Source organism: Anolis sagrei, chromosome 3 (genome assembly GCF_037176765.1).
Source record: "Anolis sagrei isolate rAnoSag1 chromosome 3, rAnoSag1.mat, whole genome shotgun sequence".
NCBI lineage: Eukaryota > Metazoa > Chordata > Lepidosauria > Squamata > Dactyloidae > Anolis > Anolis sagrei.
In genome coordinates this window covers 252,059,605-252,203,783 of record NC_090023.1, presented here as the reverse complement: position 1 = coordinate 252,203,783, position 144,179 = coordinate 252,059,605, and the positions used below count along the sequence as shown (strand labels likewise).

The 144,179-nt window shown below is 41.1% G+C and overlaps 1 protein-coding gene across 1 annotated transcript; it reads left to right on the top strand.

The window, feature by feature from the left end:
• Positions 1-60,931: 60,931 nt before the first annotated feature.
• On the top strand, positions 60,932-135,970 carry SLC7A14 (solute carrier family 7 member 14). Its single transcript, XM_060767532.2, has 9 exons — positions 60,932-61,294; positions 89,465-89,957; positions 112,271-112,507; positions 114,161-114,378; positions 122,775-122,921; positions 125,392-125,600; positions 126,110-126,987; positions 128,186-133,722; positions 134,023-135,970. The coding sequence occupies exons 2-8, from the start codon at positions 89,654-89,656 to the stop codon at positions 128,503-128,505; spliced, it is 2,313 nt and encodes a 770-aa protein (XP_060623515.2). The 5' UTR covers positions 60,932-61,294; positions 89,465-89,653; the 3' UTR covers positions 128,506-133,722; positions 134,023-135,970.
• Positions 135,971-144,179: the final 8,209 nt, after the last annotated feature.

The window sequence follows — 144,179 nt, the reverse complement described above, 5'->3', positions numbered from 1 at the left end:
AGTTTGAATCTATCATTAAAACAAACAGTGCACTGAGTGTTGATCTAACCTAGTTAATACAATAAGAACATTTGATAGGAATGTGTTTATTTATAGGGATATTTCGTTCCTGGGTTGCTGGAATTCATTGTTGGCCAGTTAGAGAGATCATAAACTTTGTAGAAAGGGAAATGCATGTTTGTGTATGTAAGAAGAAATAAGTTTTGTGTTGTGCTGAGAAGTATTAAAATCTTGGTGCCACTTTGTGGCTTATTAGTAAAATAAATACTTTCAGTGAGACCAACCAAAATGTTCTAGATCTGTGCATTCCGCAGGCTTTTCCCTTCTGAGATCAGCACAGCTGGCTGGAATATGTGCTAATGATCAATCAAGGCTAAATCTTTGCCACCTTTTGTGATTTCCTCATATTCTGCTCCTGTCACATCTGTTGCTGGGAAGGTGCCAGTGGCGGTGATTTAAAGACTGTGGTCAAAAAGCCACCATCTGTGTGAGTTTCAGTCTATTAAATGCTTTTGGAAAGTTCACTTGGTGATTACTTCAGAATCACCGGGGAGCTCTCTGGAATGTTCCTGGGGCTCTCTGGCAGCTTTCAATAAATCTCAGACAGGCTCAGCTATTTCCTCTGGGTTTGTTATATGAATGTTTGGCATTTTAAAAAGCTAAAAGCCTACATCACATTTCTGTAGTGGAAAATCTCCACTCCCATAGATACATTGTGGTTGCACTACACAATCCCCTTTGCTGAATACTGCCACTGTGTATCTATTCATTGTGTGTCTGCTATTGTGTCTACTTGGGTAATGAAGAATGCAGAGTGGCTGCTTCTGCAATCCCAGTGACTAAACTATACACCGAAGGCACAGACAAATAGTTACACTCCTTTAAGAATTGTAACTGTGTGGCTAGAAGAGAGGTGCAGTGTGATGTAGAATCATAGGATCATATAGTTGGAAGAGACCACAAAGATCATCCAGTCCAACCCCCTGCCATGCATCAAGGCCCTCGCTGCAGATGGCCACCCAGCCTCTGTTTGAAAACCTCCAGAGAAGGAGACTCCACCAGGCTCTGAGACAGCATATTCCACTACCAAACAGCTCTTACCACCAGGAAGTTCTTCCTAATATTTTGGTGGAATCTCTTTTCCTGCAATTAGAATCAGTGGTTTGAATATTCAACTGAGATTTCATGAGAACAGGGTTCAAAACCTGCCTGAGCCAAGAAATCTGCTGGGTGAACATGGATAAGTCACACTCTCCTAGCTGTGAATATTGCTGCTAAAATTTTGAAACCTAGGCCAGATCCATCATCATCATCATCATCATCATCATCATCATCACTTTATTTCTTAATTAGTCGCTCTCCACCAAGGTGCTCCGAGCGACTTACAATTTAAAACAGTTTATACACAATATAAAACATTCAATATAAAAACATTCAACATAAAAACATTCAACATAAAAACATTCAGCAGTGACTATGGCAAAATTTGATCCGGTTACTTAAATGCACAACCAAACAGCCAAGTCTTGAGCGCCTTTGCAAAAGGTTGCAACTCCGACATTGCTCTAATATATGGAGGCAATGAGTTCCACAGAACTGGAGCATAGATCGAAAAAGCTCTACGCCTTGTAGCTTCCAAATGTCCCAGACAGACCTTTATCCACGTTTAAAAAACACAGATTTTCCTGGGAGCTGTCCATACCCACACCCTTTCCAGAAAGCACACGCTTTCGGACTAGCCCGAGAGAATGTCTAGAGGCCCTACTCCCCTCCTCCCCCAAGCCCCCAGACCCCTTAGGAAAGTAATAAAAACTTACATGACCTCCATTACAAGCCTCAGCCAGCTCTCCTGGCACATAGAAATGATTTTCCTCCCTCCTACCCCCGCTCTCCTGGCATATCATTTCTACACGCTGGGAGAGCCAGCCGAGGCTTGTAATGGAGACCCCGTAAGTTTCTATTACTTTTCTAAGTGGTCTGGGGGCTTGGAGGGAGGGGTGGGTATTCCCACACTTTTCCGTGCTAAATAAGCTCGGTAAACTGTGGGAATACTATTTGGACTGCAGTATTCTGAAGTCCAGAACCAGAAATAGTGGGTTTTGCCTGCGCCTTCCAAGAAGGTGTGGAATAAATCCACCATCTAATTAATTCACTACAAAACAGGGTTTTCCTGGTTTGTAGCTAATTAATTTGGGGTTGTTGTTTGGATAGTCCCTCCTTTATTGCAGTAGATACTGCAATAAAGGTCCTGTCTAGACAGGCCCTTCAAGTTATAGTTCTGTAACTGCTCTGTATTCAGTGTTGTTGTTTTGTACCTTCAAGTCAATTTCATTTATGGTGACTCTAAAGTTCTTGTGGAGTTTTCATTGCAACATTTTTTTTCAGAAGGGCTGAATGGTATGACTTGCCCAAGGTGGGCTTCCATAGTTTGGTGGTGATTTGAACCCCAGTCTCCCAGTGTCTTAGTCAAATACTCAAACCATTTCACCATGCTGGCATAATCTGCAATATATTATTCCCTTTCTTGGGTGGAACACATTGGAAATCACCATAATCACTTAACTTGCCAGATGAATTGTACTGTCAGTGAGATCCCCTTGTGCTTGTAACCGAGTCACGCAAGTTCCGAGCTTCTATTTCATCTTAAATCACCGAGATGTTTGAGTGACACCCAGCTATGGAGCCTCTGGGTGGAATTGCCAGAATAACTCAGTAGCTCCTTACAGTGACTGGCCTATGGAGCAACCTCCTATCACTCAGCAAATGACCTGGAGGAAAATATGATGTCTAAGCAGAGATGACAGCTGGGTTAAAGGCAAGGTGTTAAAAAGCCCTTGCATCTAAATACAGGGTGCTGTCAAAAATTCCTGCCCAAGGGCTCTTATGTCTTACTACTGGCCATTTCCCTCATATGGGTCACTGCTTTCTTCTGGTTCATCAACTTCCTTCTGCATAGCATCTAACAGAAACGTAACATAACATTTTGCTTGAGTTTTCCAAAGGAAACCAAAGTTTACACACCCAACAGAATAATATAGGGTTTTTTTCTTTGTTTATAACGCAGCTACAAACTGTACTTTCCTGTCCAGGCAGAGATACTTAAAAGCGGCTAAGAAGAGCCTTAAAAACAAAATATAATCAAGTGTACAATTAAAAGGTTCCTAGTGCTGCAAAATAACAACTTACCAGAGCTATAAACAGAATTAAAAACCACAAGAGAGTAAGAGTTATAGGCCGAGTTTCTCTTATCTGGAAGGCTTGGAACCAGAAGGATTTCTGAATTTTTCAGATTTTGGAATATTTGCAGTGATATGAGATATTTTGGAGATGAAACTCAAGTCCAAACACAACATTTACAATATGTTTCAATAATAAAACACAATATGTTTTAATAATTTGGTGCATCGAACAAAATTTGTGTACATTTAATCTTTATTCTGGTTTGTTTTTTAATGTAGTAGTCTAACATAATTTTAGAAACCAATTTGCACTCACTATTTCATTACACTCGAGAATAAATCCACTTAAAATCTGATTTCTGCCTCCTGCAGAGTTCTGGGGTTTGTAGTTTAGTGAGGCTGTTAAAGGCTCCTCCATGAACTACAAAACACAGAATTCTGCAGGAGGCAGAAACCCTATTTGAAGTGGATTCATTCTCTAGTGTGATGAGGCTCTTAGTCAAAGTCAAATGAAGATCCTCCTTTCAGGAAAACTGTAAAGGACATATGAGTCTAAATCAGTGGTTCCCAACCTGTGGTATGTGGACCACCAGTGGTCTGCAATAACTAAAATATGGTCTGTTGCCTCACCATTACTACACCATTGCAACGAGAGCAACTGGTTTCGGAAAACCCTCTTATAGTGCAAAGGCTTATTAAATATGGTTTTCTTTGGGCAAGCAGATGGTGACTACTCCACGGCATATGTTCTGTATTAGAAACTAGAGCTGATGTGGTTTATCCAATGCAATTTTCTGAATCAGCACCCCAAATAGCCAAAATGAATCTAAAGTTGACCAAGAACTGATTTGTAACCCTTTTGGAGGGTGGTCTCTGGTCAAAGTGGTCACTGGTCAAGTGGTCCCTGGTCAAGGTGGTCCCTGGTCAAAGGAAGGTTTGGAACCACTAGTCTAAATACTAGCATTTCTACCAACAAGAGGAGAACAATTAAAGCAAATAGATTTAACACTGAATTGTTGTTTGAATGGTTCTTGTTTTGTCGCTGCTGGGCCTGTATTTAGTTGGCTTTAAAATAGGATGTGTAACCTTTGCCCAGTGGGAAGCCAGGGGCCTAAGGAAAAGTTCTCAGAGGTTTCCTCTACAAAGAATCTTCAGATGGCTTAAGAAGTACAACAAAATCCTTTATTAATGAAATTAAACAGTAACTGCACGGCTTTCTTGATAAAGTATTAGTTCTCTCTGTCTTGTCCACAGGGGACAGGCACTATCTTCAATAACTTTTCTTTAAAGGAAATTTCCCCTTTTTAAACTTCTCCCAAGGCTGACTAAAATCCAACCCTCACTGGTGTGGGTTCTGCTACCAGGCCGAACTGCTTCTCGAGTGCTGAGTGGACCTACCAGCAAGACAATGGATGTTCTCCAGCTGGAGTTCTTTAAACTTTAAGGCTGTATTCCTGGAAACTCCCAAAGCTGTAGGAAGGCTTCCCTGGAGTTCTTAGGAGACTCTTAAAGCTGTTCTCCCCTGGAAATTCTTTCCCTGGAGGTTCTGTTAGAATTTCTGTGACCCTGGAATTCTTAAAGGTTGAAGCCTTTGTACAGGGGAAGTAAACACATCCTATACATTGGTTAACCTGGCTAAGACTAACTAACAAAATGGCTCACTTTCCTTCCAAAGCCCAAAAAGGGGGCGGGACTAGGGAACCTAATGATAATTGACAGGTGGCTTGCCCTATGATTGCAGCCAAAAGAAGCCACCTATCTGCAGAGTCCCTGACACTTAGGACTACAACAAACATTCAATGAAAAGCAAACAAAATTGGAGCTCCTGGTACAGCTGTACCTGCACAGTTCTACTCTATTTAAGTAGATCCAATATGGTTGATGGTGTTGTGGTTTGAGTAGCTTGACTCTGGGAAACCAGGATTTGGATCCCATTCAATCATAGAAATCCACTGCCATTAGGCAAGTCACATTCCTTGACACCCCAAAAGAAAGCCAATGGCAAACATCCTCTGAATAGATCTTGTCAAGAAAACCCAGTGATACCATCACCATAAGTCAAAGCTGACTTAAAAACACACAACAAATTCCTTTTGAGACTAACCAACAAGATTCCAGTCTGCTTTCTCAAAGGCTTTTTACTGTAAAAGTGACTTAGTTACATAACAAATGCAAAATTTCCCAATAACTTTCTTATCTTGTGGAAATTGGGTACAAAACAGAAATGGCAAGCTTTCATCATCCATTTTCTTTCAATTGTGTTGTGAGTAAATGAACTTATTTAGCTATTACAAGAGTCTGGAAATATGACTGCAGTCTCCATTTATTCTATCATTTAAAGGCAAAGCTTTCAACAATAACAAGAAACTCAAAAGGATTGTGTAGCGGGGGAAAATCAGGCTGGAAAGACATCATTAAACTTGTCCTCCATACATTTTGTTTTCTTTCATTCTTTTTCCATTGTCTCAGATGTTAGGGACAAGAGGAATTTTGCCACAGGTAAAGCTATTGAAGGCCTAGGATAGTTTGAACAAAGCAATTGAAATTGTTTACATTTTCTTTGTTTACATTTTTGAGAAAGAAGATATTAGCAAAGCAGTCTGGGCTTTTATTGCCGTTGTTTTTAAATATACCACAGAGAACAAATAATACTGAATATTTTTGCACTCCTAAGCTGGAATCATGGTTGTGAAAGCTGGACAGTGAACAAAACTGATAGGAAGAAAATAAATTCATTTGAAATGTGGTGCTGGAGAAGAATGCTACCAACACCGTGGCCTGTTAAAAAACAAAAACAAATGGGTCCCAGGGAAAATCAACTGAGACGGTTGTACTTTGGCCACATTATGAGAAGGCATGACTCACGGGGAAATATTGTAAAGTCTTGGGAAAAAGAGGTGGATAGACTCAACAGCTCAGAGTATGCAAGACCTGAACAGGACTGTTGAAGATAGGATGACTTGGCGGTCTCTCATTTACAGCATCACCATAAACTAACAACACAACAACATGTCCCCTTATGCATGATGTTGTACTTTAACGGTCATTACTTAAGTTCTTTTTTCAGTACACAATTGCATAAATTAAGTTCCAAGAGTGTAACCAATGCAGATGCAGTTACAAATTTGTGGTTGGTACATAACTATTTGTCTGTGCCTTCCATGTATCCTGTGAGTCACTGAGAGTGAAAAAAGAGCCACTGTGCACAATGGGACAATTAAGTGGTCATAGAGGCATGTGCTTGCATAATCCTGATATTCAGCAGATGCAGGGTAAAATACAGCTATCACTTAAGTACATAATGGTAGATTATGTAAATATAGAAGGCCATTATGTAAATATAGAAGACTATTCTGTAAATATGAAAAGTCTAGAAGAGCACAACAAAAGCCAATTTTATTTTATTTTATTTGTAAATAACAAATTTTCTTTTGTTTGCTAGAGGTAAGTCTGGGAGACAACTATCTCATCATTAATAATCTTAATTGAAATACAGCGTGAGGCAAGTACCTCATGCAGTGGATGATGGGAGTCAAGAAGGAGAGAGATTATTTCAGTTCTAGCTGTCCTCTCGAAGTTTCCTGCCCAGATATTTCTAATCTTTCCAGTGGTGGCAATGCTTGCTTGAAGCCTGGGCTTGCATGCCATTTTCCATGTAATTACTATCTCCAAAACATTGGTTTTGCTGTGGATGTTGTGTGTTTTCACATAATTTCCAATTTATGGCAACCCTAAGGTGAAATTATGGGACTGGCTCAGAGGGGTTTTGACTTTGCCTTCCACTAAGGATGAGAGAGACTGACCTGTCCAAGTCACCCAGTAGGCTTCCATGGCTGAGTGGGGACCCAAACATCTCATGGTTAGCTAATGTTAGGCTCTGGACTTCTTTGTCTTATTGGATCTCACACTTTAAATGCAAAACAGATTTCGTATTGAGGGCCTATCTACAACTGGCCAGAAACCACAAATCAGGCCAGAGGTTGTTCCTGGATGTAATGCAGGGTAAAACATTACATTATTCCAGTTTATCAAGTAAACAGAATTTAGGGAATGTACAAGAGTTTACCTTAAACTTCAAATCAGCTCAACATTATAGAATAGGAGTGTGCAGTTGGACTGGATCTAATTTGAACCAATCCAGCTGTCCACATGAGCCAGTGCAACCACATCCAGCTATTCACATGAGCCAGTTTTCACCTGTAGTCCTCTTTTCCCCAGATCATGCGGATGCATTTGCTGATGTCATCAAAGGTACTGCAGCTTCATGACTGGCTGCTGCAGTGAAAAAAGACAGACCAGGTAAGAGTGACTGTCCAATAGGGCTGAACCACTTCCATCACTGCTATTATTTGGAATGGAGTATGTAAACAACTCCGCTGAATCCGAGACTGTTCTGAAGCAACAATTCACTAGACCAAACTCAGACTTCGGTGACTATTTAGATGAGCTGTGACTTCTAAATTTCCTAATCCAACCCTGCTATATTTGTGATCTCTCCTGTTTATTCAACTGAGTAGAACCCTCTACCTTTGCCTCAAAGTCTTGTCCAGATAGCATCAATGTTCCTAAAGTAGTACTGGCAATGCCACTGAAAAAGACCCCCAAATGATTAAGCAGGCAAAGTACATTCATTGATTTACTCATTTGACACACACACACTGAAAATGCTGTTGCTTCTATTGCTTTGCAGCATTTGTCAAACCAGAACTAAGCAGATGCTAAGGAGATAATGTTAAATCAATGCCAACAAAGAGGACAGAATGGCTGCGATGCCTATCTTGTTTTCCCCAAACTACATTACAATTAGAGTTCTAGTGCCCCAACATTGTATTTACTTAGTCAATTTTGAAACAGTATGTTTTTGCTTTTGTGTTTTACAAAGATAACTACAATTTTACTTAAACAATATTTTAGTTACATGAGTGCTGCAAATGATTGGCATCTGCTACAAAAACACACTTGCTTCCCATCGACTATATCATTGTCTCAACACCCACAACAGCACATGAGGTAGCGACATGAGCCAACCATGTGATGTTCCTCCTACACCTTTTAGTGAGGCCGCATACTTTTAACTATGAAAATAACTAAATATTAAATAATACAAGCTCAGTAAGATCCCCGCATCTGTGGGGGATGAGTGCCTGGCCAGATGATGGTTACATAAAACTGTGGGTACAACAGAATACGATTAAGTTACCTGATTTCAAGTTCTAACATACCATACAGTTGTGCTGGAGGACATAGAGAGATAAATGCTCTAAAATTTGCTAGGTGCTCCAGCATGTATGTATGGTAGCATCCAGGGGAAGCATGCCCTAGAATCATGCTGCAAATTTCTGGAGAGGTAACCTAATGCCAAAATTACAATTGTATTAAAAATTTAAATTAAACATTGCTGAATCACTGTTGAGGCCTGTGAAACCTCTGAAGATGAGGGTTGGTGTTTCTGTGGGAGAAAGCAAAAGTGTTTTTTGAGACAATGGGAATGTTTTGGGTAGCTATGTTGTCGGGGAAGCAGGCAATGATTCTCATGAGAATCAGCCAGAGATTGACTCTGAAAGGAATGTGGAGGAGACAGGAGGGTTACAGATAACCCAGTATTTACAGATCAGGTGGGATAGTACAAAACGGAGACAAATCCAGTGTTCCCAGAGACTGAAAAATAAAAAAGGGAACCCAGGTGTGAGAAAGAATGATATTATAGACAAGAGGGAGTATTCTTAAGGAATTGGAGTCAATATTTGGTGGGGAGATCAATGTTGGATTTTCATTTGTCATATTGCCTGTCTTGAGAGCTCTGAGTTAGGAGTTCTGTTCTTGGATATGTATCTTGTTTTCCCTTTTTAAATTACATGCCTCCTCTTTGGATTACAAATCTTGTCTCAAATTTCAAGCCTTTGGGATTATACTCACATTCAAGTATTAAGACTTTGGATTATGGTCATGTTCATACTTTCAAGCTTTGGAATAATACTAGTTTAAGTGCAACAACCCTTGGATTACAGTTTCTTGCTTTTGTCTTAAGTGATTTTTGGAATTCCCATTCAGAGTTGGTCATTGCTTTTTGTTAAACTTATGGGAACCTAGCTCCTGGATGTATTTTGAAACTGTTTTTATATTATATACACTTTTCTTAATAAACTTACTATTCTTGTTCATCTGTGTAGTGTTTTGGGTGAAAAGGTGATCAAGTAGGCAGCTGGGCTACAACAACTGCAGTAGTGCAGGAACGTTGGGTTATGAGAGTTTTCAGCAATATGACTATGGAACTACTGAGTGACAAATTTGCACAATCGCATAATTGAACAGAGATGTGATATCAAATCTGTTCAATGTCTGCATTATTTATTTTAACTTAACTGCAGTACAAAAGTGGGTTGGTGTGATGAAGTCCTTAGAAACAGACTGGAGTAACAGGTATGCATGCTAATTCCTCCCCCAGCTGTTGGCACATGTGAACTCCATATTCTCTAGAGCACTGTCATCAGTGAATGAAAAACACCATTTTAACATTTGAGCTGAAGAACAGCTCAGCTGTAGAGCAGAATGTGAGTGGCAGGTCTGACATCATCTCAGGTATTAAAAACGTATCTACTGAACCTTTCATTCTCACTGCTCCCTGCTCCTGAATACACAGTCGCCCACCGCCATTTCAGTAAACTTAAGCACAGCTTCAACCACAAGCAGCTAATTGGATCGAAAGAGCCTTCCCTGGAAATGCACACTGGTGGAGCTGAAATGAAGCCACACTGGGGGACACTTTTAATTAAGCCACATCAATAGAATGTTCCCTTTGATGAAATGCCAGGGGTCAGAATGGCACAGGGGGAAGCGAGAACTTTTAAGGTGAAAATTACACAGTGTACTCGGTGGAAAATTATTTGATGAAATAAGCAGCTCAAGGATGTTGGTTTCTGCTTCTCAAAAAGGAAGAGTAGACCTTCCCCAAGAGTGACATATATACACATTCATAGCACAATGGCTGCAATTTTGCACAGAATTACATGCTTTAAAATATAATGGGAATTTATTGAGGTGTCATATATGCAAACCATTCAGGACTACTTTTTTTGATGTTACAGCTTTTATTCGTCTTTTGAACTTGGAAAACACAGGACTACAAAACATGCTAAATATTCAAGGAGAGAGGGCAAAAAGAAAGATGGAATTGACAAAGAAAAACACACATACACAATTATAACTAACCTAAGGTAAAACTATGGCTACTATACCATGATGAAACACTAAAGAGTAAACACTGAATACTAAATTCTACTAACTAATCAACACATGATGGGGTTCTGACCACTTCAATCTAAATTGTATGAAACTATTAAGAGATCACAACAAAAGAAAAATGTAATTCTACCATTATGTTGTTGTTCATTCGTTCAGTCATTACCAACTCTTCGTGACCTCATGGACCGGAGCGCCCTGTCAGCTGTCACCACTCTCAGCAACTTCAAGGTCAATCCAATCACATCAAGGATCCCATCCATCCATCTTGCCCTTGGTCGGCCCCTCTTCCTTTTTCCTTCCATTTCCCCCAGCATCATTGTCTTTTCTAAGCTTTCCTGTCTTCTCATTATGTGGCCAAAGTACTTCATCTTTGCCTCTACTATCTTTCCCTCCAATGAGCAGTCGAGCTTTATTTCCTGAAGTATGGACTGCTTGGATCTTCTCGTGGTTCAAGGCACTCTCAGCACTTTCCTCCAACACCACAGTTCAAAAGCATCTATCTTCCTTCACTCAGCCTTCCCTATGGTCCAGCTCTCACATCCGTAGGTGACTATGGGGAATACCATTGCTTTGACTATGCGGATCTTTGTTGCCAGTGTGATGTCTCTACTCTTCACTATTTTATCGAGATTGTACATTGCTTCCTTCCAAGAAGTAAGCATCTCCTGATTTCCTGGCTGCAGTCTACGTCTGCAATAACCTTTGCACCTAGAAATGCAAAGTCTGTCACTGCCTCCATGTTTTCTCCCTCTATTTCCCAGTTGTCAATCATTCTTGTTGCCATAATCTTGGTTTTTTATGTTTAGCTGCAACCCAACTTTTGCACTTTTTTCTTTCACCTTGATTAGAAGACTCCTCAGCTCCTCCTCACTTTTGGCCATCAAAGTGGTGTCATCTGCATATCTAAGGTTGTTAATGTTTCTTCCAGCAATTTTCACTCCAGCTTTGCATTTGTCAAGCCCTGCACATCGCATGATGTGTTCTGCATACAAGTTGAATATGCCGTATGCCTTTCCCAATCTTGAACCAGTTCCATGGCCAGTTCTTACTGTTGCTACTTGGTCCTTATACAGATTCCTCAGAAAAGAGACAAGGTGAACTGGTATCCCCATACCACCAAGAACTTGCCACAATTTATTATGATCCACACAGTCAAAGGCTTTAGAATAGTCAATAAAACAGAAATAGATGTTTTTCTGAAACTCCCTGCCTTTCTCCATTATATCTTCCATTATAGATATAAATAAATAATCCAAATTGTTGCTTTGTTACAAGTTGTCTTCCTCAAAAGGTCCTCAGGCAGGTTCCAATCTTTGAAAAAATCCTGTTCTATTTTATCCTTTAACATTCATATTACCATGACAATTTAGACTAACTCAGCAACTTTAACAACCTAATCTTCTATGGTCAGAATTTCAGTTTGTTTTCAAGTCTAAACAAAAAATATAATTGCTGTCATATCAGATAAATATTCCACATGTATTATTTGATTCTTTATATGTAATGTCCAACAATAATATATCTGGTAACTGTATAATTCACCCTTATCTACACTGCCACTGATAAGAATATAATTGCACCAAATCATACGATCATAGTATCTCCAGGTTTCAGTCACTTCTCATTTACAGGGTGTTTTGTTAAAACAACACTAATAACAATTCTCCTAACAAATCTATTGCTGTTTGTTTTTAAAGTCATTTTTATTCTGCCAAAATATTGTTTTGGGCAAAAATCTCCCATGTTGTTTTGGTTGGATTCGTCTGGTGTAGGAATGAGACTGAAGATGTATTCAGGTTCTGATAATTCAAGTATCATGCTGTTAGCGTGTCTGTAATTGTAAATCTCAATATCCTAGAATTCCTATGGGATCAGTAAATACCACAGAACTAACCTGAATAAGATATTTTAGCCACCTGGATGAGAATTTAACAAGTTGTAACCTAGGAATCAATGGGAATGGATAATTTCAGAAAGCAACATCTCTAGATATTCTAGTTTTGATCAACAAAGAGGTTGCTTGCATTGAGTCAAAGCCAATTTGGGGTGAACACCTCATGCAACAGGTCCTGAAATTATTCTTGAACCTACCTTTCTTTATTAAAAGCACTGGTGGCTCATTGCTTCCATGTTAGTGGGGCAGTGAATTGCTACTGGCTAGAATTAGAACTTTAATGGAGCTATCCGAGGTCCTGAATCCTATCAACAAAATAGGTTCAGTATTTGGATAGTTTCTTCTGGTCTCATCAGTGGAAGTTACCACGAGATTAAGAGCTTTTTAAAGAGAAAAATATCCTGAATATAGAACATTGACATGATAAAGTCTTCTTCTTTTGGGCTGCCTCTGGGATTGTGACATTTAAATTGGCCCTTTTCCTGCTAATTCATTGTTGACAGTAATGGTGCAATTGAAGGTATTTGCATGTTTACATTATTCAGTGCCATTTCCACAAACCAAATTATCTGAACTACTGGACCAAATTTGCATGTTAATCCATCAAAGTGATGATACCAGACAAATCTTTGCTGTCTATCCCACACACCTACATTTTTTTTAATGGTCAAAAAAATGATACTTAGAGTATCTCATTTTTGTTCTCGAATCCCTGTCAGAAGTAGGGCAAAATGTTGACATGCTGCTGAGGTAAACAGCCGTAGCTAGCAGGGTGCTGTGATTTGAGCTTCAGTGACAGACATGAATTTTTAGCTATTTTCCCAGTCAAATTTTGTTCCTACAGAACAGAAGTGGGCAACTGTTGAAGGTTAGGAGGTACATTAGCCCCACAGGAAGGCATCACCTCCTGCAACTATTCTTTTTAAAAATGACCCTAAATGCTTCCAAACACCCTCGGGAGTAAATGGAAGTAAGCAGCCCTCACTTGCTGTTCATTTCCTGTTCAAAAAAGTCTCTCCAAGGAAAGGGCCAAAACATGACAGAAATGCTTCTCTAGAGGAAATTTTGGGATAATATGGGGCATCTTTGAAAATACATTTTAAAAAAACCATTTTAACCTGTGGAAGAGATACAAGATTTTGATACATGGTGGAACTGATCTCTATCCTCCATAGAGGATACCTTGGAACTTATTTGACCTGAGGTATCCAAAGGAGGGTAACTAATAGGATCAAGGGTCTGAAGAACAAGCCCTATGAGGAGTGGTTTAAAGAATTGAGCATGTTTAGCCTGCAGAAGAGAAGGCTGAGAGGAGCATGATAGTCATGTATAAATATTTGAGGGGAAGTCATAGGGAGGAGGGAACAAGCTAGCTTTCTGCTGATCTGGAGACTAGGACTTGGAACAATGGCTTCAAATTACAGGAAAGGAGATTCCACCTGAACATTAGGAGGGACTTCCTAACTTTGAGAGCTGTTTACCAATGGAACTCTCTATCCTGGATTGTGGTGGAGGCTTCTTCTTTGGAGGCTTTTAAACAGCGGTTGGATGACCATCTCTCGGGAGTGCTTTGAATGCCGTTTTCCTGCTTCTTGGCAAGGGGTTGGACTGGATGGTCCACGAGGTCTCCCCCAACTCTATGATTCTATGAGGTGGTCTGAAAGCCTGGCAAATAATACCAAAGACAGACCCATTTGTTTATTGTTCTATCTGAAAACATTCAAACACACAAATTTAAATAAGGTGTTCAGTCAAACCTCTCCACTTCAGTTCCAGAAACAGTGCAAGCAAATTAGGAGGGGCTTTACATATCTCAACCATCTGAAGGAGGTGAAGGATAAAGGGGAAAATGCCACCCATGCTTTTATGTTCCCTAAATGTGGAAATTACTTTTGAAGCCTACAACTCCCAGAACCCCCAACCAGCATGGGAATGTTTGACTGGCAGTTCTGGGAGTTAGAGACCTCAAAAGTAACTTGTATAAACTCCAAATCATCATTCCTTCAACAGGCGTGTTTCAAATATTAGCTAACAAATTTAGGGGATACTGATAAGCCAGGGAATTTTTAATTACTGAATTAAGTGCTATTCTAGCCTTACTTCCAGTATGCAAATTTCCTACATCATGTACCAGAATAGCCTAGCTGGCTTTGTGTACTGTGACTTCATTTTGAAGAGCTGGAGGCATCTTTACTATAATTTCTTCAGCTTGTTATGCTCTCTAAAATTTGTTTTTCTATGTGAATAGGCCAGACATATCATGAATGGCAACCGTATTACATCTACTTCGCTCATCTGTTTACCCAGAATGATGGATCAGTGTCTTGGGGTGAACTAAGCATGTAAACACTCAATGATAACAATCCTCACTAAGAAGTCATCTGGACAGGGTGCTTGGGATTTCCTTAATTGACAAAGCGATGAAAAACAAGGTCTTTTGAAGGCAGCAAGAACAAAATCCCTTGGATCTAATTCCAGAAAAAACAGAGCAGCTATTTCCAACATTGGCTGTTGTGAGAGTATATTGCGCCATACAAATATGGCTGACCCATGCAGGTCTCCCCGCAAAGCTGCCAAAAAAGCCATCTAGTTTTATTTTCTCTTAATTAAATGAGCCTGTACTGACTCAGCAGAAAGCAATCTGCTTGATGAACCATTCATCAGCCAGCTCAGCAGGTCCTTTCTGTGGAAATCAAGAGTGGCATGTCATTTAGGATGGAGACTTTTCCCGATTCAGCAAAAATGTTGTACCCTACTCCAGAAATGGGGCGAGGGGAGCGTAAACAGAAATATATCCCTCTTGAGATTGGCCTTCCTGCATTGTAACTTTATAGACTACTTCTGAAGGTAGATATATGAAATATCAACACATTCTGTTTTAATGAATTCCATTAGTGGAAGTTTAGATTGCTGGTTGAAAAGAATAGAAGTTCTTGGATTACAACTCTTTGAAATCTTGGATTACAATTCCCTGGCCCATTTCCTCCATTTATCATAACCACTGTTCATGCTAACTAGGTGATTGTGAAAATTGCCATCCAAACAATAATGGCCAGAACTCATCTCAGGAGACAGACATGCATCACAAAGTTATATCTCCATAGCTACCTGTTGCACTCCAGGCCTGGAAACACCTATGAACACCGTACCACACAAGAGTCCAGGAATATCAGCAAACAGTTTAGTGTAAAAACATATAAAAAGCATATAAAAACACCTATGAACACAGTACCACACAAGAGTCCAGGAATATCAGCAAACAGTTTAGTGTAAAAACATATAAAAAGCATATAATTCAAAGTGCTGGCGTTGGCCTTTAAAGCCCTAAACGGTTCTGGCCCAACTTATCTATCCGAACGTATCTCAGCCTATCAGCCCACCAGGACCCTAAGATCTTCTGGGGAGTCCCTGCTCTCTATCCCGCCGACTTCACAAGAACGAGAGACAGGGCCTTTTCTGTGGTGGCCCCTCGGCTTTGGAACACCCTCCCCTTAGAGGTACGATCAGCTTCTTCGCTGATGATGTTTCGGAAGAGACTGAAGACATGGATGTTTAAACAAGCATTCGGTTAATTCCGTTGCAACGAATTTTGATGACTAAGGATTGGTAATCATGGACGACGAATCTTGGATTGCGATTTCAGTTACGAGATGCATAGGATTTTTATTGGTGGCCCAATAATTTGTACTGTATGTGTGTTTTATGCTTTTAAATTGAATACTGTTTTTAAATGTTGTAAACCGCAATGAGTCGCCGACTTAGGCTGAGATATTAGCGGTATACAAGCGAATAAATAAATAAATAAATATAAAAATCAGGAATAAGAAAGGAAGATATATAATCCAAAAAAGGTTTAGCAACAGGTGATAACCACATAATAATCCAAATGTCTCATAAAGTTCCAGAGGTGACAAAGTCCAGAAACAGCCAGAAATCACAGCTACAGCATGAGTCCACATTCACAAAGATGTAACTAATAAAACTTGGACAGGAACACATGAACAGGAAATTAAATCCCAAATCAAAGCTTGACTTGAACCATGGACAAGAGAACTCAGACTTAGCTTCTGACTCTAATGCAGTGTTGCCTGAACTGACCTTAAGATAAACATCTTGTTGTTTAATAGACACTCATGAAATCATTCTGTTTCCCATGAATTTCCTTCACAACTTTCCCATGTAATCTTTCTGAATGATGCAATCTATTTTTGGCTCTAATTTGTAAATGAAGACTTTTATTGATCTCTGTAGATTTCCATGAGAAACTCAGGATAGTTTGATCAGTGCTTCAATACAAACCTGTGAATATGCATATAAAATCACAAGAAGTTGACCACGGAATTACACTTGGAGGACTTTGAGATTCCCAGAGAGGTAGTCAGTCAGGTTTAAAAAGTGGGTTATTTTTCACAGTTTTTCCATTTTTGCAGGAGTCCTATGGTCTTAATATTTGTGAAAAAGCAGGACTTATTATTTTAGTCTCACTGCAGATGCTGTGATAGGCAATGGCAGTGACTCCTGGGACATACAACTATAGGAAAATAGCTGGACAAAGTCCTGTCTGACAACATGGACATGGCTATGCACCAGGAAATATAGTGTAGATCAGGTAGAGGCTGGTGGTTTAACTGATGATTTAGAGAGGACTGTGAGCTTTCCAAAGTAATGGGTTCTCAAGTCTGGGAAATTCAAGACTGGGAAATGATGGTTCTCTCTTTGAGAAAACTGGCTCGGAAAGCGCAGGGCCTCAAGGGCATTCAGGGGAGTCAGAAGTAGCAATAGCAGATAAGGACTCAAGTGAATTGCTGAGTGATAAGGAAGGTTCTCTCATCCTTCTTTCCCTTCTTTCCAAAGTTCTAGTCAAAGTGCTGAAGTACTTCAGCTATATTACAATATGATCATTTGGTTTTGATGTAAACATTCATCTTTCCTTGATGTCTGGCAAATCTGTATCTTGGAAACAATATCTGTATTTTCTTTACTGACAACAAGCATCTTAGTTCTGGAGGAAAACAAATAGACACCAAATATAGGTACATTCAATGTATTGTAGAAGGCTTTTATGGCCGGAATCACTGGGTTGCTGTAGGTTTTTCAGGCTATATGGCCATGTTCTAGAAGCATTATCTCCTGATGTTTTGCCTGCATCTATGACAGGTGTAAAGATCCCTTACCTTACCAGCCTGGGTGGCAGGGCCTAGGAGAGGCAGGCTAGTTAGTTTCAGCCTTAGAAGGCCTGGCAGAGGGCAGCAGGAGCCATTTTAGTTTAGGGAAAGCTCCATTTCAGAGAGGGGGAGTGGCCTAGGCCTGAGCCAGCCTTAGAGCAGCCAGGATTGGTTTATTAAAGGGGGGCAGAGTTAGACTGTTTGGAGGGAAAGAAAGAAGCTTCTTTAGTGAGTCAGTCTGGTTGATGTTAGAGTTAGAGCAGGATTAGAGAAGCTTTTAGGAGTTCCTGTTAAGAATAGGCAGTTTGCCTGAAGTTTGCCAGCGAAGTAGGCTGTGGCAAACTGGTTACAGCTATTTAGGGAAGAAATAGCTAGGTTTTATATTTGTAACAAAGAAAGAACCATTCTCATGCAACCGTTACGCTTACAAGAACTAGAACATTTTATCTGTAACAGCCAAGCTTATTAGACAGCATTCACTTCATTCTGTATCTCTATCAATAAACTTTCCTTGTTATTTTTGAAACTTAAGCCTGAGTCAAGTGTACATTTGTGGATTTAGTCCCTTTTCCTTTTAAATCAACCTCACCTGTTTTCCTTCAAAGAAGCCCTTTTAAAAGACACAGTACTTGGTGGTCTAAAAAGCCTTTTAACAGTTTAACCAGCTAGAGGGTTCCTGTGCTTTACAGTTTATGGTGGCAGCGAAAGTTAATTAGTGAGACATCTCCTCAGATGTTATATAGGTGCCAGTGAATTCTTTATTAAAGGAGGGACAGTTGGTGGGATCTGTTTGCCCCCTGTCCAGTTATATTGTTTGACCACACGACGTGCCTTTATAATTTGGTGTCAGATGGTGGGATTGATCGTATTGCCATCTGCATGACTTTATAACAGGCATCCTCAGATATTGTGAGGTTCGAAAAACCTACAACAACCCATAGGTACATTCATTCTGGAAAATATTGTGTTAAGTTAAGCTGATGGGGTGTAGGGATGAGAAGTTTTTGTTAATGCCATAAATTCCCAAGAAATTGGTTGTTGTGAGTTTTTTGGGCTGTATGGCCATGTTCCAGAAGCATTCTCTCATGACGTTTCACCTGCATCTATGTCAGGCATCCTCAGAGATTGTGAGGTCTGTTGAAAACTAGGAAAATTGGGTTTATATGTCTGTGGAATGTCTTGTATGTTGGAGGTAGGTGTGAATGTTTCAATTGATCTCCTTGATTAGCATTCAGTGTCCTTGCAGTTTCAAGGTCTGGCTTCTTACTGCCTGGGGGAATCCTTTGTTGGGAGGTGATTAGCTTTTGTAAGCCACCCTGAGTCCCCCTTCGGGGGTTGAGAAGGGCGGGGTAGAAATACGCGAAATAAATAAATAAATAGCTGGCCCTGAATGTTGTTCTTTATTTACTGTTTTGATTTTAGCATTTTTAAATACTGGTAGCCAGATTTTGTTCATTTTCATGGTTTCCTCCTTTCTGTTGAAATTGTCCACCTACTTGTGGATTTCATTGGCTTCTTTGTTTAGTCTGACATGGTAGTTGTTAGAGTGATCCAGTATTTCTGTGTCCAGGTTGGTACATCAAGTGCTCTGCTATGGCTGACTTCTCCAGTTGAAGTAGTCTGTGGAGTCTTTCATGTTCCTTGATTCGTGTTTGTGAAATGCTGCGTTTAGTGGTCCTATGTAGGCTTGTCCACAGCTTCATGGTATACGGTAGACTCCTGCAGAGGTGAGAGGATGTAGTATTCTCAAGAAATGCTTTGGGAATGAGGAAAACATCACATGGATCCCCAAAATAATCCCAGTTTGTGAGGGAACTTTTTTTCTCACCTGGAAGGTTTCTGGTGAATTGCAATAAAGAAATCAAAAGTTTGCATAGTAATTTGTGAGTCAAGTTTGCCCAGTAAAGGCTGGTAAGGACTAATGTTTTGAAAGTTCCACTTTAGTTCCACTTTGAATTTCTATTTATTGGGGGATGTGACTAAATGGGATTGTGTGAACATAATGCTGCCACTCTCCATTGCCAGTTGTAACATTTGCGACTGTGTCTAAAGAGAACACAGTGTGCCCTCAGGGAAGACAAATAGTACTGGAACTTGTCCAAATTTGTTTTTTGGGTTTGTTTTTTTAAAATAAAGTCTCCCACTTCTATAAAATTGATAACATTACAAAAAATAATTGGGAAACTGCTTCTCATAGTCATGATTCATGGCTTAATGTGAGAGCAGATCTATACAGCACACATTTTAGTTGAATCTAATAATAGAACCTCTTGACATGCTGCGTTTTGCTGTTTCATACCCAGGACCAAATTAGATATGATGTTAAACAAGTTGTCAACCATCTGCCGGGAGATTCGTTAAATCACAATTTTGTACTACGACACCCTGCGACACCTTGGGAACCCTGGCCAATTGTTATCCTGATTGGGTAATTCTGGGAGCTCTATTTGACAAAGTAACTTTTGCCATTCTGGATACTACCACCATTGCAACAGGTGAGTTGTTGTAACTGTGCCATCTTGGGGAGATGGCACATTGGAAAAGGAAAACAGCAGCTAACAGAGACTGTACTGTCATGACTATGAAATGAAGAAATGACATTTTCTTTGCTTTTCTCTTAATTTAAGATCAAAATATGCTTCCTCAGAGGGGCAATGGATAGCTAGACAAGATGTCTTCCATGTGTTTTAATAGCTGGCAGTTACTAGCTGGAGTCCATGGTGGCGTAGTGGGTTAAACTGCTGAGCTGCTGAACTTGCTGACAGAAAGGCTGGCAGTTCAAATCCAAGGAGCAGAGTGAGCTCCTGCTGTTTGCCCTAGCTTCTGCCAACCTAGCAGTTCGAAAACATGCAAATGTGAGTAGATCAATAGGTGCCGCTCTGTTGGGAAGGTGACAGCGCTCCATGCAGTCATGCCAGCCACATGACCTTGGATGTGTCTACGGACAACACCGGCTCTTCAGCTTAGAATTGGAGATGAACACCACCCACCGGATATAGTCGGATATAGTGTCACAGGGAAAACTTTACCTTAGTTACTTGCTATGACTCATCCCATAGAGCTGGCACAAGGCATTCTGCTGCCTGAAGCAAAACAGAAAATTGTGCCCACCCAATGGAGTCAAGGTGCAAGGTGGAGTCCATCTACACTGCAGCATCAATGCAGTTTGACATCAATTTAACAGCCATGGCTTAATGCTATTGGACCATGGGAGCTGTCATTTTACAAGGTCTTTACCCTTTGCTGCCAAAGAGTGCTGATGCCTCACCAAACTACATCTCCTGTGATTCCATAATATTCAGCCAGAATACCCGAGTGACAACAGAGAATGAGAAAGAATTTGGAGCTAGAAAATCACAAGCAAAGGAGACAGAGGTCTGAGCTTTTGCAACTGGCTGTGAAATCCAGAGATATGTTTCCTGGGAAACAGATGCTATTTCAAAGACTTGTCTTATGTCTCAGGATGCTGGCCTGCTCCCTAGTCTTTAAATTTTATGTATCTTCTGTAGCAACTATAATTGCAATGTAACTGTAGTGATGAATACGCTATTACCTTTTGCCCGAAAAACCATGTGTGCCTTCAAAACATTTCTGACCTATGGCAACCTTAAGACAAGGCCCATTCTGGGGTTTTCCAGGGCTGTGGGACATCCAAGGTGGGTTTCCATGGTCAAGTGGAAAATTGGATCCTGCTGTCCAGAGTCCAACACTCAAGCAACTACATCACACCGGCTGTCTCATTTTATTGCTGGTAAATAATACCCAAAATAGACATAAATCCAGTCACATTATTTTTTTAGGACAGGAAGCAGATAATTCCAGATGAGCTGTTCCCCTCTTTGACTGAACAGACACAATAAGAATCAATTTTACAGGATATCTCCAGTCAAAAGACCCTTTGGAGTTTAGGAAAGACTGGGAACCCTTCAAAGGGTTTTTAAAAGGAAAGGCTATTTCAACAGGAGGGTTTCAAGTTTGATTATTATAAAATCTAAATTTTCATCACATTGTTTAACTTCCTTCTGAAGAAATACATAATGAAGATTCCTTTGTAGCTATTTGATGTGACTTTCTTTTCCATTGTATATGTATTATGCCAGAACTCTTGAGATGTGAACGTTATGTTTATGTTCAGAAAAGGGATTATATATGGAAAAGCAAGAAAAGAGGGAAGGGGGGGAAGAAGAGGGGAAGGGAAAAAATTTGAAAAAGAAATACGTTATGCTATATGGACAAGCTGGAATGTTACAAAATTAGAAATAAGTGATTCCTGAAAAGGTTAAATATGTTGGCATCATATTAATGAAACATTTGGTTATGATTTTAAACATCTTTCAATTTATTCAAATTGGGTTTTTATAGTTATCCATACCTGTGAATGTAAGTCAGAAATCTCAAGTCACAAGAAAATACATTATTGCCTGCTCCCATTCTTATGGGGTTATTTTTTTATTAATGTCATATCATGATGTGTTTACACATATTCTGAAATTCTCTTGATCATGAAGATATATTCCCTGCCTTGCAAGGAGTTTATTTTTTTTTAAATTACATTAGGACTTTTTGCATATAATATGGAGGGGACTGGGAGAAGGAACTGGTGGCACAATTGCTATTATCCAGATGGAAACAGTTTTTCCTAAAACATAGGAATAATTCTAGTTAGGAATAGTTTGTGTATATTTTGCTTTGAAAATGTCTTAAACTCAAGTGAATGGTAAACTATGTTATACTTATTTTGCACAATTTGCCATTTGAAAAAAAAGAATAAATTTTCTATAAATTTTCTGTCATTTGTAGACTCAGGTTGCCAACATCCTTCTGCTTACTGATGAGGCTGGCCTAGCACATGCACGCATGTGCACACATGCACGCACACGCACACACAGGAATATTCCACGCATATGTGGCCAATTGCGTAAGCTTTTCCAGACCCAAACAGCACTTTCCTTTCCCAGCAGATGGTTGCTTAGGTGAGAAAAACGGCTCTTTCACACATATCTGCATTCGTGCTTAAGGCAGTCTTGTGCATATCACCAGAACCAAGCAGATCCCAGGTGATTCAGCATTTGTTCAAAGGCAGACTTTGCTTTAATGGCCTCACAGAATTCAACAGGACTCCAGCTGGATCTGGAGACGAATCTAAGTGCTGGAGAGAGAAAAAAAATTCTGACATGCATCTCTTCCACATTAATGAAGCTCACAGCTCACATAAATATTTCATACCTCAGTCCATCACGTGGCACTGATGGATTCAGAGCTGGAAGGCTAAGGCATATTTAAATTTCGATAATCTACTTAATGCCACATGGAACACATTTGCAAAGAGGAATATTGCTAAATCTGTCACATATTTTCACAAGTAAGATTCTTGCTGCAGTTTCTCCATCTGTTCTCTCAGTTTTGAAATGTAAAATCACTGGCCAAGGTCCTATTTAACGCTGGAAGGTTACTCTAGAGCCCCGCAGGGTGAAGAACAGAGTGAATTAAAGAGGCCGTGAGTAATGAAGCTATGGAGCAATGAAGGGAGATAAATTAAGGGATTAAGTGGAAGATACAGAAGAGGGGAATGTAGGAGCTCTGGGAAGGAAGACCTATACAATATAGGTCTCTAGGTTTAACCCTCGTAAATCAGTAGCCATTGAGCTGGAGGGATGTAGCTGCTGATGGGGCCATTGAATACCATTGCACAGTCTGGGAGGAAGCCATTGTACAAGGAGATGCTGGAGATCCTAGATACCTCCCTCAGCCATTTTTACAAAATACCTTTCACTGGTATTACTGGGAACTAGACCTTCATGAGTCAATGAGATATAAACATAGGGTGCATCTACACTGTAGGAGTAATGCTGTTTGACACCATATTAACTGCCATAGCACAATGCTATGGAACCATTACTGTTGTAGTTTTGCCTTCTTCATCAAACTACAAATCCCATGATTTCATAGCATTGAACCATGGTAGTTAAAGTGGTGTCAAACTGCATTAATTAGATAGTGTTGAAAGAGACCACAACAGCCATCCAATCCAATCCCTTGCCATGCAGAAATCAAAGCTTGCCTGGCTTTGTTTTGTTCCATCTTTGCCTTTACTGCACGAACTCGATTTTTAGTAGCAATGCACCACTGTGAGCTATCTCTGTTATAGCACCAATTGTTTTGATATGGTTAGGTCTTGCATGAGCAATTAAGACTCATTAGCTATTCCTAAAGGAGATGAAAGCTCATATCACTGGTTCATTGGTACCAATTAAGACACATGGGTGCATTTTAAGACTCCTTGGGACATAGTTATAGGGACAGCCATGTTGAGCATCCAAACTTGGGAATGTATGTCTATATTCATTGTCTGTATTTCAAATGAAGACTGGGTTGTTGTAGATTTTTCGGGCTATATGGCCATGTTCTAGACGCTTTCTCTCCTGATGTTTCACCTGCATCTATGGCAAGCATCCTCAGCGATTGTGAGGTCTGTTGGAATTAGGAAAATTGGGTTTATATATTTGTGGAATATTCAGGGTGGGAGGAAGAACTCTTGTCTGTTGGAGCTAGGTGTGAATGTTTCAGTTGGCCACCTTGATTAGCATTTGATGGCCTAGCAGTTTTTTGGTGTGGCTTGTTAGTGCCTGGGGGAATCTTTTGTTAAGAGGTGATTAGCTATCACTGATTGTTTCCTCTCTAGTGTTTCCTAGTTCCAACAGACCTCACAACCTCTGAGGATGCTTGCCATAGTTTCAGGTGAAACATCAGGAGAGAATGCTTCTAGAACATGGCCATATAGCCCGAAAAACCTACAACAACCCAGTGATTCCAGCCATGAAAGCCTTCGACAATACATCAAATGAACACTATCAGTCAAAGCCTTCCATGCAACCCCCCCCCCCCCCCCCCCCGTAAACAGGGTTAATAAAATTGCTTTCTTAAGACTTCCATGCCTGTGTTATTCTTTTTTTAAAATGTCTGGAGCAACTTGAGAAACTGCAAGCCATTTCTGGTGTGAAAGAATTGGCCCTCTGCAAGGACGTTGCCCAGGGGATAACCAGATGTTTGATGGTTTACCATCCTTGTGGGAGGTGGCAGCTCCACATGGGGAGCTGAAGCTGACAGAGGAAACTCAACCTGCTCTCTAAAATTCAAACTGCTGACCTATCAGTCAGCCGTCCTCCGGCACAAGGGTTTAACCCATTGTGTCACTGGGCATTCCTATTATTGTAATTGTTATTAGCTGTCAATCCAACTGAGGCAACCCTATGAATGAGAGATCTTCATGAGTCCAAGTATTAGCAATCCTACTCAGGTCTTGCAAAGTTTGGGCCTTGGCTTCCTCTTCTGAGGTCTTCCTCTTGACCTACTATTTTCCACTTTAGCAAACTGTATTGTATTTTCCAATGAGTTGCGTTGTTTCCTGATATATCTAAAAACCCCACAATCTTGGTTTAGTAATCTTTGCTTCTAGTGAGATCTGGACCAAATTTGGCATGAATTTTCCATATGCCCAAATATGAACACTGGTGGAGTTTGGGGGAAACAGACCTTGACATTTGGGAGTTGTAGTTACTGAGATTTATAGTTCACGTAGGTGGTTCATGGTGGGAGTCAAAGATCATTCTGAATCCCACCAACAACAGAATTGGGGCAAACTTCCCACACAGAACCCCCATGACCAACAGAAAATACTTAAGGCCATCCAGTCCAACTCCTTTCCCCGGAGCAAGAAAACGTAATCAAAGCTCTCCTGACAAAAAGCCAACCAGCCAGAGATATAGACAGATAGATATGATTCCCACACAGACAGATATAGTATCATAGATTTGAAAGGGACCTATAAAGAAGGACAATAATATGTTGCATGTTCCAGAGTAGGCAAACCAGACAATCTCCACATCAATAGACAAAGAAGCAGCAAGAAATACTGTTTACCCACATGCATAAACAAATTACATACAGGGTTCGTCAAAATGCATAGGCCAATAAGCCATTCAATTGAATGGCTTATTGGCCTATGCATTTTGACGAACCCTGTATATTAATAACCACCACTTTCTCATTACTTTATTTTCCAGATCACCAAACTGGGCCACAGCAACACGTGGCAGGGGACAGCTAGTTTTAAATATGGACTTTGTTGTGGGGAAATCAAGTCAATGCCTGGGTGGAGATAGACCCAAGACCAGTTAATAAATCATTGCCATTTCATGAAAGCAATAACATGGACATTGATTCTATGGGGTTCCTTGCTCAAACAAGAAGGCAATACAGCATCCCCCAAGCTGACAGAAAGATAGGACACGTTAATGCTAAAGCGACATTTAAAGCAGCTTGGGTGTGACTGCACAACTATGGTCTGGATGAATTCAACTTTGATATTTCATGATGCATTACGACACTATGAAGCAACCAAAACATCATTTCAGTGAAACCAGAATATTAATAAAATACCCAAATGGGTGAAATTTTCATTGACAACTTATGCTCTGTATTTCAACAAGACTTGACTTTCCGGCAAAGATATTTTTTTCCTCCATGAACCATCTATTGATACCTTCTCTCTTGGATCTGGTTTCCATAGCAACATTTTCTTTTATCACCTAGTGGGATTCACCAGATTAAAATGGCAGCCTGGAGGCAATTAAAATATATGAAACTTCATCGTTATTTACACTTCTGTGAGTGAGGAAATATGGTACTTGAGTCCAGCCAGGAAACAGGGATCTTTGAAATAGAGCAAAGAGGAAATAAACGCCGTCGGCATTGGATTTGGACGTAATTAATAACTGTTTGTCCAGGCCATAAACACATTACAGATGAAAGATGGTTCACTATGGAGCCAGCAGCATAGAAAAAGAACCAACTGGAGAAATGGGATTTTCTGTATTTATGTTTATTAAAAAATGTTTTAAAATATTGATAAATAATGTGTACCACCCTTTTTGCAAATAACAGAAAAACAAAGAGTGCACAAAGATGGTATTCCCCGTAGTAACCTATGGATGTGAGAGGTGGACCATAAGGAAGGCTGAGCAAAGGAAGATAGATGCTTTTGAACTGTGGTGTTGGAGGAAAATTCTGAAAGTGCCTTGGACCGCGAGAAGATCCGACCAGTCTATACTTCAGGAAATAAAGCCCGGCTTCTCATTGGAGGGAAGGATATTAGAGGCAAAGACGAAGTACTTTGGCCACATCATGAGAAGACAGGAAAGCTTAAAGAAGACAATGATGTTGGGGAAAATGGAAGGTAAAGGGAAGAGAGGCTGAACAAGGGCAAGATGGATGGATGGTATCCTTGACTCTGAAGGAGCTAGGGGTGGTGACGGCTGACAGGGAGCTCTGGTGTGGGCTGGTCCATGAGGTCACGAAGAGTCGGAAGCAACTGAACAAATAAACAACAACCACAAAGACTGTAAGGAAAATCAAAAATTTGTATTTGGGCAAACCTTTTATTAGACCAAAAAAGAATTTGCACACTTCTGAGTTCCTTATAACACTTTATTAAGTGAGACTTAACACTTTATTAAGGATTTTTTTCTAAAAAGGAAAAGAAAATAGAAGCCTTGTAGACAAAGCATTTTGCTTATAAGTTGACAAATGGAAGCAAGGCCTTACCACTGCTTTTTGGGCTTTTTTGCCCTAAGATCCTTTCTTTTTTTAAAAAAAGAAGAAAGCAGAGACTTTGGTGGACCAAAATAATGTTTTCACTTAATTATCTTGGAAGGACAGCAGAGGTAGAGTTGGAGCCTTGCCCTTCCCTGTAGCTTCAAATTACTGCAGTCTGTCCTACCAAATGTGTTCTTCTTCATTAATAATGAAGACCTCCTAGGTCATGTGGTTGACATGACTGCATGTAGCACCTTATCTTCCCACCATAGTGGTACCTATTGATCCAATCACATTTGCGTGTTTTCAAACTGTTAGGTTGGCAGAAGCTGGGGCTAACAGTGGGAGCTCAACCTGCTCCTCAAATTCGAACTGGTGACCTTTCAGTCAGCAAGTTCAGCAGCCACTGGGGGCTGGAAGAAATTTATATCAACCTAGTAATTGGGGACTGGTATACCATTAAATTTAGGCTAAAGACTGTAAGAGAGATGCATCGTGTGCCAAAGAGAGCTGAAAGAAATTTGCATTTTATGTACATATAATGAAGCTTAATTTACAATGAAATGTACACGAGCACAAAGGACACTAGACAGATGTATAGTCACATCTGGCAGATACACAGAACATGTGCAATTCTGTTATTTGTTAAGCCACTGAAGCAGAATTAGAAGTGGCAGTTCCTACAACATCGAGCTAAAGGTCATTGATTAAATTGACATCTCAATCATATTTACCAATTAAAAGTGTTTACTCACAAAACACACATGGTTTGGGGGAGATGTTTCAGTGAGTCATGATGCCTGAACCATTTAGTTTTAATCAAGAAACAGCCAAATTCTGACAATTGCATCGCTTGTCTTTTCTTCTGGAAAAGAATTGAGCAAACTGTTTCCAAGAAACCATGCAGTGGGGAATCAACAAATCATCAGCTTACATAGTCAAGTCTTTCCATCAGTTGTCATGAAATGATGTCTTTCAAAATAAAATAAAAACAATGCAAGAGTCATACTAGTGCGTCAGTTGCGACAAATTGAGAACTACAAGCAATGAAGCATTTCAATCTAGACGTGGGCAAAGTGCAGCCTAATATCCCCATGGACCTTTTGCAATCTCCTCAATAGCCCTCGTGTTTACTTGTCAGGTCAGGACTGTCCCAGGCTCAGGGATTTCAGGGCCAAAAGCTGAGACCTAAGGAAGACCTCTTGTGATGTCAATGGAGATAGGCTTCTGCTATTAAACACAGTAAAATAAGCATCAACCATGGCAGCACAGACTGTACCACTCAGATAAAAAACATGAGGTCTTACAAATGTATTTATCATGTCAGAAACAAATTGAGAATAGAGTTATAGTGTACAAAAAAACTCACAAAGTTAAAAACTTGGCATTATACTAAATTTCCTTTGACCTGAACATGGCCACTTGGAGTGCCTCTGGTGCCACTGTGAAAAGGTACTTCGTTGTGCATGTGGCAGGGCTCAGTCAACACTGCAGTAGGTGGTCTTCTCCCCACTCACGTGTCGTCCAAAACTAACTTTCCAAAGCTCTGTATGCAATCAAATTAATCTTCATAGCTTTTAAATGAATCTTCATAGCTTTTAAATGAATCTTCATAGCTTTTAAACAGAGGCTGGATGGCCATCTGTCAGGGGTGATTTGAATGCAATATTCCTGCTTCTTGGCAGAATGGGGTTGGACTGGGTGGCCCATGAGGTCTCTTCCAACTCTTTGATTCTATGATTCTACAATTCTAGCTCAGAAGGGAACCTGCTGCTACAATCCTGTTCACTTACCCATTCACATTACATCCATATTGATTATAATCAGTAAAGCTCTTGCTCAAACCAAGTCGTTCTCATTGCCCACCCTAGAAGGCTGTGTAATATAATTGGAAAAGTCTGTGAAGTTTTCAGAAACCTTGAAAACAGACTATAAAATGTAAAGTACAAGCTCTCAAATAAAAGCTGCTGTTGACAATCCAGAATTGACTGTCTCTAATGCTAGCAAGATTTGAGAGCTTCGACGTCAGAGCAGAAATGTAAATTTTCACTGCAGAGTCTACAAGAGGCAGCAAAGAAGCATTAAGGGAAATTGAATACAAGGATTACTCATCTTTTACATAACAGCCATGATCACACAACAGAGCAGACAGCTGCTGCAAGAACTTGAGTACATCTTACACTTAGACCACAACAGGAATCCCTTTGCGAGAGGATGGTTAGACCTCGTGGTAGCAGCACTGCTTTTACAGAAGGGAGGGGGAAAGCCCCAAACTACTTGACAATTCTGTTCACATCATCAAAAGATTTTGAAAAAATGCATTTGCTTTTTCAATCTCGAAGTCGGTTTTATTTGAGCCACAACTGTAATGACATTTGTGTATTACATGCAGTATCTGTGGGAACAAAATGCATACTTGCAGTTATTTCCCATTTTTGGACAGTCTTCAATTATCCAAAGTACTTTTCTGAACAAGAGCTTTCCACTTCCCTAGTCTATGTACTGATTGTGAAACACAGATACACCACAACCTCAGTAGCATGTCTAGAAGGCGTCTTTACTATACACAAGAGACTGATGGCAAATTAGTTGGCCAATAGTTTTCTGGATTTTGGATTTTGTTTTATTTTGCTCTATAGCCAACACAGTTAGTCCTGAATATGTTTCCAGAATTTTTATCGGGTTGATTTCAGCACTGCACAATGACAAAACAATGCCTTGTTTGATGTTGTTAATGACCCCTCATTCAATGTCCAGTTATGGTGACTCTATGAACGAAAGATGTCCATAAGCTCCAGCCAGCAACAGACACGTTACTATCATGACAGAATGCTATGGAATCATGAGAACTGTAGTTTTCCAAGGTCTTTATCCTTTTTTTGTCAAAGAGGGCTGATCCCTCACCAAACTACAAATCCCAGTATTTCATAACATTAAGCCATGTCAGTTAAGGTGCAGGGGCAATGTCTCACTGGCACTCCTCCAGCTCTCTGCACATTGTCAGGAGTCCTCTGGGCTCAAGAAGGTGATGACACACCACAAGTTGAATTCCAAAAGTGGTGTCAAACTGCCTTCATTCTACAGTGTAGAGCCAGTCTATTTTTTCCTACCCATTTTTGTCTTTGCCATTTCAATAGCACCCAAATTGTAACATATTATGCGTTTTCTAAATAAAAACAAGTAATAGAAAACTGTGAACACTGTGATGAGGTCAGCTGATGAGTATGTGGTAGCAATTGGGAACAAAATGGGAGATAAAAATTAGGGGTAAAACACCAAAATAGTAATAAAAAACTTTAAAGGATGTCATGACTACCAAAAAAAACCCCCTATTTAGCATCATGAATGATTGATTATGCAGGAGTGGACAACTGCAGAGAGCAAACCAGTTTCTGGTTCCTGGTTTGGGATATTTTTTACTAGTTTCTGAAGCTTTGGAGAAAGATGGGAGGTTTGGGGGTTTTACTGCTCCAGAAGGTAGAAGTCCAACCTGTGGATTCAAATGATAACAAAGTGGGATTATAATTAAACATTAAGAATATTTGACAGTGGAGTAGTATCCCATGGAAGATGATGAGCTCTCATTTGTTGAAGGCTTTTAGAAACAGTTTGGCTGTCTGCTTTTCAGGGTTATTTTGAAGTGTATCCATTAGAAAGGGGTTAGACTAGATGGCCCTTTGAGTTCCTTCCAACTTTAAACTTTTATCTCTTCACCATTTATGGAGGCCTCCATCAATAGTGATGTATAGTGTTGATATTGGCCACAGGTTTTGAGGTTTGGTGGGGGGATTTTTTTGGGGGGGAGGGGACTATGAAAGTGGCATAACTTTGCTTATTTTCTATAAACATCTTTCTTGTTCCAAGGAGTATTTTGCCTTTCCTTTGAAGCAGATTGAAAGAGACTGTGTGCTCTTTTTGATTTGCCATTTTTGAAAGTTTTGAAAGATTATAACACAACATGTTTCTTGCTTCCACAACTGCATTTTGGTAGCTTTTTAATATATATATTGATCTGAAAGATGAAGAAAGATGAGATCATTCGGGCCAAACACCAACATCAACAACAACCAAACCACATGAAAAGCAAGGAGATGAAGACCATCTGCACTCTAAATAAATAAATAAAACATAATCTGAAGTCAAACCAAAACTGCAAAAATACCATCTGTGCAAACAGGCTGCAGTGTCACCGAGTACTATTTTACTGACACAACACGGAGAGGAGGAGAAGGCCAATGTTTTAGCTTCAGTTGAATGATGTTTAATTTGGAGCAAAACATGCCAAAGTCAGAAGCTGTTAAGGGTGAAATGCACCTTGCATCTGTCCCAATACAGCCAAAGAACCTTCGGCAGAGAAAATAGCAAAAACAAAATCTTTCTGACAGCTTTCTTCAAACTGTTCCTTTCCAGACAGTAGTCAATGACCAAGCAGGGTGGGGATTGTAGTTCAGCAACATCTAGACCAGGCATGGGCAAACTTTGGCCCTCCAGGTGTTTTGGACTTCAACTCCCTACCGGCTGTTAGGAATTGTGGAAGTTGAAGTCCAAAACACCTGGAGGACCAAAGTTTGCCCATGCCTGGTCTAGACTGTTGCTTGTTCCACATCTCTGCAGTACAGTGAACCAAGGTTTTACTGCTTTTTATTGCAAAGTATTGCCAGATTGTCATGGACTTTTGGTGTTAAATGTTGTTCAATAATGTTGTTCAAGGTAATTAGTTTAGACGTGTGCTGGGTATAAGGCAAGGAGCTGTTGGGAAGGATGAGAATGAATGGTTATTGTTGGAATTTCTGAGGGAATCTGAATGAGGTTGATGGATGATATAATCAAGATAGTTAGAGGGAAGAAAGGAGTCAGTGAAGCGAGGATTAGAGTTAAGAGTCCCATTCAGTCAATTTACGAAATTAATAATGTTTAACAACAACAACAACACTTTATAACACTTTATTTATATTCTTCCCTATCTCCCCAAGAGGTCTTGGGGTGGATCACAATACACATACATGACAAACATTCAATGCCATTTGGATAGACAATACAAAGACAAACAGAACGGAAAGGAGGTATGTTGTGTCAAAGTCCAGCTTTTTGGTGCCTTGAAAAGTTGTGCTTGAATCCAGCCACAGGGGGGTGCTGTCGCTCCATCCTCTACTATGAAGAGCCATCGGGACTTCCTTCTTCCTTTTGGTCACCAGGCATTTTCTGAATATTTTCTTTATTGTGTCGTAAAATACCTACCTTGCTTGTTTTAGCGGTACCTATTTTCTCTAATTACAGCTCAAACTGTTTTCAAACTGCTTAGGTCAACAGTAAACTGTGCTGACAGTCAGCAGCTCATGCTGACCCAGGGCTTCGAACTGGTTACCTTTCAGTTGGTAAAGCTTATCATTGCTGGTGATTTATCAGCTGTGCTAAAGCCCCGGCCAAAGTTTAAGAATCAGAAACAGCTAGGAATGGAGAGCGTGAACTGTGTTCTAAAAATCAGTGGTTCTCCATTTTTGATCATCCAGATCTTTTGGACATCATCTTCCAGATGCTCAGGAATTCTGGGAGTTGAAGTCCAAAACATCTGGTTGACCAAAGATTAAGAGCCATTGTTTTAAACATGTTATATGACACTATGTAACATAATTTTTGTTCCTGGGTTATAAATGTCATTTCCTAATTAGTTCTATCATAAAATCATGGGAAATGTTTCTTAAACTACAAAAATGTTGTTTTGAAAGGTTAAAAATAGCATATTTTCATTAAGGAAAATCACAAACTTTTGAAGGATAAAAAAACAAACAAAGTTTCTGGAGTATAACAACTACTTTCAAAGTAAGTACCGCCCAATTAAATAGGAAATAAGACTTTCAAACCAGCAAAAATTTCAAATTTAGTTACATAGTGTAATTAATTGATCTGTTTTGTTATGTTCAGGTTCTGCTAATAGTCCTGATTTTGTATTTTATCCCCTCATATCCAAAGGTATTTGACTGTGGCTACTGGAAACAGATATGACCGAATGTCATTAAATAACATTATTTCCATCTCTAGCATAGTATAGACTTGTGTTGGAGGATCTACAGATTCCCAGAGAGATAACCTCTAGGAATTTGCTAGGTCTTCCAAGGCATTTATGGTAAATTCCAGGGGAAGAATCACCTGAAAAATCTAGCAAATTCCTAAAAAGTTTTTCTCCCCTCTTCTGATGCAAGTAAGTGTAACTGTGGATATGGGTTCTGTGGTTACAGGAGTTGGCTTCTGAGAATACTGTGTGTATATTAGAAAGTGTCAAGCCCATATTTGGTACCGAACCAATTTAGATTTCAAAAAGTCTGAATGTTTGAGAAAGTGATTTTGGCAAAATGTTTCTACTACCCTACGCCTGCCTCTTGCAGTTAAAGACTGCTGCTAGAATTGTATATGACATACTGTAACTGAATGTCTAGCAACATAGAAGAGGCACTAAGGCTATGTCTGCATTGACTGCTTAAGCCGGCATCAGTCCAGAACACTAAGGTCCCTTAAATCAAAAATAGCTTTCTAAGATCTACAGAGGTACTTGCAGGAATGCCTCAGCAAGCGAGAGTCCAAAAATGGCAGGCTAAAACCCGGAACCTCAATCAGTGGCTGATACTGGATGAGAAACTCCCCCCCTGGGCACACAGAAGACTGGGCAACTTAGAAGGTGTTCAACAGACTGCACTCTGACATCACAAGATGCAGAGCCAATCTTAAGAAATGGGGCTACAAAGTGGAGTCCACAAAACGAAAGTGTGGAGAAGAGCAAACCACAGATGGCCTACTACAATGCAACCTGAGCCCTCCCACATACGCAATGGAGGACCTTCTCACAGCGATACCAGAGGCACTCTAAATGGCCAGGTTCTGGTCAAAGCATAATGCCAAGTTTTTTGTGGCTTTTTAATGCATTGTAACTGTATTCCCAATTTGCTTCTGACACGACAAATAAATACTAAGCTCCAATCTAACCCCGAATTATCATGATGACAGCCAGCTGTACCTTGCTCAACCCGCCGCAGCATTGTGTTGGCATCCTGAGAGTAAAGATAGGCTTTGCTGGGTCATCACCTTGTCATCCATGTCACCATTGCTGCTCCCCTTTGGCCACAGAGCCCTGTGTGAGCACCTGGCTGTCACTGAATTTGCTGATATCATAAAACGGTGCAATATGAAAGCAGGGGGTAGTAGAACAACCCTCTCCTTATTGCTGGATGCATGTCAGTGCTGAATTTGGGGATAAATGCCGTTTTCTTTGTCTGGGTAGATAATCCCCAAGAAGTGTTTTCAGTGGATGTGAAGATGCATAATATGGCACCAGCCAGCATTCCCAGTGCACACCAGGAGTAATGAAATGCACATCAGGATCTAAATGATCTGTATCAGTCCCATTGCACATCAGTCCCTTTTGCCAACTTGTGCTACACAGTAAGATAACAGCAGCCTTCTGCTGGACATGGTTGTTATGAACTGCCTCGTTCTAATTCCCAAAGACATAAATCCACTTACAAAGATGTAAGATCTCAACAGGTTTCAGGCCTGCAATAGTTCCCTGGCAGCTGATAAGCAGTTGCTGGTGCAAAAGAATTGATTTTGGAAGAAGCATGCTGCTCGGTGTCTCCAGCTGTGGGGTGGACCCCAGTGTCCTTTGATTCATTATTTCTGATTCACCAAACTGACTATGGCCTTCGATCTGTGTTTTCTTTGCCATGTATTCTGAGTCACTGTGCTGCTTTCTTCCTTGCTCTTATATTGCTGCACCTTTGAATGGAAACTTCAAGGGTTATGGCTGTCATTATAGAACTGTAGTTAACAAAGAAGTTAATAATAGAAGAAAAAATGTTTTTATGAGGGTGAAATATGGGGATCTTCCAGAGCTGTTTAGTTTTCCTATCTGGACACATAATAAAAGTGTTAACAGATTTCCACAGGAGTGTGTGAAAGGGAGGAACTGAAGAATTAGGGGAAGAAGGTACTTGTTACTCAATTTGCATAAATTGATTTGCTTCTGGAGAGAAAATTATTTTATTTTTAAGGAAAATGTCAGCCATATTTTGCAAGAGAAACAGAGAAATAGAGAAAGAGAGAATATGCATTTAATGACATGTGGTCTTTGAGAAATGTATAAAGCAGGTTTGAAATATAATAAATACAAAAGAGGTATATATTATCCAAAGTATGAGAAGCCAGCCAGAGCTATTTTTCTGTCAAAGGCTGGATCTACACTGTCGTATATCCTAGGATCTGATCCTAGGCCTCTTCCACACTGCCCTAAATCCCAGGATTTGATCTCAGATTATCTTCTTATCCCAGATTATCTGGCAATGTAGACTCATTTAATCCAGTTCAAAGCAGATAATCTGGGATCAGATCCTGGCATATAGGTAGTGTAGATCCAGCCTGAGATAAAGGAGAAGCTTCAACAGTGAGGTAGTGTGAATTTCCACCAGTGGAGTAATGTGGTGCTTCTGCTACAAAGATCTTATGTTGCTATGTAACTGATCCTGTATCTTAGAACCTTATTTCAAAAGGCAAATAAGATACAACTGCATTTGGGTAATAATGCTGTTGATGGCGGTTTAGCTCTCAATGCTGTCATTCTGCACTTGTCCCATGGGAGACAGCTTTAAAAGCAAACCTTTTTTTTCCTAGATGAAAACATTCATTAAAAACCTCCTTTCCCATTTATGTAACACAATGATTTCCTTTGGGAATGTTCAGTGGTGCTTTTACTGCAATTTTGGGTGATCAGGGGCAAGCTAGTAGGCATGCTTTGGGTGGGGGGCTATAATAACACAAATGACAGCAGTGGCTGTCATGGGGCAGTGCTCATCTCTGAAGGCTGGCCCTTTCCTCTAAGGCAGTGGTGCTCAACCTGTGGGTCCCCAGATGTTTTGGTCTTCAACTCCCAGAAATCCTAACAGTTGGTAAACTGGCTGAGATTTCTGGAAGTTGTAGGCCAAAACACCTGGGGACTCACTTGTGAGACACTGTAGTCTGTGTGTCTGAGGCAGTCTTCAGATTTGATTAAAGTTCGGGGAAAGGTGATCTTACAATGCTATAACTCTACAATGCTATCTTTCTTGGGGAGGGGTGTGTGTTAATGTGTGTGTGTGCATGTGTGAGTGTACAAGTGCACTTGCCAAACAATGGAAAGGGGTGGGATGATTTTGGGGAGGAGAGTAGGCAATCCAAAAGGCTGTGTGTGATTAGATTTTGCTATAATTGTGCATTGCAATCTCACAATGGAAAGAAAGAAATCCCAGTTGAAAAACATTTTACAGACAACATCTGTATAATGGGAGAGGAAGGCTTATGCGATAAAGCCCCAAAACTATGGTGGAACACTCTTCAGTAGAGATGTGCAAATCTCCCATTTATATTTAGGATGCAATATGCAGAATGGCTGGAATCCTGCTGGTGACATATGTGCGCATAACTTGCGATTACAGATGGCAGTGGGATTAGAACTCAGTTGATGAAGAAATGTCTAAGGCTGAGAGAAACACCTCCCACAAGACAATGAGCTTATTTTCCTTCCCTGTATAGCAGAGACAGGCAGCTTTGGGGATGTTTGAGTTGCCTCTTCCTCCCTCATCCCAGTGTATGAATGGCTGCAGAAGCATCTCTGCATTAGGGCTCAATTAAACAGAAGTGTAGATCTGCGTATGAGCTCCTTAACATGCAATGCAAGATCTCAGCCAATGGCTTTAAAAACACAATTGACTGCAATGCCAGCAAAACTCCACTTGTGCAACTCTGGATCTGCATATGCCCAGCACACTACAACCAAAAAAAAGTACAACCACTTAGTTTTTTGACTAAGCATATGTCATCAATAATGTTCTCATTGAGCACATGAACACACACACTTTTTACACATAAAACCAACCAGATCAATGCTTCTCAACCTTCCTAATGCTGTGACCCCGTAATACAGTTCACCTTGTTGTGGTGACCCCCAACCATAACATTATTTTCATTGCTGCTTCATAACTATAATTTTGCTACTGTTATGAATCATCATGTAAATATCTGATATGTAGGATGTGTTTTTATTCACTGGACCAAATTTGGCTCAAATATTCGATACACCCAAATTTCAGTACTGGTGGTGTTGGAGTGAATTGATTTTGTCATTTTGGATTTGCAGTTGCCGGGATTTATGGTTCACTTACAATCAAAGAGCATTCTGAACTCCATCAATGATGGAATTGAACCAGTCTTGGAACACAGAACTCCCATGACCAACAGAAAATACTGGAAAGGTTTGGTGGGCATTGACCTTGAGTTTTGAAGTTGTAGTTCCCCTAAATCCAGAGAGCTCTGTGGATTCAAACAATGATCGATCTGGACCAAACTTGGCACAAATACTCAATATGCCCAAATGTGAACACCAGTGGACATAGGGAAAATAGACCTTGACATTTGAAAGTTATAGTTGCTGGGATTTATCGTTCACTTACAATCAAAGAGCATTCTGTACTCAACAATGATAGAATTGGGCCAAACTTCCCACACAGAACCCCTATGACCAACAGAAAAGATTGTGTTTTCTGATAGTCTTTGGTGACCCCTCTGACACCCCCCTCATGACCCCCAGGGGTTCCGACCCCCAAGTTGACAAATGCTGAACTACACTGAGACTTGAAATTTGAGTTCAAAACTGACAAGATAGTGTCTTCCATTGTACCTGAAGACAACAGGTTAGTGTTGGGGTTGTACAAAAAGCTCTGCTCCAATATCGTACTATACTTCCACCAGCCTGAGGCAACTGTCCTCTCCACCCAACTTAATTGGGATCAGCCTTTTATTGCTTTTAGAAATAAGAATCAGGATAGAGAATAGGCTTAGAACTCACTAGAGAGCAGTAACCAGGCTCTCTGTACTTTCCTCCCAATCCCTTCTATCACCCTCAATCTAATATTAGTCCTGGCATGAACTAGTCTATGACTAATATCACCCCCAAGGCATTTTGAAATACTGAGCTGGATCAAGGAATGGATTTGTCACACAACTTACAGGAAGCAGATGGTACCAAATGTCTATTAGGGTGTCCCTATATTACCCAAAGTGGCTACAAATTGGTTGAACTGTCACACTTCCTCAAAAGTATAAAGCAGCAACCAAAGAGCACCAGCTGGCCCAATGACATCTGGTAAACATCTTTAATGATTGGGAGTTAAACTTAGTTATTCCCTAAGGATACTTAGGAGAATAAAATGGAGTAAGGGCACCAGAAAAAGCCATAAATTATTACTCTGAGTTCCTTTCCTGGAAAGGTAAAGTAAGTAAAATTTCTCAAAACTATACCAGAGAGAAGAAATGTCTATCCATGGGGAAAGAAGTGCTTGGCAAGAATCCTACGTGGACAGATCTTCTCAATCTATTTTTTTTAAAGGACAGTAATATATAAAAGATTGCTTTGCTATTTTAGCCGCCCAGAGGAGGGTGACTAAAATGATCAAGGGTCTGGAGAACAAGCCCTGTGAGGAGCGGCTTAAGGAGCTGGGCATGTTTAGCCTGAAGAAGAGAAGGCTGAGAGGAGATATGATAGCCATGTATAAATATGTGAGAGGAAGCCACAGGGAGGAGGGAGCAAGCTTGTTTTCTGCTTCCCTGGAGACTAGGACGCGGAACAATGGCTTCAAACTAAAAGAAAGGAGATTCCGTCTGAACATGAGGAAGAACTTCCTGACTGTGAGAGCCGTTCAGCAGTGGAACTCTCTGCCCCGGAGTGTGGTAGAGGCTCCTTCTTTGGAGGCTTTTAAACAGAGGCTAGATGGCCATCTGTCAGGGGTGATTTGAATGCAATATTCCTGCTTCTTGGCAGGGGGTTGGACTAGATGGCCCATAAGGTCTCTTCCAACTCTTTGATTCTATGATTCTATGAGGCAGTCAGTCTCTAAAGCACAATAGTGAGACCTTTCAGCCTTTGCTGTGGTGATGTTAATGATTTCATATGGGAATCTGCATCAATATCTGCATGATAAGACAACAATATTGCCAGCTTGGTATAGTGATGTTTTGGACTATAACTCTGAACACCAGGATTTAACCAACTCGGGCAAGTCACATATTCTCTCAGTTTCAGGAAAAAAAAAACCAGTCACATTTTTGAACAGATTCTTGTTTGAAAAACAAAATGGCCATGAACAATTTTTGTCAAGAAAATCTAATAAGTTTGCCTTACGGTTGCCATAGGTCAGAATTGACTTGAAGGCATGCAGCAGCAACAACAACGTCAATACTTACATACATCCTATTGATTCAACGGGTCTAATTTAGTTGGATTTAGCAATTGAGTTTAGACTAGAGATTTTCTCTACAGGGACAGATCAATGTTATTGGTACATAGATTCCTCCCGTTGTTTTGAAGGAATTTATCCAAATGTGCATTGTTTTAAATGTTTGTCCTTTTTTTAAAAAAAATGAAGCTTTTTAAAGGGAAAGAAAGTGCAACTGGCACATTTCTCCATCAACAGGTGATACGTCTATGGCAGGTATGGGCAAACCCAGGTCCAGGGGCCAGATGCAGCCCTTGGTTTCTTTTCTCAGTCCCTCCTCTCCCTCACCATAACATCCTTCCTCCCTTCTCTCTTTCCTTCCTCCTTCTTTCCTTCCCTTTTTTCTTTACCTCTCTCTTTCCCCTTCCTTCCTTCCTATGTGTTGTTTTGATAATTCTATGCTTATGTCTTGCTTATTTTGTATGTTTTTGTGGTTTGTTACATGGAAACCACCCTGAGTCCCCTGGGAGAGATAGAGCGGTATATAAATAAATTATTATTATTATTATTATTATTATTATTATTATTATTAGAAACACAACAAGATGAGTCCACAGTAGACACTCTGCTGGCTGTTGTATTGGATCACATGTCGGACACTTCCCAAGTGTTTAGGATTGTGTGATGTATCGGCGAATAATGCGTGCAGATCCCAGTAAGGTGGCCTTTTGCAGCTGGCAGATGGTAATCTTGTCAGTGCCGATTGTGTATAAGTGCAGGCCAAGGTCTTTAGGCACTGCACCCAGTGTGCCGATCACCACTGGGACCACCTTTACTGGCTTATGCCACAGTCTTTGCACTTCGAACTTTAAATCCTCATATCGTGTCATCTTTTCCAGTTGTTTTTCTTCAATCCTGCTGTCACCTGGGATTGCAACATCAACAATCCATACTATTATTATTATTATTATTATTATTATTATTATTTTCCTTCCCTTCCACCCTTTTCCTTCCCTTCCACCCATCTTTCCCTCTTTCCTCCCTCCCTCTCTTCCTCTCTCTCTCTCTCTCTCTCCTTCTCTCCTTCCCTTTGGCTTTCCTTCCCTCTTTTCTCCCTCCCTCCCTCCCTCTCTCTTTCTCCTTCCTTCCTTCCTTCCTTCCTTCCTTCCTTCCTTCCTTCCTTCCTTCCTTCCTTCCTTCCCTTTTGTCTTTCTTTCCTTCCCTCTTTCCCTCTCTCTCTTTCTCCATCCTTCATTCTGACCAAGGCCAACCCTTTTGGGATCCAAACGTTTTTCTATCCTTCCTTCACTTTCTGCTTCCAAAAGAGAAAGGGGAGGAAAGGGTAGGGATGGTACTTGGTTAGAACCCCCTCCCTCCTGGCCCACCCACCCCGCTCCGGACCACTATGCAGCCCCCAATTTAGAAAGTTTGTCCATGCCTGGTCTATGGTGTCCTTTTGCCTGTCTTCTCCTTCAACTAATAGTGTCACAAGTATATGTGATTGACAAGTATATATGAACAGGTGTATCATACTTGGCAGGCAACCCATGATTTATCAGTAGCTGAGGGACTGGCCTACCAACATTACTTTGAGGGGTTGGAAGTACATCTAGATTTATTTACCTGTATTCCTAAAATTGAAAAGACAAACATCTCAAGTAGTTGAAAAGACATGATTCATTCACATTAATTCCTCATTGCAAGTGGCAATGGACAACTTAGGAGTTAATGTAGATCTGACTGTGAGAGCCGTTCAGCAGTGGAACTCTCTGCCCCGGAGTGTGGTGGAGGCTCCTTCTTTGGAAGCTTTTAAACAGAGGCTGGATGGCCATCTGTCAGGGGTGATTTGAATGCAATATTCTTGCTTCTTGGCAGGGGGTTGGACTGGATGGCCCATGAGGTCTCTTCCAACTCTTGGTTCTATGATTCTATGATTCTATGATGCTTTCTAGCATGTGAAACATCTTTCAGTCATTTCCTCCTGATGTAATGGTCCAGCTGCCTGTAGCTTGCATCTCATTTTGATTTGGCCCATGGAGTATGTTGAAAGACATAAATGACCAGTTTTCAGTTTTATCCCACAAACACCAGCTTAACACATTTCATCACAGGCTTGGCTATCACTCACTGTCAGCATGCGAAGCCAATCATTGCTCCACATGCCTCCTCCGCCTTCAGAGACATCTGCGCCCATTTGAAATAGCACTCGAAAAGGCATTAATCCTTGGCAGCCCCTCTCAGGGACGAAAGTTCTTCTTTGGTTCTGATTAACAAGACCCTGCTCACCTGCTTGGCACCGCCTGTCCTCAAGAGTCATTAATGGATCGTTAGGGGAGATTGTGTCCCTTGGCATCAAGATCTGATTGTTACTATTCATCAGAAAGGTTCATTAATTTTGGACAAATGCACACATAGCAGTAAAGCTAAATATTAGACAGATGTGGAAGGTACTGAAGTAACTTAGAAATATAGTATGACCCTATTATCCACAGTTTTGATATCCACAATATCACTTATACACACTCCAAAATGTATTCCACCCCAGAAGTGTTTGCAAGCCTCCAGTATGGTTCTATGGTATGCTTCTGGCCCAAAATATAGTGTCGGGTGTGGGGTTAGAGGGATAAGAAATGTTAAGGTATAATAACTGTACAGCCAAGTTTAATTTTTCACATGTTTAATGAGTGCTAACTGTATAACATTTTGTAAACTCCCCCCCCCCCTTTTCTGTTTTGTTTTGAACTTACAACCTCTGAAGATGACTGCCATAGATGTGGGTGAAACATCAGGAGAGAATACTGGAACATGGTCATACAGCACAGAAAACTGGATAAGCCCCCGGTGGCACAGTGGGTTAAACCTCTGTGCCGGCAGGACTGAAGACCGACAGGTCACAGGTTTGAATCCGGGAAGAGGCGGATGAGCTCCTTCTAGCAGCTCCAGCTCCTCATGCGGGGACATGAGAGAAGCTTCCCACAAGGATGATAAAACATCAAATCATCTGGGCGTCTCCTTGGCAACGTCCTTGCAGACGGCCAATTCTCTCACACCACTAGCGACTTGCAGTTTCTCAGGTCTCTCCTGACACAACAACAACAAAAAAGCACAGAAAACTCACAGTAACCTGTTATTCTGGCCATGAAAGCCTCCGACAACACATTGAACATCTGTTTTAGTGTTTGTATATTTGAATATTCTAAATTGTATGCTAATGCTTTCATGTTAAGCCGCTTTGAGTCTCTTTTGGGAAAGATAAAGCGGAGTATAATAATAATAATAATAATTATTATTATTATTATTGTTATTATTATTTGATAGTACACAGCAAACAAGATCACTATGCTGGCTTTTGTATTTGATCACATGTCGGACACTTCCCAAGTGTCCGGGTCTGTGTAATGTATTGGCGAATAATGCATGCAGATCCCAGTAAGGGGGGGGGGGGCTTTTGCAGCTGGCAGATGGTAATTTTGTCAGTGCCTATTGTTTTTAAGTACAGGTCAAGGTCTTTAGTCACTGCACCCAGTGTGCCAGTCACCACTGGGACCACCTATACTGGCTTGTGCCAGAGTCTTTGCAGTTCCTCATATCATGTAAGCTTTTCCAGTTGCTTCTCATCAATCCGGCTGTCACCTGGGATTGCAACATTGATGATCCATACTTTTTTTCCCCACGACCGTGAGGTCAGGAGTACTCCAAAACTCTGTCAGTCTGAATTCAGAAGTCCCAGAATAGATTGAAGTTTTCATTTTCCTTAACTTTTTCAGGCTTGTGATCCCACTAGTTCTTTGTTGCAGGCAGATGGTATTTGTGGCACAAGTTCCAATGGATCATCTGAGCAACAGTGTTATGCCTCTGCTTGTAGTCTGTCTGTGCAATCTTCTTCCAGCAGCAGCAACAGCAGATGATGATGATGATGATGATGATGATGATGATGATGATCTGGATGACACATGACTAGAGATGCTATTATATGATTTTTCTGAACAAATATTTAATGTCATCGCCACCATGGCTCTCAGTAATACAGTCAAAAGTTAGAAGGACCTGTCTGAGTTTTCAGTGTTGGTTCTGAAACCTGAGGTCCTAGCACGATTCTCATTCTGCAATCCCAGTGTAGGATGGCAATAGAATTGTTTGAAATGCATAGATTTGTAGTATTGTCTGCAAAGAAACCTATCTGGATGCCACATGTGTGCCTCTGCTATGCATTACACACTGGCCTAATTCAATTGATCGATGTACCAAGAGTAATTTAGCCTAATTTGACATGCCGACTAATTAACTGCAGTCTGTTCTGAAACAACAAACTGTGACGCAAGCGCTGCTGCTGCTTTGCATCCGTCCAAATGCCACGTTCAGCACCTCATTTCCTGACTGCAAGTGGAACCCACGTCAGGATGAAGGTAGAAACTGAGATTAATCAGATGAAAAAGACTAAAGGGCATGGTGAGAGCTACTTTTCGCTTGGCTGTCAGTCACAGCTCTTCTGCAGGTCTCCATGAGCACATAATCATAGAGATGGAAGGGGCTTCAAGGGCTATCTAGTCCATCCTTGTGACATGAAGGAACACATAACCAACTTTTCAAGTTTGACAACCAAGTACAGGTAATACCTAAAAGAAAAATGCACAAGAAGCAATCAAAAGTACATTATAAGATAAAAGCAGGTTTTAAAAACCACATATCAAAATATCAAGAGACCAATATAGAAATACAAGACATACAAATATGTTTATTGTATCCACATTTCCTATGCAAAACAATGAATCCTCCACTGTGATCCTATAGCAGGCATTGGCAAACGTTGGCCCTCCGGGTATTTTGGACTTCAACTCCCATAATTCCTAATAGCCTATCGACTGTTAGAAATTGTGGGAGTTGAAATCCAAAACACCTAGAGGGCTGAAGTTTGCTCATGCCTGTCCTATAGTATGCTTCCGCTAAAAGTCATTCATTTTAATAGGGTTCGCTATTACCTGCCGTTTCACATATCCATGGTAAGTCCAGGACTATATGCCCTACAGATATGGGGGTTATACTATATTGACATATTTATCCATTCCTTGGGATCCCTGGTGGCATATCAGATCAAACCACTGAGAAACTGAACTTGCTGACCAAAAGGCTGGTGGTTTGAATCCAGGGAGCAGGGTGAGTTTCTGCTGTTAGCCCCAGCTTCTGCCAACCTATCAGTTCGAAAACATGCAAATGTGAGTAGATCAATAGGTACAACTTCTGCAGGAAGGTAACTATGCTCCATGCAGTCATGCCGGCCACATGACTTTGGAAGTGTCTACGGGCAATGCCGGCCCTTCAGCCTAGAAATGGAGATGAGCCCCACTCCCCAGAGTCGGACACATCTAGACTTAATGTCAGGACAAACCTTTACCTTTACTATCCATTCCTTTGTTGCTTTAGTAATTAAAAAGGGATAATACTGATACTTGAGTACTGCTAGAGGTTTTTTGGCAGTGCCACAAAAAAGACGGCCAGTCAGTACCAGCCACAGCCCAGACTGTCCTTCAAATGAGCAGATCATTTTCCCACCTTAGAGATGAGCATGCGTGTGCTGTACGTGGTGATGGTACGTTCAGAGCCTTCCTTGTTCCAAAAATATTTGGCTTTGTAAAGTCATAAGCCCATGCCAATCCTCCATAGAGGGTTAGGAACTGGTAGCTGTACCAGCTAAGATAAGGGTGATTGACTTTCACATTCTTGAGATGTAAAGGAACCCTTGAAGCCAAACAGACAAACAGAGTCATAACTGCCTGGGTTGTTTCCCCCCTCCATATGAAAGCAGGGCTGTGTGTGGTTTCCAAAGACAGCAACAATTCATTAAGGATTAATCTGGCTTGTCTAATTATGTTTTCATTTCTTATTTACAGGCTGAACTTATCAAGAAATTACTCACTCCTTGATTCTGAGAACACACAGAGCAAATCCTGTTCACTGCACATAAACAACGTTTCCCCCACTTAATGCTCATTTCTGGAAGGAGGCATTAGCTCCGGATGCTTGTTCATTGCTATCTTTGTTATGCTAGTAGCATCACCAGGTATTTTATTTTCAAAGGAAGGAGAAAAAACTGTCCCAGTCTCCTACTGGTATTATCTTTAGAGGCTCTGAAAGAACCTGGAAAGTTACATTTCAAAAGTAATGCAATAACAGCTTATAGAAAGAGCAAGAAGGATGCCTTACTCTGAAATGGTGATTGCCATGAGCTACCTCCTAACACTCAACTTCCACAGCCAGTGGTAGCTTATGGGTAGAGGATGCCATCTTACATTGAAAAATAAAGGGAGGTTCCACTCAGTCCATGTACCCACAGCAAAGAAAAAGACCCAGTACTTGAAACTTTTCCAACTCTTCCTACTGGTACTATACCATCATAATTAGAAAATAACTAGAAAGTTACACCACAAAGGATTGAGGATATCAAGTCATCCTAATTTCATCAAGTTATATTCATAAGATCATACCCTCCAACTATCTGAGTTAGGCAAGGATAGTCCCGTCGTATCCTTTATCATCTAACTTTTTCAACTGGTTTTCTGTCCAAATATTCTTCTCTACCAAACAGTAAAGTATCTGTGGTTTTATAAAGCCTGTATGCTGGGATAGGCAAACCCAGCAGGCTTTCTTCCCCAAGTCCTCTCCAGTGGAGTGCCAAAAATACACACACAAAAAGGGGGGGGGGATTGAGTCAGGAGCAACTTGAGAAACTGCAAGTTGCTTCTGGTGTGAGAGAACTGGCTGTCTGCAAGGACATTGTCCAGAGGACGCCTGGATTTTTGATGTTTTACCATCTTGTAGGAGGCTTCTCTCATGTCCCCAAAAAATACGAAACCAGATCAGTAGCCAAAAGTCCACTTAACACAGTTGTAGAAGTCTGATACCACTTTAAGCATAATGGTTTGAAGGGAATCCTCAAATTGTTTCAGCATTAGTGCTCTCTGGGAGAGAAATTCCTCACAAAACTATAAATTCCAGGATTTCTTTGGACTGAGCTTTGACAATTACAGTAGCACAGTACTTCCCACTCATTTTGGGGCCATGGAAAGGGGTTTGAAGGAGTCTTGAGAGCCACTAACTAGACTTGTGATCCACATGCAATCCCGGAGCCACTGTTTGCAACTAGTACTTCGGTTTTTTGTTTTGTTTTTTGGTCGTGTCAGGAGCGACTTAAGAAACTGCAAGTCGCTTCTGGTGTGAAAGAATTGGCCGTCTGCAAGGACATTGCCCAGGGGATGGCTGGATGATTTGATGTTTTTATCATACTTGTGGGAGGCTTCTCTCATGTCCCTGCATGAGGAGCTGGAGCTGATAGAGGGAGCTCATCCGCCTCTCCCCGGATTTGAACCTGCGACCTGTCTGTCTTCAGTCCTGCCAGCACAGGGGTTTAACCCACTGCACCACTGGGGGCTCCTAGTACTTCACTGAACACTAAGCTCAGTCAATAAGTGTTAGTTTAAAAAGATTAGTTAAAGCTCTACCACTGCCCATTCTAGTGCTCAATAAGACAGAGGGTTATCTTAAAGGAAGCTTCATCCCAGACATGTTTCTCACAGAGGTGTTTCCCATGGCAGGCAGGAAGTGAACATCAATCCCACCAGTGTCAAACCGTCCATTTCAGATTGTGAAACCAGCCCAGTTACATCCTAGTCTTTCCAATGAAGCAGACACAGAATCTGCTCTGCTGGAACCAACCAATAACTTCTGCTGATTAAAAAGTCTCCCTTTGAAAGATGCAATTTGTCAAGTTTCTGTGCTGCTCGCAAGACAAGTCATCCATTTCTACTAAAATGAGCTGCCAGAATATCACACATTGGACCAATAGATTAATATCTGTTCATAGAGCAGCAAAACATGAAATGTAAGCAATAGTTCTTTTTCATTTATCTGGGGGGAAGGATGCTGATTGCCCCTTTATATTTCAAACTGGACTTAGTCAGGGAAAGAGGTAGGACTCTGGATTTTGCTGCTGGGCTTACCCTGTAAAAAGCAGGCACTGGGGGAAGGAAATGTTCAAATGCATCTGCTTGTTGTAGCCTCAAGGAATTTTGAAAGCCCCAGCTGACTGTCAATCCATGTCATTCTTGCACCCCCATTTCCAGGTTGCCCTGCCCCATTATTGGTCAGGTGAAGGGAAAACTTGATATTGGCCGGGTATAAGGAAAACATGATGAAAATTGCCCAGGCAATTGGCTTTGCAACATTCCCATATTGCACCATCACTCTATTTTCTCCAGATTGAAAAGTATCTTGTATATTCCATCACATTAATGAAATCATCACTGTTGGTTAGGGTCAGATCTCAAATAGCATACCTCCTTGATACCTCTTTGACTTTCTAGTCAATTAAATCATTGAGCATTCCTCCATGGTCAGCGTTTAGATTAGTTGGCCCTTGTGACCCCTTACAGCTCTACGAGTCTATGATTCTAACTCTGTATTTGTGTTAGCTTTGTAGTTCCAGAGTGTGGCCTCACTAAATGGAGGAGGAGGAGGAAAATAACTAAGGTTCTGTACACATTGACCATTTAATGCAGTTTGAAGCTAGCCTTAAGCCACAGTGGCCAGACAACAAACTCTCACAAAAGCACACAAAAGAAAGCTCTTAATGGGCATCATTGCTCTGTGGTTTATGTACTCACCATCCAGACCTCAAACTGGTTCCAGAATTTCCTATGTAGTTATCTGCACAGCAAAACCACTTTCTTCAATATAGTTTTTGCTGTACTTTGCATTCTATTGTAGATATTGAAATGATTATAAGATGGTGAAGCCAAAATTCAGCTAACCACAAAGAAATGGTATGGATCTGTCTCCCAGCGTGCCTTGCTTTGATGGCCAGATGTGAATAAGCAGATTGGGTTTGAAAGCAACAAACAGGTTTATTAGCTTTCAGGCCTGAAAGCATGTCTGACATAGAGACTTTGCTAAAAAAAGAATCAGACATACCCTTGTAATGCAGCCATTCAAAATACCTGTACCCTCTCCTGGTTGGCTGAAAAGTGGTCAAGTTAGGATCCAGGCTTTTGTTAGCTGGGGACCCCAACTGATGTCAGAAATGGATGGACTTTCCTTTCTGGCTAGAAGAATTTGTCCATATGAAGCTGGAGCCATTCAGAGTGTCTGAGCTAATCAAATGGTTTAAGGCAATATGTAAATAGCCCATGATGAGATTATAGATGAGGTCTGATTTATGCAAAAGAACCAGACTCTCGGGACAACGAGGAGGCTACACAAGCATAAACAATTCAGTAGGAGACGTACAGATTAATATAGATATCACCAAGGTGCTGTTCGTGTCTGACATCTCCCACCACCTGGATACCCTCAGGAGATTGATCCTCTTTGTGTCCTTACATGAGATCTTTCCTGTGTGTTATGTCTACCTAGTTCCAGGGTGACTTCATCTCACAGCAGGACACTGGAAAAGTTTCACAAGCTCCACACAGAATATTATATTTTAAGGCTTTTCTAAGTGCACTGGACCATGTCTGCCCATACCCATTTCAGAGCATCCTAGTCCCTTTTAATATAAAGCATGCATGTAAGAATCCCTCCTTGTTCATAACAATCTGTATTATATAAACTATGAATAAAACCAAAAAGGGGGAACTCAGGTTGCGCAATTCTGAGGTTTAGGGAGATAGTCCTTTTGTGAGGGAATTTGGGATCAATTTATTGTTTAGGTACATTTTCCTCCACCTCCCTTAGGACTTTTGGGCTTGGCAGGTGATTGATTAATCCTCTTTGGAATGTCTGGGCTGCAAACGTCTGCGGGAAATGAATTCTTTCAAAGAACTGGAGCAATTCTTTTGCAACTGTGGGCCTTATATTAAATTAAGAAAAATATTTAAGAAGAACTATATGATTATTGATTAACTCTTTGAGGAGTGGGTTGATTTTTTTGACAACAGTAACACAATTTGTCAGCTGCTTTCCTTGCCAAAGTACTTAATTTAGTTACGGTACTTTGAGAAATGGCAGTGCACTAAGCTAGAGTAACTACTCTGTAACTGTATGGGCAACTAATTACATTTGATTCCTTTGGACTATCTTGATAACTAATTACTTTTATAAAATATTCTGACTTCAGAGCAGACTAAATTTCAATATTGGGATAAAGTGAGACACATTAGTTTTCAGCATCTCTTAATAAGTTAATATGGAATTTTAGCCAAACATTACATGACGCAGCAGCTTCTAAATTTTTAAAAACAGAATAAAATGAGCATGGCACCTGTGTTATTTGAGTACTTTTAAAAAATGTTTTATTAGCCTCTATAATGCCCACAGTTCCTGATTCAATATAACATGACCTTACTGGAAAATCTCTTCGAAATTACTGTTGCACAATACAAATATCTCTTCTCTTGAAGATACGGAATAGTATTCACCAAAGTCATCTTAGCTCAGTCTTATTATATTAGGCAAGTCAGGTTGACCTAAAGGAAAAAAGAAGCAGACTAGTGGGTGAAAATCTAGACCCTATCAATTTTCACAGAACTTGGATGCAGAGCAGAACTGCTTAGTGATTTATTGCTACTGTTGTGTGCCTTCACGTCATGTCCTGTTTATGGAGACCCTAAGATATCATGGGGGGCTCTTGCAAGCTTTGCTCGGGGCACTTTGGGCTTTGCCTTCCACTGAGACTGAGAAAGTGTGACTTACCTAAGGTTATGCAGTGGTTTCCATACTGTCATATAATCCAGTTTCTGAATCTAGATTATTTGCTTTGGACTGGATTATATGAGTCTATACTGTTATATCATCCAATTCAGAAACTGGATTCTGTGGTAGTGTAGATGGGGCCTCAGAATCTTTGAGTTTCTCAGATGAGAGAAATTGATGATGTCAAGAGCTTGCTTAAGGACATAGATATTCCTCACCATTTTAGGCCACATTATTTTCATAAATTATTATTATTATTATTTCATATCAAAAGCATTGCATAAATTAGTATTATACTTATAAAAATAGAAGGAGCACAAGCGGCTAAATATCTTTTGACCAAAAATGGGCAACAGTGACTTCATTGTCTGTAGCCTCAAACAATTCATCCTTTGTCCATGAGGCAGGACATTGCAGACAAGCATACAGGTGCGAAGTTGTCTGTTCTACTCCACAGTCACACAAGGTGGAGGATTCTTTTAGGCAGTGCCATTTTGCCAGGTTGTCTTTTGATCTGCCCACTCAACTGTTCAGGGACTTCCAAGTTACCCATTCTTTATTTGCTCCTGGAGGAAGACCCTCGTGGGGGGGCATCAAATTAGGATTCCTAGTTTAGCTGCCAAGAGGGATACACTTACTGTTGCTGGGGGAACGTTAAGAGAAGTGGTGGTTCTCATGAAGTTTTTCCTTGATTTTAGTCTACTGGGAGGAGGCTGATAGCCATTATTTCTCTCACCGTTAGCACCAACTCCAACTCCAAGGAACAGCCTGACTCATCAGGGAGGACAATGTCCACTAGCTTGTAGAGTTTATCAACAGGTGTAGATTTAAGACATCCTGTGATTATTCTACATGTTTCATTCAATGCTATGTTCACCTGCTTCATGTGGGCAGACTTGTGCCAAACCGGGCAGGCATAATCAGCAGTTGATAAGACAAGTCCAGGGCTAAAGTTTTGGGTCTGCACCCATGTGCTGCCGGTAAGTTTCCGCAGGGTGTTACTGCATGCATTTACTTTGTGCTTGGTATTCATGCATTGTTTCCTATATGTTGGTGTTCAATCTAAGGTGACACCAAGATATTTAGGATGGAAACAATGTTCAAGCTCTTGACCTTCCCAGGTAACTTTAAATTTCCTGTTGGCTTCATGGTTCCATAGGTGGAAAGCACACACTTGTATCTTGGCAGGGTTAGGCTTTAGGTGGTTTTCTTTGTAATAGCTGGAGATATCTTTCAAATCATTAGTAAGTTGGATTTTGACTGTTTCAACAACAACAACAACAACAATGTATTACCCATCTCTCCATGTGGCCCAAGGTGAGGTACACATGGTTAAAACAGCAAGATAAAACAAAACACTATTAACATGCCTATAACAAATATAGACAGGTAAAATACTGATTAAAATTCACAAATAAAACACAGGTTAAAATTCACAAGTTAAAATTGACTAGATAGGTCTTAAGTTGTGTCTTAAATAATAGTTTTTTTTTAAAAAAAAAGAGCTTTATTTACCCACTATTCCAGGGAGAAACCAATATAGGAAATACATATATCTTTGTAGATATCAAGCCACAAAAGCTTTGGCTATGGTGAATATTTAGTTTTCCATTGAAGGTGTTCACATTTCTTCAACAAATATTACAAACATACCAGAAACACAAGGAGCATTTCTATATGAGACTTATGCATCTTCCACACGGATGCCTCTCCCTCATTGTTCTGGAAATACTGCAAAAAAAAAATCCCTCAGATATTACACATCAGGTATTACACATCAAACTGATTTTTCCCCTTTAAGATGTACAAAGACATAGCTGTGCTATCAACTTCTTTCTCTCCATTAGTCTCCAAGGTGCTACAAGATACCTTTGCATACTTTTCAGAGAAATGTTCGCACCCAGAGAAATTGTAAAATGACTCATGTCGCTTTGCAAAGCGTGATTTCACTTTGGCAATCACACACTCTGGAGAGTAACTGTGTTCACCTATCGCAGCAAATAAAAGTGGTGAGTTCATTTGCACCCTAAAGACTTTCAAATTTCTTAGACTAAATTTATGACAGAAACACTGAGGTAACACAGACTCTGTTGGTTTTTTTCCCTGCAAGCTACCCCTCTGGAAATTGTTAGAATGAATAATCAGATTTAGTTGCACACAATGAAAATTCAGCACTGTGATGAGCCCAGGAATGGCTGGAAAGCTCGCGGCATTGACTTGAATCTTTTAGTCTTTGTTAGAGCAGCTCCATTGAATAAACCTATGTTTGGATTCACCATTCAGCAATTGATTCAATCAGTCTATTCTAGTTGGGACTATTCAATACGATTCAAGCCATTCAGTGCTTAATTAGAATACAACACATATTTGGATTGGGATACTTTGGAAGGGAAGAGCTACAACTCATTGTCCAGTTGTTATGTTATGGATCAGAAATACTGTATACCAGAGTTGAGCAGCACACAGTTTGTATACCATATATGGCCCTATCATCTATACTTATCCATGCCCCCAGTTTGAACTCCACTTGTAGGGAAAGTGAGCATACAATGTATAATGGTGCTCCAAGAAGCCAAAGCTACCATGAAAATCATTCTTCATCCAATGCCTTCAGCTGAAAATCCCAATGTGATTTTCTGACCATTCCAGTTTTATCATGCAGGTAGGCCCGTAGCCAGGATTTTGATTTGTGGGGAGCTGAGTTTGATTCAGGGGGGCTGAGTCTGAGTGAAAGAGGGTCTACCCTAGCAAACCTTTTGTATCATTACCCCAATACCCCCAAGCATATGAGATATATTGAGCATGGTGATCAGATCATTATATGAATAAACATAACAGTTTAAATAATGTACCAGTAAGGCCTTCTCGTGGACCACCATGAGAATTTTGGGGAGAGGGCTGAAGCCCCTCAAGCCCCCCTCAAGCTCTTGTCCACTTTGGGACATTGTTGTCCACTTTGCTCTTGCCCACTTTGAGGGACTTTGGGATAGTTGATTTTGTGGGGTTTTTATTCTTGATATGTTTGACTTCAGAAAGAGAGGGAGGGAAAGAGAACAGGAGAGGGAGGATGGCTGGAATGAGAACAACACGAAGAAAATGATGCTTCTGCCTCTTCATTTTGCGCTTTGTGCTTCTTTACCACAACTTTATGTTTCTATAATTCAAAAAGGTGATATTCCTTTTTTATTGTCCTATGTGAATGTGCATTTTTACATTATTTGTTATTTGCAAAGTACATTTTCTTATTTGAAAACATGTAAAAAATGGGGGGGGGGTTCAGGGGACTGGAAAAATAGTATTTCAGTGGGAAAAACTTCTTTGAGATAAGAGCAATTTGAGTTAAAAGCTCAGTCACATGTAAAATTTAACTCTAAACTCAATATATCACTGTATTTACATGAAACTGTTAGTAGACATCATCTGGAGTCATGGGGCGGGGTGTTATTTGTATGCTGATGAAACCCAAATATATTTCTCTATGCCTTCAAAAATAGCCTCAGCTAAGCATAGCATGTCTCCTCTGAATGAATGTTTGGAGGAGGTAATGGGCTGAATGAGAAAAAACAAATTGAAACGGAATCCAGACAAAACAGAGGTGGGTTGTTGTACGTTTTATCAGGCTGTATGGCCATGGTCTCTAGACCATGGCCACACAGCCCGAAAAAACCTACAACAACCCAGTGATTCCGGCCATGAAAGCCTTCAACAATACATAAAACAGAGGTGCTTGCCATCAAGGGTCCTAATCTGGGGATGGACGTGTGCCAACCAGTCCTGAATGGGGTTACGTTCCCCCTGAAATATTGTATTCACAGCTAGAAACTGCTGCTGAATCTCTCCAAATGTCAACCCAGGTAGATGCGACAGTCAGGAGTGCTTACTACCAGCTGATCCACCAGCTGCGCATCTTCTAGATTTGGAGGACCTAAAGATGGTGGTGCATGTCTGGAAACCTCAAGGCTGTACTTCTGTAATGCACTTTACATTGTATCAAATGCAGAACCTCCAGTTGGTTAAAATACAACCGCCAGATTGGTTATAGGAACATCCAGGAGTGTGCCTATTACACCTATCCTAAAGTCACTCCACTGGCTGCCAATTAGTTTCCGGGCAAAGTACAAGATGTTGGTTTTTACCTTTAAAACCCTACATGATTTGGGTCTAGGTTACCCACAAGACCACCTTCTCCTGTACAATCTGCCCCTGACACTGAGGTCCTCTGGAGGGCTGTTACTCTAGCCTGCCAAAACCCAACTTGCAACCATTATCCAAGGATCTTTTCATAGGCCACCCCAGGACTGTGGAATGACCTGCTAGAAGAGCTATGACAACTGAATCAGCTGTCAGAATTTAGAACACATTTGAAGACCTATCTCTTCTGACAGGACTACCCAATCATTTTTAATCACGAATTTTAAACGTATGTTTTATGTTTAGTTGTTGTTCTGTGTAGTTTAATATGTAGAAATATGTTTTAATATGTGTATTTTATTGAATGCTATAGGTGATTATGTGTTCTTAGCAACTGTAACCCTTGAGTAATGAAGAGAGAAGGGTAAGAAATACAATTATTATTATTATTATTATTATTATTATTATTATTCAGATTTCAATATTAATGTGAAAAATATGTAGTATGATTTTACTTAGGATTTAATATATGCACCCCTGGTGGCTCAGTGGGTTAAACTGCTGAACTTGTTGACCGAAAAGTCACCGGTTCAAATCCGGGGAGCGGGGTGAGCTCCTGCTGTTAGCCCCAACTTCTGCCAACCTAGCAGTTTGAAAACAGTTCGATCAATAGGTACCACTCCAGTGGGAAGGTAACAGTGTTCCATGCAGTCATGCTGGCCACATGACCTTGGAGGTGTCTATGAACAATGCCGGCTCTTCGACTTAGAAATGGAGATGAGCACCACCCCCCAGAGTCAGACATGATTGGACTTAATGTCAGGGGAAAACCTTTACCTTTTACCTTGATAGAATCTTCTCAATGATTATGTGTTTTAATTATGTTGTAATCCGCCTCTAGCCATGAGGAGAGCTGGATAACAAATAAAATTGTTGTTGTTGTTGTTATTTTATGATCAGGGGAGGTCCTAAGATGGAAACAAAACTGGCCCCTCTTAACTCTCTGAAATGTTGTTATTGTCATGTGTAATCAAATTGGTTTCCATCTATCATGATCCATCTATTTGTCTTTTCATTAGTCCCTGGTATCTGCAGAACTTGCTTCCAGCACCACATCTCAGATGAATTAATTTTTTGAAGTCCTCTTTCTTCATGGTCCAGTTTTTGTTATCATTGAAATTGCCTGTGCCACAATGGACACATTTATATTGTATATAACATGATATAACATTTTTATTTCTAATTAAAGATCATTCCTTCAGATGGGTTATATCAGTCTCGGTGACCTTTAGAAAATGATCATGGGTTCCAGGTACATATTCATGCAGGCTCTTGGGGAGAGAGGTTGAAAAATTCCATACAAAGTATAACAAACAAGCATTTTAGACATCATTCTAAAAATAACTCCTAGACTTCTGACTTGCACCTGGCTTTCATTCAAAATCACAGTACAGATGATGACCTGGAGCAACTTGGCCACTGAATTATTCCATGGCCACAATTTAAACAAATTAGAGTAAGAGCCTTTCTCCAAGGAACAGCCTGACTCATCATACTTAAAGAAAAGGATGCAAAACCTAATCATGTAATTGCTCTTGGCACCTTCTCTACACTGTGAGTTTGCATTTTAACGTTATTCGTATACAAACAGACTTTGTGCATAGTGTGGAGCTGAATAGAACATCCTGCAGAGAACAGATAACTTTTACTTCCTCTTTGGAAGACTTATGGGAGTTCTTGTATCGTATGATTCCACGCATGGCTTGTCCTGATAGTCAACACTGAATGAACCAGTGTATTGGCAGTCCCTGGGTTGTAAGCTGTAAGTCTTGCAGAACCATTAAAGCAAGAACAAAAACTGTACAACCCACAAGCCAAATGAAGACTCTTGTGAGGTCCTGGATAGCCTTGGCCTTCCCAAATGGACATAACCCAATGTACATTGTGTTTTAAGGCATTGAATCATTGCCTGTATGTAAAGCCACCTTGAGTCCCCTCTGGGATGTGAAAGGCGGAGTAGAAATGTCATAAATAAATAAATAACCCCGATAATTCATTTTTTAAAATGGGGAAAATAATTTTAAATCATTATTATTTGCAGAATCCCATAAATGGTAATATCAGTGGCCATTCAAAACACAAAAAGAAAGGATTTATGATCATCTGCAACACCAATGCTGATTTCATCCATCTTGCCCCCTGAGAACTCTTGCTGTCCCCTTGTATTTTTGATTTTTAAATATAGTTATTAAAGCTGGATGGTGACGTAGGCTGAAAGTAAGAAGATCAATTAATTTAAACTATGCCATATGGGAAGATTTCTGTGGGTATTCTAGGCGAATAAAATGATGAGCAAATTGAATCCTAGAGGAAATCTGGCCTGACCCCACTAGAAGCCAAGACAACTAAATTGAGGCTGTTGAGCTTTCGACATATAATTAGATGTTGCAACTCATTGGAAAGGTGGTGATGCTCAATAAGCTGGAATGTGGTAGGAAAAGGAGGAAATTACTGCCACTCAAAGAAGCCATAGTTATACATTTGGAAGACCAGAGCAGGGCAGTTGGTGACTATGACTTTTGAAGGCCTCTCATTCATAAAGTTGCCATAAGTTGAACTGGACTTGAAGTGCAATAGCAGCAACAACATTGGGTTGTTGTAGGTTTTTTCGGGCTATATGGCCATGTTCTAGAGGCATTCTCTCCTGACGTTTTGCTTGCATCTATGGCAAGCATCCTCAGAGGTAGTGAGGATGCAAAACCTAATCATGTAATCACTACCTCTGAGGATGCTTGCCATAGATGCAGGTGAAACATCAGGAGAGAATGCCTCTAGAACATGTCCATATAGCCTGAAAAAAACTACAACAACCCAGTGATTCCGGCCATGAAAGCCATCGACAATACAACAACAACATTCCTCAGCAATGTATGGAAATACAAGCTGCAGGGGAGATGAAATGCCAAGGACAGGTTCTAGGTAACTGATATTGTATCACATTGTAAGGACCCGGGACAGCTCCCAAAGAAAATAGCTGATGCTTCAGCACTCCAGTCCTTTTGTGTTTATTGAAAAATGGCTTATCTTTGGTTTTGTCTGAAAAAGCTCCTCCAGCAAAATTACATTTAAATGGAAAAGAATGCTCTCTAGAAGGTTCAAGGACCGCAGTTTTCCATTTTGAGTTAAACATTTCTTTTTGGAAAGTGTTAGGAGATTGGAGTGTTTATGTGGCCCATCAGCAGAGGGGAAAAATAGCTTCCAGAAGTTGGCCAAGAAAAGCAGAAAAACAGCAATGATATAGTTTTTGCACTACAAAAAAGTACAAATTCATTAAGCATTTATTTAGTGTTTTTAATACTAAGTGCTTCATAATAATTGCAATTGTTTTATTTAGTATTTAGAACAACTTTACTGTCATTGCACAATAAAATTAAATGCTTTCCCCAACACACATTGCAAAAAGAATCTCTCCACATTGGCAACTTTATTATGGTTCTTGCTGGTGCTGTTGACAACGGAAATTTATAGTACTATTAATTAAATTTTGTACTGTAGTATATAGTACTATTTGTAAACATGGCACTCCATAAAGTCCAAAATAACAGGACAATTTTATATACATATTAAAATTATTATTTTATGGCAATTTCATATGTCGAGTGACATCTGTTCCTACTTACCTCTCATATGGCTTGCTCCTCCCACCTCATTCTATCGTATTCTCCTTTCCCCTAGTTTTCAGTTTTAAATTGCAAGTTTCTTCAATGAGGTAGCTTTCAAAAAACTTGCATAGCACTGTAAAACACCACACACACACACACACACACAATGACAGTAGCAAGCCACACATTGAAATTTAGATATTCATCTACGATTCTTGTGGATATGCCTTAATATGTAAATTCAAATCCAGAAAACTCAAGCCACAGTTACTTACTTACTTAGGTGATCCATCATTATTCAAGTATGATGGCCTTCCAAATGTAGTGTCTTGGTGGTGGATATGTAGGTCCCTGTGGAATCCTATTCTTGATCCGCATGTTCTTCCAGAGTGAGGGCATCGGTTTCCAGACAGAAAGTCGTTCTGGTCAGGGTTGGCTTGATGCACCGTCTTCTTGGAATGTTTCTCCCTTTCTCCCTCTATTCGTTCCTCTTCAAATTCTGCAGCACTGCTAGTCACTGCTGACCTCCAATTAGAGTGCTCAATGGCCAGGGTTTCCCAGTTCTTGGTGTCTATGCCAGGGTTTTTAAGGTTAGCTTTAAGCTCATCTTTAAATCTCTTTTCCTGTCCACCAACATTCTGTTTTCCATTCTTGAGTTGGGAGTATAGTAACTGCTTTGGGTGATGGTGACCAGGCAATGTTGCCAGTCCAGAGGAGTTGTTGTAGGAGCATCACTTAAGTGCTGGTGGTCTTTGCTTTTTCCAGCACATGGACATTTGTCTGCCTGTCTTCCCAAGAGATTTGCAGGATTCATCAATGATAATGAAGAGTACATATCTAATGGAAAATCCAGATTTACTGCTGGATTTCAATGTAGCAAGTGATTGGTTGTGTTTCTTTTTATTCTTTCATTCAACCACCTTTCAATCAAGTTTTTCAGAGGCCCTATGAATGAAATCTGATAAAGCAACATAAATGTAGTCAATTTCGTAACAACGCAATTGAAAGTTTTATGCAGTTATGAAGCAAGAGTTTCAAAGAGTAATAAAATCAACAGTAAAACAAGAATAAAATAAATTAAGTTACCACTTTTAACTTGGAAGTGGTGCAAATGCAATGCCAGCACTAACTAATCCATTGTTTTTAGGAAGACCCTACTTGCTTGTCTACTTTCCTAAATAATTTCTATACCACTCATATCACATTTGAGACTGAAAGAATCCAGATTTTTTTCCTGAATATTCCTGGCTGGAAAAGTCACATGGTTGGTCATTAAGTGCTTCCAAGTTGACCTCACATTATTGTCAATAATACAGAGGAAATTTGCCATTGCCTTCATCTGAGGCTGAGAGGGTGTGACTTACACAAAATCACCCCATGACCAAATAGGGATTCGAGTTCTGGTCTCTTGGCATCGTAGTCCAACACTCAAACTACTCCAGTTTTCACACATTATAGGCACACTGCCATGACCTGATTAATGTAACTGGATTAAGAAGGAATCTAATGAGCAGCAACAAAATGGCATTTAGAGAAGGCATCAAAGAAAAGCATTCAGGATCAAAGATTAAGAGCATGCAAATTAGAGATCAAAGACTGAGTCCTGTTTATCACATGGTGTGTTCGATGAACATAGAGAAAAGGAAAGCCATAGCATCAAAAAGAAGGTAATAATGATAAGAAGAGGGCAAAGGCTGTGGGAGGATGAAAAGACCACAGTGCAGTAAGGAAAAGGTGTAGTAAGAAAATTGTCTATATCTGCTATGGACACTTTTTCTATACCTGAAGCAAAAGCTTTCTGGTTAATCCCAATGTTCCATAATGTTGGGAATCTGAGCTGTTAGGCTCAAAATAACCCCCAGTTGGGGTGATTCCACCATAAATACAACAGAGTGCTAGAAGCAAATTTCATAACCAGCAGAAACTTATGGTGGTGAGCCAGGATAAGCCTCTATTCAACAGGAAGGCACAAGATTGCAAACTCACAAGTTTAGGTTCAAAATTATTTATTGAAGTAAAAACGAAATCCATGATTTTTGTTCCTGCTTTGTAAATGTCATTTCTTAATTGCTTCTATCATAAACATCATATCCCTGACTGCACAAGTCTCTAGCCTTCCATGAGTAGTTAGCCTCCATAGATTAGAGTGAGGGATTCCTCCCCGAAATTCCCTGTGCATGTCTACCTCAAGAAGGGGCTCAGAGGGGGGGGGGGGGGGTTGTCTTGTTCATCCTGCATGCCACTAGCTCTCCTGATGTTTCACCTGCATCTATGGCAGTCTTCCTCAGAGGTTGTGAGGTCTGTTGGAAACTAGGAAAATTGGGTTTATATATCTGTGGAAAGTCCAGGGTGGGAGAAAGAACTCTCCCACCGTGGACATTGAGGCAAGTGTGAATGCTACTGAATGCTACTATTATGCTACTGTTTTTAATTGTTTTAAACTGTTTTATGATTTTTTTGAGCATTGAATTTTGCTATTGTTAACTGCTCTGAGTCGCCCCAGGGCGGTATACAAATATAGTAAATAAATAAATGTTACAATTGGCTGCCTTGATTAGCACTGAATGGCCTTGCAACTTCAAAGCCTGGCTGCTTCCTGCCTAGGGGAATCCCTTCAACAGAAAGGAGAAAGCCATGAAAAAGAACAAAATCTGTCTACCAGTAATTAAAAAAAAACTCTGAAGATGCTTGCCATAGATGCAGGCGAAACGTCAGGAGAAATGCCTCTAGAACATGGCCATATAGCCCGAAAAAACCCAGAAGAACCTAGTGATTCCAACCATGAAAGCCTTCGACAGTACAAAAAACTCTAAAATCGAGACAGTAAATAAACCTCACAACCTCTGAGGTGCTTGCCACAGATGCAGGCGAAATGTCAAGCGAGAATGCTTCTAGAACATGGCCATACAGCCCAAACAAACAACAACAACCCAATAATAATTTCCCCCTTTTACAGTGAGTTGTGAAGAAGCATCCCAAAGCACCCCAATCGCCTTTTTTTCCATCCCAAGCATGTAGTGATAGGGAGACGGAGGGGTCCACGGGTGAGAGGGAATCTCGCGTGGGGCCCCCTTGGATGACACGCGTGGAGGGGGGTGAATGTCACGTGGCTCTAAGGAGGGAGAGAGGGAGGGAGGGAGGGAGGGAGGGGAAGGGCGCTGCGTTCCCTCCCGAAGGCGGTGGTGCTGAAGAACAGCTCCTGCTCCGGCCCCTCCGGCCCTCCATCCTCTTGGAGCAACTAGGTAGGAGTTGGCCATCCCTGGAGGATTCCCCCTCCGATCTGAAGCTTGAGTGACAGCCGGGGAAGAGGGAAGGGAGGGGGAAGGAACGAGAGCCTCTCCTGCCTTGGAGCCACCGCCGGCCTCTCCTCCTCCCCTCCTTCCCTTTCCCCTTCCCTCTCATCCAGGAAGGAAGGCAGGAAGGCAGGAAGGAAGGAAGGCGGTGGAGAGCCTTGGAGAGGCAGGTGCCACCCACCCGCTCCAAAACCCACTGCCAGGACCACCGACACCGGGTAAGCAGAGGGTTTCTTCTTCTTCAATTTGGATGTTTAACCCCTTCCTGTTTCCCCCGTGACCCTCCATCTGCTGTGTCAGGATGTTGCGGGAAGAAAGAGGATGCCTTCCTCGCCTGTTTTGTTTTCCTCCCTCTTTTCCTGCCTTCCTCGCTCTCTCTTTCCCTGCCACCCTTCCTCTAAGTTTGTGGCATCTTTCAGAGGTTTGCTTCTGACTCCCCTGGATGGGACTTGAAGCCTTTCTTCGTGGGGCAAAGAGATTGTAGGTAACCCTCTCCCGCCCTTCTCCTCCCTTTTAGTAAACGAGGAGCCCGACTTGAGTCGCTTGGCTTCTCCATCCCTTCCTCCTCCCATCCTTGGGCTCCAGGGAGGGTCTTTGAGAAGAAGTTCTCATTGGGGACGATTAGGGAGGGGTTTCATTGGGACAGAGGTCCACAAACACCCCCACATCCCCGTTTCATAAGATGTTTTAGAACAAGGTTTCACAACCTGGGGGGTGGGACCCCTGGGGGTCGCCAGGGGGCGTCAGAGGGGTTGTCAAAGACCATGAGAAAACACAGTATTTTCTGTTGCTCATAAGGATTCAGTGTGGGAAGTTTGGCCCTATTCTATCGTTGGTGGGGTTCAGAATGCTCTTTGATTGTAGGTGAACTATATATCCCAGCAACTACAACTCCCAAAAGTCAAGGTCTATTTTCCCCAAACTCCACCAGTGTTCACATTTGGGCATATTGAGTATCTGTGCCAAGTTTGGTCCAGATCCATCATTGTTTGAGTCCACAGTGCTCTCTGGATGTAGGTGAACTACACCTCCCAAACTCAAGGTCAAGGCCCACCAAACCCTTCCAGTATTTTCTGTTGGTCATGGGAGTTCTGTGTGCCAAGTTTGGTTCAATTCCATCATTGGTGAGGTTCAGAATCCTCTTTGATTGTAGGTGAACTATAAATCCCAGCAACTACAACTCCCAAATGACAAAATCAACCCTTCCCCCACCCTGCATCTATGGCAGGTATCCTCAGAGGTTGTGAGGTCCATTGAAACTAGGAACATTGGGTTTATATATCTGTGGAAGGTCCAGGGTGGGAAAAAGAACTCTTGTCTGTTGGAGCTAGATGTGAATGTTTCAATTTGCCACCTTGATTACCACCAAATTTGGTCCAGTGAATGAAAATGCATCCTGCATATCAGATATTTACATGATGATTCATAACAGTAGCAAAATTACAGTAGCAAAGAAAATAATTTTATGGTTGGGGGTCACCACAACATGAAGAATTGTATTAAGGGGTTGTGGCATTAGGAAGGTTGAGAACCACTGTTTTAGCAGAAAGGCATCACAATATCCTCGCTGTGTGCCTTCTTGTCATTTTCAGACTTATGGCAACCCTAAGGCAAATTGATCGTGGGTTTTTCTTGGCAATACTATTGGTTCAGTCCCTCCCTGAGGCTGAGAAAGTGCGACTTGCCCAAGATCATCTGTTGTGTCTATGGCACAGATTTGAACTCCAGTCTCCAGATCATAGTCCAACTTTCAACCCACAATGGCTTTTCTTTGCATTGTAGAATATACAAGTCCAACAGTTGGGTTCCCCCTCCTTTCCCTCTCTTCCCCCTCCTCCTCCTGAGTAATAAACAAGATTTATATGTGCAATATATTTCCTGGCTGTTTCAGCTATTTCACACATTCACTGTCTTCATGCCCAATGCCTTGCTATCACATTGTGAGGCAGGCTGTTTCCATTGTACTATCCATGTAGCCAAAGGAAGGCTGAGGGCTCCTGAATTGGGTAGATCCTCCTTTGGGATGAGAACAAAACCCTTTGCTAGGGATCTACATGTAGGCTAAAGCTTCCATGTAGATCAAGCATGGGCAGGCTTTGATCCTGCAGGTGTTTTGGAGTCCAACTCCCCCAATTCCTAACAGCCTCAGGACCTTTCCTTTTCCCCCTCAGCCGCTTAAGCGGCTGAGGGGGAAAAGGAAGGGTCCTGAGGCTGTTAGGAATTGGGGGAGTTGGACTCCAAAACATCTGGAGGGCCCAAGTTTGCCCATGCCTGATGTAGCTCCTTAGCAGAGGGTTTTATTCTCATCCCAAAGCAGGATCTATCCAATTCATAGTTCAGCCCGACTAGCTCTCTTTCAGCTGGTTTCGTTTGTATTATTGTTATTGTCATGACACAAGAGGAAGATGAGATCGGCTTTGATGGTTTCGTAAACGCTGCCTCGGATGTTTGTGAGAGGAGCTGGTAATAATACACTGCCAGTAGAAAGGGCAAGGAGGAGGGTTTCGATTGTGCTTCTCACCCCTGGGAAACAATGATCTGCACAGACAGAAATCCATCTAAGAGATCCGTGCCTTCTTTCTTTCCCCATGGCTTCCATAGTCTCTCCCTCATCCCACCCAGTTCACTGAGATTCTCCTTTGATTCCAGTTGGTTAACCCACTTCTTTATGTGGCAGATGTCCACAAGCTAAAGGAGGACAGTTTTGTGGGCTACTCTGAGCCTCTTGACCCGTCTCCAAGGAGGAACTCCGGGTCACCTCATAGTTGTTGGTAGTTATTATGTTTTTTAAAGTTCCAGCTGCCAACATAGAAAGGGGAAGAGAGGGCACGAGGGATTTACCAGCGATGAGCTAGTAAGGATTAATAGAAATGGAGAGTGAAAGGGATGGTGGAGTGAATGGATAAGCCCAAGTCGATCTCGCTGAAATCGTAGAGAAGGCTCCGTCTGCCCCCACCTTTCATAGAAAAAACGACGACAAGGAGAACACAACCCGTCTTTGTGTCAGGTTATGAAACAAAATGAGAAAGCATCTGCAACAGATACAGGAGCAAATGAAAGCAGAGGAAGGAAATGATGGTGAGAGGGAGAAAAACAAGCCAGGGAATGAGGGTTGTAAGTAAGAGACTTGTCAAGATGATCCATTAGATTTCTCTTCTAGATATCAGTGAGGCTGGATGTCAAAAAGAAAATGGTTTAACACTGTGAATTCATATCAATGAAGAAATGGAAAGACTTTTAGCAAAAATTGGCTACTGATTCCTGGATTTAACAATGTTATAGCCACAGTAACAGTCGTAAAAAATCACCATTGTCCAAGAATAGTTTTTTGAAAATGGTAATTCTGATAGATTGTCGAAGGCTTCCATGGCTGGAATCACTGGGTTGTTGTAGGTTTTTCATACTATATAGAAGCATTCTAGAAGCATGTTCTAGAAGCATTCTCTCCTGATGTCTCACCTACATCCATGACAGGCATCCTCAGAGGTTGTGAGGTCAGACCTGTGAGGATGCCTGCCATAGATGTAGGCGAAACGTCAGGAGAGAATGCTTCTAGAACATGGCCATATAGCCCAAAAAACCTAATTATGTAAATTATGATAGACATGGAACCCTTATATTGTTTACACCAACCTTGTTGTTGTTGTTGTTGTTGTTATGGTTGTTGTTGTTATTGTGTGTCTTCAAATTGTTTTCAACCTAGAGCAGCCCTGAGGTTCTTATCTCAGGGGTCTCTTGTCAAGATTGGTTCAGAAGAGTTTTGTCTTCCTCTAAGGCTGAGACAGTGTGACATGCCTTAAAGTCACTTTGTGGGTTGTATAATTCTATTATTTGTTTTCTGGTGCAGTGATGAGAAAATTACTGTAATATCTCATCTTTTCATGCAAGGACGAACTAATCCAAGATTATACTTGCATACCATGAATGTACAAGTATGAACTGGTCCAACCAATGGCTCTCACTGAGATCTATAGAAGTCCTTCTTCTTGTGAAGCATCTCCAGTGAGTGGTCTACTAAGGGCGGATGATCTTCCATACTCAGCCTCTCAGATATGCAGTTACTAATGGTACAGAGCTGTTTCACATATTGGTCTAAATCATGTTCCCTGTCCTGACGAAAGCAGACCCACTGAATCAATGGGTTTAACAATGGGTCAGACAGACCTAGTCTAGGTGAGACTAACAAACAGGATGCCAGCCACTACATGCTGAGGATATGTCCACTGAAGGTTTTATATGCTGGTGTAACAATGTGATATATAAAGATAACAATATGTGTTGACAAATCTGTGTATTATGCAGGCTTGGGTACATAATGTCTGTGAATGTTTCCTCAATTTCACCTACAAATTGCTTCAATTTAATGTGTGAAATTACTTTTACTTATTGTCAAACCAGTGCTTAAAGAGGTACATTTAGTGACCATCAAGAAAGTGTATTCATACATATTTCTATCAGAAATGAAGGGCCAAATCAAGACATTGTGTTACTAGCAGTGGGCCAACAAATGGCACAGCCTGCCCACTCAAACAAGTCAAATTTCAGAAACATCTCCTTGACAGTAAAAACCTATAGTAACAACAAAATAAATAATGAATATATGACACTGTCAACTTCTGTGTATATGTGCCTTCAAGTTGCCTATTTATTGGGTTTATGATGTTTTTTTAGGCAAAAAATATTCAGGGGTGGGTTTGCCAGTTCCTACTATTTGCTGGCAGTCTCCCATCTAAGTTCTAACCAGAGCTGGCCTTACTTAACTTCCAAGATCAGTCAATGTATTCCAATTAATAGTAAAATGGGCCATAAGTATAGTTCCACTCCAATGGCAAAGTCAAAGCATGTAGAAACCATGTGAGTTTTTGCATATGACTAATTTATTTAATTCGCTCTCCTTGATCTAATGATAATTAGCTGGCTTCATTTTTAAAAGGATTGAATCAATGAGTTGAAGATACATATCTCAGTTATCAGTAGATCAAAAATATAGGTTCAGCCTCCAGATTTAGTGGCATTATAGCTATAAAGTTTAAAAAATACATAGTAGGCACTGAAACCAAACTTTTGGGAACAGATGACTTTATGCCCTGCTTTTCACCTTTTTAGAGACATTTGGCCAGCTGTTGCCAGATGCAAAATGTAGAACAACAGACCTTTAGTCTGACACAGCAGGGCCTTTCCTTCTTGTGCTTTGTGTAACCAATGACATTTTCCATATTATCAATTCCATTGTGTGTATTCAGTAGACAAAGCACTTATTTTGACATGCAAGGCCTTCCTGTTATTGTGTTCACAGTACCTCTCAATACTGTCTGTTTGGTCTTTGCTCTTGGATTTTGGTGATGTTTTACAATGTTGCGCCTATGATGATGGATGACTCTATTTTCTTCAATCTACATTTCTTTACCAGTTCTTGTAAAAACAGAGCCATTTTCATCCCCGTATATCTTTTGACACCATTGCCTATGATCTTTGGCAGTTTATAGCTAGCATTGTGTATTTCAGTTACAGATCCATAACTTGTTGTTATGGATCCCTAATGGCTTTGTATTTAGTAAATCTACATAGTCACAATCATGGCACAACTACTGTGATCATTAGACTTAAAGAGCCAGTAGTCATATAAGAGAGGTTGGGACAATCAGAAGTAGCACTCCTGTTGCCAGGCCCGAAGCCAGGATTTTGATTTGGGGGGAGCTGAGTTTGATTCGGGGGGGGCTGAGTCTGAGTGAAAGAGGGTCTACCCTAGCAAACGTTTTGTATAGTTACCCCAATACCCCCATGCATATGTGATATATTGAGCATGGTGATCAGATCATGACATGTGTAAACATAACAGTTTAAATAATGTACAAGTAAGGCCTACTCACGGACCACCATGAGAATTTCGGGTGGGGGGGGGGCTGAAGCCCCTCAAGGCCCCCCCTAGCTACATGCCTGCCTGTTGCAATTCCTCATTGTCAGATATTGTCAGAAAGGGATTGGAAACATCATCCTCTTTGTGTCCCACAGATGCACAAAGAGGATGATGTGCAGCTGAACAGACCTCCTATGCTCAATATGGCTGCTGGCTCCTAAGGTGGACTTAGGGGGATGAAGCAGGAGATATTACTTAGTTACATATTTACAACTAAGTAACCAATATAGGTTATCGGTGGCTAGTACTATATTGTGTTTTTGTTCACCCCATTTTCATGTAAGGGACAGACCAAAGTCAAAACAGCAAGGAGTCTTGGGGCACCTTGTGGCATGAAAGTCGCAGCTTAGTCATCTTGGCTTCTAAAACTGTACAGTGTCAAAACTATACAGTGTATTTTTAATGTCTAGACTGCCCTATATTCTAATGGATTCTAGGACAGTTTGCAGAAACAAAAGTGCAATATAATAAAAGAGCAATGTCATCTTTCATATAACTTAATACTGTGGGGCAAAACCCCTATAAAACTGCAGACAGAGACAAGAAAACGAGTTCCAAATGTCAGACAAATAAAAAATGTCTTAACCTGATGATTAAATGTTTTTAATGGTATCATTAACGACAGAAGGACAATAGTTTTCTTCCTCATATCTCTAGGCATTGTTGGCCTTCAGCTCTCATAAACCGCAGCCAGCATTGCTAATAATCACAGATCCTGGGGCCTCATGTTGGGTGCAAAAGTATCATTTGCACAGAAGACAAATTATTGCATTGCTCCAACTCCACAAATCCCCATAATAAATTATGAAGCCTGTCTGTGCTTGAAAATGAATACAAATTCTACCACAAGGATATAAAAAATTGCAAACCACAGCTAAGATCATACATTACCAGACATAGGTTATAACAATTTCAGCTCCATCATTGTAGGTAGTTCTAACAATACTAACCAGCCCAAAAACCTACCCCTTAAGCCCGACAGAGACCCAACTGAAGGGTTTCTGAAGTGCTGTGGAGTAGGGAACTGGGAAATGACAATTGTAGCACTCTTCCAGTTGCAGGGCATATTGTGATGAGCACATGGAGAGGCCCTCTCAGGGTCCTGTCATAGTTATTTCTCTCAAAATGCCTTGTGAGTAGGAGAATGTGGGAATTATCATTTCCCAGTGTCCTAACCTTGGAAACCCACCTGTTTGATATATTGGTTGACTTAAGAGATTGATTTTTCGAGTCTCAGACAGTCATTAATAACCATAAGCATGAATCCGAAAAGTTAAAAGATCATTAGTCTGGGTTATGATTGTATAAATCATGATCAGGACGCCAGCTCACATTTCAGAGAATAAATCTGACTATTATCACCAAAATAATGGCACTCCATAAAAGGTATTGTGCCTTTTGTTGTGTTTCCACCATTCACTGGAAGTCAGGCACACAATGCCTGCTGTATTCTGATTAACAAAGGCTATAGAAAAATGGTAATGCCTTTCAAACTCTGCTGAAATTAATCCCAAAGTATTACACAGTCACTTTTATTTTCATTTTCATGGATATAGAGTGCATACAATTCACTCATAAGCAAGAAATAGTGAATTTTATATTTTGAGACAAAAGAGGTCTCTGTTTAAAAAAAGTAATTTGGAGAGGGACACGGAAGTTGAAAGGACATGGACATTCAAACTCAGGAGCAGGGACTGAGGTGGCTTCCAGATTTCTAGAAATTGTTCATCTCTGTTATAAATCTGTCACAAGACACTATTAAAAATTCAGCAATTCTTCTTTTTATCCAGCATGTTTCTTCAAAGTGACAGAAAACCTGCCTTCCACTTAATAAAATTTTAGGTGAAATCTTCATCTAAAACCCAATCAGACCCAATTGCAAGTTTATCACCTTTAACATTTTTATCATGGCTTTTGGTTCATGGAGATCCCCAAACAGTCCAAATAGCCATATATCTTTCTACATACATGCCACTGTGGAGACCCCAGTGGTGCAGCAAGTTAAACCACTGAGCTGCTGAACTTGCTGACTGAAAGTTTGGTGGTTCAAATCCGGGGAGCGGGGGTGAGCTCCTGCTGTTAGCCCTAACTTCTGCCAGCCTAGCAGTTCAAAAACATGCAAATCTAAGTAGCTCAATAAGTACCGCTTCTGTGGGAAGGTAACGGTGCTCCATGCAGTCATGCCAGTCACATAACTTTGGAGGCATCTATGGACAATGCCAGCTCTTTGGCTTAGAAATGGAGATGAGCACCCCCAGAGTTGGACATGGCTAGACTTAATGTCAAGAGGAAATCTTTATCTTTACCTATACTTGGAAAGGTTCTAATGTTTTTGGAACAGAGTGTGTGGTTGGGTAGGTGGAAAGATAGACAATTTATTTAGAATATCTATACATGCGCCAGACTGTGTAGACTCTTAGCAATCCAGTATACTAAAATGAATAAAGAGGCAGGGAAGCTGTCCAAGGTGCTGAAGCTTTCTCATCTCAAGCAAAACTGTAGATCAGCATCATATGCTATGTCAATATTGGCTGTTTCAGAAGAGTAAACAAAGCACAGGAAAAGCAATTGAATGGAGCCTGCTGCTGTTCATTTCCAGTTCCTAGCAGTCAAGGCTTTGGGTTCCTATAGGAGACCATGCATGCTGAGCTTTCCTCTGCAACAAATGCCATGTCCGTGCCCAGTTTGACCACCACTTGTGATAAATCTACAGGTTTAAATGGCCCAAATAAAAAGTCTGTGGCTAAGCTGAAGTGTGAATGCAGACATAAAGTGAAGATGTGAGCTCAAACAGGTACAATCACAAGGTGAGGGAATGATATGCACCTTCTGAAAGCATCAATTACTAAATAGTATCTGGATAATATTCCGAGACCCAGGGCACCATGTTACCAGTGCTCAGTTATAGGTGACTTCAGCATAGCAAGATATCTCTTCAACTAACAAGTAATTTCCCAAGTTTCCCATTAAGAAGATTTACCCAGTCAATTTTAAACTCTGAATTTTAAATTTACATTCTATTAATATTGATGTTTTAATCTTTGTTCTATTTTAATATATGTATTTAAAGGTCTTATGTTTTATCTGTGTGTTTTAATGATGTTTTATCCCACCTTGAGCAATGAAGAGAGGTGGGTAGCAAATAAAATATATTAGTATTATGATTATTATTAGTCAGACAAAAACTTCTGTAATCTTCAGCCAATATTCGTGTCCTATAGTAGAATCTCTTAGTATCAAACACGAGGGATTCAGCTCCTTTTTAGTGGCCAATCTGGCCAAGGATTGTAAGAGTCTAACACTAGTATGGCGTAGTGGTCAGAACACTGAAAGACTAAAGTTCAAATCTCCACTCAACTGTAGAAATACATTGGGTGACCTTTGGGTAGTTCCATTTCTTCAGCCTCAAAAGAAGACAATGGCAAATCCCCTTCAAATAAATCTTGCCAAGAAAGTCTCTCTTGCGAACTGCAGTAGAGTCTCGCTTATCCAACATAAATGGGCCAGCAGAACATTGGATAAGCAAAAATGTTGGACAACAAGGAGGGATTAAGGAAAAGTCTACTAAACGTCAAATTACATTATGATTTTACAAATTGAGCCCCAAAACATCATGCTTTACAAGAAATTGACAGAAAAGGCAGTTCAATACACAGTAATGTTATGTAGTGATTATTGTATTTATGAATTTAGCACCAAAACATCACAATGTATTGAAACAGCTGTGGATCCAGGCAGGAGGCACACTGTGTTGGATAATACAGAATGCTGGATGAGCAAAGGTTGGATAAGCAAGACTCGACTGTACTTGAAACTACACAGCAACAACAGATAGACCATTAGGTGGACACCAGATTGTGAAAGACTGCCCGACTAAGCCTTATGTCCCCTTCTGACAGCAATGATAGCAGTGGAAACACCTGCTATGAACTTTCTGCCAATGCTGCCCCCGTAGCAAAGTTTCTTGATACATGTCTACTTTATTAATTCATGAACTGGTGATGCAGACTGACTTTTACACCATGGATACTTTCTTCTCCGTTATAGGTGTATGCACTCCAGAAAGACATCTGGAGAAGCCCACATGATGAGGCCACATTATTTTTAGCTGTGCTCCATGGTTCAAAGTAGGATACTTAGTGTGGAACAGTCTTTCCTCCAAAATATAACATGCCCCAATAATGTTTGTTAGATGCCTGTTGACAACTGCCTCCCTCCCTCCCTCTCTCTCTGTTCATATATTGCACTGACATTTTCAGATCTACATCGTTTATAAAGATAAATGAAGTCCCAAAAGGGCCAAGTAGCAAAAGTCCAGAATGAAAAATAAAAGTAAAGGTAAAACAATGGGTCACATCAAGGGAAACAGTATAATTAAACAAAGCCAATAAGACATGAAATTAGAGCTGAAACCAAAAGTGTGGTGAAGTTAGAAGAAGAGCCAGAGCTGAGTGACAGCAGAAGACTTTTGACAGTCTCACTTTCAATTCCTGGCATCTCCATTTTAAAAGAACTGGAGTCATTAAAGTCCTCTGAGATCCTGGCCAGTCTTGGACAAAATAGTCTCATTTGGTATAAGGTGGTTTCCTAAGAGATGCTGGGATGACAATAACTCTAGAAGCAAAAAGTCAGAAAACAAAAATTACCTTGGCAAGAATGGAGTAAGAAAAAGGAAACCTTAGTCCAGGTATCACTCAACTGTGCCTGCACCACCTGAAGCATCTTCCAAAGTCTACGTTACAAAAATGCTCTAAAGGGCACAAATTATTACAATATGCCCATGGCATAGCGAACTGGACTGAAAGTGGCATCGTGCATTAGTCTTTTGTGCTGAAATTTAATTTAATTTATCTTGAAGCATCGCCTTCCATCAGACATTCCTAGGGACTCTATAAATATTGATAGTGTTGTATAAAAGGGGGAATCTGAGTTTGAACTTTTGCCTGAATGGCCTCACAATCCAAAGTCAGCTTTTATGATCCTTTCACACTGCTGTGATTTGTAAGGCCCGTGTTTTAAATAAGGGTTGACTTCACTTCAAATAAAACCGTTGTGGTTCTAAGTACTCTAAAATATCACATGATGGCCTAAACATGTGTACAGTCATTGATCTGACTTTTGCAACTGTTCTCTGGTGCCTTTCCAAATGCAGAACTGATCCCCAACACAGGTGCTTACCAGTGGCGCCAATGTTTATGATCACTTGATGTACTCCACGCATGTATATATGTGGGAACATGGGAGAGGTCCTATTATATCGTGGCACTCAATTTTAGTATACTCTTCTTATTATAGACTGAATTGGCATCAGTGTTGATGTCACTGATGTACCTTGCACACATTGTCCATCCTTGCTAGCATTTGCATTTATCTAATAAAAAATAATCCAATGAGTAGGAATAGAAAGAGATCCACTTGTGACTCCAGCCTTGCCCACCAACTGTGATCAGAGATGATGATGTTATCTGTCACCTCATCTGAACTTTCTGTCTCCCTTGGAGCTTAGCTGAAATCCTCACAGTTTGGTGAATGAGGAAGAGAGAAGTTGATTGTCTTAGCAACAATATATCTTTTCTAATGGTGCCTCTTGTCAAGGCTTTACCCTTGGAAGATAATCATACTCAGCCAACATACCTATAGATAGATAGGTTGTGATGTGGCTTGATTGGATGAGCAAATAGAGACTTTTTTTACAGACAATTGGTTCCTAATGCAGACTGAACTGTTCTGTTAATATGGATAAACCCTTTAACTTCTATTTTGGGAACTTTCCTTACATGTACGGTTATGGTCACTGTCATGCTCATCAACTTCACCTTGCAATTTACCATTACATTGTTGTTCAATTATAGCTTTTGCAATGTACATTGGCTATCTTGCCCATAGTAGCATATGAATTCTGGAGCTGAAACTCCAATAGAGCTCCCTGTTTGCCATCCACTGGTATCCCAGCTTTGCTATCATAGCCCCCCTGAATAGACATTTCAATATTGATGGACAGCAGGAGCAGATTCTGGATCTTCCCCATAGCCAGATGCAGACCAATGACATCTCTAACTCCAAGAAGCCCTAGCCAGCTTATCCAGTGGTCAGGAACTCAGTTAGCTGAAGTCCAAAACACTTGGAGGGATGTGTGTTGTGCAAGCCTGATCTAGGATTTCAAGAGATGACATTATAAGTATGCATCTGGCTATAGGGCATAACTGGATCCTTCTCTGACCTCGCACAATGTCCACCATTCACAGCATTCCTGTTCAGGAGCCAGCTGCAGCAAAACCATGAATCTGTAGACATGGGATTTTGGTCAATGGAAGAGAATATGAGAAAATTCTACAATGATAAAGGTGGATTTAATCTTGCATATGTCACTAACAAGATGCCAGTGATAGATCTCTACCTTCTAAACCAAAGGCTTGAATCCTGTTGGTTACTCCCCAGCAGAGTAGACCAAACATATAACTTGTTGGATGGTGAATTAAGATAGAGATTTTTTTTTCATATCAGGAGTGACTTGTGAAACTGCAAGTTTCTTCTGGTGTGAGAGAATTGGATGTTGTCCAGGGGATGCCTGTATGTTTTTTGATGTGTTACCATCCTTATGGGAGGCTTCTCTCATTTCCCCACATGGGGAGTTGGAGCTGACAGAGGGAGCTCATCCATGCTCTTCCCGGATTCAAACCTTAAACCTTTCGGTCTTCAGTCCTGCCGGCACAAGGGTTTAACTCATTTCACCACCTGGGGCAATGGGTTATTCTGCTGATTCACTAGATATATTGTTGAGAACCAGCATGGTATAGTGGTATGGGTTTGACTCTGGAGACCAGTTGGAATCCTGCTCGACCATGAAAACCTCCTGAGTGAACTTGGATAAGTCACAGACACACTGCTCAAGGAAACCCTGTAATAGAATCAAGGTTGCCAATTTGCCATGAGTCAGAATTGACTTAAAGCATATAACAACATAGTTGAAATTACCAATGAGAGTCATACCAGAGATATATAAATAGCATTGGAGCATTGAAACATGCACCCCACCCCACCCCAGCTAATAGCCTGGGTAGCCAGAATCAGTGACTGATCTTTCACAGAAGTGCCCTAATAGTTGAATCTGCTCTGAGTCATTGCTTTAGTACAAGTTACTACTATTTTACACCACCGTAGCTAAGGAGGAGGGAGAAATGAGTCAGTATAACTGTTAGAGCTTTGTAAACAATTACTAATTCATAAAGACCAAAGCACCGTGGAGCTATGGAAGTCAAGCGCCATCCTGCTTCCTGCTACCGCATCTTGGTTCCACCCCAGTTTCCTTAGTTATTCTTTGCCTCTCACAGAGAATTAATTTTGCCCAGGGCTTCATACTTATTGATTCAAACTCCAAACCAGGGCTGTGGGGGTTCCCACTGCCTCTGCTGCCCTCATCTTTTGTGCTCTATAGTGTTTCTGGAACAAAGCATCCTCCCTTAATAATAATACTCTGCCCGCTGTCAATAAAGCTGTCATGCTGAAACCCAGGCATTTACAGAAAATAAAAACAGCAAGTGGAAAAATCTGCCAAAAAGGATTCCAGACCCATCCCATGGCTTCTCTTTCCTCCTCCCTTTACGCAACCGTATCAATAATTTACTCAGGTCCATAATAGCTATAAATTATGTCGACAGGGTAGGCTGTCAAAGGAAACACGAGTGAGTTACTGCGCTGTAACTCACAGGCTTATAAAAAAAAGTTAATTCATTTACATCTATAAAATTACAGGGTTTCTCCAACCCCAGCAGGAAGGTGAATGATTGCTTGAACAAAAAGGATGGTGGTATTGCTGTATCAGTGCATGGCTGTGGTGAGGGTAGCAGAAACAATCTTTGCAGAGCTGTATGGAAATCACATGGCTACAGGCTAAACATTGGCAGAGAATCTAGATTTCCGCACTAAAAATGTTAAACTCTGAAACGTATATGGTTCTATATAAATAAGGCTTTCTCAGTAGTACAATTACCTTATACACTGCCTTTCTATAGGGAAATAATGCCATGGGTTTTTTTTTCCATGTCAGAAGTGACATGGGAAATGGCAAGTCGCTTCTGGTGTGAGAGAATTGGATGTCTGCAGGGACGTTGCCCGGAGATGATTTGATGTTTTACCATCCTTGTGGGAGGCGTCACTCATGTCCTGAGCTGGAGCTGACAGAGGGAGCTCATCTGTGTTTTCCTGGGATTCGAACCTCCAACCTGTTGGTCTTCAATTCTGCCAGCACAAGGGTTTAACCCATTGTGCCCCCAGGGTCCATTGCACCATGGGTGGATTTGCTAGAGTTGGAACCAGGAATATACATATTTCCATGCTTCTGCTCTGTTGGGTTTTGGGTTCAAAAGTAATTTCACCCACTTTGACTGACTATTGGTTTTCTTTGAGTAGGAAGTACTACATAGATTTCCTGTTTTGACAATAGGTTTCTCCCAATCAAAAAACAATTCTACAAGGACCTCTCCAAGGTCTACCTTGATATCTGGTAGGCATTGACACCTGGGGTGTGTAGCTGGAAGGGTGGGGGCAATTAATCACATACATATTCCCCACTTTTTCATAAATGAAAACAGGCACACATCTGATCAAGCAACATCAGAATGTGACCAGAGTAGCAAAAGTGAGGAACGATGAAGTTGCAGCAGTTTGCTTTTGCCTGAACCTTTTGGAAGGGCAAAGTTCTGCCCACTCCTCTCCCTTCTGTTAAGAAAGGGCTGATTGCTTTTGCACTTCAATGCAGTTTGTAGCAATTGAGATATGCTGAAAGCAATGGAGGAAGGCGGTGGGGCAGGAGAGAGAAAGGTACATTTTAAAGGTAGCTGAAAAAATAACAGAGGGTTGTCACAACTAAAACCGGACAATTGAAAAGTATGAGCATTATCTTCTCATAAATTCTGTCCCATCTCATGAAATTATCCTTCAGTTCCCAAATCACTAACATTGAAGAGTGATACTCTGAAATTTCCCCATACTAGGACTCTTGCTTTTCACCTTCAAGTTGTTTGTGACTTCTAGTGACCCTATCATACGGTTTTATTGCCAAGATTTGTTCAGATGGGGTTACTTTTCCTTTATCTGAGGCTGAGAGAATGTGACTTATCCAAGGTCAGCCAGTGGCTGAATGGTGATTCAAACCATGGTCTCTAGAGACATAAACCAATGATCAAAACACTGCACCAGACTGGCCCTCATACGTGCCGTATTCATGTGGTGCCGCCACCTGACCCTTTTGTTTGGATGCTAAAATCGTATTTCTGAATGTTTAGTGAATGTTTTAGGTTACTGAAATGCCAGAAGTGTGAGGATTGAAGGAAATTTTAATTTAGGAAGGCAGAGTTTTGAATATGAAAGGGTAACTCCCTTATGTTGCCCACCCCCCTCTGTAAGCATATCCCTGGCCATGGCTTACATTAAGATTCATAGAATTTATTGCTTTCCATACCCTCTTGCTTTGATCAATTGGCCAACAGCAACATAAAAGAAGAGTATAATCCGTCATAGCAGTAAAAACAATGGCAGTGGCTTGATCACATTAATCAAAGCATGTGTTGCTGCAAAAAAAGAGGGTTCAGTCCCGCTCTCCAACAAGAACAAAGAGGAGAGGGACACGTGTGTTTACAGCTGCAGGGCTAGATCAGAATAGTAGAAGCATGCACTGCCATGAAAAGAGGGTTACATTCATTTATGAACCAAAAACAACATCACAATTGAGAGGCTCTTGTGTTTACATTTTGCGGTCTTTCCATTATTCCACCTTCAATGAAATTACAGGAAATAATGGGAGGCTATTGAAAGGCAGCTGCCTTTTTCTAAAAGCAGAAGAGAAGCAAATCCTTTATCAAAATAACCTCTCTAATGATGAAAGTTGCCAAGACCCCTTCCCTTAAACCTGACAGAAGTTTTATTTACCTATAGTCTGATCACTGGCAAAATGGCCTCCTTCTCCCCATGCAGCTATTACCCAGAGATGTAGAAAATGTTGGGGTTGCCGCTGTGGCAATAGTGCCACAATTGTAACTTGGGGTTGTCTAAACAAGAAAAAAAAATACATACCTTTATTCCGTTGCTGTAGGACCAAGGCACAACCATTTTAAGAATGAAAGGACTTAAGAAATGCATTTCTTGCTCTGTCGTTTCCAGACAAAAATATTGTTTTTCTAGTATGTCCATTTGGATCAAAATGACATGGGGCAAAGAGGACAGATTGGTGGGTGACAATCATTATTTCTGGGTTGTTGTAGGTTTTTTTCGGGCTGTATGGCCATGGTCTAGAGGCATTTTCTCCTGACGTTTCACCTGCATCTATGGCAAGCATCCTCAGAGGTAGTGAGGTTGCTTGCCATAGATGCAGGCGAAACGTCAGGAGAGAATGCCTCTAGACCATGGCCATACAGCCCGAAAAAACCTACAACAACCCAGTGATTCCAGCCATGAAAGCCTTCGACAATCATTATTTCTATCTTTATCTTTATTGCTGTCTCTGTATCTAAATCTCTATCTATCTATCTATCTATCTGGGGCAATATTATTGAAAAGGCAAACTAAACTGTCTCTTTCTCCATGGGACCACTGAAATATTACAGAGCCCCACTTGGGAAGTCGTTTGCTTTGAAGTCACTCAGCCATGAGATAGATGATGATTTAGTCAATCAGGATGATTTCATTCATGGCTTGGGATGGTGACAGCCCTAAGGAAGTTCCCAATTTAAATTAGGACAGGGGAAACATGTGAGAATTAATACAATGTCAGTGTGGTGTGTTGTGAATAGATACAGCGCTAAGTGGGGCGCCAGATCCAGAGCAGCTCCAGGGCAAAGTGCTCTAAATTTCAGCTGGATTATTTTACTGGTCAAGAGTACCTTTAAATAGCTATTGTGATTATGTGACAGACAGTTGCCTAGATTAACTGTGTATTGCTTATTTATTTGTCGTGTCAGGGCAACCAGTCAATTATATTACATTTCTAACAGAACAAAGCAAACAAACAGACAAAATTCAAAATTTGTGAATTTGGTAGTTGATTAAATGTCCTTTGACCAGTATCTGGCCACTTGGAGTGCTTCTGGTGTTGCTGCAAGAAGGTCCTCCATTGTGCATGTGGCAGGGCTCAGGTTGCATTGCAGCAGGTGGTCAGTGGTTTGCTCCTCTCCACATTCGCATATCGAGGATTCCACTTTGTAGCCCCATTTCTGAAGGTTGGATCTGCATCTTGTGGTGCCAGAGCACTACATATTGCTACATAGATGATACAGAATACTAGCCTATATGTTTACTGATAAAAATAACTTCATGTAACATATTCAAGGTGGCAACCTGTAAGTGAAATACCAAAGCCCACAGCCAACAATAACAGCATAAACCCATTACACTTTTTTGCTCATTACAGAGATAGGAATTTTTTTAAGCAACTAAATAATTGCTAATATTTCCTCAAAATCCACTTTTAAAGGGATGTGGCCTATTCCCAATATGGTCAATTCTGTTTCATTGCAGACCTAGGAAACCAATGTAGATTCATCTAGGTATTTTCTTGTAACCAGATGCCCTGCAAGGATATTGAGGTCCCTGTTGCATCATACCCAGTTGCAGGAGAACAGCTGGACATGTCTCTTCTGGGCCTTTTGTTCACTTATAACATGGAAATGGCTATCTTGGGGTAAGGTAGCACTGGGAGGTAGAACTACAAAGACATATCTACTAGGGTTGTGCATTCAGGGTAAACCTTGCTCCGTTCTGTGTCTCAGCTTTTGTTGGGGGACCCAATCCATTTTTGGGATCCTCCCAAAATTGGGAGGGTATTTTTGATTTGGGGCCCCAAAAATCAGAGCATTATGGAAGTGGCACCTGTTGGCACCTGCTGTTTCAGGCAGGCCTGCAGCCAAGCTACGGCCTGCTTGCACACCCTGCCAGACACACTTTTTATTCCAAGGCAAGGAGTCAGGTTCAGATGCACACAAAAGCAGGCTTTCATGTCAAAGAGATTTTTGTGCAGAGAGTGGGCCTCCTTGCTCTTTGTTTCATGCTCCCAAACAAATGGAAGACATGAAAGAAACGGTAGGAATGAATTCCATGCACAACTCTAATATCTGCAGGCTAGTCATGCATCTCCTGATTCATGGAGGAAGGTGGGGGAGAAATAAAGGAACCATGGGGACAGCTTCAAGAATTTAAGCATAAGCTTTTGTTGATAAAAACTCTCTTCTTCAGAAGCAATATGTACTAAAGCCTCAGGTACTTCTGTACTACATCTTAACTTGCATTCCTATCCATTAAAGCTCATCCTAAAATAAAAACCAGCTAATCTTTTTAAAAAAATATTTTTATTGGTTTTTCCAATGCACATAAAATTAAAACTCCAAAGGATACAGTGAAAGTGTGGGAACAGCTAATCTTAAAGGTGCTGCCACTTTCTCTTTTTTTTCTCCTCCCTTGCTTTTATGCTGCAAGGACTAACATGACTACTATTCTGAAATCTCTCTTAGGCAGAATCTCAGCCTAAAATGGGATTAACAGGAAGACATTGGTTATTATATGGTTTAAATGGTTTTTGTATTGATTTTATAATGCTGTTTTTAAATGTTTTAATAGTATATTGTGGATTATTATGGCATTGAATGGCTAACAATTTATTGTCGAAGGCTTTCATGGCTGGAATCACTAGGTTCTTGTGGGTTTTTTCGGGCTATATGGCCATGGTCTAGAGGCATTCTCTCCTGACGTTTCGCCTGCATCTATGGCAAGCATCCTCAGAGGTAGTGAGGTCTGTTGGAATTAGGACAATGGGTTTATATATCTGTGGAATGGCTGGGGTGGGGCAAAGAGCTTTTTTCTACTGGAGCTAGGTGTGAATGTTTCAACTGACCACCTTCATTAGCATTTGAAGGCCTGGCTGAGCCTGGGAAAATCCCTTGCTGAGAGGTGTTAAGATGTGCCTGGTTGTTTCCTCTCTGTTGTTTTGCTGTTGTAATTTTAGAGTTTTTTAATACTGGTAGCCAGATTTTATTCATTTTCATGGTCTCTTCCTTTCTGTTGAAATTGTCCATATGCTTGTGGATTTCAATGGCTTCTCTGTGTAGTCTGACATGGTGGTTGTTGGAGCCATTCCACAGATATATAAACCCATTGTCCTAATTCCAACAGACCTCACTACCTCTGAGGATGCTTGCCATAGATGCAGGTGAAACGTCAGGAGAAATGCCTCTAGAACATGGCTCTATAGCCCGAAAAAAACCCACAAGAACCTGGCTAACAATTTGTAAGCCGCCTTGAGTCACCTTTGGGTTGGGAAATGCAGGATAGAAATATCGTAAATAAATAAATAAAATATTTCTACTGATATCTATATCCTATATTTATCAATAAAAATTAATATTCCATGGCTAGCTATTTTTGTTGGCCTTTGCTGATGCTTTCCTTCCTTTTTTCAGTTTTCTTGTTGTAATATTTGAGTCAGGTCTTTTTTTTTTTGTTTCATTTTGTTATCTCTGGCAGTAGGTAATAAACAAACCTAATTCCCCAGACTCAGATTCTTATTCTATGTTACCATTTACTGGATGAAACAACACTATGCTGTTACAAAGGCTGAGCAGGCAACACAGGGAGAAAGAATAGAGCTATCCTAACTTGGTGCTGTAGTAGTCAATTGAGTTGTCACCAAGACAGGCTTAATGCTAAAGGCACAAGGATCATCAGTTCCATACGCTAGTAGTAGGAAGAGAGCAGTGCCTATGAACCGGAGGAGTAATTTCCTGTGATCATTTTTCTCAGCCATATAATTCCCTTTTGCAAGGCCATGACGTAGTCTGCTTCAGGGATGCAGCTTTAGCAGCAACCAGCTTTTGCTGTGCTTTAGCACGAGACCATCTGCTCCATCCAGCTGAGGGTCAGCTGCCAGAGCCACAAGGGACTGAAATAGCTATGCCTCTCTGACATGGATTCTGTCTCTCTGTGCATATTTCTGTCTCTAGCTTTAGCATCATCCCCTTGCTTTTACATTTGCGAATCTTTCCCTGTGATCCATTGCCTTTCTGATTTTTTGGTGATAGCTCAGCATACTTCCTCATCCATGAATGGTAAAAAATACTTCATTTGTCCAAAAAAAATGGTTTGTAGGGTGTATCGATCTCAGAATAAAGACATGATCCGAACATATACACCTGTAAGACATCTTGTTACCTTAGCAGTACAGCAACAAGTTGGAGTCAATACCACACACCCACATGGTAGCATCCATAGGATAATTATACTTAACACATGGGGATCAATGTATAAAATGTTTATTATTATTATGCACAATAACTGTATTGGGGCATAGCAAATACCAGGGTAGAGTTTCAAAGATGTCAAATAATACATGCTAACTAATTGGCTATTCTTCCTTCAGGGTAGGGAAATACCAAAGCAAACAAACTTGCAATGCTGAGAAGGTCTGGAGCACAACAACATGAAGTCCAGGGATTGCTTAGGAGAAGGAAGGAAGAACAAAAGAGGGGTTGAAAAGGAACTGTAACAAAGTATGTTACCTTAGTCCAATCATATAAATGCAGCCTGTCTCCACTGTAAGTGGGAAGAAAAGTGAGATTAGTGCCTTGGAGAAAGAATGACTTTTTCTTCTCTTTACAGAACAAGAGGGACTATTTCTTGGTTCCCACAACCCATGCTTCCCACAACCCATGCTGGATCTACACAGCCATATACTGTGTTCCCTCACTTATTGCTGGTGTTACATTCCAGGACCACCCACGAAAAATGAAAATCCGCAAAGTAGGGATGCTATATATGTATATCACATTCCAAGTGTGAGGCAGAAGCGAGGAGAGATTTAAAGACACTGCACAACTTTTTTTGCTAGCTATCTCTGCTTTGCAGACTCTCTTGATTGGCTGCCTCTCTCCCCCTTCCACACTCCATCATTGCCAGGAGGCGGGATTAGAATGTCACTCAGGGCAACGACAACCATTCATAAATGGGGAGGCAAAAACCCACAAAACAGCGTGAAGTAGTGAGGGAACACTGTAATGTAATTTGGAACTGCGCTACATGGTCAGTGTAGACTCATTCACTGCATTATATGGGTCCACACTGACCACATAGTGCAGTTCCAAACCACATTATATGACAGTGTAGATCCAGCCCCAGTGAACAACAGCAATGTTGTTCCACCAAGTTACTTGTAAAGCGTGACGTGCCATACATGCAACACAGGAATCCAGAGAATATTTATTTATTTATTTGCAGTATTTATATTCCGCACTTCTCACCCCGCAGGAGACTCAGAGCAGATTACAATGTACACATATATGGCAAACATTCAATGCCAAAGACACACAACAGATATAGACAGACAGTCAGAGGCTATTTAACTTTTCTGGCTGCCAGGGGAGCTGTTGCTTTCATCGTCCAACTACGACACTGATGAAATACTTCCGCATTCCCTGCATGCTTTTGCTGGAGTGCTTTGCTGGAGTCTTTTTTTAATGACCTCATAAATTAGTTAAATTAGCCTCCCCACACATAGGTGGTACCTAATTTTCCTACTTGACAGATGCAAATGTCTTTCGGGTAGCAAAGGTTGACAACAAGCTACACAATTGGTCGGAAGCTCACTCTGACCCGGGCTGGCTTCGAACTCATGACCTTTTGGTCAGAAGTGATCTTAATGCAGCGGACACTCAGCCAGCTGCACCACAGCAGTGGTTCTCAACCTGTAGGTTCCCAGGTGTTTTGGATTACAACTCCCAGAAATCCCAGCCAGGTTGCCAGCTGTTAGGATTTCTGGGAGTTGAAGGTGAAAACATCTGGGGAGAACCACTGCACTAAAGCAAGGGTCTCCAGGGTCCCCATGACTGGTCTTCAAGTGTTCCATGAACCTTTGGCTTTTATTTTCTCTCTGTTATTTTGAGTGCTTTTCACTGGAGAAGGTTTCTATCCTTTGAATTAGATTGTTCACCGTGTTGTATGATCCCTGCACAAAGATCTAAAGAGAAATACTACTTACTCAAACAGAGAATACTGTGATCAGGCAATCAACGCACCTGCTCAGTCTACCTGTTGGATACTAAGTAGTGATAGACAGCTCCAAGTCACTTACCATTCTCCTACTTATGGGTACTTTTCAGCCTTGTGCAGACTGGACCAACAAGGAATAACTACTTTTAAACTGGATAACTGTTCCTTATAAAAGAGGGCACACAGTCACCCATTTTGAAACTTTGATGAGTATTCTGGCTGATATCTGAGATTTACATTCAAGAATGGTTCAGTTTCAAACCTTTCTAATTTATTTTCATGATTTTTGTTTCATGGGAATGGTAGGCAAGTGAGTTCCATTTCTATAAAGACCTAGACAAAATCTTCCTTATCTTTCCTCCAAAGCAGAGGCTCCGGTTTGCTGGAGGAAGGAAAGGAAACACATCCATCATTGTCTCATTTCGCTATTTGCAGAGAGCTGACGACAGTTCTACAAAAACAATCCTAGATCAGCTCCTGCTCTTCTTCATCTCTCTTCCTATCTGGCTTGATCAAAACACAGGCCACAGGTGCTGCTGAGGACAAAGTGGATGGGAAATCAGCCAAGGTGCAAGTTATTTCACTGCTCTTTAATATATGCATAGGTAAGTCCAACCAATTCCACATATCCAGTGGCTGATAAAATTTGGGCCAGAAGTCAGGAAGGCAACTAACTGTAACTTGGTTGGGCATGAATAATGCAGAAAATGTTTCCACAGCTGAAGTTGATTTGAGCCTGCAAATATCGAACTCGCTCTCTCTGCAGTAATAATTGCTGTTTTGCTTAATTTTATTCTAATGAAGAACAGTGTTGTGGTACAAATAATTCCTCCTGCTTAATAAGTACGGCATCACCGGAGTTGGCGGTAAACCTTTGATTGACGGGGAAAATAATAGTTAAAATTCATGAGCAGAGTCCTTATCTATTAATAGTAGTGGAGAGCTGACATTTTATGCATTCATAGAAAAGGATGCATCTATTCTACGCCGTCAAATTGATGCAGTTTGAAACCATTTTTACTGCCATAGCTGACATGTGATACCATTGCCACATTATCACTGGATGTCTATGCCCCACACCACTGGAGAAATCATACTGTTTAGCAGGTATTGCACCACCTGACATTCACTGGGAAGTAGCAACCAATAGTGAAAGGACCAAGGCAGTGACATCTCTGGCCCATCCCTTGTTCGGATATCAACCAGCATGCCAATGCCTTAAATCAAGAAATAGTTTTCTAAGAGCTACAGAAATACCTGCAGGAATACCTCAGCAAGCAAGAGTCCAAAAGTGGCAGGCTAAAACCTGGAACCTCAAGCCATAGCTAATACCAAATGAGAGACTCTCCCCTGGGCACAAAGAAGACTAGGTGACTTCGAAGGCAGTGAACAGACTGCGTTCTCGCACCAATTATTATTATTATTATTAAACTTTATTTGTACCCCGCTAGCATCTCCCGAAGGACTCGATGCGGCTTACGTAGGCCAAGGCCTCAACACAACAACAGCATAACAACAACAATACAATTCAAAGCAAATCAAAAACATAAAGCAGTAACAACAAAACATTACACCATAACACAGTAAAAACTAGGGCCGGGCCAAGTGATGGGTACAGATTAAAAAGTGCTGGGTGTGACAGGTGATATGTTGGATTTCTAGGCAAGTGCAATGTGCAAGGGATCTTAAACTCTAGTAAAGTACTTCTGGGACATAGAGCCAACCTTAAGAAATGGGGCCACAAAGTGGAGTCCACCACATGCGAGTGTGGAGAAGAGCAAACCACAGACCAGTTATTACAATGCAGTCTGAGCCCTGCCACATGCACAATGGAAGACCTTTTCATAGCAACACCAGAGGCACTCCAAGTGGCCAGCTACTCGTCAAAGGGCATTTAGTATAATGCCAAGTTTTTAAACTCTGTATTTTTCTAAATGCATTACAACTGTGCCCTCAGTTCACTTCTGATACAATAAATAAATACTGCCATAGCTGTGTTGGGATGTGTGGCTTGGTTAGGCAGCAGCACTCATTGGCAGAGGAGGCTAAAGACTATGGCAATTAAAATGGTGTCAAGCTGCATTAATTTGACAGCTTGGACCAGGCACGGGCAAACTTGAGCCCTCCCAGTGTTTTGGACTTCAGCTCCCACAATTCCTAATAGACTCAGGCCCTTTCCTTTTCCCCCTTAGCTTCTTAATCTGAGGAGGATGGCATAAGTTTCACTATCTGTCCACAAACACAGAAAAGGTCCTCCTTTGGCTGGATGTTGGGTTAAGAAGCTATTTGCCAATGAAAGGAGCACATCTTTCTCCAGGGGAAAAAATTCCATCAGACTACCAACTCCTACCTCTGATATTTAATAAAATCCTTCTCCAAAATACATTGTGGCATTTGCTGTGCTTACTACTCAATAAGAGCAGTAATGGAATAGATGATAAATGTGGAGCCTGGGCCACGAGAAGCAATAAATGCCTTCAGGTTTTCTATGAATTAATGGCAGGCTGCTCCCAAGCTGCAAAAAGCAGAGTCAGTTTAATTATGAAGCTCGCAGCTGAAATCTATCCAAATGTTTAAACAACATCACTATAAAAGTGGTGTGTTGGGTACTTACTGAAGCCACACAACTTCAGAGGAAGGTTGCCAATTTTATATGTATGAGCTGCCTGGAGCCCCCGGCAGCGCAGTGGGTTAAACCCACTGAACTCCACCAATGATGGAATTGAACCAAATATGGCACACAGAACTCCCACGACGAACAGAAAATATATATCAGTGATTGGTTGGGGGACGGGACAAAATACTGTTTGCTTACCGTTGAAAATTACCTAGGGCCACCTCTGATCCCAATACACTGAAGCAGAGTTTGGAAAAGTTAATTTTGAACTTACAGTCATCCTGCAAACATAACCAACAGCCCTAGAGTACTACCTAAAGAAAATTAAGACCTCACAGGGGCTTTGGACATCTTGCAGCTTATTTCCATTGGGAGCAGTCACATCCTTTAAATATTCTTTGGCAAAAATTATGTGTATTTTTAAGTTCTTTCAAGATCAGCATGTTGTTTGGAGTAAATATTTGGGGGACTAAGTAGAGTATGCTTTGAGTTCTTTCTGAGTTTCTATTTCACTGTCTAGATTTTAGTCAACCCCAAATAATCAGGTTTTTGCTCACTTGGCTAAATCAGTTTATTTATTTAAAACAAACATTTAGATAAATTGCAGAACAAAACTTTATTTTTGGCTAGGAAATTAAGAAGGGACAGAAGTGGGGTTTTTTCCTCTTTCCAGATGATTGGGAAAATATTATTTCTTTTACTTGCTCTTCCAAACAACTGAAAGTTCATGGAAACCTTTAAACAATGATACCATGGGGGGGGGGGGGGATGCAGGGTTCTTGTATTACTTTGCTAATATGCAGTACATTAGGACAAAAACAATAGGAAGCAGAAGCAAGCACAAACCCCGGAGCCATTTCACATGTTCAGCAACTGTTTATCTCCAGCATAATTCTGTGTATATTGATTTGAAATAAGTCCCACTATATTTAATGAGTCTTACTTCCATTTAGGTATTGATAGGACTGCCAGCTGAATGCAGGTTGGAAACATTCATGACTAATTCATATTCACAATCTTTTATGAATGTACTGCTTCAGGGGGGGAAACAGAGATTGAGAAAGTCCCCCAGTCCTCTCTTACTGGGCAGCAGACACTGTAAGCAACAGGTGTCTGTTCCCTTGAGGATCAGGAAGCAACTGACTGACATTTCAAGCTCCCTGCAACAAACAATGTCTGGTGTGAAGGGGAATTTCAGTAGGACTCCTGCCTCTGACTGTTGCAATGGAGAAAGCTCAAGGGAGGGATTGGGAATGTCAACTGCTTATCAACAGGGGAATAGATCCCTGTTGCTAGCAGTAGCTGCTGCACTGAAAGTAGGGTAGAAATGGACAAATCTAGATGGCTCTGTTAAAAAAATAGGAGATTGAGATCATTGGTCAGAAAGGGTTTAAATCCGGTGCTGTTGGACAGGAGACTAAGGGGAAGTGGATGGATTGGGAGGAAGAGGAGGCTAATAATCTGAAAAATTGTGTTAAATCTAGCTGTGGGGTTTTTGTGGTTCTGTACCATGCATGTTGGGGGTGGGCTTATGATATTCATAGTGTTGTTGAAGGCTTTCATGGCATGAATCACTGGGTTGCTGTGAGTTTTCTGGGTTGTATGGCCATGTTCCAGAAGCATTCTCTCCTGACGTTTCGACCAAATCTATGGCAGGCATCCTCAGAGGTTGAGGGATCCATTGGAAACTAAGTAAGTGAGGTTTATAATTCCCCCACCCTGGACATTCTACAGATATATAAACCTCACTTACTTAGTTTCCAACAGACCCCTCAACCTCTGAGGATGCCTGCCATAGATGTTGGCAAAGCATCAGGAGAGAATGCTTCTGGAACATGGCCATACAGCTCGTAAAACTCACAGCAATCCAGATATTCATGGTTTTTCCACTTTCACTGAGGTCTTGTGCCCCTAACTCCTCAAATGTGGATGGCTGTCTATATAGATAATCCCAAATGAATCAAGTGTAGACAATTCCAGACCTATCCAAATTATTTTAAATTATATTTTAACGTATTTATTTACTGATAGATTTTAATGTTGTACGTATTTTATATGCTCCTTTAACTGATGTGATGTGTTTTTGTGGTGGTTGTTGTCAGTCCCCACCAGTTTTGTTGTATAACTGAATACTTACCCTTTCCTTTTTACATGTATTCAAAGTATAATAAGATAAATATGACTGATATAGTTTAAATTAATTTTTGAAAAAGATACCTAAAAAAGTTTCCTGCTTGTGATTCAGTAAAATTTAAATAGAAAGGTGTCCAATTCTAAATTAGATGATTACTCCATCTAATGCAGTGGTTCTCAACCTGGGGTCCCCAGATGTTTTTGGCCTTCAACTCCCAGAAATCCTAACAGCTGGTAAACTAGCTGGGATTTCTGGGAATTGTAGGCCAAAAACATCTGGGGACCCCAGGTTGAGAACCACTGATCTAATGCATGTATCTTGAACTCAAGGCCTGTGGGCCAAATTTGGCCCTCCATGGCATTTTATGTGGCCCTCTACATGCATGAGTCCAACTCCTATATTTCTCATTGTTAGACATCATGATTAGAGCTGATGGGAATTAACACAGTAACTATCTTCTTTATCAGGCAAGGATGCTAAAACTCATACAGGATAGCAAAAGTCAAGGTGTTGATTATTTATTTATTTATTTATTTAAGTCTATATCCTGCCTTTCTCCCAAATGGAGTTCAAGGTGACTATCTTATTTGTCAATTAGATGGTCCTGGGAGATTTCAAAGCAGGCAGAGGTTGCTCCTTTTGGCCATGAGGAGCGTGGACAAAGGCAATAAAATTATTACTGGAAGACAGTTTTCATTGCCTATAACAGTGGTTCTTAACCTTTGTAATGCCGTGACCTCTTAAATACAGTTCCACGTTGTGGTGATCCCCAACCATAAGATTACTTTCATTGCTGCTTCACAACTGTAATTTTTCTATTGTTATGAATTGTACTGTAAATATCTGATTTGCAGGATGTATTTTCATTCACCCAAATTTGGTACATGAACCTTGGTACAAATATCTGATACACCCAAATTTGAATACTGGTGTGGTTGAGCGATTGTTGATTTTGTCATTTGGAAGTTGTTGAAATTTATAGTTCACCTGCAATCAAAGTCATTCTGAACTCCACCAACAATGGAATTGAACCAAACATGGCACACAGAACTCCCATGACCAACAGAAAATACTGGAAGGGTTTGGTGGGCACTGACATTTTTTGGAATTGTAGTTCACCTACATCCAGAGAGCGCTGTGGTGCAGATTCAATGATGAATCTGCACCAAACTTGGCACAAATGCTCAATATGCCCAAATGTGAACACAGGTGGAGTTTGGGGAAAATAGAGTTGACATTTGGGAGTTGTAGTTGCTGAGATTTATAATTCACTTGCAATCAAAGAGCATTCTGAAGCCCACCAACGATAGAATTGGGTCAAACTTCCCACACAGTACCTCCATGACCAATAAAAAATACTGTGTTTTCTGATTGTCTTTGGCGACCCCTCTGACACCCCCTCACAACACCCATGGGGCTCCTGACCACCAGGTTGAGAAACGCTGCCCTATAAAGTAATAACATTAAAGGTTTTCTGTCTGCAACCCCAGAGGCACTCCAAGTGGCCAGATACTGGTCAAAGGACATTTAACCAAATACCAAATTTACAAAATCTGTGTGGTTTTTTTCTTTTTCTTTTTCTTTTTAATCTCTGTGTTTGTTTTGCTCTGTTAGAATTGTAATACAATGGTTGCTGATGACACGATAAATAAAAAATAAATACATTGTCATGGTTATTTCCTTCCTTCTTGTAGGAGCTCACAAGAAGAAAGTGAATCCTGGAAGGGTTGTAAAGGCTTCATTTCACCTTCTGAAGGATGTGGCATTGACCTTCTTGGAAGTGGATTACTCATCTGTTAAACATTAATGCTGCTGAGCTTCATTACTAGAACTAACAACGTCGCTATTTTGGTTGGCCTTTGTTTCCATCTCTTGACATCACAATGAGTGGCATCCTCCAATACCTGGACCCACGGCGGATCCAGTGGGGTGCCACCTGGTATGCTGTCCATTCCCGAATCCTCCGCACCAAGCCGGTGGAGTCCATGCTCGAGGGGACAGGCACCACCACCTCCCATGGGACAAAACTGGCACAAGTGCTCACAACCGTGGATCTTGTTTCACTTGGTGTTGGAAGCTGTGTTGGTACAGGAATGTATGTCGTTTCTGGCCTGGTTGCGAAGGAGATGGCGGGACCTGGTGTCATCGTATCATTCATCATTGCTGCTGTGGCCTCGATCTTGTCTGGTGAGTCTTCCCAAAAGATTATGTTGTATTCAGAACTTGTCTAAAAGTTTGCTTTTTAGACTAAATCTTCGATAATCTCCCAAACAATGTCAATTAACTGTGCTGGCTGGGGGGATCTGGGTTCTATATATAAGCATCTCTTGTTAAGAAAATACATTCAACCCTCTGTATCCACTTTATTACACCACTGTACATAATGGGACTTTAGCATCCACTGATTTTGGTATCCATTGAGGTCCAAACCACATTGGACACCAAGTGCCCACTGTATTCAGAATTGTTTTTATTTCCTATAGGTAAAGGTAAAAGTTTCCCCTGACATTAAATTTAGTCATATCCAACTCTGGGGGATGGTGCTCATCTCAATATCTAAGCCGAAGAGCCGACATTGTCCTTAGACACTTCCAAGGTTGTGTGGCCAGCATGACTGCATGGAGCGCCTACCTTCCTGCCAGAGCAGTACCCATTGATCTACTCACATTTGCATTTTTTCGAACTGCTAGATTGGCAGAAGCTAAGGTTAAAAGCAGGAGCTTTCCCTGCTCCCAGGATTCAAACTGCCAATCAGTCAGCAAGTTCAGCAGCTCAGGGGTTTAACCTGCTGTGCCACCAGGGGACCCTATATATCATGTAAATACTTAGGGTGCATTTACATTGTTTAGTTAATGCAGTTGGACACTACTTTTACTGCCAAGGCTCAATGCCATGCAATCCTCAAGAGCTGTAATTTTACAAGGTCTTTAGCTTTCTCTGCCAAAATGGGCTGGTATCTCCACAAACTACAAATCCCAGTAATATATAACAATGAGGCATGGAGATTAGAGTGGTGTCTTCCATATCAGGCATGGGCAAACTTCAGCCCTCCAGGTGTTTTGGACTTCAACTCCCATAATTCCTAACAGCCTCGGGCCCTTTCCTTTTCTCTCAAGCAGCTAAGGAGGGAAAGGAAAGGGCCTGAGGCTGTTAGGATTTGTGGGAGTTGAAGTCCAAAACACCTGGAGGGCTGAAGTTTGCTCATACCTACTCTATATTATATAATGATACGATATTGAATCCTATCCTTTCTGTAAGGCTTTTTCCTTCTTGCCCCTCTTCTCCACTGAAAATCAGCTTTAACACTCTGCTCCCACCTTACATTTCACATTACTGTATATCACTGAAACATTTTATTTTTCTATGTTTTATAAGTTCTTTATTCCTCCTCAATACCCCCTTCTTTGGTTATTCTCTCGATCTAAGTAATTTTTAGCATCCTATGAGAAATCCACTTTTGAAAGCTTATGTTCTTTTATGTTAAAGTTCACGACTGTGCTGAATGCAGCAGAGCCAGGAATACATAGCCTCACAAAACGCATGTCCTCACATTCAATTTGAGTATTTTATTGTATTATCTAAAAAGTAGATGTTTGAAGCCATTTCTGTGCTTGCTTTTATTGCAAGCAATGATCCCACTCATTCAACCAAGTTTCAATTTCTATTTGCTGGGTGCATTCATATTGAATTTTTAACTACATTTCTGGGGCTGTTTACTTTTTAACTACGAACTTGTTGTCCTTAGCATTCAGTGGGTTGTTGTAGGTTTTTTCAGGCTATATGGCCATGTTCTAGAGGCATTCTCTCCTGATGTTTCGCCTGCATCTATGGCAAGGATGCTTGCCATAGATGCAGGCGAAACGTCAGGAGAGAATGCCTCTAGAACATGGCCATATAGCCCGAAAAAACTTACAACAACCCAGTGATTCCGGCCATGAAAGCTTTCGACAATACATTCTTAGCATTCATATTTACACAGTGTTTGCACAGTGTTCACTAATTCTTTCATTGAGTGCATCTACATTGTAAAATATTGCAGTTTGATACCACTTTAACTGCCTTGGATCAATGTTATGGAATCCTGAGATTTGTAGTTTGGCAAGGCACCAGTTCTATTTGACAGAGATGGTTAAAGACTATGTAAATGTACAATTCCCATTGTTCCATAGCATTGAGCCATGGCAGTTAAAGTGGTATTAAACTGTATTAATTTTACAGTGCAGATACAGCCACTTACCTGATTAATCTTTTCAGATTGTCTAAACCAGGTATGGACAAATCTTGCCCCTCCAGGTTTTTTGGACTTCAACTCCCACAATTCCTAACAGCCTGTTAGGAATTGTGGGAGTTGAAGTCCAAAACACCTGGAGGGCTGAAGTTTGTCCATGCCTGATCTAAATGAATGGCTGGTTTGCCTTAGAATTGCCTAATTGGGAAATGATTTGAAGGCAACACAAGAACAGCAAACATTGTATCATCTATATGTCAGACATTACTGGTACACGCTCTCCTTTAAAACAGTTTTGACATTTGCCATCAACAATGATGCTGACATTTAGAGTGCTTTTTAAAAGATGCTATTAGAGTCCCAGTTAAATTGCAATGACCAAAGAAATGTAATAAATACATAGGACCCGACAGTCACTCCCAAACCAAACTGAGACTAATTATATAAGGATTCTGCATCTCTTTTCTGACTCACGGTAGTCTTTTAGCAAATTAAATAAGTATTATGTAATGACAGAAGTGATGTGATCAATATAATCTTGCACTGTTATGAAGCTGCACTTGTCAACAAACATCTCCACAAGAGCTCTATATTGAACTTCTTGAGGCTCCATATTTTATGAAATGTTGTATATAAAGTTTCTTACTCGAGATAAAAATAGGATTTATGGATATTACTACATGAGCTTGTAAAAGCATGTTTTGGTACTGTACCTTCATATCCATTAAATATGGATAACATCACTAGGGGCCTTTCCAGACACTCCCTATATCTCACAATCTGATCCCAGGTTTTCTGCTTTAAAGTGGATTATATGAGTCCCCACTGCCAGTTAATCTGGGATAAACAGAAAACCTGGAATCATATCCTGGGATATAAGGCCTGTCTGGAAGGGCCCAAATATGCATTTTGCAATTCCCAACCTTTTCCATTGTAAAATGTCCCATTGTTATCAAATTATGGAATTTATGGATTTACAAGGTCTTTACCCACCAAAGAGGCAATTAAAGTGGCGTCAAACTGCATTAATTTGACTGTGTAAATGTGTCTTAAGTTGTATCCACTGATGGCTGACAGCATGGACAGTTTAAAGAGGGGTTAGGGCTAGCTTCAGCTTCTAGTTTGAATGACTGCACATCACTTCCACTATCAGAAATCCCATGTGTTTACGCACCAGTGATGCAAAGGAGAAAGTAGAGATGCATGCATATCCTGCTATAGGGCTTCCCCAAGGCAGCTGGTTGGTCAGTGTAGTGTGGATCCTAAGTCTTTGTCTTAACTGAAGTGGACAGAATGAATCCGTGAGATTTGCGTACTTATATATAGTCACAAGTTGATTCAGTGGATTTAATACTCTAGTTAAGACTAACCAAGAAGATTTGGGCTTTTGTAAACAGAAAGCTGTATTAGATAGGCCAGCTCTGATGTGATATGATATGATATGATCCAGCAATTATGTTCTTAATTCATGCAATTGGCCTAGTAATGCAATACAAGCTGTATTTTAGTAAATTGATTTCTCCTTTTTTTGGTCCATTCTCCTTGATAACATGTTGGGAGATTGAAAGGAGGATAAAGAGAGTTTTGAAAGAGAAAGGATGTTCCCAGATATCTTAGCTTTGCCTTATTTTAAAATTTTATTAGGATTCCCCCAGGCAGGAAGCAGCCAAGCTTTGAAGCTGAAAGGCTATTCAGTGCTAATCAAGGTGGCCAATTGCAACATTCACATTTGCCTCAAACAGACAAGAGTTTTTTGTCTCACTCTAGATATATCACACACACACACACACACACACATATATATATATATATATATATATATTCACATACACACACACACACACAACCCACTTGCCTAGTTTCCAACAGACCTCACAACCTCTGAGGATGTCTACCATAGATGTCGGTGAAACATCTGGAACATAGCCATACAGCCCAGAAAGCTCACAACAACCCACTGTACTGGATTAGTTCAGAACCTGAAAACAGAAGAAAGAAGTAATGAAGTGTAAAACAGAAGTCACTGAGTCCTGCTTTCCTTGGTTGTATTCGGCCAAGGGTATAAATTGGTCTGAGCATTCCATGTGAGTCTGTTTATTCCCAGCAATTGTCCTTTACAGTTCAATGATAGTGAGCAGACAAAATGTTCCAAGCCAAGCCCTTGAAAAGAGACTTTTGAGTTTTGATGTATTGAAACAGTATGTGAAATATTAATTGTGAAGTGTTGTGTGCCTTCAAGTTGTTCCTGACTTATGGCAACCCTAAGGCAAGCTTATCATGAGGCTTTCATGGCAAGATTTGTTCAGAAGCTTTTGCTTTTGTCTTCTTCTGAGATTAAGGCCTTCATCACAATAGAGAATGAATCCACTTTAAATCCAGTTGCTGCTTCCTGCAGAATTCTGGGGTTTGTAGTTTAGAAAGAAGTATTTAACAACCTCACTAAACTACAAATCCCAGAATTCTGCAGGAGGCAGAAACCAGATTTAAAGTGGATGAAGTGGTAAGAGAGTTTGACTTGCTCTAGTTCACCCAGTACGTTTCTATGGCTGAGCAAGGGCTTTGTCCTCTGGACTCTAGAACAGCAGTCCAAAGCTCAATGAACTACACCACAAGATTGTTTTTAATACAATTAATCAACATGTGAAGCATTAATTTATTTTATTTATTTATTTATATCATTTTTACCCCTTCCCATATCAGCTCAAAGGCGACTCAGGGCGGCGAACAATCGGCACAATTCAATGCCATATATAAAATACATACATCAATAAAAATAAAACATCACATTACAATATATCTAAAAACATCAAAAAATTGAACAATAAAAAAAATTAAAACTATGTCGTCATATTCATATTCAGTCCTCATCCATTCCGTCGTCTTAGCCGTTCCTAGGTTGTTTTTCCAATTCAGATTTATCTGATTAAGCTGAGGCTCCAAAAGCTTGCTCGAAGAGCCAAGTTTTCAGGTTTTTTTAATAAAAGCTTAGGAGGGAGGGGGCCAATCTGATATCCCTGGACAGCGTGTTCCACAGTTGAGGGGCCACCACAAAGAAGGCCCTGTCTCTTGTCCCCGCTAGACATGCCTGTGAAGCAGGCGGGATCGAAAGCAGGGCCTCCTCCGACGATCTCAAATCCCTAATTGGAAATAAAATATCATAAAATGCGAAGGATGATGAACTGGATACTTGATGACACAAGAGACTTGTGCAGTCCAGGGATGAAAGCCAACAATAATAATTATCATTTAAAATGCATCTACCCTGTAGAATGAATGCAGTTTGGCCTCGCTTTAATTGCCATGGCTCAGTGCTATGAAATTATGGGATTTATAGTTTGGTGAGGTACCAGCACTCTTTGACAGAGAAGGCTAAATACTTTGTAAAACTAGCTGTAATGCTGTGATTTCTTGTCATTTCCATGTCAGTGGAGCACTAATTCCACACTAGGTTCCAATTCAGACTTTAAAGGTCCTATCACAGGTCCTGAGTCCTATCTCTCCAAATGTAGGCTCAGCACTATGGATAGTGCTTGAAAGTTCAGGTAAAAACCCAAATCAAATTCACCACCTCAATGACATGGGAGGCACCAGTTATTTCTGTGGGGGGGGGGGGGTAACATTGATATAACAAAATTACATCTGAAATTACCTTGATAGCGCCACAAGCCGTGTTTTCTAATCATTTTTAAAATTACCTTTTGAGGCAGTTTCAGAGCAATATGAGAAATAATTTTGCAAATCTAATAATGTCCTTCAATCCCAAGGTTCTCTCTTAAAAAGCAATTCAAGGTAGTGACCAATGCAACAAGTTATTTTTATAGGGTTCTTATAAATAAAAAGAACATTTTTTTCTTATGCTATAATGAGAAACATCAATTGAATTCAGAGTATTGTCTACAAGGGCTGAAAACAACTCACTGGGGGTTTCAAACAAAATCTTTTGCAGATATACCTGGAGACTTTGGAGGCGGAACCTGGGATGATCTATATTGGGCATGGGCAAACTTTCTAACTTGGGGGGCCGCATGGCAGGCTGGAGTGGGGTGGGCGGGCCAGGAGGGAAGTCCCCTCCCTCCCCTTTTCTTCCCTTCCTCTTCTCTTTCGGAGGCAGAAAGTGAAGGAAAGACAGGAAACATTTGGATCTCAAAAGAGTTGGCCTCAGTCAGGATGAGATGGTGGACAGGAGAGAAAAGGTGTATCAATTGGACCTCTGTATTGCCTACTCCTGATATAGAATCCTAGAATCCTAGAGCTGGAAGAGACCCCTAAGAGTCATCCAGTCCAACCCCCTTCCATGCAAGAAGGCACAATCAAAGCACTCCCAATAGCCTATGCGAAAAAGCCTCCAGAGAAGGAGATTCTACCACATTCTGAGGCCGCCTGGGCCACTCTTCAGGAAGTTCTTCTTAATCTTTTCAGTCGAATCTCTTTCCCTGCCCTTTGAAACCTTTGCTCCCTTGTGCCCTGGTCTCTAGGGCAGCAGAAAGTCGGTTTCCCCCCTTCTCCTCCTTAATGGGACATCCTTTTGAATCTTGAAACATGTTCCTCATGTTCCCTCTCTAACCTTCTCTTCTCCCAGCTAAACATCCCCCAGGAAGAAAGGAGGGAGGAAAAAAAGAAGAAAGAAAGGGAGGAAGAGAAGGATGGAAGGGAATGGAGGAGGGGGAGGTGAGAAACGAGAGAAGGAAAACAAAAGGGAAAGAATTGAGAAAGAGAGCGAAAGAGGGAGGAAAGAGGGAAGGAAGGACAGAAAGGAAAGAAGGGGGAAGGGAGAGAGGGAAGGAGGAAGGAAAGAGAGAAGGTAGGAAGGATAGGATGGTGAACGAAAGGATGGCCTGAGAAAAGAGTCCAAGCGGCCGCATCAGACCCCCGGACCTGAGTTTGCCCATACCTGATCTATATGCAGAGGATGTGGTCTGCTGTGGAGCTATATCACATCCCTTATGTTTATGAAACGCATATATTCTAACCATACTGACCTTGGTAGTTTTCCATTCAGAAATGGCTTTGGTACAAACAACATGACTGCACTATAATCTAAAGCAATATACAGAATGATTCAAGATATTGTATCTTCTCCACGGGGGACTATGTTTTAAAAATTTAAGACTATTGCAAGTTTGAAGTGTTGATTGTTCCTTTTCTTCTTTCATCTTGATTTGCTTTCATACCCGCAAGGAAAAACATCCCGATATATTTTTATAGTCTCCACAGCCATTTCTCCCCTTTTGATCATTCCTGAGTTTTTGTTATTTATAACAGCAACACGTTCTTGGAAAGCGAAAGAGAGACTGGAGCTCCAAAATTACAAAAGAGATGTAACCCAATCTTTTGTTTCACCTTCTGCTTAACCTTTGGCAGCATCTCCCATGGACATCTGGGATATAAACAGCACTTGGGTTCAGTTCTCAGGTTCCCATTTTCAAGAACTGCTAGAAGGGCTGAGTGTATCATTAGATGCTGAGAAGCAGCCATTTCAGGTGGCAGATACTGAGATGTAGGGAGTGCTAGCAAAGCAGGGTACGTGATATAACTGTGGCAGGATTCATTGCACTTTAAGGTGTCCACTCTGCCCACCAACATTTTACTCTCATTGCTAGAATCATAGAGTTGGAAGAGACCACAAGGTCCATCCAGTCCAACCCCCTACTATGAAGGAATGCACAAACAAAGCACTTCCGACACATGGCCATCCAATTTCTGTTTAACAGCCTTCAAAGAAGCAGACTCGACTATTCTCCAAGGCAATGTATTTCATTGTGAAAGAGCTGTCACCATCACAAGTTATTTCCTAATATTCAGGTAGAATCACTTCTGGTTTGCATCTACTTCTCTGTGTCCTAATTTCAAGAGCAGTAGAAAACAAACCTGGTTCATCTTCAGTAGCCTTTCAAACATTTAAACATGGCTGTATTGTCTTCTCTTGGTCTTTTCTTCATCTCCCAAAACTATTCCTCATAGGGCTTGATAATTTTGGTCACCCTTCTCTGGTCATGTTCCTTCTTGAACTGGACACAGTATTTTAGGTAAGGTCTAACCAAAGCAGAATAGAGATGCACTATTATTTTTCTGATCTAAACTCCTATTGATACAGCCTAGAATTGCATTGGTTATTTTAGCTGCCACATCACATTGTAGACTCATGTTCAGCTTATGATCTACTAAGATTCCATACAGACACCTGAGATCTGCCATCTGAGATGTTAACCTCACTCTTTTAGACTACATGAAGAGTGGTATGATTTCCATTGTGCTGTTATAGAAAACCTAGTGAGAGGGTCACCTTAGTGTCGTCATGAGTTCAGAAATTACTTGAAGGTACACAATGACAATGGCTCAGCTGAATAAAATCCCACATATTCTGCTTTCATAGAATCATAGAGCTGGAAGAGATTTTGTGGGCCATCCAGTCCAAACCCCAGCAGGAAAATCACATTCAAAGCACCCCTGTCAAATGGCCATCCAGCCTTTGTTTAAAAGCCTGCAAAGAAGGAGCCTCCACCACAGTCCAGGGCTGAGAGTTCCACTGCTGAACAGCTCTCACAGCTAAGTTAGCACACTGGATTTGATTTGAACTGAAATATATGGTGCTGTGGACTCAGATTTGAACTGGAATATATGGTGCTGTGGACTCAAATAACTCAGTTCAAAGCAGATATTGTGGGATTTTCTGTCTTGATTTTCTGGGTTATTTAGCTCTGTAGAAGGGCCCAAAGTTTGCAATTCATGTTCCATCATGTTCATTTCCAAGATGACTTTGACAAGTTGTAGTTGCTAGCCAAAATCCTGTATTGTAGAATGCATCTTAATTAGCTATGTTGATTTGTGTGTTAGACTAAAACAGAGGTTCTCAACAGGTGTTTTGGCCTACAACTCCCAGAAATCCCAGCCAGTTTATCAGCTGTTAGGATTTCTGGGTTGAAGGCCAAAACATCTGGGGACCCACAGGTTGAGAACCACTGGGCTCAAGAGACCAGTCCTGCTCAGCCATGGATTCAAGTCCTGCTCAGCCATGGGCGAGTCATACTCTCTCATCTTCAAACAAAAGCAATGGCAAACCTCTTCTGAAGAAATCTTGCCAAGAAAATGACAAGATAGGTCTCTCTCAGTTTCAACGTAAATAATAAATTATCTGAATGCACACAATTAATTAGAGTCCTGTAGAGAGATCATTCCCCATTCCGCTCTCCATTCAGTAACTGGTAAAGAGGAGGAAGGGGCATCTGATTATGTCTCCATAGCCAGGCAGAGATCATGACATCATCCACTGAGATCCATGGGGGTCTTTTGGAAGTCTCAGCAGAGGATGTAATTGTTTTTCAGTTCAGCAACAGCAAGAATATCCCTGCAGTCAGCAAAATCTGGATGCCCCCCCCCCACTCCCCACTGAGGGTCTTCTTCCAGGGGCAAACCAAGAATGGGCTACTTGGAAGTCCCTGAACAGCCTTAGAAGTGGAGTTAACACATCAAAAGACAACTTGGCAAAATGGCACTACCTAAAAGAATCCTCCACCTTGTGCAACTGTGGAGCAGAACAAACAACTCAGCATCTGCATGCTTGCCCACAATGCCCTGTCTCATGCACAGAGGAAGAATTGTTTAAAGCTACAGACAATGCAGTCGCTGTTGCCCGTTTCTGGTCTAAAACTATTTAGCTGCTTGTAATCCCTTTATTTTATCAGTTGCAACTTATTTATTTATGTGATGCTTTTGACATGAAATAAATACCAGCCACTGAATAGCCATGCAGAGGAACTATCATAGCAAAAAGAATGAGTTCAGGGGTTGAGGGATGTTTTACTCAAAGTGGTGGAAGAAAAAGAATGTAACAATAAAGAAGACTCATTGTACATAAACATATGTTGGACTTAGGTGTGTAGATGTCACTAACAGAATATTAATCTCTACGTGCATAGGGATCTTGTAAGATTTTAAAGTATTATGAAGACCATACTGCAATTTCTCCAAGACCGAACAGGAGAGAACTCTAAATAAACATAACTTCTGGATCAGTGTTGATGTGAGAAAGATGTGTCTGATGTCTCACGTGCTTCAAGGAATCAAAGAATATTTTTCTAAAGTTATAAATAGAATGTTGTAGGCAGTCCTATGAAAGCCCCGAGTATTCAGCTGTGTTTGTTTGTGGCTGAAACATTTTATCAAGAACCATGTCATGCCAGCGAAGATATTGCTAGGTTACTTGAGAGCTGAGGCAGTGCGGGAAGGAGATGTAAATTGCCATATATCCATTACCAACCAGCTGTTTCACAGGACCATTTGGTTTTGATTTTCTAAAACTACAATTATGCCAAATTGGGCAAATCTAATCCTAATTCAAAGAAATGTCACGGTGCCACGTTAGGTCCTCTTGCTAGAAGCTCGGGTCATTAAAAAAATATTATCTCCAGCAGAACTTCTCTGCCTCTGTGAATATTTAATAGTCCAGTAAGCTAGTCCTATATTCTTGTCACATACACAAATTGACTTAGATGCAAAATAATTGGATTTCTGGCAGATATGTCTAGCCTCAAGGCATCGGGGATGCATTAGATCTGTGTTGTTTTATAAAGGGAAAAGAGGCTTGGGGGGGGGGGGGGACCACTAGGCTTCATCCAAGAGAACCCAAAATACATTTTTCTACCTTTTACTAAGACAAAAGCCTTGGTATAACTCAGGAAAATTTTACAAGATTTTAACTTAGCTATGTAACTTCACAAACTTTTTAAATTATGTTACCATCATTGGAATGAGAGCAAAATAGTTCTTTCGTGGTGCATAAATATTTTTAATGGCAGGAAAAGAACTGTTTTGTTCCCTTTCCAATTACAGTTACATATTTTTAAAGGTCATAACTTGGTGATCTCTTGGTTAGTCCCAGTTTACCCATTCAATTAATTGTCAAATGGGGAGTCAATACATTGATATAGCCCATCAATTCAATGGGTCTACTCAGGCATGTAGCCAGGGGGGGGGCTTGAGGGGCTTCAGCCGCCCCCCCGAAATTCTCATGGTGGTTCGCGAAAAGGCCTTAGTGATGCATTATTTAAACTGTTATGTTTATTCATATCATGATCTGATCACCATACTCAATATATCCCATATGCATGGGGGTATTGTGGTAATGATACAAAAGGTTTGCTAGGGTAGACCCTCTTTCACTCAGACTCAGCCCCCCCCCCCCTGAAACTCAGCCCCCCAAACCCCCCCCCTGAAAAAAATTTAGCCCCCCCCCCCCCCCCGAAACAAAATCCTGGCTATGGGCCTGGGTCTACTCTAACCAGGACTAACAACAAAAATCCAGAACTTTGAAAGATCGGCCTTTTTAGACTACAATTCCCATTGGCTAGCCGGGGAATTCTGGGAATTGTCATGTATATAACATCACATACCAGGAGAAAGGACATTAAGTAAACAAACAAACAAACAAACATTCCCAAGTTCCAGGTAAATGATCTTCAGAGCTGCTATCTGTGACTCTGTTGCATATAACCCAGGCCCCCTTTTGCATTGTATGATACACTTCACTGCCATGGTTCCATCCTAAGGAATACTGGTATCTGCAGTCCAAGAAGGAGTATTTTAAAGTCTTAGGTAGTGAAATAAGTCTCCCAACTCTCCTGATTTGGTCGGAATAACCTCAGTTAATCCTCTGCCATCCTACTTTCTTCAAATTATCCTGGTTTCTCTTATCCCTTCCTGTTTCCTTCATCCACAGCTTACTTCAGTTGCTGCAAACTGAGTTCAAAATACAAAAATATTTTGCATTTTGCTCAGCAGGAGAGAGAGTTTATTTGTTTGCTTTGAATCTCCTTTTCTTTTCTTTTCTTTTTTGTCCTGGCCATAATCTTTTTGACCACACTCTGATCTGGCTTGGTCATACATGTTCCAGTTTTCAAATGAGAAATGATGAATAAAGGGCTCTAGTGTGTCATGGCACTTAAAATTAATCATAGCACTAAACATGTGCAGTGCAAAATGTCCCCAGGTCTAGGGAACCTTTGGCCCTCTAGATATTTGGGACTACAACTGCCACAATCCCTTATCATTGGCTATACTTACTAGAGCTGATATCCAAACAACCCGGGATGGCAAAAAAAAAAATCCTCACTTTTGACATAGCCAATCACTTCTAGAATGTCAAATATGGATGGTAGGCATCAAGTAGGAAATCTTTGATCTCTGTCCCTCCTCTGCAACAAGAGCTGACTTCAACCTGGGTCTTTTTGCTATAGCTCTGCCCAGTGTGGCCTTGGCATCCATGCTCTTGTTCCTGTCAATTTCTTCTGATCCCATGAGGCAATATTTCAACTGGCATTTTAAGTCATCCAAGGGATGCCATACATCATGACAACAGTCATACTGGAACAAGCACTTACAAGGACAGACATTTTTAATGGGCTTGGTGGTTAGTCTTCCCCATGACCCATTAACCATTTTCTCAATTAGTCTTTATTAAAACAAGAAGTGGTCTGTTTTTTGTTCTTTTTTTCACTGAAGGAGGACAGGACACCATGACTTGCAGAATAACAATTCATGAGAGTTTATAAGGTTCTTTTTCTTCTTCTTTTGAACCTACATGTGTCACACACATACACATTTGGGGGAGATTCTGAAGACCACAGAAGTGGATGGCCCACCTCATCACAATTGCTTTGTCTAATTAAAAGAAATAGAGATTCTTCCTCTGTTTGTCCCTTCTGTCATCTGCCTTCCCTTCCTTTGTAATTTCCCAGTTTTTAGATTGTTGGTCCCTTGGGGCAGAGATAAGTCCAATTATACATTTTAAGGAGCTGCGCAGACTGCCAGCGTGATGATCATAATGGCGTTCAGCTGGTATTTCCCACTTATTATAAATGAAGAGCCACATCTGATATCCAAATGAGCTTATGAAATAATAGAGCACAAGAGCTTTTCCGATCACTCTTCTCTTCCTGTGAAGACCAATTTCTCTTCTTCTACATGAGCACCTTGGAGTACAGTTAAGGGAAATGCTACAGGAAGGGGAAATGAGGAGGCGCTGACCCAGCAAATCACACACTCTCTGCCCTAGAAAATTCTGTGATTGTGTCATCCTGGAGTTGCCATAGGTCTGGAATGACTTGTAGGCACACAACGACAGAAACAACAGCCACTGTACGGTATTTGGCATAGTGTCTCCCATTCCACTGGGGCCGTGAATTAATTCCAGGTTTTACTCTAGCTTTTACAAGAGCTATCCAAGGTGTTAAGCCTAGCCACCAAAGAAGTTCAGAACCTCAGATAGCTCCTTTCAAGCCAATTCAAGGTGCAGGTGATTACCTACAAAGCCCTAAATGGTTTGGGACCTGTCTATCTTCGCGATTGCATCTTCCTCTATGAACCAACATGAGCCCTAAGGTCATCTAAGGAGGCCTTCCTCTCATCTCCGCCTCCATCTCAGGCACAGTTGGTGGGGAAGGAGCCTTCTTGGTGGTGCCCCTCAGCTCTGGAACCCTCTTCCTAGGGAGATCATGTCGCGCTAAACATATTTCAGTCAAGTCCAATGCAGAAGACACAATAACATTGCACCCAGGCAAGAGGGAAAAAAGAGGAAAACTTTACTTTTATCAGCAGAGCTAAAACATAAACTTGCAATGTTACAAACAGTGCAACAAACTTGCATAGTCTTTGTAAGTAATACAGAATAAGGTTTCTTCATCTTCATCCAAATGAAGATGAAGAGAGAGTAGTAGAAATGAGAGAGCAGTAGAAATGGTTGAGCAAAATGCCTGAGCAAAGGCTCCTCAGAGCAAAAGCTGAACTTGGTTGTTGTAGGTTTTTCCGGGCTATATGGCCATGTTCTAGAGGCATTTTCTCCTGATGTTTCACCTGCATCTATGGCAAGCATCCTCAGAGGTAATGAGGTCTGAACTGTATTCTAAAAACCATACAGTTATACCCCAGCGGGTGTGGTCCAAACTTACTAGTTGACCTACATTAGCAGCTGCACATAATAATTAACAGCATAAGATTTTCTTTAACACACATACATACTTGGTCCTGTTACGACTTACTGTAACAGATGAGACTGTCACCTACCCTATCCTCTTCCCTCAAGAACCTAAAAACATGGATGTTGCATTGTGCCTTTGATTAGGCAATTTCAGAGAATTGGCCCTTTAATACCTAAGTTCTGGCCCTTTAGCATGGCCCTCCGCACTACAATCCTGACATTATAAAGCCCAAGAACATTACTCTCCCATCCCTGCCACTGAATTTTTCACTTTCCCTTAGCTCTATCTAGGAATTTTGCACAAACTCAGAACCCTTTGAAATCAGCACTTTTATTGCTCCCATGGTACTGTTTTCATGATGTTATGCTTTATTGTAATATGTTTCTATTTGTTTTTTAGTATTATTGCATTATGTTTTAACTCTGTGTTCCCTAGGCTTGTCCCTTTGTAAGCCTCCCTGAGTCCCTTTGGGGAGATGGAGGCGGGGTATAAAAATAAAGTAGTTATTATTATTTTCTAAACTTGGGGCTATTCATTGCCCCACTGACATGGCAGAGAGCACAACTCCTTGGATCCTTAGTGTCGTTTGTAAATAAGGAACTGATGCAAGTAGTTCATCTGAAAATTATCATGGGAATTCTAGCCAGCTTGCCATATATTATTTATATTTCTCTGGGTAGGCTATCATTATGCATGTCAAGGAGAGTCTTTCTTCATACCTCACCTGTCTGTGCAGTTAGCAGCCAACACCACTACAATTTTTCAAGTCAACGTCTGGAACAGAATACCTGTCTTCATGCCGGCATCTGTTTCATAAATCTTTCAGGCATGTACTTTCCCACTGCTCTCTTGCATTTGCAGCTTACATGCATTTTTAATCAGCTTTGATGAAATGACTTTATATCGAAGTCAACGATTGGAGGGTTGCTTGCGGGTTGGGGTGGGTTTTATTTTTTTTTCTTCCATGTCTCTGAGCTGTGTAATAGGAAATGAAGTCTCAAATATCCCTTTGAAAGCTTTTATTATCTGAGCACATTTAAAAATGCATGAAATATACAAGACCTTCAATAATGAAAGTATTTATATCACCGGCATACGTGTATGTATGCACTTTTGCACATTCAGAAGCTTTATCACAAAAACAGAAGTAAGATAAAACAGCTGCAGTGGAATCAATTACTCTCAGAGCTGTCAGACGAGTTACACATTCAGAACTTTTGTAAATGTCAAGGTTTCTTTGATACCGTCATCCCTCTATAATCATAAATTATGCATTGAGGGATTCAACCAATATTCCAAAAAAATTCCAAAAATATCCCGTGATTTTGCCATTTTACATGAGGGATGTCATTTTACTATGCCATTAATTTTTGTATCGGGAGGGAGGGAGGGGCTCCCGTATCCAAATCCCCTTAGAAACTAAAGGTGGATGTATATTTTTCTAGGGACAGTTCCAGAAAGAGTAGTTTGAGGGAGCTCAAGGACTTGCAAAGACCACTTCTCTGAAAGCAGAGCAAGCATTCTTTTGCTCATATTAAATGCAAATATATGGCAGTTGAAAAAGCTGGGAAAGAATGAATAGGGAATCTGGAAATGTTTGGGGAAGTGCTCATTGGTACTCACTAATCCAGTGGTTCTCAACCTTCCTAATGCCATAACCCCTTAATACAGTTTTTCATGTTGTGGTGATCCCCAAACATAACATTATTTTCATTGCTACTTCATAACTGTAATTTTGCTACTGTTATGAATTGTAATTTAAATATCTTATATGAAGGATGTATTTTAATTCACTGGACCAAATTTGGCACAAATACCCAATATGCCCAAATCTGGATAATGGTGGGGTTGGGAGGGGAATAGATTTTGTGATTTGGGAGTTGTACTTGCTGGGATTTATAGTTCACCTAAAATCAAAGAGCATTCTGAACTCCACCAACAATGGAATTGAACCAAACTTGTCACACAGAACTCCCATGACTAACAGAAAAAACTGGAAGGGTTTGGTGGGCATTGACCTTGAGTTTTGGAGTTGTGGTTCACCTATATCCAGAGAGCACTGTGGACTCAAACAATGATGGATCTGGACCAAACCTGGCACAAATATTCAATATGCCGAAATGTGAACACTTGTGGAGTTTGAGGAAAATAGACTTGACATCTGGTAGTTGTAGATGCTGGGATTTATAGTCCATCTACAATCAAAGAGCATTCTAAACCCCACCAGCGATAGAATTGGGTCAAACGTCCCATACAGAACCCCCATGACCATCAGAAAATATTGTGTTTTCTGATGGTCTTTGGTGACCTCTCTGACACCCCCTCGTGCTCCCCCCAGGGGTCCTTCCCACACAGAACCCCCATGACCAACAGAAAATACTGTGTTTTCTTATGGTCTTTGACAACCTCTCTGACACACCCCTCACGTGCCATTTCACAGGCAAGTAAAATGACACCTGGTGGCTTCCCTGTCAGTTGGGGAATGAAGCCACTCCAGCTTTTAATACAAGACTTAAAAGAGTTATCCAAAGTGCTGAACTTGTTTGAGAGACATGTGGGATATATATTATAGTTCAGCATGAAACCTGAAGTGCATTCATCACCCAACTGACATAGAAGCTATCAGCAACTGCTGGAGTGGAATGAGGGCATCCCTTTGGCACTTGCTCACTCTGCTGTGGTTTCCTAAAGGGATGTCCTGGTGCATGCTCAAGTGAACATTGAACCATGCATTGGAAATCAAATATAGCTGCATACCTAAGGATATACAGTGGACCACTTCATATCTGGAGATTTAACCAATAATTGATGCAAAAATAAAAATTGTGAAAAACTCAAGACATGACAATTAGTGGTGAAGTTGGGAACTCCTGCTTGATCCTTCATTCATTTCTGAGAGTGCCAACACAATTGCTTACCATACCCTTTGGAAGTTGTTTGCCAGCCTTTATTTGGCAGCATCAGTTTGCAGCTTTTTCAGGGACATGGTAAGCAACAGTGGAGGACACTTCTGCTTATTTATTTGTTCATATGAGTATTGCCACTGTCATTTCTCATATCCCTATCACAGAGACTTCATGGAAGGGACTCTGTGAAACAGAAGGGGGAATAAGTGTTAGGGTACCAGGGATTTCCATAGCAATGTGGCAATGAAGAGGAGGAGGAGGAGGAGAGGAGGAGGAGGAGGAGGAGGAGGCGGAGGCCAGTAAAGGCGGTCCCAGTGGTGATCGGCTCACTGGGTGCAGTGCCTAAAGACCTTGGCCTGCACTTAAACACAATTTGTCAGCTGCAAAAGGCCACCCTACTGGAATATGCATACATTATTCGCTGACACATCACACAGTCCTAGACACTTGGGAAGTGCCCGACGTGTGATCCAATTCAACAGCTAGCATTGTGACCTTGTTTGCTGTGTACTAATCTTGCTGTGTTTCACATAATAATAATAACTTTATTTTTATACCCTGCCTCCATCTCCCCAAAGGGACTCGGGGTGACTTACATGGAGCCAAGCCCAATCAACAAAGTTAAAACATAACATATACAAAATACATAACATCAGTATAAAAACAACATAAAACAACATTATAGCAATAATAAATGTGAGTAAATTGAGGGTGTTGTGTCTGAAGATAGTTGTGTGTTGTGTCTGAAGAATAAGTGGTGTGTATATGCATGATGGGTCAGTGTGTTGTAGTAAAGGTAAAGATTTCCCCTGACATTAAGTCTAATTGTGTTCGACTCTGGAGGGTGGTGCTCATCTCCATTTCTAAGTCAGAGAGCTCGTGTTGTCCATAGACACCTCCAAGGTTATGTGGCCAGCATGACTGCATGGGGTGCCATTACCTTCCTGCAAAAGTGGTACCTATTGATCTACACACACTGGCATATTTTCGAACTGCTAGGTTGGCAGAAGCTGGGGCTAACATTGGGAGCTTACCTTGCTCCCAGATTTGAACTGCCGACCTTTCGGCCAGCAAGTTCAGCACCTATAAGTGTTGAAACTGTATCTCAGGAGACCATGGTGTGTGTCCCCTCTCAGGCACGGAAACCCACTGAGTGATCCTGGGCAAGTCCCACTCTCTCAGCTTCAAAGGAGCCGCCTCTGAATAAATCTTGCCAAGAAAACCCTATGATATGCTAGAAATTGGAGTCAACTTGAAAGCAGAAAAAACAAACAACAAAGGTTCATATTAAGCGAGAATGTGCATGTGCGTGTGCAAATATGAAACAGACATAATTGTGTGGGTCTACCCCTTACTTTAATGCCACCCCAGCTCTGGCATGAAGCCACCGAAATGCTTTCTGAAAGGGCCTGCAGTTCTCCGGCCAAAATTCTTTTTGCTGCCTCTTCTGTTGAGATGCAGCTTATAGCCAGGCTCATGTATCAGTGGATCTTCTGTAGTTTCATGAAAGCCTTGAATTATTTAAGTCATTTTCTACACCATGGTAGAAGTTATCTCATGGCAGGATGAGTGTGTCCTAGCATACACTTTCAGAATTTACTGTGCTCGAAATGCAATCAGCAAATGTCAACCAGAAAAATAGTCCAATTTGTGTCCTTGGAACATCACTGAATTGGCATGCTCTCATGCCTGTCATACCTGTTTTTAAAACTCCAGAAGGAAACAACATTGGTGAGCACGTACTCTTCTTTTACGTTGTATTATTGGCAGTGTAGGCTGGTATTGCTGCCATCGACTTCAAAAACAACCTGCCTGTTAGAAACAGAGGAGAAGAAACAGCTTTGAATAAGCAACAAATCTACTAGTATCGACCTGGCTTGGGGCTGTTCAGAAAGGCCAATTACAGTGATCCCTTGAAAGTGAATATTGTATTGCTATTCCATGTAGATTCTTCAAAGTTCAAAACCAAGGGTTGTTAAAGCTCCCAAACAGAAAAAACAATACTTTTGATGATTTCAGGCAGAGATGTATTTCTTCACTAATTTTCTACTTGAAAAAAGCAATGAGTCATTTCAGCAATGTTTTTCTCACTACAAGAAAGGTCACAATTTGAAACTTAGTTTTTGCACATAATTGTTTTGCACCAAACTTAACATTTTCTGCACAGAAACCAGCATTTTCTGTCATGGATATAATACTTCTATGAACAAGTATTATTTTCCACAAAGTAAGTGCTGAGTTAAACCCTGGGCATCTTTAGAAATTTAAATAGGATCTTATCACCAAATATCGATAGCTAGTAACCAGAGAAGGTGTCAGCCATGGGTCAGTCCCGGAACCTGGGGAAATTACAGTTTTGGATTACAACTCCCAACCAGCATGACTAGGGGATTCTGGGAGTTGGAGTCAAAAATGGTAGGTTTTCAAAGTTCTAACCAAACCCTATTATCTACCCAAAGATGCTGCCAATGCTGACTTCAAGTATTATGTCATTCTTAGGAGCCCCTGGTGGCACAGTGGGTTAAACCCCTGTGCCAGCAGGACTGAAGACTGACAGGTCGCAGGTTCGAATCCAGGGAGAGGCGGATGAGCTCCCTCTACCAGCTCCAGCTCCTCATGTGGGGCCATGAGAGAAGCCTCCCACAAGGATGATAAAGCATCAAATCATCCGGACGTCCCCTGAGCAACGTCCTTACAGACGGCCAATTCTCTCACACCAGAAGCTACTTGCAGTTTCTCAAGTCACTCCTGACACGACCAAAAAAAATTGTCATTCTTGAGAAGGGAATCATTTTCAGCACAAGTAAATATTTTGTTCCCAAGATATAGACTAAAATTGCATAATGCTGTGACATTTTGGATACAGTCACTACCTGGACACCTGATCTTTATGATTGTCACATTTGAATTGTTTCATGGAAAGATGTTGGAATGTCAGTGTGATAAATAATTGCCAATTGCTGGCATCAGGGGTTGGCGCTGATGAGCATATGCCAAGGCACACATCCTAACAAGAGTTCCCAATGGAGACTAACCTTCTTGTTGCTCTTCTTACCACCTGCTCACCCATTCTCTCTAGTCTAGAGGGAATTGACTGGCAATTGACTGTAGTGAACAGGAAAGTGTCAGGGCTGCTGTTATCTTATCACATTGTGTCTTGTTTTTCTCTGGAAAATGGTCAAGAGGTTGGCAGAGGGAGGAGAAATGGGTAATACAGATCTCTTTTGCTGTTTTTGGTGAACAAAGTTACCAGTTTTCTATTGTGTTCTTATTTAATGTGTGCTATCAAACCTTGGTCAAGGAGTCACAGTCTGAACTTAGTCAGCACACAGAGGAACATCAGTTGAAAAACAGCCAGGATAAATCTCTGTTCTTTCAGAGCATCCAGTAAAAACAGAATATAGAAACAACAGAGATAGTGAAAGAAAGAGGGAGGGAAGTATGTGAACAAATGCAATTGTTGTTATTTTATGGAAAACCTGGGGTTTTCTTGGCAATATGTATTCAGAGGAAATTCCTCTGAAATTGAGAGAATAATAATAATAATACTTTATTTATACCCCGCTACCATCTCCCAAGGGACTCGGTGGGGCTTACATGAGGCCGAGCCCACAACACATCAGTTACAAAGCAATAACAACAAATAATACAAAGCAATCAAATAAAACTCATAACAAAAAAGTGATAAATATTAACAATAACACAGCAACAGTTAAAACCTATGGCTGGGCCAGATGCAATAATTAAAATTTAAAGATAATGCCGAGCATGAACATATGAATATAAACTAGGATATATATTTCAGAGAGGGATGCGGCAGGCAGGAATTCCTAGATCCATAGTAAAGTGCATTTAGAGGACATAATGCTGGGAGTTTCCTTATTCTGGGAAGGCACACTGGAACAACCACGTTTTCAGGCTCCTCCTAAAGACTGCCAGAGTTGGGGCATGCCCAATGTCCTTGGGGAGTGAGTTCCATAGTCGAGGGGCCACCACCGAGAAAGCCCTCTCCCTTGTCCCCACCAATCGCACCTGCGATAGAGGTGGGAGTGCGAGCAGGGCCTCTCCAGATGATCGAAGGGGTCGTGTGGGTTCATACACAGAAATGCGGTCACGCAGGTAGAAAGGTCCCAAACTATTCAGGGCTTTGTAGGTAAGAACCTGCACCTTGAATTGGGACCGGAAAATGAACAGCAGCCAGTGGAACTCCTTAAACAGAAGGGTTGACCGCTCCCTGTAAGGAGCACCAGTTAACAACCTGGCTGCCGCCCGTTGAACCAATTGAAATTTCCGGGCCATTTTCAAGGGCAGCCCCACGTAGAGTGCATTACAGTAATCCAACCTGGAGGTGACTAAGGCATGGACCACCCTGGCCAGATGTGACTTGCCCAAGGTCACCTATTTCTGAATAGGGATTTGCACCCTATGATCCCAGAGTCCTAGTCCAACCCTTAAACCACTATACTGCACCAACTCAATGAGCAAATGCAGCTTCATTATCCCTGGTCCAAAATCCTGGAGTACTCCAAAAGCGTCCACATGGGTGACTGAAATAGTGACATCTTTGCTTTCTGCTGGTTCAGCATACACAAAATTCATTCCATACACAAAATAATGTGTGCAAGATATATATGGCACATACATGAATTTGTGTGCAAGATGTATATAACACATACATAATTTTCATGTTTTGACTTGGGTTCCATCTCCAGGATATCTCATTATGTAATAATCATTATTATTATTTCATGTCAAAAGCATTGCAAAAATAAGTATAAAACTGATAAAAAAGTGGGAGCACAAGAAACCAAAAATGGGCAACAGTGACTACATTGTCTGTGGCTTTAAACAATTTTTCTTCTGTGCATGAGGCAGGACATTGTGGACAAGCATACAGATGTGAAGTTCTTTGTTCTGCTCCACAGTCATCGTCATCGTTATCATCATCGTCATTTTGTAATTATTACTGACTCTCCTTTTAGCTCAAGGCAGAGCACAACATAGTTAAATACATCTATAAAATCACATATTAAAACATATAAAACGCAACTATGTATGTTTATACAAATGTGAGTATTCCAAAATCTTCCAAAAATATGAAATCCAAAATATTTTACGCCTCAAACATATCAGAGAAAAGATTCTTAAACTGTACTGTTAGTTAAAGGAGGGATATATTGCAAACAAAATTACCAAAGCAAATTTCAGTGAAGCAATGCTGACCTTCTGCTAGATTTCTGGATCGAGCCATTTTTATTTTTAGCTCCTAACAACATAGTGTTTTGGTTTGTATTTGGTTGGGATTTTTTTCTTTTATCACAAGCCATTTCTCTTCCCTCCTATGCAGACATTGTTACAGAGTTTCACAGATTTCCTTGTTTTTCCTCTGTTCAGGGGTCTGCTATGCTGAGTTTGGTGTGCGGGTCCCGAAGACCACTGGCTCTGCCTACACCTACAGCTACGTCACAGTGGGGGAGTTTGTGGCATTTTTCATTGGGTGGAATCTCATCCTGGAATATCTCATTGGCACAGCCGCAGGCGCCAGTGCTCTCAGCAGCATGTTCGACTCCTTGGCCAATCACACCATCAGCCACTGGATGATTGACAGCGTCGGGACCTTGAACGGGCTGGGTGAGATGGAGTTTGAACACATGCAGTAAAGTTATTGCCTCAATACCTGTTCACAACTGTTAGACAGAACTTGGTGGGGGGAAAATAAAGATTGCAACTCCCAGTCAGATTCTGGCACTTGAGAAATAACAACTTTTCTACATTTCCTACACTATGCTGTTTGGCTTTGTGAGGTAATTAAATTGTGGTTGAAACCCAAGAGAGTTAAGAGTTTCAAGTGCTATGTGTCTTGCTTTAATATCACCAGTCAGCGTGAATGATAGTTCAGCTGGTCCTCATTGGATTTGTGTGTCCAAGAGTGAGCAGTGATGGATGACAATATGTTCAATAGTCCATTAATGGCTTTCTTCAGTGAATAGAGATGTCTCCTGAAGAAGGAAACATCCGAGTATCTCCCTTCAGGGAAAGTATGGCCAATCTTGGACAGCTGATACCAGATTTAAAGGTACAAGGCAGAAGCCACCATAGACCCCCCAGCCTAAAAACAACCCAACCCACCTTGGTGCTCCAAGGAATGATGATGGTTTGGTCCATTCACCTTTTAGATTTCTACAGAATCTTAGAGCAACTTGCTCACACCTAATTTCCACGAGATGTGTTGAACTATATCTTAAATGACGGAGTCCATTAGAGGGCACTTCATTCAGGAATTCCTCACCTAGAGTTGGCCCAATTTCAATGACCCAATTTCAAATTTAAATTACATGCATCTAAAATGACACTGTCTGGAAAAGTAATTGTGAATTTATGCTGAAGTTAATCTGTATGAAAATAGTCCTTCCTGTCAAGTATCAGAATTTGGAGCCATTCCTATTTTGGACTACATCTCGCTCAATGCTTTAGGCAATATGCCATGGATACGTTCCCTGAGAGATTCTGGGCACTGGGGTACCTAAAAGTAATCTTTTAAAATGTTGCCTATTATTTCACTGCAAGAATTACATCCTGGGTTGTTGTAGGTTTTTTGGGCTGTATGGCCATGTTCTAGAAGCATTCTCTCCTGCAGTTTTACCTGCATCTATGGCAGGCACCCTCAAAGATTGTAAGGTGTCAGGAGAGAATGCTTCTAGAACATGGCCATACAGCCCAAAAAACCTACAACAACCCAGCAATTCCAGCCATGAGAGCATTCAACAAGACATTAAAATCCTCTTTACAAGAGAAAAAATGTGGTATTAAGGTGGGGGATCAAATTTCCTGTGACTTGAAAAATATGGAACAAGGAAAGAGGAAACATACCCAATGGTTCAATGCCAGTAGGTGTCATCCAAAGATGTCAATTTCCATAATTGGCCAGTCCACAGGGCCCTGTATCCTTTCTGTCTGGGAGTTTCATAGGCTGTAGTCCTTCTCGGAGTCAATTTTCAAAGGTTTGAGCTACACTTGGTTATGTAAGTTTATCTTAAATCAATGTGACATGTTAACCAGGACCAACATAGTTCCCGTTGATTGCAATGGCCTTACATGAAAGACTGAATGCAACCCGGAATCATGAAAATCCCTCATGAAATCTGAATAAACAAAGAATGGGGATTCCTCAGTGAATACTTCATATGGAAGCTCCTAAGAATTTCTGAAGTTGGCAGCCAATTTCTGTGCTTCTAAAATGTTCAAAGTTCCACTGAATGTTTGCTTTCCCTTTCCTTTTTGCAGGTAAAGGTGAAGAATCATATCCAGACCTCCTAGCTTTGGTGATTGCAGTTGTTGTAACAATCATTGTTGCCCTGGGTGTGAAGAACTCTGTTGGATTCAACAACGTCCTCAATGTGATTAATCTGGTTGTTTGGGTCTTCATCATGATTGCTGGACTTGTATATGTCAATGGAGAAAACTGGGCTGAAGGGCAGTTCTTGCCATTTGGATGGTCAGGGGTAAGTGTCTCACAGCAAAGTAGAATGGGACCACCTTGCAAATTTCTACTTGCTTCACAGTATATCAAGAAAGATGTTAACCAGTGCTTGTCTCATAGCAACTACTAAGAAGCTTGAGAAAGTGGTTTGTGACAATGGCTTTGAATCCATTTGCTTATTATCAACTTCAAAAAGTGGGGGGGGGGGGGAGTCAACACATTGGTACATTCAGATCCGAGGCGGCCCTAGGTAATTTTCAACGGTAAGCAAACAGTATTTTGCCCCCCCCCCCCCCAACCAATCATTGATATATATTTTCTGTTCGTCGTGGGAGTTCTGTGTGCCATATTTGGTTCAATTCCATCATTGGTGGAGATCAGAATGCTCTTTGATTATAGGGGAACTATAAATCCCAGTAACTACAACTCGCATATGTCAAGGTCTATTTCCCCCAAGAGCGCCTCAAGAGCGCCCCTGGGCAAAATCAACTGTACTGCAAATGCTTACTTTGCGTAATGGGTTGAGCCGCCTCTGATTCAGATAATTCAATGCTCTTTCCCAATTGAGACTAATTAGGCAAAATAATGTTTGTCCTTGAGCAAGATTTACAAGTTGATCGCATTTTGTGGAAGTGTTTGTGGCTTTGACTTGACTACTGATCAGAGATTTCTTGATTGCGATTTGTAAAAACGTATTCAGACTCTCCTACAGATCACAAAAGCCTGGGCCAAGTGTTTTCTCAGAGGCACTGACTCCTTTATTCTTCATTCTCTCCCATTAACTTTTATGAACAGTTGCCTACACATGGCACTATATTGTACTCTGGCTAAGTGACTGCCTGCTTCTAGTAAAAATAGACGTATGTCTCACAATAAACCTGAAGTTGTCCTCCATTGCCTTATAGCTATTCACTGTGTATATTATCAGCTTAAAAGCATAACAGCCAAAAGAAGGAGTTTAAAGGAATGGAACATAACATCCCTCATTGGTTCTTTGCGAGGAGACCACCAGAGCATGCACCTTTCTGCACAAAGATCCCTGCTTCATATGTGTGTGTGTGTGTGTGTATACATATATAAACACAGGGTTGGGAGTAAATAGAAGAGGAATGTGGACTAGTGACATACGTTCTGTTGGTTTTGTTTATTATGTATGGGGAAGTTGCTTCGTGAAAGCAGTTGGACATTATTTAATATTTTGAAATTTTGCATTGAGTTCAGTGTTGTGGATGTGGAATTGTGCATTCTCAGTTGATGTACCCATGCCATCCTTCTTCTTCCTTTCTTCCTTCTTCTTCCTTCCTTCCTTTCTCTTCCTTCCTTCCTCCCTCCCTCCCTCCCTCCCTTCCTTCCTTCCTTCCTTCCCTCCTTCCCTCCTTCCTCCTTCCCTTCTTCCCTTCTTCCTTCCTCCCTTCCTCCTTCCTCCCTTCCTCCCTTCCTCCCTTCCTCCTCTTCTTCTTCCTCTTCATCTTCTTCTGAGTCCCTCTCAACAAAGCAACCAGAAGTGACATGGCATTATTTCCTGTCACCATTTTCTAATGACTTCATTACATGGAGCTGGGGAAAGTGGGGAAAATCATATTCTTGTATAGAGACTCATCTTCTTTGCATAGGATTCCATGTTTAAAGAGAATTTGCTTGCCCCGATCATGAAGGATCACCTCTTCCCACCTCAACCATCTGCTTAGAGGAGACCCTTAAGAACAGACACCACTTCTGGAATACTTTACTTTCCCCTCCAATCCTCTTACTCTAGAGGAGACCCGTGCACCGTTCAGACATTAATTCTATGAGATCCTTTACTTTACCTCTCAATCTTGTTACTCTAGAGGAGACCCAAGGTGCCTTTTTAAGAATGCCCATTCTTCCATGTCAATGATATGATTCAATATGGGCGAATCTAATAGATCCCATCTCACATGTTTTTAAGTGCTTTCCCCCATTTCCAAGTGCATCAGGAGTTCAGGAAATTATTTCTTCCAGGCTTCATTTTTCTCCCATTTTTCTATATATCTGATGCAGTTCACTGACAAAACATCACAGATAACAGCTGGAAGTCTGTCTGTGTCATATGATGGGCTCCATGGTACTTCATCTGTGATCTATGTGTGGAAATGGGTGAGAATTTGCATATGATGATGTCTTTAGACCAAAAAAGGGGTGTTAGAAGGTGGCCTTTGCCACTATTGGCAGTCCCCAAGTTATGAACAAGATAGGTTCTGCAAGTTTGCTCATAAGTGAATTGTATGTAAGTCAGAACAGGTGTGTGTACATGTGCATATATATAGATATATACACACACACACACACACATATACATATATATAGCTTTGGATAGCATAGGGAAGGATTATCATCCCTCTGGTGTTTGTTTTGAGGTTTGTGTCCCTGTTCAGAAGAATGCACCTCACTTTCTGTCCCTTTGATCATTGGATTTTGGGAAAAAAATGGTGTTATGGAAACAAGTATTGGAGATAAAGTTGAGACAACTTAATAACTTTTCCAGGAGTGAATTTCCTTTCTAAAGGGTAGATTTCTCTCATTTCCTGTTGTCTCACCCCAGTTCTTAACTATGAGTCATTTGTAAGTTGGATGTTTGCAGCTCGGAGACTGCCTGTATTTGTTCTTTCCACCAAAATAGCTATCATTCCTTTTCAGCATTTGCAATTTTTTTCCATCTAAGACGGCAGCATTCTTTCTCCTCTAAATGACCCTGACCCTGAATTTTTCCTCTGGTTGGAACACAACAGAACAATATACAGTACACTGTATATTGTTCAACACGTGCATAAACTAAAGTTTAATTCTATTACAGCATAATTCTACATAAATCTGTTTTGAAATAAACACCATTGTACTCCTTGAAAGTCCACCCAAGACTGCAGATTTTAGAGAAAATCATTGATTGATGAATATTTCCGACTTGTCATATATCAGCAGTTTTCAGAGTCAAGGGTATAATTAGTTAGTCCATTTTAATAACAAACTAAACAATGTAAACAGATTGAATGTTTTTTTTTAAACAAATTCATATAGAATTTGAATGCTCGAAAGCTACGCCACGATGCCATGAAAGCATGCAGCTTTTACCACTGAAATCACTGGAGTTTGTTTATGCTTACTTTGGGAGGGATTGAATCCTAGTAATGTTTTAAAAATAGATTTTAAGAAAAGAAACGCTTCCTTTGTAGCAAAAGAACTAAGCAACAATATTGTCTCTCCTGTAAAATGAAGAGACTGGGTTGATATTTGATTTGGCTACAAGACAGTAAAAAGAAAGCTGAAGGCCCTGAAAGTGTTTGCTTTCTTTCCTCGTGCTGCCAAGTTGGTGGTGTTTCTTGTGCATATATTAGCTGAAAAGCTCCACTGGGAATCTGAACAGATTTGGATGATCTACCATGCAGAGGGAGAGGATGAGCAGAGACTGTAAATGTCCACATTGGCAATTATCACACTAAGATTCCACTTTAGTTGCCATGGCTACATCTTCTATTTGGTGAGGCAATAAAATACTTCTTTGCAAATTGCAGTGGATGGAACCATGGCAGCTTAAATTGATTTACAGGGCTATAACTGTGAAGTATGAAAGGGCCCCTGAGCTCCAAATTAATTAATTGGATCTGGTGAAAGGAAGAGTTTCTTGTTACCTAAAAAGCTTGGTCTGCAGTATACAGTCAGTGTAGACTGATATAATGTGGACTGAACTGCATTTAACTTGATTATATGAGTATACTGCTATATAATCTAGTTCAGTCTGCATTATATAGCAGTGTAAATTGGGCCTCATATAATGCAATTAAACTGCATTGAACTGCATTATGTATCAGTGTAGACCAATGGTTCCCAGCTGTAGTCTGTGGACCACCAGTGGTCCCCAAAAACTAAAATATGGTCTGCGGCCTCACCATTACTACGCCATTGCAACGAGAGCAACTGGTCTCACAAAACCCTCTTATAGTGCCAAGGGGATGTCAGGAGGACAGAGGCTGACTATCCACAAAAGGCGTGACAACAAGCTTCCTGACTGCTTCTCCCCTTGAGCAGGACCATTCCATGTGGCACCTGGAAGTGGAGGTGCCTTGGTGTCTTCATTTGGTGTCCTGGGGTTATCTGGGGTGCTGATTCAGAAAATTGCATTGGATAGACCACAACAGCTCTACATTGTGGTTTTCTGTGGGCGAGCAGATGGTGACTACTGGATGGTATATGTTCTGTATCAGAAACTCGACCTGATGTTGTCTATTTATTTATTTTTATTTATTTCATCTACTTATACCCCGCCCTTCTCACCCCGGGGGGGACTCAGGGCGGCTTACAAAAGGGGCACAATTAGATGCCCAAATCACACAACAAACAATACAAAATATAACAGTTCAACAATTAAAATGAAACATCAATACCTATTAAAACCATAAAAACTATCTCATGTCAGAGTCCATATATCAGAGTCCATATATCCATTCCATTGTCCTTGTCTATCGATAGGTCCTTTAATCAGTTGTCAGCATGGCCAAAAGCTTGGTCCCACGTCCAGGTCTTTAGTTTTTTCCTAAACGCTAGAAGGGAAGTCGTCGATCTGATCTCCCCGGGGAGTGAGTTCCACAGGTGGGGGGCCACCACTGAGAAGGCCCTGCTCCTCGTCCCCGCCAGTCTCACTTGTGCCACTGGCGGGGTTGAGAGCAGGGCCTCCCCAGACGATCTTAAACTTCGAGGTGGGATGTAGAGGGAGATCCGTTCGGACAGATACACTGGGCCGGAACCGTATAGGGTTTTGTAGGTCAAAACCAGCACTTTGAATTGTGCTCGGAATTGGATCGGCAGCCAGTGGAGCTGACGCAACAGGGGGGTGGTGTGCTCCCTGTACGCCGCTCCGGTGAGCAATCTGGCTGCTTCTCGCTGGACTAGTTGAAGTTTCCGAGCAGTCTTCAAAGGCAACCCCACGTAGAGTGCGTTGCAGTAATCCAACCGGGATGTGACAAGAGCGTGGACCACCGTGGCCAGATCCGACTTCCCAAGGTACGGGCGCAGCTGGCGCACAAGTTTTAATTGTGCGAAAGCTCTCCCGGCCACCGCTGAGACCTGGGGCTCCAGGCTCAGCGATGAGTCCAGGATCACTCCCAAGCTGTGAACCTGTGTCTTCAGGGGGAGTGTAACCCCGTCTAACACAGGCTGTAACCCTATACCCTGTTCGGCCTTCCGACTGACCAGTAGGACCTCTGTCTTGTCTGGATTCAATTTCAATTTGTTGGCTCTCATCCAGTCCGATACAGCGGCTAAACACCGGTTCAAGGTCTGGACAGCCTCCTTGGTGACAGGTGAGAAGGAGTGACAGATTTGGACGTCATCTGCATAGAGATAGCATCTTAGTCCGAAACTCCGAATGATCTCTCCCAGCGGCTTCATTTAGATGTTAAATAACATCGGGGACAAGATAGAACCCTGTGGGACTCCACACAACAACGGTTGTGGGGCCGAACAGGTGTCACCCAGTAACACCTTCTGGGTCCGTCCCTCAAGGAAGGATCGAAGCCACCGCAGAGCAGTGCCTCCGAGCCCCATATCCATGAGGCGGCCCAGAAGGATACCGTGATCGACGGTATCGAAGGCCGCTGAGAGGTCCAGCAGAACTAACAGGGACACACTCCCCCTGTCTAGCTCCCTGCGTAGATCATCTACCAAGGCGACCAAGGCTGTCTCAGTTCCATGTCCCGGCCTAAAGCCAGACTGTGCCGGGTCTAGATAATCAGTGTCTACCAGAAACCCCTGGAGTTGTGTTGCCACCACACGTTCCATGACCTTGCCCAAGTAGGGGAGATTGGAAACAGGCCGATAGTTGTCAAATTGAGTGGGATCCAGTGATGGTTTCTTCAACAGCGGTTTTATAATAGCTTGTTTTAAGCTCGCTGGAAATTTTCCTTCCTGTAAGGAGGCATTAACCATCACCTTCACCCACCCTGCCAAACCCCCTCTGGCTTCCTTGATCAGCCAGGAAGGGCAGGGGTCTAGGATGCATGTGGTGGGTCGCACCTCTCCAAGGATCCTGTCCACATCCTCAAGCTGAACCAATTGAAACGAATCCAACAAAACTGGACAAGCAGATGCTCTCGTTACATCCCCAGAGACTGCCGTTAACATGACGCCAAAACCCGACCGGATCCGCTCAATTTTATCCGCGAAGGATCGAGCAAATGCTTCACAGCGAGCCACCGAGTTGTCCGAGGCCTCGCTTTTTGGCGGATTTAACAGGCCCCTGACAACTCGGAAAAGCTCCGCTGGACGATTCTTCGCTGATGCAATATTGGCTGTGATTAATGTTTTCTGAGCTATCCAATGCAATTTTCTGAAACAGCACCCCAAATAACCAAACTGAATCTAAAATTGACCCTTTTGGTACTAATGTTGGAGAGTAGTCCCTGATCAAGGTGGTCCCTGGTCAAGTGGTCCCTGCTCAAAAAAAGGTTGGGAATCACTGGTGTAGATTCTTATAATCCAGTTCAACGCAGTTAAACTTTCTGCATTATATGGCCATGTAGATGGGGCCCCAGTTTGAGAAATAAAGAAACTTGCCCTAAAATTGAGGAGGTTCCCAGTCTTACCTCTTTTTTCAATTTTTTTTTTATTCCAATGGAAGGGCACTTTTCTTGAAAAGTGAGGCAAATTCAGCAGAGAGACAAAGATGGCTGAATTCAAGCCATTATCTTTTCTGTGACCTCTACAGGACACTAAAACAAATATTGGCTCTTTAGATAATCCTTGATCCCCATATACGTAGAGGAAGTTTTCTACTGGTTTTGGAGCCTTAGAACCAGCTTTTCTCTATTATTTGCTCTCTCCCCATAAAGCCAAAATAGAAGTGATCTTCAGTCATGGCCAGGCATGTAGCTGGGGTGGGGTGGGGGCTTTGGGGGGCTTCAACCCCCCCCCCAAAAAATTCTCATGGTAGTCCGCGAGAAGGCCTTACTGGTACATTATTTAAACTGTTATGTTTATTCATATCATGATCTGATCATCATGCTCAATATATTCCATATGCATGGGGGTATTGGGGTAACGATACAAAAGGTTTGCTAAGGTAGACCCTCTTTCACTCACTCACACCCCCCCCCCCCCCCAAATCAAACTCAGCTCCCCCAAAAACAAAATCCTGGCTATGGGCCTGGTCATAGCCAATATGCCCATGGAAATGTGAAAGGGATTCTGGATTCCAAATTAATTTATTGGGTTTCTATTACTTGACTCTTGATATAGAGTAAAATAGAAGCGGAATAAAAGCAATGCTTGATGCTCATTCCAACAAGCTGGTTTTTCATTTTAAAATTGACTGTGCTGGAGAAAAGGCTGGATCAAATGGCACCAAGAAACTCAATTTCTTTCAAAGGAGTATGGATTTTGACTTGCTTTGTTGCAAGCAATTGTCAATCTTTTTCTTCGCTGCTTCAGCTCCCTATTGCGATGAGAACTTCACTTGCATTGTGGAAGCAAGAAAAAGCTGATACAAACTTAACAAGATTTGGAGCATTTAATCAAAAGTAGGGTGAAAGGGATTTGAGAAGTAAAACATTCAGAACTGGAAGAAAGTGGAGCTGATCGATTTGCCTCTCTAAGCAGAGGGTGGGAAGAACCCAAGAAAGTTGTGCTTTTGGATTACCATTTCCCAAATACTTCATCTTTTCAAAATCTACTGGCCATTCAAAAAGGTTCAGGGAGGAGACACGGTAAAAATTCCATCACAGAAAAGTTGAAAATTTCAACATAAAGCTTGGAAAGGTTAGAGAAGATACTGCTAATCTAGTTAGCCAGATTCTATTATAATAAAGCAGACTTTACATGTTTCTGTTTTTAACCATAGCTTGCAAACAGATTGATTTGTTTATGTGTTTTTCTATTACTCATAGAATTCTCCAGCCAATATGGACACTAGAGGTTTTTGAAAGCTGTAGAGAAGATTTTCATACTCTGTCTTTAAATGATTTTCCCATCCCAATTGTAAAACTCAATGTAGAATTTGCTGGATTTTGCTTTAAGATTAAAAGAAGACAGACCCATGCATTTTGGCTCCACATTCCTATGGATAGCAAATATCTGCAAGGAGGAGAGAAAAGCATTTTACTGAACATTTGTAGATGGCTCCAAACTTCTTATCCAAGTTACAGGAGACATGTTGGAAAACATCATAATTTCCAAACACATTAAACTGAGGATCAAATGGAAATGACCTTTTCCGGCGTTATTAGATAACGTTTTGGGGGTGTTTGCAGCTAAAACAAGTATAAAAGATGGTGCGATAAATGTGACCTTCCCAGATCTCATGGGGAATGCCCCATTTCCTCTCTGCCTGCATTCCTTAGAAAGTTGACCAACTCTATATCTAGGATGGCCATTGCCATATAATCTAACACAACATTGCCTTACTTGTAGGTACTACAAGGTGCAGCAACCTGTTTCTATGCCTTCATTGGATTTGACATCATTGCGACCACTGGAGAAGAAGCAAAAAGTCCCAACACTTCCATCCCTTATGCCATCACTGCCTCGCTGGTCACGTGCCTCACGGCTTATGTGTCTGTAAGTAATACATTTCAAAATTGTGCTTAGAATAATTCTCTCCTTAGAGATAATAATGGTGGGTGGAAGTGGAAGTGATAAGCCAGGAAGTAATTCCTCACAGCTACTTTATTTCTCAACACCCCTTCCCTCCATCTCTTGCAATATGAAGAGATGATGATATACAGTGTTCCCTCATTGTGGGGGTTACGTTCCAGGACCACCTGCAATAAGTGAAAAACTGTGATGTAGGGACAAGGGCCGTTGCGGTGGTGGGTGCCCTCCCACTGGCCATGCTGCTTTCAGGGGGCTTCTTCTTCCCAGAAGCTTGGCCAACTGGCCAACCAGTGGTAGGCCCCACCCCACCCTGCCCTGCCCTTGGATCAGCCAGGGCTGGCTTCCCCACCTCACCCCAGCAGCCTTTGCAGGGCTGCCCAGGGCCTCCGCAGGGCTCCGTGGCTGCTGGGGCGAGGTGGGGAAGCCGGCCCTGGCTGATCCAACCAGTGGATCGGCCAGGGCCAGCTTCCCCATCTCACCCTGGCAGCCACGGAGGCCCAGGGCAGCACTACAAAGGCTGCTGGGGCGAGATGGGGAAGGTGGCCCTGGCCGATCCACTGATTGGGTCGGCCAGTGCTGGCTTCTCCACCTTGCCCCAGCAGCCTTTGCAAGCACTGCCCTGGGCTTCCACAGGGCTCCATGGCAGCTGGAGTGAGGTGGGGAAGCCGGCTCCGCCCCTGGATCGACCAGGGCCGGCTTCCCCACCTCACCCTGGCAGCCACAGAGCCCACAGACTTGCTGTTTCACGGTTAGGGTTTAGAAAATTAATTCTAAATATTCTAACAGGGAACACTGTACATTATAGAGTACTAGTTAAAATTACAAAATAATGCAAAGCAGCAAAGTACCCTTCTAAATATGCAAGAATGGCAACTTGAAAACTATAGTTACGGACAATTATTTTTTTAATTAGACCAAGAATAAACTCTTCCAGCATGTGCAGCTAGCAAACAAAGTCCAGATCATTTTTTAATATCATGGATATTAATTTGATGGGACAGGGGAAACATCATGCCCAGTAATCCAACTCCACAATGCTAGCACACTTGCTCTTTCACTGCAGTTACATACCTCCAATATTTCATGTATGAAAACTAGGAGACATGTGGCCAAGCAACATCTAAGTTAGGTCAAAATACCAAAATTATTAACGAAGAAGAAGTTTGTTTTTTTCCTTAGGCTACAGAGAAGGACAAGTTTTTGCTTTCTCCTCTCCTTAGTTAATGTAGCACAAACAGTTTTTGCATTTTTGCATCAGTTTGTTCCAAGGGATATAAACTAAAGACAACCGGGGAAAGTGTGAGAGAAGCAGCTAGAATGGTGGGCTGAGAGAGGATTTGCGAAATTGGGAAAGTTGACAATTATTGATAGAATTATTGGCACCTCTGTTCTCTGCAGTTGAGATTGATTGCATGCGTTGAGCTAGTTGTTTTTGAACCCTGTTATAAACAGCTGAGTTTGCAGTGTTAGGAAAACATAACAAATGGGCAGGTATTTGTTTAATCATTGTTGTAATAGTTTGCCTGCCAGACAGGGAGTAAATATATCAGGATCAAAATAACTAGACCAACGTTTAATACCCTATTCCTTGAGGAGGGATGGGAAGCAAGGAAGGGCCACCATTAATTGTTCCTCTCAGGCAGAAAAAAAATCTAACCAAAGCTGGGGAAAGCTTGCTGTTTATAATTGCTTCTGTTTTCTGTGTCCATTCTTCTTTCATATTCTCTCTCCCTTCTCTCTATCTTTCTTGCACACCCACTTCATTGCTGACATACAACACAATTACTACTCGCACACCCCATTCACATACTGCTCCCACACATACTATGCATGTCCTCTAACAGCTAGCTACTGTTGTGATAGCGCTGCATTAAAAAAAAGAAAAAGTAATCCCCTGGAATATTCATAAACATTCTTCATCTTGCCTGCTGAGCCAATCACTGCAGATGACTTATCGAACTAATTAAGTCAAAATATGAATAGCCAAAGGTGTAGGCTTTGATTTTGCAAACAGATAATGAATAGATAAGAAGCTGCCTTTACTAAAATAGAATAATGGTTCATCCCACCTAATTTTGTCTACCTTGAGTATCAGTGACATTTCTTGAAATGCCTTTTCCATTTAGAGCTTTAAACACCTCTAAGGCCAGTGCAATAGCTTGTCCACATTCTCCAAGATGAAAAAAACACCTGTATTTTTTACCTAAGAGAACACCTCTCGCAGGATACCTAGGTCCTCCAGTGTAGCTCGATTGTCAACTTCTGATGGAAGTTGATCGTAGAATTGTGCTGGAAATCTTAGAGAGTCCTAAAGAGACCATGTTAATCAAATCTGCACATAATCAAATCACCAAGAGTCAAACCCACAAATGTGCACAACTAGTACTCTGCTTCATCTAAACATGATGTCACCTTTCTCTTCCCCTTGCAATAGGTGAGCATTATCTTAACTCTGATGGTGCCATACAATGAGATTGATACCGAATCTCCCCTGATGGAAATGTTTGCGGCCCATGGATTCTACACCGCTAAATTCATTGTTGCCATTGGTTCTGTGGCTGGCTTGACCGTGAGCTTGTTGGGCTCCCTCTTCCCCATGCCTCGCATAATTTATGCAATGGCTGGTGATGGGCTTCTCTTCAGGTAAGTTCCATCTAACCAGAGCTTGAATGAGAAGAGACAGTGGAACATCTTATCTGATAGTTGTTATTGTGATATTTGCAATCACTGTGAGATCAAGAGGGCTTTTCCCTTGTATTTTATGAAGGACAATGTCTATATCAAAGGCTTCCAATGGATAATTTCTGTTTGAAGGGCTACCCAATCCATCTCTGGTGTAAACAACCATAGAAGGTTGAGTCAGGGCATTAAGATTGCCTATCAACTCTTAGAATCTGGATAGCAGACTGAGCAGATACACAGGATGATGTCCAAGGAGCTGGTGCCATTCATGCTCCAGGAAATAGAGCTGTCCAATGTACTGAACACTATTTTCAAAATAGTTTGACAGCCTTAGATAACTCCTTTAAAATTCAATCTAAAGCTTAGGGCACATTAATTGTCCCATAGTGTGACAGTCCAATAGATGCTTGGAATGATAGTATAAAAGATAGATGTGGAATTACTTTTAATTTTCATTCTTTTTCCTGCAGGTTCTTGTCCCATGTAAGTTCTTATACTGAGACCCCTGTAGTAGCTTGCATTGTATCAGGATTTCTTGCAGCACTACTCTCCTTGCTGGTAAGCCTGAGGGACCTGATAGAGATGATGTCCATTGGCACACTACTTGCGTACACTTTGGTCTCCGTCTGTGTCCTGCTTCTCCGCTACCAACCAGAGAGTGACATTGATGGCTTTGTCAAATTTCTTTCTGAGGAGCATACAAAGAAGAAGGAAGGGATTTTAGCAGACTGTGAGAAAGAAATTTGTTCTCCAGGAAGTGAAGGAGAGGAATTTGCAGGTCCACCTACCAACACATGTGGTGCAAAGAATCTTCCATCTTTAGGAGACAATGAAATGCTCATTGGAAAGTCAGATAAGACCACCTACAATGTCAACCACCCCAACTATGGTACAGTTGACATGACTTCAGGAATAGAAGCAGATGAGTCTGAAAACATCTACCTTATCAAGCTAAAGAAATTAATAGGACCACGCTACTACACTATGAGGATTCACCTTGGGCTACCTGGGAAAATGGATCGTCCCACAGCAGCAACTGGACAGACTGTCACCACTTGTGTGCTCTTGCTCTTTGTCCTCATGTTCATCTTCTGCTCTTTCATCATTTTTGGGTTGGATTATCTGTATGACCAAAGTTGGTGGGCAATTCTTCTGGTGGTTCTGATGGTCCTGCTGATTGTTGTATTAGTGTTTGTTATTCTTCAACAGCCAGAGAACCCCAAAAAGCTCCCTTATATGGCTCCCTGCCTGCCTTTTGTCCCTGCCTTTGCTATGCTTGTGAACATCTATCTTATGCTGAAACTCTCAAAGATCACATGGATCCGTTTTGCTGTCTGGTGTTTTGTGGGTAAGTCTTGAATGTGAAAATTTGACAATGATATGCAGAGGCAGCTTTAGCTCTATTACTTCAAAGAGTTGGATGCATGCTATATTTTACTGGAACTAATCTCAATTTTACTGGAGGTACCCAGGTGTTAAACCTTACTTTCCAAATTGTTGTATCACCTTTGATTGTTCCTGTAGACCAGTGGTTCTCAACCTGGGGTCCCCAGATGTTTTTGGCCTACAACTCCCAGAAACCTCCGCCAGTTCATCAGCTGTTAGGATTTCTGGGAGTTGTAGGCCAAAAACATCTGGGGACCCCAGGTTGAGAACCACTGCTGTAGACCCAAAGTAGCTCCTGAAAATAATACACAGATCAACTGCCATGAACTCTCATCTGCCATCATCTGTCTCTCACAGTATATCTGTGATAATTCTCTGAAACTATTAGCTAGAGTAGTTTTGATTTGTAAATTATGATATGAAATCACTTAATTTGTCTATAATTCAGTGGTGAATAACCTGTGGCCCTTCAGGTGTTTTGGACTTCAGCTTCCATAATTCCTGATCATTGGACAAGCTGGTTAGGACTTCAGTGAGTTGGACTCCCAAATACCCGGAGAGCCACAGGTTGTGCACCACTGCCATAATATAATATCAATGGCACCAGATGAATGTCCTGGGAACATCTGGGAATGTAGGGTGGTCCTATGGATAGGAAACCTATGTGACACCATAGAAGAATGCAACAAAAAAATCTGCTACTTGTTTCAAAAATTAATATCATAATATTTGTTTGGGATCTTTCTTTACTGCTATGCTTATCTTTCTCTTTCTAATCTTGGGAGGCAGAGAATCAAACAGAGAAAGTCATAGTAAAAATGTACATAGAAACTTACATCCAAGACTACTTCTTTGTGTTTATAATCTTTTTACATAGTAGAAAATGTATTTTTTACTTGATAATGCTCCAGTGAAAATCCTAGAGAAATAAAACTTGTCCTACATTTTCCCTTCTCTGCAATGCTGAATTTCTTTGCATCTGAAAAGTCTAATAAATAAAATATGTTTTAGAAAAAGAACTACCTGTGGAAGCAGCAAAAATATTGCACTCTACAGCAGTATTGATAGATCTGTGAAGGTTTAAACTACCTTTTGCTGGAGACAAACTCACACTGTAGCAAGGCATTTACCAACCAAAGTCTCTCCTTTCTCTTCTCCAGGGTTGCTAATTTATTTTGGCTATGGCATTTGGAATAGTACACTGGAGATCACTGCCCGAGAAGAAGCTTTACATCAGAGTACATACCAACGCTACGATGTTGATGTTGATCCCTTCTCTGTTGAAGATGGCTTTGCATATGCTGAGAGTGAAAACTACCAGGACTGGGATCCTGCCGATGACAAAGGTTTCTCTTACCAGCAGATGTCGGAAACAAAGGAGAGCAGTCGGACAAGTAGCAAAGCAAAAAGCAAAAGCAAACACAAACAGAACTCGGATGCACTCATTTCAAATGATGAGTTAGACTACTCACCAGAGTAGATAAGATGGAAACACAACCGTTTCACTCTGTGTCACTAAGCTAACCTTTGGGCTCAATTCAATGGCTTTCTTTGCATTCATTTCAGATGCAGCCTTTCTATAAATGTTCTGGTGTTTTTACAGCATCACTCACTCTGTCACTTATTTTCGGCTCTTCAGGAAGGTTCTCTCAAGTGCTTGTCCTGAATCAACAGAATGCCAAATTAAACACACACAAAAGTTTCGATTTCTCATCCCGTTCCACCCAATGCCATCACCAATAATAGCTCCATTTCACTGAATGTTGTCAGGAGCTAACCTATGATATAAACTAGTTAGGCCTGCAAAATCTTCCTGGGCCTAAGAACCATATCACCCATGAGCCTTCTGTTGCAGTGATTGTATAGTCCCAATGGAAAATGAACCCAGCAAAGTGCGTGCTTGATAAATACAATGAATTTCCATTGGCACAATGCTCATATTCTCTGGGCTTTGCAATAGAGAATGTTCATGATCATATTGGAGACCACCGACTATTTGGGATTCCTTTATTATATCCACTGGAATTTGGTTCCAGGACCTTTCATGGATACTTAAATCTGTGACTGCATTATAAACAATGCTGTTGTAAAATGGTGTCCCTTATATAAAATGGCAAAATCAAGGTTTGCTTTTGGGATTTAAAAAAAAACTGTGGATACAAAATCCATGGATACAGTAGGCCAACATAATCTTAGTTTTTGTTTGTCGACCTTTTCTAAAAGAAAGTAAACACAGGGAGAAACTTCAATAGGTAGATCTTTTCAGACTGCAGGCACAGCATTTCCCCTTAACGATAGATTGAGGCAAGCCAGTAATTCTTCTATCATGTCTAGAAAGCAAATACATCTCTTCACTAAACAAAATACTTTCACTCTTTGGCTTACCTGGGCTTTCATTTGGATTTTGTTTCATGTGTTCTTGTTTAGTGTTCACGATTTCAAAAAAAAGCTTTGATTTGTTTACTGGTGAATGATGGTTCTTCACCAATTTACTTGATTTCAGTGTCAACCAGCTTAAGTTTGTGCACTGGTTAAGTTTTTTTTATGCTTCTTTCATATATTTATTCATTTTATCAGTTTTTGAGATTCTGTGAATAATATAATCTAGCAGACAGAACCCGGGCACAGTGGCAATTTGACTCCCATCAAAACAGATTCATGAACAGCAAACTCACATACACCAATCTTGCTAGTCCTTAGCACTTCAGACTCTTGATGAAGGTAAATGTAAATGTTTTCCCCTGACATTAAGTCCAGTCGTGACCGACTCTGGAGGTTGGTGCTCATCTCCATTTCTAAGCCGAAGAGCCAGCATTGTCCGTAGACACCTCCAAGGTCATGTGGCCGACATGACTGCATGGAACATTCTTGATGAAAGGGAAAGCTATTTTCCTAGACAATAAAATATCTCCATGCATATAGGAGGTCCATTTCCCATTATAATTTTTATACTTGCAGAAAAACTTCAGTCGTTGCTTGCTACGTGCTTCTATTGAGAGGGTGTTGTTGTGTGATCTTTTTCTTGCGGTACGCTGTGATCCAGTCCAGCAAGAGCTATACTGCATGATTCGGCTATTCCTGTAGCTCACCACTAACTGAAAACACTGTTATTCAATATAGGCAAAAGAGTATAATATATGTAAAATGTGATTATTACACATGTGAGCCTTCACTGGTGGTGAAAATCTCGGTGTTATATTCCACAATGCTTCTTAATAATATGCACCAAAGCAACATTCAGGCTCAAGTCAGAACCTCTTTGGTTGTAGCCAAACTACAAGCAAATCAACCTACGTGTTAAATTCATTCATTCTCATTCCATAAAATCTGGATCTTCTAGCATGTTCACCTTGAAATCCCCATTTATTGTTAATATTTTATACACTGATGGCACTTTCTTGCTATACATGAAGTACTACACATATGCATGCAATGAGTCAACAGAGGTCAGATTCATTGCAAATATCTTTACTTCCTTTTACATTCCACCAAGTGAAACTCAACTCTTGTCTGTAGAAGAGACATATGTGGAAGTAGAATTACTCATAATAATTATTGGCATTCCCTCTATTGTTCTTACTTGTATTCTGGAGCCCCCGGTGGTGCAATGGGTTAAACTGGATTGGCGGTTCAACTCCAGGGAGTGGAGTGAGCTCTCATGTGTCAGCTCCAGCTTCCCATGCAGATGGTAACACATCCAGACGTCCCTTGGGCAACGTTCTTGCAGACATCCAGTTCTCTCACTTGCAGTTTCTCAAGTCGCTCCTGACATGAAAAAAAAACCCTTGTATTCTGCTAAATACGTCCTCCAGATGTTATAGAACTGTAAGACCATCATGACTAATGATTAGGAATAAATATCTGGAGAGCCATAGCCATGCTTTCCATAGGGGAGGGGGGAGACCAAACTGTAAATCAAATCAAATATAGGTTTGGTCAAAAATCTGGAACAGCATATCAATAGAATGAAGCTAAGGTCCTGTCATTTCTAAAAGATTTAAAATGCAATATTGTTGCAAGGTAGAAAAACACTGTTTCCTGGATTCATTTCCTAGTACAAATAATTGCTACCCCTCTCCATAAACTATTATAATATATTTTATGTATAATAATGTTAACAGCCAAGTGTGCACAGCATTGTTCTGTACAAACAGTGTATAATAGATAAGAATAGAAAATTATCTGTCTTGAACTGGAGCCATATGGAGTGCTCAGTGGTGGCCGTGGAGTCATGAAGAGGAGGAGTGGTGGTCCTTGGCTGAGGTTCATATAAAGCAAAAACCAAAAGGAATTTAGCAGAAGAAACATTTCCTAAAGCATGAGGGATAGGCTCTGGGATTTCTGCCATTCATCCCTTTCTCGAAGATGTCTTCTTGGCTGCAAAAAGCTAGACCTTCTTTCTGCTTTAGTCTCAGTACCAGGCCTTGGAGTTGGGGAATATATATTCTCCAGATGTAGTCCTCCAAATTCTATCATCCCAAGTCCCCATGGCCAGGGATGATAGGAGCTTTCAATCGTTATCTGGAGGCCTCCATGTTCCTCACATTTATTTATTTATGATATTACTATCCCACCTTTCTCAAGCCCGAAGGCGACATGTGTTCTTAGAAAACAGAATGTCCTATTCCTACCACTTTGATGGCTGAGATCCTGAGCAGCCAGCTATGTTGATGGAGTTATGTTTGTGTAGCTATCTTGGACAATGCCACCCACCCAATCTTTCTTCTTAAGCCAAACAGTAATATAATCAAAGGGTTTCCAAGGCATTGCTGTAGCCAGCATCCTATCTCAACATAGATTGCTATAGAGGACATAATACCAAAATTGCTCTTGCCTCTACTGGAGTGAGTACTACTTTGCTGAAATAATACTCTATGCTTAATATAAAATTAGAAGAGAGAGGCTAGAACTTTTATTGGTTATAGCTGGGAATGTGGGTTAGCCCTGCATGGGTCTGGATCTAACTGGTAACCAACCCACCTGTTGATCAATGAGCTCGATACTCCAGTCCATTGCCAGATAGGATAGCAGAAAGATACAACCCAGAGGGATAAGGGGCGCTCTGCCTACATGTTCCCCTGTCATCAGAGGATGCAAGGAAGGTGCCAGCCCTTGAGTTGGACCACACCTATAATTCACCACACTTCCAAAGTCCCCCCAAGAGGCCCCCTTCCATTATCAGCAATAGATTCTGATCCAGGACCCATGCCAACTGCCCTGCCTCCCAAAAAGTGGTGACATAAGACAAGTAACCCAACATACCTCAAAACACAACCCTATAGGAAATATATAAACAGCTTCTCAATGACTACAGCATGGGCGTGAAGTGCTCCTCCTGATAGATCTGCTTAGCATGTGGGAGGACAAGTCCTTTAATCTCCTCCCACAAACCACATGTGGCCACTCCAGTCAAGTCTGCCAAGCACTGGGGTCAGACCACTGTTTAAACCCATTTGCTGGCATTTTCTCTTTGCCCCAGGACCTGGTGATCTGATGAAGATGGACCACCCAGGCTCCTGCAAACCAGCCGCATGATACGTTGCACAGCTCCTTTCTCTCTAGGTTGTATATTTTTGTTAGTGTCTCTTGAACTTTCACTCCTGAGTCTATGAAGAGGGCATTTCTATTCTAATTGATACGAAATAAAGAGTGAGGAAACTGAGGCCCTGGACTAAATCCAGCCTCTGGGATTCACCAGATGGAAATATCTTCCTCCGCTTGACATCACCATTTGCTGGGTTCACATTTTTAAATACCTCCCCTGAGGTATAGTTAGTTAAAAGCAGCTAAAGCTTTAAACTAACTTATGGTGATATTTCACATCTCACTTTTTTGGCCCTCCCCACCTCTACAATGTACCTTTATTTTTTTCTCATTTTGCTGTGATGATGCTTTATTTAAAACCCAATAAATTTCATTGATCTCTAAGTTTCACTTCCTGGATAATAGGTTACCCTATTAAAATGAAGGACTTCCAGGCCAAGAATATTATAGAATCATGTTGAAGGGCCTAGAAAATGCCTAGAGGCCATGTTTTGTTCAGAAGCAGGTAGATGAAACCACAAGTATTGTCCCTCAGAAATTGAGGTTATACTGTATTCTGGACATCCCAATAGAATAATGTTTCTGACAACACTGTCCTAAGTCTCATCTGTATCCCAAATTCATCTGAGCAAAAAGAAATGCAATTACTAGAAATAATGTTTGAAATGTCTTTTTTCAGCAGTAGAAATTTCAAATTGCACGCCATGTCGTATGCCCCACTGCAACCAAACAACATAGAACACAAAGACCTAGACAACACCAGTGAGCTCATTTGACAATCTTTGAGCTGTGATGCTTACATTCAGTAACTGAGTACCCATGCATCTTGAGAAATCAAGCATTTTCCTACTGGGAGCATTTTTTTCCAAATGAGAAGCTCATTTCTAAGGACTGGAGAAGGTTAGCAAGTATTTCTAAGGACATCAGAAAGCATTTGAACATGTGCACCTGAGGTTGTTGTGACATTGTCCCAGTAAAGAATATCTAAGAACCAATTTGAGCTTCTTATAGACAGGAGGGGTTCTGAGTGTACATTTGTATGCACATCATACCAGCTTTGGATCAAAAGTGGGTCAACCATGTGCCTTTAGTAGAACTGTGCCAGAGAGAAGCTTGGTTGTTGATTCCTCGTCTTGCCTTATAGTGACTATAGGCAGGGGCGGCTCAACCCATTACGCAAAGTAAGCATTTGCAGTATAGTTGATTTTGCCCAGGGGCGCTCTTGGGGGAAAATAGACCTTGACATATGCGAGTTGTAGTTACTGGGATGTATAGTTCACCTACAATCAAAGAGCATTCTGAACTCCACCAATGATGGAACTGAACCAAATATGGCACACAGAACTTCCACGATGGACAGAAAATATATATCAGTTATTGATGGGGGGGGGGGGCATGCCAAAATACTGTTTGCTTACCATTGAAAATTACCTAGGGCTGCCTCTGACTATAGGTGCAGAACTTTGTGAAATCAGGGCTTTGGATGAAACTAGCTACACCTATGATGCTCTTTCCCAAGCAAACCATGAAAGTGATATATTGCTGAGAAATATCCAATGGTGTGTTGGAGCAAGGTTCATGTGGTCAAAGCACTGAGGTTTTTCTTTTCTTAGGAAGACTGGAATATGGCTTGCAGTGTTTTTCTGCTTTATGGTATAAGCCTCACACTAGCTGTAACAAGGGTTTTATTTTTCTAGCAAAGATATGTGGTTGTGAGTGACCAGATTTGTGAGCTGACTTATTCTGGAATGGATAAGAATCAAGTCAGCATGGCATAGTAGTGTGAGTGTTGGACTAGGATTCTGGAGACAAGGGTCTGAATCTTCGTTCAGATATGGAAATTTACTGGGTGACTTTGAGTAAGTTAGACTCTCCCAACTTCAGAAGGCAAAGGCAAACCCCCTCTGAACAAATTTTGCCAAGAAAACTTCATGATGGGTTCACTTTAGGGTCTCTATAAGTCAGAAGCAACTTGAAGGCACACAACACCAATTAGGAATCATTGACTTTAGAAAATATTTATTTCTGCTGAAGGTAAAGTTGCTAGTGGTGTGTTTTTTTTAACGGATCAACAGTACTTTCTGCATTTTTTGGATTCTCCTCGGGGATATCTCATCCGCACTTCCAAAATTATCACTTCTCCACTCTAAATACCTCAACTAGTTCTGAGTACTTGGAGCTGATTCACACATTTCTTTGTTCATTGCTTGACGGCAGTGTCCTCAAGTGGTGACTTGCATTTCTGAAAGAGCCATCTGTGATCAAATGGTCCAGATGGAATTTCTCCATCACCTTATGTTATCTCAAATGCAGTGCTTTGCAGTGAAGTAGGTCCGTACAATCAAGAAATCAAATCAATGTGTCTGCATGTGTGTAAATCAAACCCTTGAGAGATGGAAGGTCCTCAAGAGGTTTTGATGTATTTCTGTACACATTGTGCATCAGGAGATATAGTGGATACAGGTTGTGCATAGCCCTTAGAGGGTAGGGTACATTGAGGAATGCATTCTTTGTCATCTTCCAACCTTCCCCTTCTGTGAAAATCGAGGGACCTCCCTTAGAAGCTGATTGTAGAGCCCCTATGCCTAAAACAGACCACAGCATTGGGAAAGTGGGCAACTAGAATGTTTTGGCTACAAGAGTCTGCACTTCAACTTCATTGATGCAAAAGACTATCCATGTGTGTGTTTAACAATGACATTTGTGTTCTACTCTCAATTTGTAAAATATCTTTCCTACTGTTAATTTCATTTTGGTCTTTAGATTGTCCAACTTGCAATTATTTTTAATTTTTTATCTTTTATTAATTGATTTCTTGCAGGTGACATTTCTTGCTGTAACACCTCTTTGCAGTTCTGATATAAACTTGATGTATTTGTTTAAAAGGACAAAAAAATGCAACACCTTTGTTTTCTTACATTATTTATTTATTTATTTTGGTGTTTCCTAAACCCCATTGGTGCACTATGCAATGGGAATTTTTGTGGTGGTGTCTTGATGAAAGTTTATGCCGATATCTTCATGGAGTGACTTTTATTTTGGGAATGACTGTGTTGTTGAGTATTCTATAAAATATATAAATATAATGACTTGTTGAGACACTTGGAAAAGAAATCTAAATTTACCAAATGTGTATATTTTAATAGATGCATAAAGCTTCATTGTGTGCCTTTATATTTACAAAAAAATAAAAACGTGGGTTTATAAAGAAAGCCAGAGACAGGAAACACCTTAACCAAACTGTCCATAGTTTTGAAATGAAATTTTAAACCAAAAAAAGTGGGGTGGGGGAAAATCCCACAGTCTCTATATTGATATATCCAAATATTTGTTAAATTTACCAGTATCTGAAGGTATGATATTTTTCAATGCTAAAATGAATTAAATATAAACAAATCTTGCCTTAAGAGCTTGGAAACATTTCCTTTGTGGAGGAACAATTGAATGGCCTGATTTTGGTATTTATTTGCTTTGTTATGGGTTCAAGGAACAGATTATTAATCTATGCAATAAAATCTGGAGAGGAGTGGGGATGACAGTAGATTGAGTTTAGGTCACTTCTGTTATCCTTGGCTTTCAGTATTCTTTCCAGTTTTGTCTTCAGTTCAGTCCTTCACTATCTATGGCAGTGGTTCCCAACCTATGGTCCGTGGATCACCAGTGTTCCTCAAGAACTAAAATATGGTCTGTGGCCTCACCATTACTACACCATTGCAATGAGCATGCCTGGTCTCACAAAACCCTCTTATAATGCCAAACATTAACAAAATCCATGGATCATAACACAACCAAACCAAAAAAAACCCCTACATTTTTTTTCTTGGTCTCTTCATTTTTAGGCCTGTACCTGGGGTTTTTTGGGGTGCTGATTCAGAAAATTGCATTGGATAGACCACATCAGCTCTACATTGCTAAATATGGTTTTATGTTCATGAGCAGATGGCGACTACTGGATGGCATACGTTCTGTACTAGAAACTAGAGCTGGTGTGGTCTATCCACTGCAATTTTCTGAATTAGCATCACAAATCATTCCGAATCTGAAGTTGACCAAAAACTTATTCGTAACCTTTTTGGTACTAATGTTGGAGAGTGGGCACTGGCACCAGGTCAAGTGGTCCCAGGTCAAAAAAAAAAAGGTTGAGAACCAGTGGTGTATACCTATTGTGGCTCCTTGCAAAGAATAATGGGAATTACCACTTGATGTGTCTCCTCTTCCAAAACCCTACCTCACTTCACATAAATCCAATTTCATATCTTCCATCATTTCACATATGAAACGTCTGGCCAAGCAACATTCAAGCGGCAAAAGTTATCTGGGAGAGGAAAAACACACAAATCAAAAAGGGTTGTCGCAGTTTGATTCTATGGGGAAGGGCGAAATTCCAGCTTCTGTACTTTGAACTGAATAAGCTAAAGACAAAAGGGTAGAATTGGAAAATGAAAGGAAGACAGTAAAAGCAGATTAAGATGCGTAATGACAGGAAATTAGTTGCGACTGTTCCCATCAATTGAGAACAGTTTGAGAATATACAGTTCCCAGAGTGAGTGGAAATTATTGCAAAACCAGAGTTATAATCTATCATCAAACTGCAGTCTGTCCTCCATAAAGAGGTGCAATTATATGGTCAGCCTCTGGTAGAGGTGAATGATAAGAGTTATGCTGGAGGACCAGGAGATCCCTTAAAGAGACCATATTAATCAAATCCATAAATAATTAAATCTGTGGGCTGACCCTGTTTATCTCCCAAGATCAGGTGGGAGGCCATGCCTTTAGGACAGTGGTTCTCAACCTATGGGTCCCCTGATGTTTTGGCCTTCAACTCCCAGAAATCCAAACAGCTGGTAAACTGGCTGGGATTTCTGGGAGTTGTAGCCCAAAACCCCTGGGGACACACAGGTTGAGAACCACTGCTTTAGGAAATGCCATATTCCCAGGCGTGCCCTCTTTTCAGAGTTAAAATTTCTATCTGGGACGATTTTTACGATGCCTACTGCTGCTTCTCCTGCTGCCTCCTCATTACTGTCTCACCAGCTCCATCCAGAGCTACATTGGGAGAAGAGACAGAGGGCAGCTTAGCAAACTGCTCAGGAAGAGAGAGAAAAGCACTGGTGCAGATTGAAGTAGGGAGAGAAGAAATAGACCCAGAATGAGAAGATGAGCGGGAGTCTTTGGCTATTGCAAGGGCAATGGAATAGAGTGGATCAAAAGAATAGATGGGGCAGCTGTCAGAAGAAGCAGGGAAGGGGGAAGAGAAGGAAAAAATATTGCTATTTAAATACAGTGAATATTAAGAATATTTCTAGTAGTAATTATAACCCCTTATATAGTAAGAACACTTAAGACAAGAGTTATCATAGCAATCAGTAGTTTGAATTACTCAGCTGGTAAATGAGTCTTCTTTTTTGCTTTTCTCAAAATATAGTAATCCTACATTATGAACAAACATCTCAACATATGTGCATTCCTTTTACAGACAGCTGTACATTTTTAAATCTCCTTATACAAGTGTGCAATTGGGCAATTGGGCAACCCCTTTGCATTTGAAGGCTACGCAGCTTTCCCATACAAGTTATTCTTTGTTGCCAAAAGAAAATAATAATGCTGGCCAGACTTGCTTGTAACTTCCAAAGTTACTTTCTGGCACAAATAAAAGTACAGTGGGACTGTTTCTTACACAAGGTCATTGAATGCAGCTTCACTTAGATGCAATGCAGCCCCCAGTGGAGCAGTGGGTTAAACCTTTGTGCCAGCAGGACTACTGACTGCCAGGGAGAGCAGGTAGAGTTCCCTCTGTCAGTTCCAGCTCCCCATGTGGGGACATTAGAGAAGCCTCACACAAAGATGGTAAAACATCAAACATCTGGGCATCCCCTGGGCAACATCCTTGCAGATGGCCAGTTCTCCAGAATTGCAGTTTCTCAAGTCGCCCCTGACACGGGGAAAAAAACTTAGATACAAAGAGTTTCAGGTATCATAAAATCGTGTAGGAAGGCCTATAGTGATGCCTCCCCTGAGATTTTATTATCAACTTCTGCCAGATATTCCACTGTTGCTTTAAAAAAAGCCACTTCCTGAGCCAAAAATGGCTGGGTGGAGAAGAGATGCTTCCTAATTGTCCTCACATCCCAAGAAGACGTCTGGATACTTCTGTAGTCCTGCTGAACCCTAGAAGCTATAAAAGCCTCCTTGCGAGTCATTGCGGACTACAGGTACCTTTGCCCATTGTCGTTCAGCAACCAGAGGCTACAGCATCCCAATGAGCAATGAGATGTTGTAAGAACAAGGTTTGAAAATAAAACGGAAACAAAGCTGAACTAAAACTTCTGAGAAGACTTTTTTTCTGAAAACATGTTTGAGATTTTTATTTTAAAAAATTGCCATCCCTTAGTAGAGGAATGTGAACAATATATCCAGGTCTGAAGGTTGTGTGGATGTCCCAATAAATCACAAATAGCCCCATCTCTTTGTGCTTTGTGTCTCATCTCTTCCAAGTTCAACCAACTCAATGGCGTGTCTTATCTCTCCTGTGGAATCACATCAGGAGGCAAATTGAAGGAGAATCACAATCTGGAAAAGATACACCATGGACCCATGACAATGCTGTAGACTTTGCTTTCAAGCAGAAGTTATTTCTGTGTGTAAATATATGTGTATGTGTGTGTATATACACACATACACCCTTCCATCACAGTTGGAGTTCCCAGGGGATTATGCAACCTGCAGGTTACACATGGCCCAGCTTTACTTATAAAAAATGACTTTTTTGGAACAGTTTGCTTTTTTCCCCTGAATATTGTATGCAGTGGCCAGCATCTCCCACCCATTAGCCTGAAATCCTGTCAGTGTCTTACATATATGTAATTTCCCCTACAGAACTGGCTGGATATTTTTCTCTGATGGGCAAGGAAGCAGAAGTGAAATTGAACACATGTTGCTTGTGCAGATGTTCCTTCCAGACTCAGAGATACCCATCCTGAAAGATCAGTGCAACTCCTTCAGTTATGCATTTGAAGTACCTTGGGCAAGTCACACATTTTCAGCCCCAGAAAGGGTCACCATAAGTTGTAAATGACTCAAAGGCACACAACAACAGCCCTGAGAAGGAAAAGATTTTATCTTTCCCCTTTTCTGGGTTTTGTTTGTTGTTCATTCGTTCAGTCGTCTCCGACTCTTCGTGACCTCATGGACCAGCCCACGCCAGAGCTCCCTGTCAGCCGTCACCACCCCCAGCTCCTTCAAGGTCAGTCCAGTCGCTTCAAGGATGCCATCCATCCATCACAAGTGCAAACTACTTGCGTACTTTAAACTCAGGCTGCAGCAACTAACATGAGATGAAAAAAAATGGTCTAAAGTGAAAGGAGATGAGAGAAACTGGGACATTTGAAAAGCAGCTGAAAAAAATGAGACAAGAATGGATTAATCGGGACTGTCCATGCCAAACAGAGACAGTTGGAAGGTATATGGGCTGCCATAAAATCGGATATGTGAAAAGTCAAAGGACTGCCATAAGTGGACATGTGACTTGAAGGCACATGTACAAACACATACATGTAAAAATAAATTATCTGTCTTTGGATACTTTACATTCTGTGTGTCAGGTAACCTAATGTCTTGGGTCAGCCCCCTCTATCCATATAAGTCAGCCATACTCTTTTCACCGCCAGTAGCAGCTGACCTCATCAAGGGTAACAATGTCTGCTTTGTGTCTCATCTCCTCCAAGGCCAACCAGCTCAATGGTGTGTCTTATCTCTCCTGTGGAATCACATCAGGAGCCAAATTGAAGCTACAGACAGTGCGTAAGAGCCACTCCTGCCTAGCACCATTAGCTGCCTAGTGGAGGGGAGAGAAGCGGTGTGGGGGTGGCACTGATGAGACCGACTGGCATTTGTCACATGACCCTCCTCCTCCTCCTCCTCCTCCTCCTCCTCCATCACCCACTTGGAAAGCCGGGGAGCTTCTTGCTCAAACACAATGCCCCTCAGTGATGCCACCAAGCTCTTAAGCCTTTACATAGCTTTGGGGAAAGCCATGTGACCCATTGTTAACCACTATTTATAGCCCTCTCCACACAGTACCATCCTTGTGTCGCCAACGTTTGTGACAATAGTGTAAGCTATTATCCTCACTCCCATGCCACCGCCTACTATGCATACATCAAAGGTGGCCAAACCATACTCTTATTATTATAAACCACCAAGCCCAAGCAGAAAGTGGATTCTGAAGTAGCCAGAAAAGTGTTGTGACAACACTGAAGAGCCAATGACTTATTTATGGAAGAAAAGAGGTGCAGGGCAATCCAGTCTATTGTTGTTGTTAACTGCCAGCAGGTCAGCTTCAACTTATGGTGACCCCATGAATGAGAGACCTCCAAGTCACCCTATCTGCAATAGCCCTGTTCAGGTCCTGAAAACTCAGAGTTATGGCTTCCACAGTTGAGTCTATCTGTCTGAAATGAGATCTTCCTCTTTTCTTACTTCTGTCAACCTTACCAAGCTTTATGGTCTTTTCTAATGAATCATGTCTTCTCAAGTTGTGACCAAAGTATAACAGCCTCAATGTAGTCACCTAGGAATGTAGACTTCTAGGAATAGTTCAGGCTTGATTTCATTCTGTAGAAGCTTTCAAGTTCCTACAAATGGCTTGGACAAGGCACCACCTCAGGCATGGGATGTTGGGATATGGAAGTGGCAGCATTCTACCAACCATTCAGCTCGGTTGGAGTGTAAGTGTGTGAAAGAGCCCATCCCGCCTGTTCTAAAGTGGCACAGCACAGCAAAAGTGGTCTAATACATCCAGGCACAATGAAAGAGATTGTTTCATTAGTAATATTCAAGATTCAACTAGCAGTCCAATTCACATCTGCATACTCTCCAATCATCCTGGTTAGGCAGGAACCAACCTCATTAATGCTCTGTTACTCCATTTTAAAGCTGTTTTTAAAATGTCATCATTTTCTTCCCTACTTTCACTTTTCCAGTTTACCTAAATAGTGGAAAACCGAATTCAAGAGTAGTTTGCATTTAATTAATTCAGTTGGAGAAAAAGGAAGGGGATTGAATCTTGCCCTTCCCGGTGTGTGTGAGCCTTTGTTCTGACCTAAATAGCCTAAACCTGCAAGCATCCTCAAACTATGGCCCTCCATCTCTTTGGACCTCCAACTCCCAGGATTCCTGACCATTGAACAAGCCAGCTAGGGCTTCTGGGAGTTGAAGGCCAAAACAGCTGGATGGTGCCTGGCCTAAAGACATCAGGTCCTATCTGATCTTGAAAGCTAAACAGGGTGAGATCTGATTAGTACTTGGATGGGAGACAGCTGCTAGCTATATTTCAGATGAAGGAACTGGCAAAAGCCTAAGAAAACCTTGGGAAACCTTGAAAGGGTACCACGTAGGAGATGGATCAAGCTTGCTTTCTGCTATCCAGAGAGCAGGATCCAAAATATGAGATTCAAATTACAAAAAAGGAAATGTTGGCTGAGCATTAAGGTGCACTTCCTGATGATACAAGCTTCTAAAATGTAGAATGAACTGCCTCAGAGGATGGTGGGCTCTCCTTCATTGGAGATTATTAAGCAGAGATGAGGTGACACTTCATATTCTAGTTGTAGATTTCCTGCACTGAATAGATGAGACAATATGGAAATACAAATATTACAGAAATCAATAAATAAAATACATCCCTCCCAAGTAGTTTCAGTTTCCTTACTTTCTACAACCCTCCAGTTCTATAAATTTAAGAAGCAATTTTATAGTTGTACTAGCCACCCCCTGCCACGCGTTGCTGTGGCCCAGTCTGTGTATATGTGTTTTGTGTGTATATATATATTTGTATATATGTGTGTTTGCGTGTGTGTGTGTGGTTTTGAGCATTTGTTGTAATGTTGGGGTTTTTTTGCTTTTTAAGTCCCTTCTGCTGTGTTTTTCAGTGTTTTTATGAGTGATGGTCACTCGTTGGCCTGAGAGGTGTCTTGTGTCCAAATTTGGTGTCAATTCATCCTGTGGTTTTTGAGTTATGTTAATCCCACAAACAAACATTACATTTTTAATTATATAGATAGAAAAATGCACTGGGCACAGATACAATAGGTACTTGACTCTGCCATCAAACTATCACTTTACTTTAGATGTGTCCCCATCAGCTTCTGGTAGACTTCTGGATTCTAGATGTGATTTGTGTATATGTGTTGCTGTTGTTGTTGTTGTTGTTGTTGTTGTTGTGTTGTTGTTGTTGTTGTTGTTGTTGAAGTAGCTCCCAGAAAGCTAAAGTCTGACTTTTTCATCTACACTAAACTTCAGCATTTACTCTAACATTAAACATGAATATGAAGACCTTGTTGGAGAACTAAACCTGAACACATCCATCATGCTTTCCAAGTTTGAAATCTTCATACAGTCCTTGAAAATGTAGCTGTATTTGTTATTGAGTTCACTAACAGCTTCTTGTTCCACTTGTACTCTGAAATACGTTGATCAATTTGCCAATGCCTTTATTAGAACCAATCTGGATGTATGGAAGAGACAAGCTTTTGAGTTTTCCGGAATTCTTCATCAAACCTTACCCAATTCCGTAACATTTTGGTTGGTTCTTCATTAATTCCTTATATAGTCTTTCCTGTGGTCTGAGGTTGCAAAGATTTCATCCCAGCCACTTTTGCCCCCAAGACAAACTGCTCAATCCTATTCCAGCCTTCTGAATGGGACCCATTCAGGAGACTGGGGCATGCACAAAAACAACACAATCCACAATTCTGGGCCAGTCTTGACAAAGCTGCACATCTGTATGCTATGCATTCTTTATGGCGCCCACATCTCACAATAGCAGCGCTTATTGTTTCCTTTCAGGGCATACAACAAGCAACTGTACGCAGAGCCTATGATGTAATGAGCACAAATGTTCTGCCAAGGGTCTGTGGAATTACAGTTCACATTGTGAACATTGTGTCAGAGAGAAAGAGAATGAAAAACAATATGAAATTAACACAACAAATTAGACTGGGTAACAAAACACACATTTTGCTCTAAATCTAAACTGACTGAAAAGGCAATTTAACGTCAGTGTGTCCAATGTCAATATGGCAGTCTTCTTATTCTGTACATAGATAATTGGGTTCTTTGTTGCAATTGGTGTCTCTAAATTCCATTGAAATTACTGGGATTTGGTGGGCTAACTTGTGCATAGGTCTGGATGGCTCGGTAGTCAGTTGGTAGCCAAATGGAAGAAGGTATCTGTAATGAACACTGGCCTTACCAGTCTTAGTGACACAAATCGTGTCCTTAGTTTGGGCAGGTAGTTCGCTCAGTCTAAATAGCAATGGCTTCTATGTGAATCGTGTTGGCTGAGGGATTCTGGGATCTGTAGTCCAAAAATGTAATTTCCTCATCATTGGGATTTACTCCATGTAGACAATAACCTCATTGACCAAGGGTCCCTTCTTAACCCTGTGCTGGATACACACTGAATATTGGAAATACTACAGAATATGTGGGTCACGCATTTACTAAGGAACATGGCCACTATATAAGCTTCCATCTCATTTGTTTATATTTCTCCCTTCATATGCTCACATTGAACTTTCAAATCAGATTCCTGTTTCAGTGTGTTCTCTA

Excerpts from the sequence above, each read along its gene's own strand:
- SLC7A14 (XM_060767532.2), top strand. The coding sequence starts at position 89,654 with ATGAGTGGCATCCTCCAATACCTGGACCCACGGCGGATCCAGTGGGGT. Across the intron at positions 125,601-126,109 it reads GGTGATGGGCTTCTCTTCAG|GTTCTTGTCCCATGTAAGTT; the intron begins GTAAGTTCCATC and ends TTTTTCCTGCAG. Across the intron at positions 126,988-128,185 it reads TGCTGTCTGGTGTTTTGTGG|GGTTGCTAATTTATTTTGGC; the intron begins GTAAGTCTTGAA and ends TCTCTTCTCCAG.